This window comes from Mangifera indica, chromosome 16, assembly GCF_011075055.1.
Source record: "Mangifera indica cultivar Alphonso chromosome 16, CATAS_Mindica_2.1, whole genome shotgun sequence".
Taxonomy (NCBI): Eukaryota; Viridiplantae; Streptophyta; class Magnoliopsida; order Sapindales; family Anacardiaceae; genus Mangifera; species Mangifera indica.
In genome coordinates, this window is record NC_058152.1 from 2,551,959 (window position 1) to 2,655,064 (window position 103,106).

The 103,106-nt window shown below is 32.7% G+C and overlaps 12 protein-coding genes across 16 annotated transcripts; 4 read left to right on the forward strand and 8 right to left on the reverse strand.

Annotated features, from left to right (window-relative positions):
- Window positions 1-4,295: 4,295 nt before the first annotated feature.
- Window positions 4,296-10,388, forward strand: LOC123199483 (B3 domain-containing protein Os01g0234100-like). The gene is made up of 7 exons (XM_044614510.1): window positions 4,296-4,569; window positions 4,665-4,748; window positions 5,208-5,239; window positions 5,333-5,495; window positions 5,589-5,795; window positions 8,744-8,834; window positions 8,926-10,388. Exons 1-7 carry the CDS (start codon window positions 4,396-4,398, stop codon window positions 9,702-9,704), a joined length of 1,530 nt encoding a protein of 509 aa, XP_044470445.1. The 5' UTR covers window positions 4,296-4,395; the 3' UTR covers window positions 9,705-10,388.
- Window positions 10,389-10,549: 161 nt separating this feature from the next.
- Window positions 10,550-11,626, reverse strand: LOC123199484. The gene is made up of 2 exons (XM_044614511.1): window positions 11,060-11,626; window positions 10,550-10,974 (listed from the first exon to the last, which is right to left on the reverse strand). Exons 1-2 carry the CDS (start codon window positions 11,519-11,521, stop codon window positions 10,921-10,923), a joined length of 516 nt encoding a protein of 171 aa, XP_044470446.1. The 5' UTR covers window positions 11,522-11,626; the 3' UTR covers window positions 10,550-10,920.
- A 4,516-nt stretch (window positions 11,627-16,142) lies between these two features.
- Window positions 16,143-17,222, forward strand: LOC123199707 (cell number regulator 1-like). Of its 2 annotated transcripts, none has more exons than XM_044614756.1 (3): window positions 16,143-16,549; window positions 16,647-16,850; window positions 17,002-17,222. In XM_044614756.1, exons 1-3 carry the CDS (start codon window positions 16,318-16,320, stop codon window positions 17,073-17,075), a joined length of 510 nt encoding a protein of 169 aa, XP_044470691.1. In that variant the 5' UTR covers window positions 16,143-16,317; the 3' UTR covers window positions 17,076-17,222. The 2 variants fall into 2 exon arrangements, with proteins under 2 accessions (XP_044470691.1, XP_044470690.1); XM_044614755.1 differs by having other exon boundaries at window positions 16,150-16,549; window positions 16,638-16,850.
- Window positions 17,223-17,503: 281 nt separating this feature from the next.
- On the reverse strand, window positions 17,504-18,510 carry LOC123198832 (calmodulin-like protein 30). Its single transcript, XM_044613619.1, has one exon. The coding sequence runs from the start codon at window positions 18,201-18,203 to the stop codon at window positions 17,637-17,639; it is 567 nt and encodes a 188-aa protein (XP_044469554.1). The 5' UTR covers window positions 18,204-18,510; the 3' UTR covers window positions 17,504-17,636.
- A 1,867-nt stretch (window positions 18,511-20,377) lies between these two features.
- Window positions 20,378-22,324, reverse strand: LOC123198825 (protein DETOXIFICATION 48-like). Its single transcript, XM_044613612.1, has 2 exons — window positions 22,100-22,324; window positions 20,378-22,008 (listed from the first exon to the last, which is right to left on the reverse strand). Exons 1-2 carry the CDS (start codon window positions 22,235-22,237, stop codon window positions 20,614-20,616), a joined length of 1,533 nt encoding a protein of 510 aa, XP_044469547.1. The 5' UTR covers window positions 22,238-22,324; the 3' UTR covers window positions 20,378-20,613.
- Window positions 22,325-38,000: 15,676 nt separating this feature from the next.
- Window positions 38,001-39,560, forward strand: LOC123198828 (S-adenosyl-L-methionine:benzoic acid/salicylic acid carboxyl methyltransferase 2-like). The gene is made up of 3 exons (XM_044613614.1): window positions 38,001-38,133; window positions 38,215-38,619; window positions 38,779-39,560. The coding sequence occupies exons 1-3, from the start codon at window positions 38,059-38,061 to the stop codon at window positions 39,403-39,405; spliced, it is 1,107 nt and encodes a 368-aa protein (XP_044469549.1). The 5' UTR covers window positions 38,001-38,058; the 3' UTR covers window positions 39,406-39,560.
- Window positions 39,561-42,953: 3,393 nt separating this feature from the next.
- LOC123199667 lies at window positions 42,954-52,693 on the forward strand. 2 transcript variants are annotated; one of them, XM_044614700.1, is made up of 8 exons: window positions 42,954-43,112; window positions 43,285-48,538; window positions 48,651-48,901; window positions 48,984-49,128; window positions 49,938-50,133; window positions 50,221-50,550; window positions 50,657-51,351; window positions 51,627-52,693. In XM_044614700.1, exons 2-8 carry the CDS (start codon window positions 43,442-43,444, stop codon window positions 52,248-52,250), a joined length of 7,338 nt encoding a protein of 2,445 aa, XP_044470635.1. In that variant the 5' UTR covers window positions 42,954-43,112; window positions 43,285-43,441; the 3' UTR covers window positions 52,251-52,693. The 2 variants fall into 2 exon arrangements, with proteins under 2 accessions (XP_044470635.1, XP_044470636.1); XM_044614701.1 differs by having other exon boundaries at window positions 50,660-51,351.
- Window positions 52,694-54,595: 1,902 nt separating this feature from the next.
- Window positions 54,596-55,114, reverse strand: LOC123199579 (ethylene-responsive transcription factor ERF109-like). Its single transcript, XM_044614613.1, has one exon. It carries the CDS (start codon window positions 55,112-55,114, stop codon window positions 54,596-54,598), a length of 519 nt encoding a protein of 172 aa, XP_044470548.1.
- Window positions 55,115-66,771: 11,657 nt separating this feature from the next.
- LOC123199695 (ethylene-responsive transcription factor RAP2-6-like) lies at window positions 66,772-67,854 on the reverse strand. The gene is made up of 2 exons (XM_044614734.1): window positions 67,644-67,854; window positions 66,772-67,571 (listed from the first exon to the last, which is right to left on the reverse strand). Exons 1-2 carry the CDS (start codon window positions 67,821-67,823, stop codon window positions 67,341-67,343), a joined length of 411 nt encoding a protein of 136 aa, XP_044470669.1. The 5' UTR covers window positions 67,824-67,854; the 3' UTR covers window positions 66,772-67,340.
- Window positions 67,855-73,423: 5,569 nt separating this feature from the next.
- On the reverse strand, window positions 73,424-81,517 carry LOC123199617 (caltractin-like). 3 transcript variants are annotated; one of them, XM_044614647.1, is made up of 9 exons: window positions 81,074-81,517; window positions 79,881-80,453; window positions 78,872-78,879; window positions 75,201-75,316; window positions 75,082-75,118; window positions 74,969-74,996; window positions 74,655-74,807; window positions 74,479-74,581; window positions 73,424-73,659 (listed from the first exon to the last, which is right to left on the reverse strand). In XM_044614647.1, exons 1-9 carry the CDS (start codon window positions 81,434-81,436, stop codon window positions 73,604-73,606), a joined length of 1,437 nt encoding a protein of 478 aa, XP_044470582.1. In that variant the 5' UTR covers window positions 81,437-81,517; the 3' UTR covers window positions 73,424-73,603. The 3 variants fall into 3 exon arrangements, with proteins under 3 accessions (XP_044470582.1, XP_044470581.1, XP_044470580.1); XM_044614646.1 differs by lacking the exons at window positions 78,872-78,879; window positions 79,881-80,453; window positions 81,074-81,517 and adding an exon at window positions 76,453-76,573 and having other exon boundaries at window positions 75,201-75,321; XM_044614645.1 differs by lacking the exons at window positions 78,872-78,879; window positions 79,881-80,453; window positions 81,074-81,517 and adding an exon at window positions 75,700-75,832 and having other exon boundaries at window positions 75,201-75,321.
- Window positions 81,518-82,224: 707 nt separating this feature from the next.
- LOC123199751 (heat shock factor protein HSF24-like) lies at window positions 82,225-84,578 on the reverse strand. The gene is made up of 2 exons (XM_044614802.1): window positions 83,984-84,578; window positions 82,225-83,150 (listed from the first exon to the last, which is right to left on the reverse strand). The coding sequence occupies exons 1-2, from the start codon at window positions 84,185-84,187 to the stop codon at window positions 82,536-82,538; spliced, it is 819 nt and encodes a 272-aa protein (XP_044470737.1). The 5' UTR covers window positions 84,188-84,578; the 3' UTR covers window positions 82,225-82,535.
- A 10,796-nt stretch (window positions 84,579-95,374) lies between these two features.
- Window positions 95,375-96,127, reverse strand: LOC123199822. Its single transcript, XM_044614893.1, has 2 exons — window positions 95,619-96,127; window positions 95,375-95,526 (listed from the first exon to the last, which is right to left on the reverse strand). Exons 1-2 carry the CDS (start codon window positions 95,998-96,000, stop codon window positions 95,444-95,446), a joined length of 465 nt encoding a protein of 154 aa, XP_044470828.1. The 5' UTR covers window positions 96,001-96,127; the 3' UTR covers window positions 95,375-95,443.
- Window positions 96,128-103,106: the final 6,979 nt, after the last annotated feature.

Below are 103,106 nucleotides of genomic sequence, written 5' to 3' on the forward strand. Positions count from 1 at the left end.
TCTTCTAACTCGAGTTCGATTTGATTTTAAAAAAGAGTTGACCCTCTCAACTTAAACTCAATTCAAATTTGAGTTAAATGAATTCGAACTAAACCGAGTTAAATCAACTTTTGAAATAAAACTAATTTTGGTTTGGATCTAACCTTAATAGTAAGGAATAAAAAAAAAAGACTGAGATAATGGATATCAAAGTGTCGTTAATCTGATTTGACTCATTATTTGGGAGTCTACGATTATGTTATTTCTTACTCTTACTAGAGTTCGAAAAAGAGAATGTAAATAATATGAGAAATTGATTAAAAATAATTCAACCTCCCTTTATGAAAAACAATAAAACTATGTATACCTATTTTTTATACACAATTTGTGTACACAGATGAGATGTCATCATGTGATTAGATATTTCTTTATCATATGATAACACATATTTTAAAATTATCCAATTACATTATGACATATCACTGTGTACATGAATTGTGTACAAAAAATAAGTACACATAATATTGTTCTATGATAAAAGAAATGTTCAAGTATATAAAAGATATATTTAGATCTTAAATAAAAAGATAATGATTATCATCTCTTTAAAATAGAAGATAATGATGTTGTGATAACTATCTCATATCAATAGGTGATAAACATGGAATGTGATTTCATGATCTTAGAGATCCAGTTCTTTTTGTAAAACAATTTCTAGCTGCTTTTTGGTTGACTTGCAAATAGGGACACAACTAGTCATTGCATACTATCACATAAAGGCTAATAAAGTTTTTGGGTATCTTTTTTGTAAATTTGATCACGTAATTTTGACCTTATAACAATTTATCTATTTATATAATGTAAATAAAATTTCAAAATTTTTTTACTTTTTTACACGAATGAATAATATGTGAACAATTAAAGTCCCTTGTTTTATTGTAAAGTATGATGATGACGTTTTCACTTAAATTTTATGTTGTGCATGCACACATGGTAAGTTTATTGTGGTGGTTGGGATTGTTATGGCTCTTTATTGGCTATGATTTGTTTATCTAGATTGAAAGTTTTTCTACGAGTTATCCACCCTGGTAGGTTATCTATTTGGTCTCATTTCCGCCATTGCTTTAGGAGTCATTTTTGGATTATCGTAGGTGATTTCCATGGCATGTAGATGACTTCTTATTGGAAAAATGTGGTGGTTGAAAATTGCTTGAAATTACACCAACATACCATTTTGGTCAAATCTAAGTGTAATTTGCCTAAAACTAAACCTAACTAGTTTGTTGATGATGAATTTTGTCGATGACTATTTTAAATTTATTTTTTTATAATTATTAACCCTAAAATTGATATAAATCCATGGTGAAAATATATATTTAATAAAGTTTTGAGGGGATATTTTTCTTGCATCTTTGACAAATTTTAATAACAAAATCCAATAAAAGACAAGGAAATATAGTTTTTTTTTTAAAATTGAAAATAAAATTATCATTTAAATAAAAAAGGTAAAACCATTTAAAAATTACAAATTAGAACGGAATATCGATTATACCTCACTTCTTACTTCAATTTTCCACAGCCTCTTTTAAGTTAAAATGATTTTTATACCCAACTTTTGATGCACCAATGTTTTTCATTTTTAAAGTTTGAAAAATTTATTTATTTATATTATTTATTTCATAGTGAAAAATATTTGTTTTACTATAAATTATTATTTTGAGCTAGTGAAAATTTACATGTATACATTATTGTCATCATATAATTGTTATTATTTTATTTTTATTCTTTCATGATGAAATATAGGTAAATTACCAATGTACACATAGTTTTATTCTATTATTTTATCCTAGTGAAATTATACCTGTTTACTGTAAATATTAATTATAAATATATTCTTATTTCTATTAAAACTATGAAAATACCACAAAATAATTTTAAATATAATTATATTTTTTATTTTACTATTACCTTCAATTTTTTTATTTCTTTTCTCCTTAGTGCCCCTTCCTCCAACTTCACCATCAACAATGCATTCTAATCACCATCAGTATATCCACCCAACCACCCACAATAGCAACAACTACAAGAGCTATGAGATTATAAAGATCCCAAAGTCATTGGTGCTAAAGTTTAGACGCCTCTATGATGCATACGTCGTTTGCCTTCCTAATTGCCAAAACATCACAAAAACAAATCAATGGATAGTTTTTTTGTTGTTCCCACGTTATCAAACATCTTGATGAGTATTACTCAGGGACGTATTGTATTTTCCTTTGATCACATTCCCAAAAATATAAATGGATAAAACAATATACATCATAACGATCAGATATGAGAATGATGATGTTGTTCATCCCTGTCAAAATCCCTAATCTTTGAAACTGACAATGAAAACCCTAATCTTCTGTGTCTCATCTTCTCCTTACTATATCTTGGACAATTTCTTCCTTGATGGTCTTTTTTGTATACAATTATTTTAAAATGGATCTTGTGGAACCATTGATAAGTTATTTAGATCCAATGAACCTGACAATCATGTATGACCAAGAGCAGCATCTTTCATTGGTTATTTGGGAGGGCCAAGATCGTGGCACACTGCATTATCATGAACACACATAAACATCAATGGCTGGAAGCTCACAAAGAAGCAAATTGAGTTGGTGATCAAAGTATGATTTAGACGTTTCATATTGATCAAACAAATTAGTTTGAACAATTTGTTCATTTTTGCTTTGGTTGAATGATGCAGAGAAGAAACAAACACCTTTCACTCTTTAATATTTTCAAATTGTTTTTATGTCAACATAAAATGACATTCATACATTTTTGCATAACCATTTTCATGAGCAAAAATTGATGACAAATGAATAAATGGACTTTTCAAATTTTACATGTCACAATCCAAGTTTCATGAAAGCTAGGGTGGGAATATCATTTGACCCCTCTTTAAACTTAAAAATAATTTCTTACCAATGTTTAGACTTTGAACCAACTTAAATTAACACGACGTGTAGAGTCATTAAAAAGGAAACATTAAAAATAAATAAATAAAAGGCTAAAAGACTTATTTCCACCCAAGGTTTACTGTATTCCCCAAGTTTCATCAGCCAAATTTTAAAAATCAAAATATTTACTTATGAGTTATTAAAGTTAATAAAATAAATTAGTTATAGAAATTAAATAGTTATTTAACTAGTGATATTAAAAAAAATAAAAAATTTATATAATTTTCCACTTAAATATGAGAAAAACTAATAATTTTTCTCAATATTAAGCTTTAAAAAATTGTATTTTTCTTCTAGGGTTTCATTTTTAACCCATCATTCTTCGACAACTGGAATTTGATCGTGACCTCTCTTATTTCGCCACCGATGGTGTCCTTCCTAATGCCATATTCTCTAGTGTCTTCGTCTCTAGACCAAAAAAAATGTCTTCATTTAGAGACAAATTGTCTTTATCTTTAGACGAAAACATTTTTATCTAGAGACAAATACAATTTATCTTCGTCTAGAGATAAAGATTTCATTTTCGTCTAACTAGAGAAAGGGATGTCGAGAGAAGGGGAGAAGAGGCAGTTTGGCCATAAGAGGAAGAGAAATTTTGCTGGAGGAATGAAAACCTAGCAGGAGAAAATATAACTTTTCAAAATTTAAACATATAAAGAAATTGTTAATTTTTAGAATTTAGAAGGGAAAATGATATAAAGTTTTACTTTTTAAAATCACTAATTAAATAATAATTTTACCCTTAAAACTAATGAATTTTGTTAACTTTGACCATTGATAGGTAAGTATTTGAATTTTGAAACTTAATGGGTGGGACAGGGTACACTAAACCTTGGGTGGGCCTAAAGGAAATTCCGCACTCTCAATTTAGGCTTTCATTTCAATTGTATTATCTTCGTCTAGAGATGAAGATGTCATTTTCGTTTAACTAGAGAAAGGGATGTCGAGAGAAGGGGAGAAGGGGCAGTTTGGCCATAAGAGGAAGAGAAATTTTACTGGATGAATGAAAACCTAACAGAAGAAAATATAACTTTTCAAAATTTAAACATAAAAAGAAATTGTTAATTTTTTGAATTTAGAAGCGTAAATGATATAAAGTTTTACTTTTTAAAATCACTAATTAAATAATAATTTTATCCTTAAAACTAATGAATTTTGTTAACTTTGACCATTGATAGGTAAATATTTGAATTTTGAAACTTGATGGGTGGGACAGGGTACACTAAACCTTGGGTGGGCCTAAAGGAAATTCCGCACTCTCAATTTAGGCATTCATTTCAATTGTATTTCTGTTTAACTCTCCAACCTCAACACACAAAAAACCCGAATGACAATATAAATGACTCGACCCGGTCTCTGGTTTCTTATTTCTTCCCGTCATTGTTCGATTTGTAGTTAGAAGTTGTTCAAAATGGATCTCGATGTCAAAATGGAAGTTGTAGAAGAACAGCTTAACTCGGCGTCGCATCACGAGAAACCAGCGGAACTTAGAAGAGCTGAAGACGAAGCCACGCTGGCCCAACTATCGTTCTCTAACTCAACCAAGCCAAAACGCAAGCGCAAACCTAAGAAAATCTTCACCGCGGTAAATCTCTTATCAGGAAAAGTATCTCAGGTTTGTAATGTTGTTTTTGTATGTGAATTCTGCGTTGTTTACTTGAATTGCTGAAATTTTAACAGGATGAACCGATAAAGTCAACGAAGAAGAAAGAAAAAATCATATTAAAGTTCAAGAAGACTCAATCTGAGCCCACAATCAAGCAGGTAAGAATGCCTGTAGCTGTTTCTTATTTGCTTATGGTATTTAGTTTCGTAAGCGGTATTGTTGTTAGAAATGTGCCCTAATTACATAGTTTGTTTGGGATTGTTGGCATCGAAACATTAAAATAAAAAGTTGAACCATTCAGACTAGCCCCAACTCTCGGTGTCTACAATTTTCTTTTCTTTTCTTTTTTTTTTTTTTTTTTTTTTTGTTGGGCTCCTAGGGTGCTCACATTGAATGGCTACTAATTTGAAAAATTTGTATATGCTTCAGCTTAAATTGTTGTTTTATGGGATTTTTACTGAATGGCGGAATGATTTTGTTGATTTTCATTAGTTGGAGTTTTTGGTGCCTCTTTAAGATTGGATTAGAAGGGGTTTGTTCTAATTGGGAATTCATTAATCCAGTGGCATGATGTATTGCTATTGTTAAACTAATGGAATATTTCATAATTTGAACAGGCAGTTGCTGAATCTGGAGGCAAGTGTAAGAGGTTAGTGAAGAATCTGTAATATCTATGCCCTCACTTTTTAATTGGTCAGCTTTGTGTTTGTTGATAACGGTTGCCTTTTTGTTCAATTTGAAGCTGTAAGAAGAATAAGGATCCAGTTGACAGACCATGTCCTCATGCTGAAGTTAAGTCAGCTGCTATGATTAGGGCAGAAGAAGTTCGGTCAAATCTGGAGCCTCAATACCCTAGTTTTGCCAAATCTATGGTCAGATCACATGTTGCTAGTTGTTTTTGGATGGTAAGGCTCATGATGCATAAATTTGAAGTAGGCAAGAGGCATAATTAGTGGCACCAGAGCTTTATGTGAGTTACAGTTTTTTTTCTTCAACAGGGGCTTCCAGGACAGTTTTGTAAGTCACACTTACCCTCCAAGGATGCCAACGTTGTTTTAGAAGATGAATGTGGGGAACTATATGAGGCAAAATACTTTGCTGAAAAGACAGGATTGAGTGCTGGTTGGAGGCAGTTTTCAACTGGCCATAATTTGCTTGAGGGAGATGTTTTGGTCTTCCAATTAATTGGACCTCTTAAATTCAAGGTGAGAGCTTATTTTACTTCTCTTTTGTTTATGCTGATTATTTGTATAGCTACTTTCATTTTAAAAAAAAAAACCTTATCTATTTGTATACAAAATAGCAGCAAATCATAAGATTTCCTATATTGTCCGCCTAACTTATCTATATTATGCTAGGGGGGATTAAGAAAATAATAATACATTGCAGATTTGTGTTTGCTAAACAAAATTGATTTTTAATTATTTCATTAGGGGAATGAAAGATAATCTGCATAGATCTGCTTAGAAGTGAACATGATCAGAATATAAGAAAGATGCTCATATTGGTTGAATCCTTGATAATGTTGGAAACAGTTGATTAGCTTTAGATTGGTAGTGCATTACTTAAAAAAAAAAAAAAAAATGGATGGAACAAAAGGCATAAGTGATGGTCATGTGAGCTTTTCATTATAATTATAGCAAGTAGTAGATTGGATAAAGATTGGAGAAGCGAGGATGCACTCCATCTAGATTATTGACGTGCAGGCTGGAGATTTCTGAATTGCAGGCTTTCTCCTGTTTTAGATAAATTTATTAAGGAGTACATATTGTTAGTGATATGATAGAAAGCAGAAATTCAATGGTCTAGGTCATTTATGCTTGATTCATGAATTTATCAGTAAATCAAGCAGGATTATCCTTTTTTTGTTATAGAATCTTTGTTCTGAAACATCACCATGGATGTACAGTTTTGCTAGAGGAGATACGGTCTCAGGGTGATTTGTGAAAATTTGCTTTGCTCTGAAAAAACATATTAATTATGCTTAGTTGGAGTCTAGAACAATTACCTTTATATTGTTGAAGCTGGGAGAAGCACTGAGCTCACATGTTCTAATCCAAATAGGTCCTTGATGCTTATGTAGGTATCTTTAAAGGTCTTTGTCCGGGTTACTCTTTTGTTTACAATTATGATTCTAATGTCACATCTATGCTCTTTTGGATAAATCTTAAGTGTTCATTGTAAATCAATACCATAAATCCAAAATGGTTTTCTTTGGTTCTAAAGCATGTGAATGAATGTATTGCCATCTTTAGAATAGAGTAAAATTTCTTGACAAAAACTTATAGTTTTCACATATTTAGGCCTTTGGAGGAATAAAGTGATAAGTTTCTAAACAACAAATCCATTTTTGCATGCTACTTCCCATATGATAGTTTTGCTTAGCTCACTTTACTATCTTACAACATACATGTTTATTTTCTTCTGCCTATGAGTTGAGCTCAGATTGACCTTCCATTCTGAGCTTTGCCCTAGAAATCCTTGGGACCAAATCTACATAAAGGTCCACTACAAACATCTGCTCAGGGCTGATATTTGCAGGTTTCCTGGGGCTAACATAGCTGATCATTTTCATGAGTGCTTGGGTAAAATTAACGTCTATATTGTAGTCTATTCTGGTGATGAACCCTAGTTTTGCTAAGTGATCATGCATCATGCTAAAAGAATCAACCAATGTGCTATCTGATGAGGAGAAAACAAACATCTACATAGATTCAACAACCATGCCTGCATATCCTATAAAGTCATCAGCACAATGTTATTTTTCTATATTTGTGATATTCATTAGTCATAATATTATGATCATTTTTCTTATGATGTGATCATTTTTTCCAAACTCGGTTAATTTTAATGTGATTTATATATATGATTAAATAGCTGTATAAATATTGGTCTATAGCCTGTAAAAAGCAAAACATTGTGAACAGAATGAAAATTCCCCAGTTGTGTTAGTATCTGTTACCCAATTCGAGAACTCATTTAGGATGTCCATGTCCAAAGATTCATCTGAGAGACTGGATCTTTACATTAATTTGACAGCCAAGTGTGATTGAAATAGCAGTATTGTGTTATTTTTTGCTACACACATAGAAGTTGCCTAATGATTCTTGTAAGATAGTCTTTAATAGAATGAAGGATTGCAGAATAAGTGCATAAGGTATTGGTGCTGAATATATGGACTGCATTGTTGGTAGCTTTGAATCATTAGTTAATAAAAAAGATAGGTTAGACCATGATGAGGACGAGGTTGAGGCACCTTGCACATCTAGTTTATTTTTCAGGGTTGATTGGTATAGATTGATTTGCAATGAAAGAATCCACATGGCTTCCTATAGTTTATCTGAATGCAATCATTTGCAGGGAAATTATTGCCTTTGCTTCAGTTTTGTGATTTCTAAACTTAATTATTAGTAGCATATAGGTACTTCAAGGGTATTGGAGTGCCTAGTGGTTACTATCTGATTGTTGGGACAACAAAATAATGTGTTGGATCTTTTTGAACAGACATTGATTTTTGCCTGCTAAAGGTTTCCATTATGCGTCTGTTTCCATAGAGATTGTTGAGTATAATGCATTCTATCAATCTTTAAGGGTGAGCAAACAGGGACAACTGAATTGCTTGCTTAGATGGGGGAAAAGAAGTGAGCCATTTGGATGTAGAAGTCTAAATCACTGTAGCCCAGAAGCTACCAGTGTTTAAAGCCACAAGGGGTCATTTTGAGCGTAAAGCATACTGCAAAGTTGAATAAAAAATGAAGTGGCACATGCATTTTCAAAAAAAATAAAGAAGTTTTTTGGAAAAAGAGTCACATATAGTAAACAAGAAAGTTGAAGAAAAGGACTGAAATATTGGGATATCTAGTCATCTATATTCTCTCTTTCTGAAAAGAGGGAAGCTGCAAGTAGTAAGAAATTGAAGCAGCTCTGCCTGTTATCTAGACTCCAAAGAGGCGTATTTTTATATTTTCAAAAGCTTTCACATATTAAATTTTTGTTTGAATAGTACATTTTTTTAGACTGGATTTCTGAGTTGTTAGAGGAGTGGGAGGTTAAGCGGTTCAAGTTTGATGATATTTTATATGTGATGGTGAATACTGAATATCCATTTTAATTTTGTTGGTATTCTATAAAGATATTTACTTTGTTTTTGTAGGTGTATATAATTAGGGCAAATGATTTTTCTGAAGTTGATGGGGCTCTTGGCCTTCTAAATTTGGATGCTCATACCAAACAAAATGAAGCAGGCAAGTTGCTAGATATATCTTTTGTTACCTTTTTGATTTTATTTTATTTCAGCATAACTTCTTACATCTCTACATTGGCCTTGTTTGTTAGATCCGAACTTCGAGAAAAGTAATTCAGAAATGAATGTAGTACCGAATCAGATTACAAAGAGGAAACGCCAGAAGTCTCTCTCATTAGCAGTTGTCCAGAAGAAGAATAAAAAAACTGGACGGTCCAAATCAGCTTCTAATATTGGACAGCCAGCGGAACAATCTGAAAATGATAGCGAAGAGGTTGGTTCTGAAGTTCTGGAAGGCTTCAAATTATCTGCACCTGCTGTTCAGTTTAAAGATGTCACTAGTTTAGACAATTTCAACATCTTTGTGGATGGATCACTTATAGATTCTGAGCTTTCAGAAGATATACGGTGTAAGTACTATGAGCTTTGCCGCACTCGAAATGCATTTCTTCATGACAGTCTTATCCAGGGCATCAACTTTAAGTTGATTGGCGGAATTATTTATGAAACTGTTAACATTGCGGATGCTGTAAGAGCTTGCAACCTTAGTACCTCAAGTGATGAATTTGCTATGTGGGACAAGACTCTGAAAGCCTTTGAACTTCTGGGCATGAATGTTAGATTCTTACGTGCTCGGGTACGTCGGCTTCTGAATCTTGCTTTTGAATCAGAAGGTGCCATAGACACAAGGAGGTATATAGAAGCTAAAGCTCAACAAGCTACGGCCGAACATGAAATAAGTAATATTGAGGCAAGGCTTGAGGAATTGAAAGGTGCCTGTGAAAATTTTTGTGCCGATCTTGATATTCTGAAGTCAAAAGCTGAGATATATGAGCTCAAATTCCAGGAAGTGGTTAATGCCCCATGGTGATATTATACTCTATACCTGAGCGTTAGTTATTTTTTATTTTTATTTGTATTTTTTTCTTTTATATCCTTGTTTATGCTTTTTGATTATGTACCGATGAGTTGATGACTGCCCCTTCGTATTTGAAACACCAAGGAAACCCCTGCTTCGTGTGGTAGGTTTGATACAGGATTACTAGGTAGTTGTATTGTTAGCACAAATCGCATGAACCGTTCCGGGGATTTGTGATATAGGGTATCCTTTTCATTCTCATTGTGTTCTATCTACTGATATGAATTTTTCCGTGCAAGATGGCGGCATTGGTTCCTCAAAATTTTCACATGAAATGAGTGATCTTGGCTTCAACCAAAAATATGAACATTGTCTCAAGGGGATAATCTTCTCACGCAGGTTAGTAGTAGATTCATGTATGAAGCTGAAATGACAATTTCCGTGCGCTTTTGAAGAAGAATCAAGAGCAACCGCCGGTTAGTTGATTGCTTCTCATGCTGGGTATCTAATATCTGAATTCTTGCTTCAAAGTCTAGCAACAGAGATCACCAATTTACATTTGACTTTCGTGGGTAATTTGAGTGGCAGGGGAAAAAAAAATCTTTTAAGTGTGATAGTATGGGTTTAAGACCCACCGGCGATAAATTAATGGTTGAACTTTTGATTTAAAGACTATAAGACTAATCATTTAATTCAGGATTTCTCTCCTGTTTAATGTGATCCCTTCAGGAGTGCTCTGACTGAAATAAGGCTTTTTCGGGTAACTTTAATACGAACATATCCAGTAAAGCCTTGAATAAGTAGTGGATGACAAAAACAGAAAATGTAAAATTAGAAAATTGGTTCCCCAGTCATCATGTCAAAAAAATACATCTCCCAATAATTGTAATGATAGAAAGATCCAAGTCAAAGAAATTACAAAACTAGATCCGACTACAACATAAAGATAGACTTCTAACTCTGTGCCTCACCTCATACAGAAGAAGTTCTTCAACTCCCAACATTTGTACAAAAATCAGCCAAAACAATAGCGTCTCTAGCTAACATATAATGGAAAAACAGACAGTTAAACTCTAAATGAAACCCAGTTAAAACCAACCCTCTAACATGATTAAGACAATCTAAATCTATCAGAACCTCTGCTAAAAGTAGTAGAAAATGCTTGAATCCCACCAGCCTCTATAAAATTTGTTCCCCATCTCTACGACATCCACCTTGGACAAGAGAACTATATTCTAATGTCAAAATCCCTGCTACTTGACCCTCCTTCATTCGGAAGCTCCTGCATAATAACACCAAACCACAGTGAGGAAAGTGATTAAAAAATATATATAGAAAGTTTTACATATGAATGTTTATGGTCTTACCTTTGAAGTGTTGGTCGTAACATGGGCATCCTCATGAGCAAAAATGGACTTTTTACTTTCATCAGCTTTCCCTATTGCCCCATCACTCTTTTCAGCTTTCTTGGAGCCAATGTGGGTTCTCCTGAGACCCAGAAATCCCTTCCATCTTGTAGAATAGCCTTTTGGGGGCTTCAATGATACTTGACTATCATCATCCTCCTCAGCACGAAGCTCCTCCCTCAAAGTCCTGTGCATTTGATTGTTGCAGTTGTCTTTAAATGGTAAAAGCTTACCCTTGAAAAAAAGTTCATCTGCACTCATCATTGAGTCGTTTGTGACAGAAAATTCAAAGTCAGAGGAGACTGGAGCCTCTCTTGTGCTCCTCTCTTGCTTCATCATGTATTGAGACTCAGCAAAGTCATTTGAGAAGGAGATTCTTGGGCTCATTGGAGAGCAGTGACCTTTGTGCTCGGAGTTGTACATGCCATGAGATTTCAAAACAGCATGAAAAGAAGCAAAGGAAAAAACCCGGAAAGAAACCCTAATAAATTCTGCAAGGGACCCCTGCACTATTACAAGTTACCCAGTAGGGGATTGTACTTATATCCAATGGGGAGAGAGGAGGTAGCTCTTAGCTTGATGTATGGCTGTTTTGCATTCATGCTTGTCATGACATGATGTGATGTTTTGTCATGGCACGGTAATGTCAGTCCATGATGACCAACTTTGAAGATTCAGCCTCAAAATTTTTACTTTTGAACATGCTTGGACTTATGTGAAGTTACCAAGAAACACTCTTTATATTTCTTTTTACCATATATTATTCTATTAAATAAACTAATTCAATTTTTTTAAGGACTAATCCTTGATCGTTAAACTATACTAAGTAGATAACCCATGGTTCAATAATTGGTTTTATGTTATATGATGAGAGTATGATCTTAATGTCTTAAAAAAATTTCAAATTTACACATTTTTGATTATTTGTTATTCTTATTTTTGTTATTCAAACTATTTTTTATAAAAAATTCTCAAGGGTCAAGTGGGGATAACTAAAGAAAGTTTTTTTTTTAATGATAAAAAATCTTATTTGGACCAATCTGTCTACAGTAAAGTTTGATTGACTACACCAGGTAAATAAAACTCTGAATCAATGATTGATCTAAACAATTATTAAAAGTTTTATTTTATCTTGATATCAACGATTCTTAAATTCAAACCACAATTTTTACTATTTAAAACCACCCCTTAAGAGCAAGGGAAGTTAACATTTTTATCTAAAATCAAACAATACTCTTTTCTCTTGGATTTTTCTCAAAGGGTTGAAAGCTTATACGAAGATTCCAAGAAGTTGTTAAAATGCAAATGAAAATTTATATATGAAACCATTTGTCAGTGTAAATTCAATGACTGTTTGTGAAATTGAAATTGAAATTAAATTAAATTTAGACTTTCTCAGTCCTTATATATAGGTCTATATAGGTCCAAACAATATGGGTAGACTCTAGAGTTAAGCCAGAATAAGATTTAATGCAGATAATAAATATGCAAAATCCAATGGTAAAAATCATAAAGTAATATCAAGTAGAGCACATTTTTCACAAATTTAGGGCAACTTTGACGAACTGTTTCCCCATAACAGAAAACTGCAGTTATAGTCAAAAGCAACCATCTGTATGCAGTGTGCTCAGTTTCCCAAGTCATCAACAATGTAGTAATACATTTAAACGTTATGAATCGGTAAAAACCATGCATAGAAAGGGAAAAGGATAAGAGTTTATAATCACAAGTGGGTCAAGCTAAAGATGAACATCATTTTTTGATGGATAGGGTGAGATATAACGAAGAAATGATGTAGCCAGATTAAAGGAGAGATGGCAACAACAGTGTTAGATTGAAGAGTATCAGGGTTTAGAAGAAGTGAATGCTTTGGAGGTTTTTTTTTTATTTTTTTTTAAAGAGAGAGAGAAAGACTGACAGAAGGGCACAGTGACAGAGTCCAGTCCAGTGGAGAGTTTGCATTTCCTTGACTGAACTTTGACTTGTAAGTAAATTAATTAATTAATAGTGAGCGAGTTGGTGATATCAAAGGATTAATGGGATAATAAAAGTAATGGTTTAAATCTCGTGTGACATTTTGAGATGACACCGATCATTGGAGTTGTCTTTAAATGAGGTTTACTCGTTATGAAACAAAATTATTGCAGGAAAAATACCCACACTTCCTATTTATATCTTACAATCTCTAATTGAAAATTTTTCTTTCACTTGATTTGAAAATCAACACCTTCTGTTTTTATCTCTCATTATGTCACGACTTACGATTGATAGATGTGACAAGGGCTTAGATAAATATAATTGATATAGGTGTTTAAATGTGAGTATGCGTGATTGTAAGTTTTGTGGGTGTATTGTTTATTATTGGGGATGCTCTAATTATGGCGTGTGCACAATATACCCAATGACATATTGAAAAGAGATTAGATATCCATATACAAATTAGTCAAAAGTTGAGCCGTTTCTTTGATGAGCTCAAAACACAACAAAACCAATTATTTTAAACTATAATATGAACACATACAACACTGATTTATAAGAAAGTAATATCTAGAATATTGCACGTTTTTTTTATGAACTCAAAACACAACGAAACCAATTATTTTAAACTATAATATAAACACATATAAGACTAATTTATAAAAAAGTAGTATCAAGAATATTGCAAGTATAGGTTGGAAATTTTAGTCTCTGATAATTATATCTCAACCATGTTAGTATTGTAGAATGAGTTAAATTTGGTTTAAGATATGGAGGTTCAGAAATTGTCATTTACAGAGTCAAACTGTATGTGGGTATCTGTGAATTCAAGATGGAAACTTTTTCCCACATGTACTGAATGCTGGAAAGAATCCAGGGAGTTACCCTTTATAATCATTTCAATGTTTTGTTTTGATGGTTAAGTTGGTAAATACAGACATGTTGTATCTAATTTCCCTAATCTTAATTAGAGTCCCTCTAATTCTCTTCAGCCTTCCCCTAATATTTAACTTACAGTTGAAAAGACACGGTTGTCTGTCACTCACATGTTTTGAAGCTTTTTAGAGATGGTCAATCAAATGGGGTTGTGCCACGTGGTGATTTCCTACAGATTATATGCCTATAAACAAGGATCAGTTGACACAGGGTGATCAATTCAACGAGTTAGGTGGGGTAGCGCCGGGGGCTGAAGGTTAAAAGAAAAAAGAAGCTTTTTTAAAGATGGTGCAACGCAAATAACAATGGGGAGTACATTGTTTTTTTTTTTTTCTTTTAAATGGGGGCTCCATCCATATTACTTAGATGGATAAACTCACAGTTTTGCCAACGTGACACAAGCTCAACCGTGAAACTCGTGAATTATATGGGGCAAAGGATTGGGATGTTTGTAACAGTAGAGATAGAAATCAAAGACAGATTCAGGGCTAATTTGTTATGTAGTGTAAGGTTGAAGCAGTGTTATTTTGTCCTGGCCTGGGCTATGTCTAGGCATAGGCTGAGAAGAGAAGAATATGGGAAACGGTCAAAAAGAAAAGAAACAAACACGTAAACCAGGCCAAAATACAGGTCTTTGGGACAAAATTGAAAAAACAAAACGTGTCCCATTAGCAGACAACATCTTTTGTCACGACTAAACAACCCTTCGGAAGGTAATGAATATGAAATCCTCCAGTGAGAAAAAGCTTGAATTCGAGATTCACTGGGATCAATCTTTGTATTTAAAATTTATTTATTTGATATGATTAATTTGATCTGAAAATAAATTCGACATAGATGAGTTTAAGAGAATAAGGTTGGTTCACAAGAGGGTTTTGACTAAAGTGGGGCGGAAAGGACTAGGTTGGCGGGATTGGAGCACATGGCCACCTGGATAGAACAAGATAATGAAATTTCGTTTATATTTCGTACTCGAATCTTCTCTATCTTCTTGCTCTTTCTCTTTTATACCATCATCATCATTTTGTATTCTACCTTCCTTCCACCATACATGTGAACTCCCTACTTTCTCTTTGCCCTTCATTTTCATCCACTCTCTTCGCTGGTCCAAAAGAATAATTTTACTTTGACGTTTTACCGACTCAGCATGCACTAACAAATTGATCAAAAAAGAAAAAGTTGAATACCCCATAAGAAGAAGTTTGGTTTGAATCAAATTTTCTCTAAACTTAATACTTTAATACATACATACATACACACACGTGTGTGTGTATATATATATATATATATATATATATATATATATATATATGCACTTGTTGTAAAATACTCAATCAACTATAAAACGTAAAAACGAAAATGCGAAAATATGAAAATAAAAACACTAAAACATTTTTTTTTTTTTGAAAAATATAGGAATTGGAGATGTGAGAAAACATATATATATGAAAAATATAAAGTTTTTTTTTTTTTTATAAATACTAAATTTTATAAAAAATACAACAATTTCTATTTATTTAACAAAATATAATAATTTTTTAATGATAATAAAGTCTTAACTCAATCAATTTGATCTATCAATTAACAATTATACAAATATTATATATCAAATTTGATGAAACTGATTTTTCAAGTATTCATTGATAGTTAAAGAAGTCAAACATAGTTCTAACATGTCGAGAAAGAAAAGTTTCAAATGTCGGAGAAGAGAGAAGATGAAATAAAAATTATAATTTGATATTATGAAGGATAATAAAACATGAAATTAATTTTTAATCAATTAAAAAAATAAGAAAAGAAACGTATTTCGAAATTTTTATATTTTCAAAAATTTTTAAAACGTTTTGTATCAATTTTAAAGTATTTTATAAATGAAAACGTTTTGCACACGCAGAAACACCGTGTTTCCAAGTCAATGAATAAAGATTTGGCATCATACACTTCTTCTTTTTGGCATTTGCAATCAACAATTTCAAGGAAATCGTGAGATTCCCAACTTGCATGAATGATTCCAACTCACATGGACACCAAGATATAGAAATTTGTCACCCATTTGTCACGTTGGAATTTGTATAAACCATATTATGAAATAAGCAAAATAACAATGAATCTGAAAGTACTATGAACGTTCAATTTTTTAAAACTTAAAAACCTAAATTTTAATTAGACTGCATGCCTTGAGTGTCTTGGTTAAACATTGACAGCAGTATCTAGGAGATCAGCTTCAGGTTATATGAATATTATCATAAACTACTTTTTCATATACAAGTTTCCATCACTTTTCTTCAAATCGAAAAAAAAAAAAAATGTATCCTCCTCCATCTTATGACAATGCTAAATATTCACAAGGGTATCAACCAGATGCCATGAACATCCGTCCTAGACAACCCTTCCCTCCTTCCAATCTTGCAACCGGAACACGGTGGTCGACCAGTCTCTGTCACTGTTGTGATGACCCAGCAAACTGCTTGATTACTTGCTTTTGTCCTTGTGTTACGTTTGGGCAGATTGCTGAGATAGTTAACAAGGGTGCCGTATGTAAGTTTTTTTCTGTTGCCATTGCTACTGAAGATGCAGTTTTGATCTTGTCAGATTAATGGGTCTAACATTCAGTCTCTTGGTGTAGCTTGTGCAGCTAGTGGTGCAGTTTATGGGCTTCTTCTGGGCTTTGTGGGCTCATCTTGCTTGTACTCATGTTTCTACCGTTCAAGATTAAGAGGGCAATATGACTTGGAGGAGGCACCATGTGCCGATTGCTTAACTCACTTCTGCTGTGAACCATGTGCTCTTTGTCAAGAGTATAGAGAGCTCAAGAACCGTGGTTTTGATATGGGTATTGGTAAGACGGTATTTTCTGTAGTGTTCTTGTCATACATTGATTAATGAGAAGATTTTCAATGTACTGGTTTAATTATTTCACCTATTTGAGCTTTCTCTTGTTCTTTTATCCATTCTTATGTATTGATTAATCAAATTTTTTGTGTATGAAGGTTGGCAGGCAAACATGGATAGACAAAACAGGGGAATCACAATTGCTCCTGTTGTTGGAGGAATGTCCCGATGATCAGAACCCACCAAGCTAGCTGCGTGTATTAACACTTAGCAGGCTGCATTCGTTCCGCTAATTTTACTGTTGTATTTATTCATGATATTGTTTCGGCTTATTGTTTGGTTCTATTCAAGAAATCAAGATCCAGTTTTCTCGTCTTTATTTATTTTTATATTATTGTCTTAGGTTGACTGATTTCATATTAACTTCATCTTTCATCATAACAAATGGAGATGGACAGGAAGTAGTCTAACTCTCCTAGGTCTTTTCATGCAAACTGAGAGGTTTTGAATATACCCTGTATCTCTTCCAGTTAAAAGCATATCATCTACATATACAATAGCTAAACAGTTAGCTGATCTATGTTTACTTTGGAAAGAATCCGATTCAGTGGAGTTCAAGAAAACAATTCAGATTTACGAAAGTTTAGCTTTAATAGGTACTTCGGTATTCAAGACATAAAATGAAATTTATAGCACAAATTTCAGCATCATGATACAAACATACGATACATAAGGGAAGAAAAGTTGAAGATTTGAGTTAATTAGGACTGAAGAAACATGGCAAAATTAGGCACTAAGTGACTTTCATGGTGCGAGTCATCATGGTGAAAAACTCATCCATGTCAACAAAGCCATCCCCATCAGCATCAACTCCTCTGATCATCTTCCTGCAAGCATCAAGGCTACATCTTTCTCCCATTCTCCTCAGAACCTCCATCAACTCTTCAGCGCTTATTTTCTTATCTCCATTCAAATCAAACACTTGAAACGCTGCTTGAATGTCACTTTTCCTTGTCCCCTCTCCCACGCCCTGCATCATTTCCATGAACTCTTTGAAGTCAATGAACCCATCTCCATCAGTGTCAACGAACTGAAAGGATTTCGCAGCTTCAGCTTCTGCAACTCCTTTACCAAGCAAGTGCAAAGCTGCTTTGTACTCCTTCCTAGAGATCTTCCCATCTTTGTTAGTGTCAAATTTGTCGAAGACGGCTCTCATCTCCTGCACATTTGGTTGCATGACTTGTGAAGAAGCCCTAGAGATTTGCCTGTCCGTAGAGATGCTCAACTGGGGTGGTGATTTTTTGGAGGACTTTCTATTTGAAAGGCCATACTGGAAATTGAGAAAACTTGTGTTTGACATTCTGACGATGATCTTACAATCTAGAGCAAGCAAAGTTATGAAAATGCTGAGATAAGCTTGAATGCAACTTACTCTCGACCTTCAAATTTATATCTAAGTTGCCGATTCCATTTGGACAATTAGTTGCGTCCTCCTACTATTCTTATTCTGCAAATCACTTTCAAGAAACTTGAGGGAAGTTTCACGGTGAATTTCAGTAGATGCTTGTAATGAGAAAACATTGGACTAGCGCCAAAGCAACAGCATATTTACAAAAAAGATATCCCCTCTGCAAAAAGTTGACAAGCATCTGCTTTAATTAGCCATCCAACGGAGGCTTCCTTTGGGCAGAGTTCATAAAGTGAAAGATGCTTCGTCTTCTGGAAGTGGGATAAGATCAAAACAGAATGTGAAAAGTAAGGTACGTAGGGTATATATGGATTTGTGAGTAAACAAAAACAAATTTGACTATGAAAGTAAAAGTTGAATTAATTTAAGATATTCTTGCTTTCAGAAGTGAAGTCAAGCCAGCCTTAATAGGAGATGAAATTAAATGAAAGTATCATCAAGTGATTTTAGATTACTTTAATTAGGATTTCTCAACTCGAAAGAAATTAGGATTTCTTTTCAACTTTATCTCAATTTCAACTAAAATTCACTTAAAATCATGAAACCTGACAACAAATTCATCTTAATCCTAGTAAGAAATCATTTGAATACACTATTTCTAATATTTTTCAAGAATTTATGTGAATTTGAGTTTGAAATTTGAAGAATTCTTAGGGTATGTGTTCTTGCTTATAGTATGAATAAGTCTAATTTAAATCTCTTTCTTTGATCAAATTTTCATTATTATTGTGAATTCAAGTTAAGAGTATAATACCCAGTATGGTTTATTAAGAGCTATTGTGATTTTTTTTTTTTCAAAAAATTTGAAGAAATAGTGGGTGTGAGCGTTGACAAATTTTTTTTTTTTAAATTTGAAGAAATATTTGACCTTTTGAGTTAGAATTTTGCAAAAGTAGAAAAACCCACATGTAGGAGTGATTTGGGTATAGTATACACGTTTTGAAGGGTAGGTGTAGTTTTGCTTAGAGGGATAAAGTGTAAAATTTTAAACTTTTGGGGTGATTTGAAAATTTATTATAATATACAATTTTTTGATATCTTGTAAATAGTATTTTAATATATATTTTAACATGTGAAATTTCATAGGATATGTTACATTATAAGTTTGCCAAATATCATTGCTTATTCATGAATTCTTGCAAATATTTAAAAATTAAAAAATATATAAAATTATAGGTTGGTTGCTAAGGGCCTATGAAGGCATGACCCAAGGCCATAGGTTGTGTCATGGGCATTTCTATGTGTGCAGACAGGCTCAACTCACAAGACTTGTCAATAGATAGACTTAGGCATAACACGACTTGAAGGCACAATAAGTCTTGTTAGTTTTAGCTTGGTATGATCTATTGTCATGTCAAATCATTACCAAAAGGAGGAAAAAATCAACTAGGAATTAAGAGGTTGTGTTGTGTTGTTGCAACATACATACATACATACATACATATACATACATCTCAATAAAGGAATGATGTAGGGATGACAACGGGGATGAGTAGGCTAAATATCTTATTCTTTGCCTCTATCCCCACAAGGGATGTCAATGTCCACCCTTGACTTATCCTCTTTGCAAGGATGGTAAGAATTCTTTATCTCTTATTTATGAGAAAAAATTCTCTCCCCATCCTCATAAAATTTTCTTTTCATATCTTCTGAACATAATATAAATATATTATACAATTATATTAATAAAATTAAAATTAACTTATTATTTTAAATATCACAAATAATATATATTTTAATATAAAATTATGTAAATATATTATTATTATTTTAAATAAAAATATTAATATAAAGAGACAAAAATGAGATCAGGGATAAAATGGGATGGGGACAATATAGGAACAGATCATCTCTATCTCTGTCCTGTTCTTAATTGCAAAAATATTTTTTATTCTTATTATCATTTTTTTAAAATTTTTTCTGAATAATTTCCTTTCCGCTAATTTATAGCGCACGATAGTAATTTTTTTTTTTTCTAAATTTTAAGCTTTGCCGTGGAGCATCTTATAAAATAAAATTTTTTAATCCATTAGTAGTTAAGGTTTTTGACTCCAGTCACATTAAAATGGCTTGTTTCATGATTTCTGGTCTCATTCTTTATATTGAAACTGAACATTGGCCCAACTCGAACGTAAGCCTGTGTTTACATAAACTATTCACCACCACCGTTCGCATAATCCTTAATAGAAAACTCCTTAAAGACAGTAAGAAAAAAAAAATTATTAAAAGCCGAAAAGACCTTCCACAGTTAAGGTCTACTAAAACAAAAGATACTAAACAGTGCAATTTTGATTGCTCAATTCTAAGTCAGCACCGGTCCTGATATTAACCCTCTCTCTGCTTCATCTTCCATGGCAGTACTAGTGAGCTCTCTAGCTCTTTCGGCTTGCACCATCCAATCTGTTCTAATCAAAACTCCCACCATCACAACAGCACACACCGCCTGAGCCGCTAATAACCCCAACCAAAGCCCGATTAAACCCATGTTCATCACCAAGCCCATCATGATAGCAATAGGCAACCCCACGCCATAAAATGATACCAAGTTTATGTTGGCACCCAAAGTTGGCCTAGCACTGCCTCTTAACGCCCCGCAGATGGTGGTTTGTGGGCAGTTTCCCAGCTCGCATAAGCCTACCACCGGCATGGATATAGCTGTTAATGATAAAATAGCCGTGTCATTAGTAAAGATTTTGCCCCAAACATTCCTCATTGTTGTTGTGAATGACAAGGCGACAATGCTCATTAAAATAGCGCATAATAGTGCAATTACAGAAGAAGCTCTAGCTTCGGCAGGCCTGTTGGCGCCCAACTCATTTCCAACTCTGGTTGATACGGCTAAGCTTAGTGCTGAAGGGAAGATGTAAACAAGTGAAGTTGCTTGTATTATAATTCCCATGGTGGCAATAGCCTCACTGGGATTGGACAAGAGCCCTGAAAGGACTATCATCAGCTCATACCACCACCATTCTAAACACACAGATATGCAACTGGGGATTGCCAGGCCTAGAATTGGTCTCCATTCTACAAAGCATTCAAGTGACCAGCCTGGCCATGATTTTCTACAAGTATCAGAAACGAAGATGTAAACCAAAATGGTTAACAATAGATTGAAATCCGTTAAGGCTGCAGCCACAGCTACGCCTTGAATGCCAAGACTTAGATGATAGACTAAGATGTAGTTCAGTGGTGCATGCAGAGCAAGAGCAAGAGCTGCACTGAACATAAGAGGGAAAGTTATGTTTTGGGTTCTTAGGTAGATTTTGAGAGGGTTGATAATGGATTGGAAGAATAGATCTGGGAGGGAGAATACGAGATAAGTAGAAGCGATGGATGAGATAACAGAATCTTGGCCACAAAAGAGAAGTATGGGTTCGAAGTTTAGCCACAAAAGAGAGATGGGTAAACAAACTAAGAGGAGAATAACAATGGTGCGTTGGAGGGTCTGGCCCATAAGTGGCCATTGTCTGGCTCCGCAGGCTTGAGAAGAGATGGCTTCCATGCCCATAGAGAGACCAGAAATGAGTGAATAGCCGGTGATATTAGCGATACCGATTGAAAGTGAACCTCCAGCTAATTCATGCTTACCCAATTTCCCCATAAATAACATGGATATTGCCGATTTTCCATAAATCAGAAGGCCTGTCATAATCATTGGGAGGGCTATGGTGTACAGCTCTTTGACTTCTTCAACAACCTGCAGGTTGAGAAAGCCTAAAATTTAAACCATGAAAGCAGTAGTAGTACAAAGGAAAAATACAAGAAAATGCTGGCATCATTAAACTAACCTGAGATAGAAATGGTCGGCAGGAATTATATTGGCAGTTCAGAGAATCTTGCTTTTCTGCTACATTTTTAGTAGTTTCATGCAAAGAAGTTGTTGAGCTATAATTCAACAGAAGAGGAACTGATGACTCATTCACCATACTAATATATCAGAAGACAAGAAAATTACTTGAGGCTGCAGAGTGGTAGATTGAGTCTCAGTAATTAAAAAGAGAGCACTGAAAATGGAAGTAGCAATTCTCTTTCTGGGTTGGCTGGCAACTGGATAGTTGTATATATATATAGATTTGTGAGAGTGAGTAGTATTTGTGTTTAACTATTAATGATGTAATTTAAGAGAAATTAGTTAGGGTTTGACAGTGAAAAAAGGAGGTGAAAATGGAAACGCAGGTGGTGGCAGTCCCTCCAAATGCCAAACAAGGAAAGCTGTCAAGACATCATCAACATTCGAAACAAGTTATATCTCCTTTCCATGGCCCCCATTGCACCAACTCTCTTCTAATCAATCTAGGGGTGCCCCTTCGTTCCATCTCTTTATGTTTCTATCCATATCTCATTCTTACCCCGATTAAATGTCAAATCTATAAAATTCTGTACATACAAACATAGTTTGTTTATGTATTCTAATACCACTAAAAAAAACTAGCATTAACAATAAAAAAAAATAACGAGTCAATAAATATTTGATCGTTATAAGTATTATTTTTATGGTTTTAATAATTAAATATTTATATTTTTCTTAAAATTAAATAAATTTTTTATTTTAACAATAGAAAAATGGTTTTAAAAAAGTTTTAATAATAAAAAAAATTATGTTATCGTTTGTTGTTATAGTTTTCCTAATTAAAAATATTAACGATATGAATACTTTTAATGGGAGAAAATATACTGACAAACAATAACAAAGATTTTTTTTATCAGTAAAATTTTTTAATAATAAGAAATAAATTTTTAATAAATATTTTTTTATTGTTAAAATAAAAAATTTATTTATTTTTAATGAGAATATAAATAATTAATTATTAAAATCATATAAACAATATTTATAATAACCGTTTCTTTATTTTCCTTGTGCTGATGTGGGTTTTTTGTTGTGTACTATAAATAGTAGAAATTTTGCATCCTTGAGTGCAGGCAAATCCTTTGCTAATTCGATGGTTGGTTTGCCTGTCTGCCTCTATATTTTATAAATGAATGAAAAAATATGCAGTAATAATTTATACAAGAAAGAAGAAGATGACAATGGAGGAAAGAAACAAAAAGGAAGAAAAGGGGTTGGGTGTTACACGTATCCAACCATCTGGACATGTGTTGCTGCAATAATGTGTGCATGCCATTTGCCACATAAATGACTTACAAGCTTGTTTCTTTTGAAGAATATATAAAATTTGCATGGCTGGGTCTTGGTAAATTTTGTCAAAACCTTTCAGCGCTTTTCACACTTTGGTTGGTACCTTCAACAAGTACAACACTGTTTTATTCCACTTTTCTTTTCAAATATGTATTGGTCCCTCCTTAATCAGATTTTCATATATATATATATATATATATATATGACTGCTAACCAATTTTCAAATAAGAAAAACTTGTCTAATCTGTAACGTACGAACATCATACTTACGACACAAACAATTGAATAATGATTTCGAAACCCAAAGCTTTAACTGACTTTAAAGAGTCTCTGAGAAGTTGCACTAGAATTTTCCATTGCATTTTGCGAAGAAAATGAACGAGCAGCTTACAAGATAATAATGTAACGGCACATATTTTTTAGTTTAAGTTTGGGGAAAGGATGATTTCCCACCCATTGTTTAGTTGAATCTCAAAAGCATACTCACACCAGATGAAAAACCCAAAAACCCACCCAAAGTTTAATCTGTTTGCATCCACCCACATCTGCCGTTAAATTTTCTGTTAAATAGAGGGGTAAAACCGTCATTTTACTGTTTATATTCCACTGATTTAATTCTATCGCATTTTCTCCCTCCGATTTTAAAAGTTACACTTTACCCCCATCCCTAAACTTTAAAAAGTGACTTTCACCTCCTCAAATCCCTAATTTTTTTTTCATTTTCCCTCCAGCCACTGGCGACGACGTGGCTGGAGGGAGAGTGACGAGGGCTCGTCCATTCTCTGGACGATGCTCGTCCCTGGAATGGACTACGATCGTCCATTCTCTGGACGACGCTCGTCGTCCAGACTGGACAACGCTTCGTCGTCTAGACTGGACGACGCTTCGTCGTCCAGAACGGAGGACGATTCGTCGTCGAGATCTGGACGACCGTCGTCCTTCTTGGATGACGGTCGTCCAGAGGTGGTCGACCTCTGGACGAAATCTTCTCAGCAGTCGCTGAAAAAAGTGGCTGCATTTCAGGGGAAAAAAGTGAATTTTTTAAAACTTAATTCAGGGGACAAATGTTAGTTTTTCAAATTAAAGGGGGAAAAATGAGATAAAATTTTAATTATTTAATATTATTAATGAAATTACTAATTTGTCCCTTAATCTAACTGAAAAAATATGGGTGGAAACAAACAGATTAAATTTTGGGTGGGTGATTGGGTTTTTAATCTGACGTGGGTATGTGATTGAGAAACGGCTAAAACATGGGTGGGAAATAGTCCTTTGCCCTTTAAGTTTGGTTAGATATTTTCAATGCTGGAAAATTTTTTAATGTGAATTAACATTAATTATAATTTTAGTTTAATAAAATTAAGTAATTAAATAGTTTAATGATAGTTAATATGTGAATTTAAATGATCAATAAAAATAAATCTAATACAAATTATGATTTGGGTTGATGGATTTTTAATAAGGTCTATTAACTTACTATATATTATTAAATTCCTTCTTTGAAACCAATAGATATTATATTTTAACTAATTATAAGTTATCAATAAAGAAGATTTTAAGAGTAAAAGACAAGTCTCTCTACAAATATACACAGGTTATATAATATTTTAGTTAAATATATAATTTTAAAGTTTTAATTCAGTGCATGATAACTTGTACCTAAGTCTATTGGAATTAGGAACATATGATTTTTGTTCGTCTAAATGAAATATTACACTGCCAGCACAAAAAGCGCGCAATGAGAAATGTCGATTTTCTTATGGTTCAGCATAAGTTCCTGACATCGAAAAGTGTAAAAGAAACTGACATATATGCTACTGTTTTGAAGAACCCTATTGGCAACGCCTACAGTTTTTGTGTACTGGGTAAAAGGTTTAGAAAGACCAAGAATAGGTTAGGAAAACTCTGTATTCTAACTTGTTTTCCTGGCTTTTGTTTGTGTCTATAATCATCTCTATATTGTCGTGTTCGATAAAATGAGAAAGGATTACCATTTATTAAACTAGCTTTATCACTTTAAAACACCCTTTATAAACCACACAACGATGGGCGCCTAATTAATAAAAACCAATGGCCTCCCACTGCATCTCTATAAGTTTATTGAGTTTCCACAGTTAACATATGTACCCTACCGTAGGGTCATTGTGTAGGATTGATTTATATGAATTCTAACAAATATATTCATGCATAATCCAGTCATACTAATATTGATTCATCATGTAAATAAAGGTTACATAATACTGAAATTAAAAGTTTTAAGAATTCAGACAAATTTGATGTGCTATAATTGATGTAAAATCAATTCGAATCTGAATAATTGTTGATTTGTAAAATTGGTCTTTCTTTTTCATATACTCTTAAAATAACACTGTGTCTGTATTGAGAAAGGGAACCTAATCTCTTTTATAACAGTTTATTGAGTTTTCCTATCATAAGCTCAAGAAATTTGATAATTCATACTTGCATCATCATAACCCAAATTTTATCTAAGAAGTATGTAGGACATTTAACAAAATTGATCAATGGTATTAAAACTTAAATAGTTAGACTATACATTTCCTTGGGTTTTATAAAATTAAATCAACATCAATGTTTGCCCACATTTGGGAAATTTTCTAACACACAGAAATTCCATAATTTATAGCACAGATTATAATAAATTTATAAAACAAACAATAAGTCTTTTTTCTGTCTCCTTCTTCCCTTCTATTGGACATGGCCTCACTCTATACATTTTTTGGCCGAAAGCTGGAGAGAGAGAGAGTGATTGAACACCCAGAGGCCGTTTGCCATATACAGGCAAACGATGGGAGCAAGGTCCATGTGACTAGATGCTCATATTCGAATTTTTAGTGAAGCTTTTAGACCCACTTCTCTATTCCAACTGATTGATTTTCATATGCAGTTTGTGCTTTTATTTGTTGTAGGTACCCTTATTGATGTTGATCATGCACTAATTTATCATCCAACCAATAAATTTAGATAAGGACGTGCTTGTTGTTGAGCCGTGTTTCATTTTTGCAAATTTGACTTTGTAAGCAAGATTCAATTATTCAACTGACTATTAATTAATAAAGTCTATCTCTAGTCCTACTCAACTCAATCAGAAAAAAAAAAAAAAGAATCTAATCTTCATCAACCACATCAAAATTCGCAAGATGGATAGTGAAGCTCCCACATAATCTCTTTGTAATCCTCTATTTAAAATCAAATTATAGAGTTGAGGTAAACTATAGAGTCAAGTGAAGTTCCACTTTTTGTTTTTGATGAAATTGACTCTCTTCCTAAAAATATATTTAAAATAAAATAAAAGAAAATAAAATTAAGAAAGGGGGAGAGGAGTGTAGCCGCATTTGTTGATAAAGCTGGACGACGTGATGATCATGAAAATCATGATCAACTGAATTTGTGGCTGTCCTTTATTATTGACCAACTATCTAGATGTTGTGCAAAAATTTTCTACCTTGACCATTTGATGTGTTCGTAAGCATTTAATGTTTTGATGTATAAACATTTAATGTATGGTGAGCCATACCATAGGCATAGAAAATTATCTTTGACATTGCCAACATGCATGTTAATCACATGTAGGCATTAATCACATGTTACTCATATGTACCGGGCAAATGGAAGAATGAAAAAAATAGCAACTGTCGTTAAAAACACATTTCACATCTAGTTTTATTTCTTCTTATGTTTCTTGTTGATTCTTTCACCTGTTAACTAGATTTCTCTTCCACTCAAATTTCTAGTGCTATGTATTAGTTTCTAATTTAGTACAAATCTAACTCATACCATGTACTAAATTTCCAAAAGTTTTTTTTATCATTCTGTTTAAAATGAGGTATTTTGTTGTGTTTGGTTGCCTCATTTGATCAAGTGAGGGCAGATTTCTCGAATTCTAATTTGTCTCGATATTTTATTTCAAGAGAAAAATCTTTAAAACCCTTTTAAAATTATTGGTAAATTAAATAATGATCTAGGACTTTAAAGTAAGCCCTTCTTCTATTTTGCTGCCCCTTATACCCCATTTTGCTCATAAAAATGCCAGATTGCTGTTGAAGAGAATTGCGACTTTGGGCTTACAACGATTCCATTTTTTTAATATTCCGAAAATGAAACTTCTTATGCCATTAAACATTCATTTTTTTACCTTTTAATTTTTTTAATCATTTTTTTTATACCATTAAACATGTTTGTTTTTTCATTTTAATTCAATTTCTAGTTTTCAATTGTTTTCGACTTAACAGTCACTTTTTTACAAAAATTCAGTGAATTGTAAAAAAATATGTTTTTTTTTTTTTAACTTTTCGCTTAATAGACAATTATCTGAATGCTTTGTTCTAATTATTATGTATAATTTCATCCCTATTCATTTTCATAATCTTTTTTAATTATCTAAAAAATTATGCGACAACCCTTTCAAATTTTCATCGCAAACCTAGAAATAAATTTTTATATATAGAGAGAGAATTAGATAGATTAGGGCTAGATTCGAACCGAATCAGCTCGAGCTTGGTTTGGTCGAGCCCGAAACGAGCCGACCTTAGTCGAGCTCAAGCTCGAGCTACTTTTTAGATTTTCTAATTAAAATTTTTTATACAAAACGATATCGTTTTGATCAATATATATTAAAATGACGTCGTTTTAATAATAAAAAATGAGTCGAACTGAATTTGAACCGGCTTTAGCTGAGCTCGAGCTTGAACTCGAGTCAACTATATATGAACCAAGTCGAGTTCAAGCTCGGCTTAACTCGGCTCGAATCCAACCCTAAGATAGATAGATAAGCACAATTTTCTTTCTCAACTTTAAATATTCTTCCCTTGCCAACTTTGTATGCAACTCCACAAGTCATACACATTTCTTTTTCTCTCGGTGTTATATGGCTTATTGCTTCACGCTGCTCCACCAATGCCGACATGACATTGGAGTTTAGCACTTCATTCATCTTGCTATAGCGCAATCAACTTTTGTAATTGTTGTTGCGGAACGTTGTACCAAAGTGACGACACATTAGTCTAGGGATATTGTGTGAAACTCTTCATCTACTGAGTGAAGAGGGAAAGAAATTATGAAAATTGTTGAGACATAGGAGGTTTGGATCTTTGTTGACTTGAATGACATGAGTGCAATCAAAACCGCACACACGATAAAGTTTTCGAAAATGGTGCTACCACTATGCACTTACTATGATGTAGATCATCTTATTATCATACTGATAATTTTCTTCTAATATTTGTTTTAACAACAACTCATACACTTCATTCAATGGAAGATGCATGACCCTAGTTGAATGACCAAACTTTCATTTTATTTATTATAGATTTATTTTACTCGTTAATTATTAACTCATATGGTTAGGTTGTCTACACATTTACAATCTAGTTTGAACAAAGCTAACTGAGTGATATGAAATATTTGAAATAGAAATGAGTAGTCATGATTTCATGAGCAGAAAACGATGAGTTATAGTGTATTGACATTAAGAGAAGGGATAAAGAAATGACTTTTGATGAATTTAATTGTGTGCAAAAACACGTTTAATAGTGAGAAAATGAACAATAAGATGTTATTAATGAGTTAAAGTATTATTTTGGTCACCTATTTAATGAGTGTTTAATGTTCAAACATTTTTTTATTATTGTTTTAGAGGTTTGAGATGATTCGTGCAGGGCTGCAGGAGGAGCAAAATTTAGCTTGAGTGGATGCATAAGGAGGGATTGATTTTATTACATGTTATGATTTTATGTTTATTTATGTTTGATGTATCAACACGTTTATTATTTTCCTATGGATACTATTTGAGATTTTGCAAGGGCAACTTTCACACACTTTTAATGAAATTTTAAATTCATGCTCAATTAATTATTAATTTTTAAGTTATTTCCATTGCACTAAGTTTTTTTGGATGTAATTTAATTAAAGTTAACCCCCATCTTTAGATGTGTATTCTTTCAACAGAGTATTTGTCCAAAGAGAGGTGTTATAAGGTTGATGTCTTATGGGACATCTACTAGTTGCTAATCAAAATTAAAATACATAGATTTTATTTTTGATTTCGTAACACTTTGACAATGTGTAATATCGATATCATCTATAGCTTCATTTAAAAGAAGATTTGATTCCTCCATACTTCTTGTATTGGTCAAATTGTAAAACCGTTCACCTACTACGTTAAGACATTTTAGGTTGTTGAACAATTTCATCATTTGTTCTTGGTTTAAGATGTCGAAGCCCCTGAGTTATCATTAGTAGTCATACCTCGAGTGGAATCTTCATTAATAATCACTTTTTGATCAGTTGGACTATAAAAATAATTACCTTTGGTATCATTTTGGGCACCTCACAAATATACATACATATGATGATCAGTCCAACTTACTTTTACTATCCTTTAGATCATACATTGGACAGATTTCGATACAAATATGGTGTAAACTAATTTTATATATAATCTGTCCATAATTTGGTTAGTGTCATAGGGATAGACTTATATGAGACTAAGTTTAGAAGATATCCTATTGTCTGCAGAACATAACTCTAAAAACCATTGGGTAACTCAAAATAACTCAACATAGGTCTCATCATGTCCATTAAATTCTATTTATGTTCTATACAACTCCATACTGTTGTGGTGTTCCTAGGGCAATGAGTTGGGATAAAATTCTTTGTCTTTTAGGTGGTTATCAAATTGACCAGAGAGGAATTCACGATCACAATATGATCATATTGACTTGATGTTTTTAGGGAGCGTTTAGTTTAGATAATGTTTTATTATCAAAATATAAAGATCACCTTGAAGATAGATTATTTAGAAGATTACTGGGTATAAATGATTACTAAGTTTGATAAAATTTGGTAGGTATAAATAATTATTATGTTTGGTTAAAGGTAATAAAAGATTACTAATAAATTATTTTATTTAAATGCCCTTAAATATAATTATTTTTAAATATTTTTATATTATTTATCATATTGATTAAAAATAAATTTATTTTTGTCTCAAAAAATTAATAAATAATAATATAATTATAATAAAATCAAAATTATCTTGATACTCTTTAAATACCTAAGGTGAATGTGATAATCAGATTACCACTTATATTATCTGTCACGTCAGCATTGGTAATATAAGATTACTGTAATATTTTATTACTAACAAACCAAACAAAGGAATAAAAGATAGACTACTGAGGTAATTTTAAAAATCAGGAACCAAACGCCCCCTTAATATTCATGAGTTTTAACCAAAGGTGCCAAAGATATGTCTAATTGTTGTTTGACAGTATGGTTTCCTGTTATTCCTTTGTCCTTTCTTCTTGTTAATTGATGACGTATTTGGTTTTATAATGTATAAGTTATTAGTCATTGTCTAGCACAATTAGCGCTAGATTCGAGCTGAGTCCGTTTGAGCTTGGTTCAAATAAACCTGAAACGAGTCAGCCCTATATAGACTCGATCAAGCTCGAGCTACTCATCAAATTTTTTAATTAAAAATTTTGATACAAAACGATATCGTTTTGACCAATATATATTCAAATAATATCGTTTTGATAACAAAATAGTTAAAAACTTGAGTTTGAAAGGAGTCGAGTCAAATTCGAGCCGAGTTCAAACTGGACTTCCATGAGCTCGAACTTGATCTTTGCTATATACAAACCGAGCCAAGCTCGAGCTCAAGCGAGCTCGAACTCGGCTCAACTCTGCTCAAATCTTACCCTAAGAACAATGAATGACTTACCTCATACAATGATAACAAATTTATCAAACATTACAAAATACCCCGAATTAATTAGGCACCTGATTGATTAAGTTATGGCCTGGAAGTAATAATTCATGTTAAATAAAATTCAGGCCTGTAGTTGGTCTGGACAAAAAAAATTTGCCCATTAAGTTTTAGACTCAAGTTTGAATCACTGTTCATACCCAAGGCTTAAAAAAACCCAAAAAATATATTGTTTGTTCATTTATATTAATGTTATATTTAGGTAATATTTATTAATTTGTTTGACATTTAAAATGAAATAAATTTAAATATTACGTGAATAGGTGTAACTAAAACTAATTTTTTTAATTTTCCAAATTGAACTTTATATATATATACACACACACGATAGGATTACAAACTTTCTCTAAAGTTTTGAATGATTTTAAGATTGTATTAAGAAATTGTTCAAAGTCCAAAGTGGTTACCCTACAATTTTAATAGTCCTAATACGTAGAAAATAAAGAAATATTTCACAATTATTAATCAAACATACCCTAAACTACTCTATTTCTCTCTCTTTTGCCTAACTCAAGCAAAGGTAAGCAAACCAGAAATCCTCACAAACCTTTAACTCATTTGAGCACCTTTAAAGTGTTGGAACTACTTCATATGGACCCCATGGGTTCATGCAAACTGAAAGCATGGGTGGAAAGAGGTATGTTGAGTGCATCTTGTTTGGATCATAGGGGTAGTTAGGTAGATATAGTCCAATTGATGGATTGCAATAGCAATTATTAGGCGATAATTAAGATGACGCTCTATATAGCACTTTATCATAAAAAGTGTATATCTTGATATGTTACATTGGGATGAGATGGGTGAAAGAGATTCTTTAACACAAACATTAAGGTTGAAAATGATTTAGAAGATGATAAATGATGTAAAATTGATCCTGAAGAGGATAAGGTAGACTTGTGATCGACAAATAACCTATATTAACTAGAAGAGAATAGATCTGGAGTTTAATGTGGGTGATTGAATGTTTGTCAAAAGAGCTCTCTATTGACATGTGTAATACCTTCAGGTATATTCTAGGGGTAATTATGTCTTTTGACCCTGTTTTGAGATTTTTTCCATTTTAAATATATATATGTATGGGTGTGTTTATATATATATATATATATATATATATATATATATATATATAAATACAAAAAAGTCAAAAAGAAAAGGAAAAAGACAAAGAGAAAAAGAGAAAGAGATAAGACTTTATATATAAAGAGAAAGAGAAGACTTTTCCATAATTTCCGTCCATATTCCAGCAGCCACCATTCTTCATGCCTTTTCTTTGCTTTCTTGAAGCCAAAGGAAGAAATTGAAGAGATATTGGAAGATAAAATAAAAAGAAAAAAAAGAGAAGCACCTTGGAAGCTTTGGTAACCAAAGATCTCCTTCCTTCTCCTTTTATCTATGTTTATATGCATGTTATGTGAATATGTTAGTGTGTTTTGGTATTGATTTAAAGTGATCTTGGTGATAAAGGAAGCAAAACAAAGAGGAGGAAGCCAACTTGCAAAGATTTGACTTGAAACAAGGTAAGGGATATCCTCCTTGATATGTTACATGTTTTAGGCTTTTGGTTTCTTGGATCTATGTTATAAATGATGAATTTGAAGTTGAGAAATGTTGTTTTGCCATTTGGGATGTCTATGTGTGTTATTTTGTTCATGACAGAAAGTTGCATGATATTTACAGTTTTTGCCATTGAGTTCGTCTCATGTTTTGGCTGTCTTATCTGATGAATTATAAGTGCTATTATATCTCGTTGGAAAGCTCTTTGAATTATCTTTTCAATTATATATAGCTTGTATGAATCAGAGATCATTTGGACTGTTAAAGATTTGTATGAATCGAAAGGACTGGTTTACCAAATAAACGAGGAGACAGTTTTGTCACTTAGTTTATCTCACGTTTGACTGTCTTATCTATGGAATTATGAGTGCTATTATATCTCGTTGGAAAGCTCTTTGAATTATCTTTCCAATGATATATATCTTGTATGAATTAAAGATCATTTGAACTGTTAAAGATTTGTATGAACCGAAAGGACTGGTTTACTAAATAAACAGAGGAGGCAGTTTTGTCACTGAGTTTATCTCACATTTTGATTGCCTTATCTATGGAATTATGAGTGATATTATATCTCTTTGGAAAGCTCTTTGAATTATATTTTCAGTGATATATAGCTTGCATGAATTGAGAATCATTTGGATTGTTAAATATTGCATGAACCACAAGAACTGTTTTATCAAATAAACAAAGGAGGCAGTTTTTGTCATTGAGTTTATCTCACATTTTGACTGTCTTATCTATTGAATTATGAGTGTTATTATAGCTTGTTGGAAAGATCTTTGAATCCTCTTTTCAATGATATATAGCTTGTATGAATTAGAAATCGTTTGGGCTATCAAATTATATGAAAATGAAGGCTGCCCTGAGAAATACTGTTTAACAGTATTTCGTAGTTCTGGGCAAGAAAGAAAGAAAGAAAGAAAGAAAGAAAGAAAAGGAAGAAGAAAGAAAAGAAAAGAAAGGAAAGGAAAGGAAAGAAAAAAAAAAGAAGAAAAGAAAAAAGAAAGAAAAGCAAGAAAAAGAATTTGGGGCTCAAGATTTAGGGGTCGTCCCAAGAGTAATGTCTGGTGAGTTATAAATAAATTTAAATGGAAGCAAAATTAGTAAGATATAAGACCCGCATGCATGCTATAAACTATGAGGGGACACTTTACACTACACCGCCCGCAGTAGGGCACGTCCGCAGTAGGACACGTCCGCAGTAGGACACGTCCGTAGTATGACATAGACCCCTAGTAGGGTCCGCTCGTAGTAAAGCTCAATTCAGATTCAGAAATAGTGTAGTAAAAGAAAAAGAGTTTAAACTTAGAAAAATACCAAATCCCTATAGTTAGCTTCCATAAAGTATCAAATAGACACCAGATGGGACAAAGTATGACCCAAATAGTAAAGAGTGAACTAAATTACCCCCTCAATCTCTTATAAAGGTTAAGATGTAAGGTTGAGTCCCAAAAGTGAGTTAGAACAGGAAAAAAAGATAGTTTACTTGATTCTTTCCCTTCACTGAGTGTTTTTATCACTCACTCCCTTTTCTTTCCTGATTGCAGGTACAAGTGATCGAGGTAGCTGTGAGGCAGGGTCAAGTCAGCGTAGGTAGATCCGACTGGAACAAGTTATCTCTGGTTTATATTACATGCATACAGTGGCATGTTCTTGTCGACTTTTGACTTTTTGAGATTATGGTACAGTTGCATATGATTACTCCCTGTTTTCAGATGCTTTCAGATGAGTTTTCATATGAGTATATACATCTTTTGTTTGCTTCCAGATTTTCAGTTTTCTTGGAATACTTCCTAAATACTTTTAATAATGCGTTTATTTTAAAGTATTTTTAAAAAGAAAAAAAAATAGACGCTCCGAATATTAATTCGTAATATTTCTCCTTCGATGGGTAGTACTTCTAGGGAGGGATGTTGCAACATGTGATAAGGTTTGAAAAGAAAGGAAAACTTTTTTTGAGGTATATTGATCCTTTTGAGGTGCTAAAGAGGATTAATAAGGTAGCACATTGGCTTGTGCTACTAGCAAGTATGAATTGTATCCATAATGTGTTTCATATCTCATTGTTATATAAGTACGTTGGTAATCCTTTACATGTGTTGGGGAGGAAGGCAGTGGAGTTAGAAGATAATTTGATCTATGAGGAGTGACTAGTACAAATATAGGATAGGAAAGCAAACAAGCTTCGTAACAAGACTATTCCACTATTTAAGGTACTTTTAAGGAATCATAAAATTAAAAAGGATAATTGGGAGGTTGAAGAGGATAGCTAGGAAGTTGAGTAAGACATGAGAGATGAACTTTCTAAACTATTCAGGTGAATTTTGAGTGTGAAATTTTTATAAGGAGAAAATGTAACACTTGTACGTACATCCCTAGGGTTTTTTTGTCATTTAATTTACATATGCATGGCCTAAGTCACAAAGAATAATTTTAAGTATTGAATTAAAGGAAGGAAGAATCATTCATAGAAGTGTAATGCTCATTCCATAGTTACAGTATTTTTCAAATCGAATAACTACCTTAATGGAATGTTTGTTCCATAGTGAAGGTTATTGGCTAATCTTTAAAGGTTTCTACATTCATTACTCGTGAGATTCCACCCTTAAGTATAACTAACATTCTCATACATAAATCTTAACCCAAATAAACTTAATAAATCTTTTTTGGTTTCAAAACAAATCCATTAACAAGATCCTTATAGCACACATTATACATCACAAGAACAAGGTAAAAGAAAAGCAGGTCATCCTACTTACTCGGTCACAATGTAACAAGTTCAATGTTGATATCCTTCCTTTTTCACTCACCAAAAAACCTCTCATGTCGTTGGAAAAGCACAACATTAGCTCTCTCATTCTCTCTCTTAAAGTTGGAAAAGAATGAGTTTGCAAATATTATAGGATAATCTTCCCATCAATGCGATAATATGCCTTTTATAAACTTTTTCCAATTGTAAATAAGCACATGGGTGTACATCCTATGCATGCACAATTATGCACCCCTTTTAAAATCTCTTATGTGACACATTATCTATTTGATTGATGTGCCATCGGTGAATGAGCGTACACCCTCCATGCACAATTGTTCATCAGTTTAAAAATCAATTAAAATTACTAATTTTAAGTCTTTAACCCATGCCACTTCATACACAATCAAAATATTAATGAAATGACTATTTTAACCTTGAGATATACATATTGGTGTTATAGCATCATAACATGCCCTGTTAGGTTTTTTCACGCTCAACAATAGGAATATCTTCAATTTTTCAGTCAAATTATTCATTTCACTCATCAAATCAAATCATAAATAACCATAGACAATTTTACAATATCTCATAACCAATTTTGACTTAAAAAACCTAATTTTCCTAAGTAAAATTTGAAATTTTAACCATAAATCCTAAACACCCTATTGATGGAAAATGTAACACTTTTAGGTAAAATTCACAGTTTCAACACATAAAACACATCCTAGTCTCATGTCAATAATGGTAAGGGTTGTAGTGACAACGATATTGACAATGTAGTGTAAGCGACAACAGTTGTAACAAAGATAATGGATTGTGATATTAGTGATTTTGGTGGTGTGGTCATGGTAGTGGTGGGGGGTGTGTGGGTGGTAATGGTTGTGGCAGAGTGGTGTTGTGTGGTATGATGTGAGTGGTGTTGGTAGCTATGACAATGTGTTCTAGCAATGGTAGAAGTGGTGTGTGGGTCATGACAATGTGATGGGATTAGTGGCGATTGTGACAATATAGTATGGTATGTTGTGGTGTGGGTGGTGGTCATGGTTATGACAGTGTAATACAGGTGAGAGTGGTATTTGTGACACTGTGGTGGGGATGGTTGTGGTAATTCCTTATCTTCATCATTCATGTCATCGATGTTAATGAATAAAGATATAGTGAAAGAACAGGTTTTGCAATACATTGATGAGGTGGAAAGCTATCATTGCCTATGTCACCATGTCCAAATTTCACATTTAGCATTTTTTAGGGAAAAAAAAACAACAAAAAAGGAGAGGAAGAGTTGGATGGTGGTAAAAAAAATAAGAAACAACCAAGATGATTTAAACATTTTAGAAATTGTTTTTCCATTATTGATCTTTTGAAACTTTATTTTCATGTCATTTCATAGATAAAGTTAACGAATAGATTTGAGAAGTATCGCCTTCACTTTGTTTTTTTTGTTGTAAATATGTCATTTTCAAACTTAAAAAATGAAAAAAAATATGAAAGTTACAAACTCGTATAGGAAACACTCAAAATTCCATCCCTCATGAATCACATGGACTTATGGGTCAAAAGCATGTGGTCACATAGACATAGTATTGTTATGGTAGACAATTTAGCAATGCATTTTCATATAGTTGCTGGTCCTAAAGTTGCAACCATAGATAATTTTAGGTTAAAAATTAGGAATCAAAATTTGCATTTTTTAATTGAAAGATTGAACTATCAAAATTTTCTATTAAAAAAACTAAACTTTCATATTTTAAAATATAAAGAATCAAATTTTTAATATTTTCTATTAAAAATACAGAATAAATATAATTACAATTATTTATTTTATTTTGTTTTAAAAATAATTTGATTAGTTTGGTATTATAATTAAAAAAATAGTAAAAATTTTGTCTTTCAATAAAAAAATTTTAAAAATTTTATTCATTTATTAGAAAAATATAAAAGTTTAACCCTTCTAACAAAAAAATAAAATCCAACCACTTTAATTTTAAAAAAATGGTAAATCACTTCAATAAAATAAAAAAATAAATTGAAGGATAAAACTATCGTTATTCTATAAAAAATCTCTAGATAATCTTGTTATAAAACAAAATAATACTATATATAATTTTATGTATAAATAATATTTAATTATAAAATAATATATTATTATTTGTATACGTATTTTAATTTTATTGATTTAAAAAAAAAAAAAAAACGCTTGGAATGTCTTGGCTTGTCAATCGGGGGCCTACCATGGGAAAGCCGAAACAGCAAGGGCTCGGATTTTATATATCGTAATGTGATTAACCAACATGTAACGGCAGAATATAATGCCAAGATACAATAATTATGGGAATTTTAATTAGGATTAAAAAAAACGTGAAGCACGTAAAGGGGCACTGCAGTTTGGTTGGATGCAACTGGTGCATGCAGCAATGGCTATAAATACAGCAACTAGTATTCAATTTAAACAAGCAAAAGAAAGAAGAAGAAGAAGCAAGAGCCAGATAGCGAAACCAGAAGAGATACAAAAATCATGGAAGTTGTTCAAGTTCTTCACATGAACGGAGGAGTCGGAGCAACAAGTTACGCCAACAATTCTTTACTTCAGGTATATTAATATATGCCTTATATGCATCAAGAATAACTAGTTTTTTAACAAACTGTAATGTTGATTTTCTTCTTGGAGCAGAAAAAAGTGATAACTATGACGAAACCCATCTGGGAGGAAGCAATAACTAAGCTCTACACCACAAGTTTCCCAGCGAAACTAGTTATTGCAGACTTGGGTTGTTCTTCAGGGCCGAACACTTTGCTGGTGGCATCTGAATTTATCAAAATAGTGAGCAATATCTGCAAAAAGCTGGGCAGCCAATCACCGGAATTTCAAGTGTTGTTGAATGACCTTCCGGGGAATGATTTTAATACCATATTCAGGTCTTTGCCAAGGGTTCAGGAAAAGCTCAGAAAACAGATGGGGTGTGGCGCTGGTCACTGTTTCTTCTCCGGGGTTCCTGGCTCTTTCTATGGCAGGCTTTTCCCCGGCAAGAGTGTTAATATTTTCCACTCTTCATATAGTCTCCACTGGCTATCTCAGGTGACATTTTGGGTTTCGCTTTAATCACATCATGTGCAATGACGGATCCCGAGATGCAAGGAGATCAATTGACTCTCCTTTGACCCTCGGTTTTGCCCTGATCATTTTCATAATTATATATTAAGAGTTATGAGTTTACTAATGAGATTCTGTTGACAGGTCCCTGAAGGTCTAGAGAGTAACAAAGGAAACATTTTCATGGCTAGCACAAGTCCACCATGCGTGCTTAAAGCTTATTACCAGCAATTCCAAAAAGATTTTTCATTGTTTTTAAAGTGTCGTTCGGAAGAATTGGTAGCAGGAGGGCGTATGGTTTTAACATTACTGGGAAGAAGGAGCGACGACCCCTCAAGCAAAGAATGTTCCTACATCTGGGAACTTATGGCAATAGCTCTCAATGAAATGGCTTCAGAGGGAATTATAGAAGAAGAGAAAGTAGATTCCTTCAACATCCCAGTATACTCACCATCACCAAGCGAAATAAAATGTGAAGTTATGAAAGAAGGATCATTCGAGATTGATCGGATTGAGGTTACACAAGTAAACTGGGACGCATACAACAATGAATTTAAGGGAGGAAATGTGTCACAGTTGCAGTCACAAGATAGAGGATACAATGTGGCACAGTGTATCAGAGCTGTCGCCGAGCCTTTGCTTATTAGTCACTTCGGTGAGGCCATAATTGATGAAGTTTTTAGCAAGTACGGGAAAATAGTTGCCGATCGCATGGCTAAGGAGAAGACTGAATTTGTCAATATCACAATTTCCCTCGTGAAAAGTGGATGATGAATGAAAACGACCAACTCCTTCACCATGTTTTTATGAAATAAAAGTAAGCATCATCAATAATGCAATGCAATGTAATGCTATAATAATCGTAGGATGCTCGATCCCATGTGTTTCAGTGTGTTTCTACGTTGTTTAAGGTTATATTTGGTTTATCTTTCGTCTTAATATTAAATTTTCTTTTTATAATTACAAGATTGTACTTAAAGGATAATTTGTAACCCTATTAGTAGATTATAAATATCAATTCATTATATGAAAATAAAATAAATTTGAATATTCAATCATCACTTTTATTTGTTTCTTGAAATACATATATAAATCTCCCTTACTAATTTTTATAACACATTATTAATATCGTGAAAGAGTTTAGAAAGAATTCCTCTACTATGATATGTAACGTGCATCAGTTGGATTACTACTCTAGAGTTTGATTCAATTTGAATATTTATTGCTTGATTCATGCTCTCTAAGTCTAAGTTTAATAGTCCATAAGTCCGTATTTATTACTGAATAAATCCTTAAATTCTTGGTGAATTTTCCAGGATAGTTAGTTCCTCCAACTTCTTCAATTCTAGCGAATCTTGACACAACAGTATTGACTTTTAGTTTCCAAGTCCCGTCCACAAGTTGTGACTAATGAACATTCCAAATAACATCATCCTCAATTAATCTTTTCTTAGAGAGGATTTTTCAAGCATTCACAATTGGATTAACATAATGAATAATTATCTCAACTCCCTTTGTCGGTCTTGAAAAATCAATATCATATAGATCTTTTTTTGCCAACTCCACAATAGGTAGGAAGAATAAACAAACCACACATTTCAGATGTGTCCAAAAACTTATTTACCATTTGACTTAAAAACTCGATGTTGATTATGGAAATTTGATATTTCAAATGAAGATGAAAATAGTCACAATAAACAGTTAAAAAATTGAATAAATTAGCGAATACTAACCTTATAAACTATTTTGGAGATGCGTTGAAGAATTTGGGTAGGTGAGATAGGTGCTTTCAAATGAGTCAACAGTAGTCAAACCTCCTTTATGATTGCATAGAAAATTTCAGCAAGACCCATTTTCTTGATTATATTCGTTTAATCCTTAAAGCAACAGCCAACATAGCATCGACCGTTAAGTTGTTCAATCAGGTTAAAATTTATTCAAAGCATACTTGAAACCCAATCAAAGAAGTTTACTTGAGAAATTTTATTTCAAGCCTGTGGGGTTTTAGATTTGAACAATCTATACTTAAGTTTTTGAACAATTTATTTATTCAAGCCCACTTTAAACCCAAATTTAGCTCAACTCAGTGCATTTCTTTTTTTGGGCCCAACTTTGAGCACTAGGCATGTCCAACCCAATTAACAATCTTGATATAATGAAGAAATAATAATCTTTCATTGGACAACAATAAAGAGCATTGGAAGTAAAGCTAGCAATAGGTCATTTTAACCCTGTCAAAATTAGCACAACTTGTTACGTCATGAGTAGTGTCGTGTCAAAACTCGCAAAAATACAAACCTTTGTGTCATGTTATCCCATGAACTTTCAAGGGCCAAGAAGGCATGATTTGTGTCAAATGATACAAATCGGTGGAATAATTGAGTGTATTTGTAACTTCCCTTACTATATGTGCTCAAAAATTTATGCCAAACCTTTAAGAAAAGGAACAACAAAATCTTTTAGGGGGTGTTTGGTTTGGATAATATTTTATTACCAAAATAGAAAGATTATCTTGAAGATAAATTACTTAAAAGATTACTGGGTATAAATTATTACTATGTTTGATAAAATTTGGTAAGTATAAATTAATTATTGTATTTGGTTAAAAGTAATAAAAGATTACTAGTAAATTATTTTACTTAAATGCCCTTGAATATAATTATTTTTAAATATTTTTTATATTATTTATCATATTAATTAAAAATAAATTTATTTTTATATCAAAAAATTAATAAATAATAATATAATTATAATAAACTCAAGATTACTTCAGTACTCTTTAAATATCTAAAGTGAATGTGGTAATTAGATTACTATCTACATTACCTGTCACGTCAGCATTGGTAATAGAAGATTACTGTAATATTTTATTACTAACAAATCAAACAAGGAAATAAAAGATAGATTACCAAGATAATCTTAAAAAACTCCAATCAAACGCCCCTTTAGAGTTAAATACATTTTCTCACCAATGGTCTCACCTAGAAACACTTTCCACGTACAATGATATAAATAATATTTTTTCATTCAAAACCAAATTTTGTTTAAAAAAATAAAAGTGCAAGGGCAAAAAGTAATTTTACCATTAATAAATTAAAAAAAACTCTTTTACAAATAAGACCCAAACATTTTAAATATAATTTTAGCGTTTTAATAGATTTGAAAACTTGTATTTACACCTCTAAAACCCTATCCACCATTGATCACTAATATTGACGATCAAGCCATGATATCAAAACTATCATACAAGATAAGTCTGTGTGACCAAAAGTTGCAACAAAGACTGGAGAGAGATCGATTTGCATCGTGAAGAGATATCGTCATCGATATTGATTTGAGTAACTAGTAGTTTTGTTAGTGAGAATAAACAAAATCGTTGAAGAAATGAGTCAAAAATAGAGATATCAACGCTAATAGTGCATTTGGAAGTTGAAAATGGTTAGAGTTTGTTGGCTCAAATGAAGGGGGAGTGTGGGAACAATGAAAGAGAAATAATGGAGTTCCTATGTAATTTTTACTTTTAAAAGTTATTTAATTTTTGTTAATTCATATTTACATTATAATTTTAAAAAAGAGTATTTTAAATACATAAATAGGTATACACTTATATATATCATCATATGATTGGGTATTACTAGTCCTTAATTCAAAATTATTCAATTACATGATGACACATATAAATATGTATTTATTTATGTACTTAAAATAAATACATATAGTTTTAGTGTTTAAAAAATAAAATAATATGAATAAATGATAATTTCATTTCTAGACACTTTAAAGATTTTCATTGATAAAGTTTAATTTATTCGAGAAAAAGTATCATCTATGAGTTAAAAAAATATTATGTATACCTATTTTTGGTATATAAATGTATATACATTTATATGTATCATTGTATAATTAAGTATTATTTTATCATTAATTTAATTTTATCAGATCATATCATAATATATATATATATATATATATATATAAGTGTGTATATATTTATATATATAAAATAAATATATATAATTTTATTGGTAAAAAAAAAAGATAGAAAAACCTTGGGTGGGAAATGGAATTTAGTCAATCTTTTAAGAAAATTTACATGGTGGCTTGTTAGTTACTTACTTGTGGTGTTTGGTCTAAACAAAAATTCGGATTCGGCTGCAACTCAAAATTACATGGTCTCAGAATTTGTCTTCTGTACTTCGTTACTTGAGTCAGTGAGAGGGGTTACTTCGTAAAAACAAAAATCTAAATTGGGATAAAAATAAATAAACAAAAATAAAGGGGCAAAAAAAGAAGACATCAAAACCGCTTCTTATTATCCTCGTGCTTCCCTTGTTTTCTATAATTCTATTCTCAGCTTCAATTTTTCTCCATCTTTCCGTTTCTTCTCTCCGGTTACTCTACTGTCGCTATTCTCTATTAACTTTCTTTAATCATCGCGGCGCACTTTAACTTGCCGCTCACTATCATATACCCCGGAGGTATGCCCCTTAACCTATGCGTTCGACTGTGCTTCGTTATGTTATAAACTATCCATATCGAAACCCTAATTGAATTTAATTAAAAAATCTAATATAATTTCCTTTTTTTGGGCAAAAGAAGAATCTGAAATTGATTATAGGTAATCTATTTTGTTTTATTTTACTTGATCAGGTGAGGAGAGAAGGTAGGGTGCGGTGTTTAATCTGATCCGTCAAAAGAAGAGCAATCAGTTTATAGGGTTGTATTTCGGAATTTGTTCTAGTTATTTGATGCGTTACTGGGGTTTGGAATCCTCCAAACGGGTTACTTATTTGGGTCAGAACGTGAGATGGCCAATCCCGGGGTCGGGACAAAGTTTTTGTCAGTGAATCTGAACAAATCTTATGGGCAATCCCATCATCAGCATCACAATAATCAGCACAATTTATCTCATTTGGGTCATCATGGGTCCAATAGGTCCCGCCCTGGTGGTGGTGCTGGTGGAGGAGGAGGAATGGTGGTCCTGTCACGGCCCAGGAGTTCCCAGAAAGCTACTGGACCTAAGCTTTCCGTTCCACCCCCCTTGAATCTGCCATCTTTAAGGAAAGAGCATGAGAGATTTGATTCGTTGGGATCCACTGGCGGGTCTGCTGGGGGAGGGGTTTCAGGTGGTGGACAGAGACCTGGTTCCTCTGGCATGGGTTGGACTAAGCCAGGCACAGCAGTTGCTTTGCAAGAGAAGGGAGGAATTGTTATTGGTAATCATGTAACAGATGATGGTGTTGATCAGGGTTTGCATGGTGTTGACGGAGTGAGTAAGGTGAGTGGTAGTAGTGGCACCTATATGCCGCCTTCTTTGCGGTCTGGTCTTGTTGAGCCTCCATCTTCTACCTTTCCACATGTAGAGAAGGTTAGTGTATTGAGGGGTGAAGATTTCCCATCTTTGCGGGCTGCATTGCCATCTTTATCTGTCTCTGAAAAGAAACATAGAGATGGTTTGAATCAAAAGCAGAAGCAAGCCATGGGTGAGGAGTATGGTAATAGTGACCAAAACCATGGTTCTAGATTGAACTCCCTAGTTGACGTGCATCCTCGGTTGAAGTCAGGTGGCTTCGATAATGGATTGAGTGAGAATGGTGGTAGAAATCGTGATTTGGGTGGTTCTGGTGGATCAGAGCAAATCAGAAAGCAGGATGAATGCTTTCCAGGTCCATTGCCATTGGTTAGGTTGAACCCAAGGTCTGATTGGGCTGATGATGAGCGTGATACTGGTCATGGTTTTGCAGTACAGAACAGAGATCATGGGTCTTCAAGGAGCGAAGCTTACCGGGATAGAGATTTTGATATGCCAAGGCCTAGTGGTTTACCACACAAACCAGCTCATAATGTTTTTGACAAGTGGTCTCAGCACGACAATGAAACTGGAAAGGTATCTTCCAGTGAAGTTACTGAAGTGGACCCTTTTGGCAGAGATACAAGAACACCTGGCAGAGAAGGACAGGAAAGGAATTTGTGGAGAGCTTCTCCTCCTCTTCAAAAAGATGCATTTGGTGCACAAGAGTTTGGAAATGACAGAAATAGCTTTGGTGCAAGGCCATATAGTCAGAACAGGGAAGCAATCAGGGAGAATAAGTTAGTATCTTCTTCGTTTCGAGACTTGCCGTCTGATGATTTTGGAAAACGGGATTTGGGGCATGGACAGGCTGGGAGGCAGCCTTGGAACAACACATGGCACTCGTCTTACAGTCAGAGGGCTGAAAGGAATGATCAATACCATAAATTCAGAGGCGATTCTTTCCAGAATAATTCTGTGTCAAAATCATCATTATCCTCAGGTGGAAGAGGGCTTCCAGTAAATGATCCCATTCTCAATTTTGGTAGGGACAAACGTGCGGCAATGAAGAGTGATAAACTTTACCTGGAGGACCCTTTCATGAAGGACTTTGGGGCTACTGGTTTTGATGTACGGGATCCGTTTTCTGGGGGTCTTGTTGGGGTTGTTAAAAAGAAGAAAGATCTTAAGCAGACTGATTTTCATGACCCTGTCCGGGAATCTTTTGAGGCTGAACTTGAGAGAGTCCAAAAGATGCAGGAGCAGGAGCGGCAACGGATTATTGAGGAACAGGAAAGAGCTTTAGACCTAGCTCGCAGAGAAGAAGAGGAGAGGCTAAGAGTAGCCAGGGAACAAGAAGAACAACGGAGAAGGTTAGAAGAAGAAGCGAGAGAAACTGCATGGAGAGCTGAACAAGAGCGATTGGAAGCCATGCGCAAGGCTGAAGAACAGAGAATAGCTAGAGACGAGGAGAAACAGAGGATTATTATGGAGGAGGAGAGGAGGAAACAGGCTGCTAAGCAGAAACTCTTAGAATTGGAAGAAAGAATTGCCAAGAGGCAGGTTGAAGGAACTAAGTGTGGTAGCAACTCTTCCATTCTTGCAGAAGAGAAAATTTCAGGAATGTCTCCCAAAGTGGCAGATTTGGCTGATTGGGAAGATGGTGAAAGGATAGTGGAGAGGATTACAACTTCTGCATCTTCTGATTCCTCTGGTCTGAATAGAGCCTTTGACTTTAGCAATAGCCCTCACTTTGCTAGAGATAATTCTTCTGCCCTTCTGGAAAGAGGTAAGCCTGTTAACTCATGGAGAAGGGATGCATTTGAGAATGGGAACAGCTCAACCTTCTTTCCACAGGAATCGGATAATGGTCATTTTAGCCCCAGGCGAGGTGGAACTATTGGAGGGAAATCATTTCCACGGAAAGATTATTTTGGAGGACCTGGTTTTATGTCGTCAAGGACTTATTATAAAGCAGGGATTCAAGAATCACACACAGATGAAGTTAATCATCCAAGAAGTCAGAGATGGAATATACCTGGCGATGGTGATCACTATGCCAGAAATGTTGAGGTTGAATCTGACTTTCATGAGAATTACACTGAGGGATACAGTGATGTTGGATGGGGCCATAGTCGGTACCACAGCAATCCTTATCCTTCATACCCTGAACGATTATATCAAAATCCGGATATAGATGGGCTTTCTTCCTCTGGGAGGTCAAGGTATTCCATGAGGCACCCTCGTGTACTCCCTCCTCCATCTCGTAGTGCGATGCAAAAAACTTTCTATAGACATGAGAATGAGCAACCAGGCCCTTCAAATTTTCAAGAAAATGAGATAGAGTATAATCATGCAGAAAGGAGTGAAACTACTGGTAAGATAGGTTTTGAAAGCAGCGATCAGCATAATCTTGCACAACCTGAAATAATTGATGTCCAGCTGGAGAATACTGCAAACCTGGAGCAGAAAATGGATAGGAACACCACACCAAGATGTGATTCACAGTCCTCACTCTCTGTCTCTAGCCCTCCTGATTCCCCAGTTCATCTATCTCATGATGACCTGGATGAATCTGGAGATTCTCCAGCGTTATCTGCCAATGAGGATACAGATATCTCTCCAGGACGAGGCAATGACCCTGTTATGTTGCCCATGGAATCCCGGAAAGAGAATACGATGATTCACTCTAGTTCTGTCTCAGTAGATGATGAAGAATGGACAATTGAGAATGAACGATTACAGGAGCAAGAAGAATATGATGAGGATGAAGATGGGTATGAAGAAGAAGATGAAATTCATGATGGCGATGATGAGAATATTAACCTGACGCGGGAGTTTAAAGATATGCATCTGGTGGAGAAAATATCTCCCGACATGGTGAACAATGTGGTCTTAGGCTTTAATGAGGGTGTTGAGGTTGCAATGCCCACTGATGAGATTGAAAGAAGCCCCCAAAATGAAGAATCTTCATTTTCAGCACCAACTGCTGTTGTTGAAGGCTTAGGATATTTTGATGTTGTGTGTGGAACACTTCATTCTGCTGATGTTCCTTCCAAAGCAAGTACTGGTGATTCTTCTAGAATCTTCCGGGAGGCTGAGAATGCAATTCAGGATTTGGTTATTCAGCCCAGTAGTACCCAATTATCAGCAGTTTCTGAGCTAATGGTTCATGTGGATGCTAACAGTGATTCTGTTGTGTCTAATCTGCAGCCAATATCATCTTCTGTTGATATAACCTCACATTCATCTTCTAATCAGACTGTCACGTCTGCAATATCTGCTGGCCCATGTCAGGCAGAGCCACCTGTCAAGCTGCAGTTTGGGCTGTTTTCAGGGCCTTCTTTGATTCCTTCCCCTATTCCTGCCATACAGATTGGTTCTATTCAGATGCCTCTTCTGCATCCCCAAGTGGGTCCATCCCTTGCCCATATGCATCCCTCACAATCTTCTCTCTTCCAATTTGGACAGTGGAGATATTCTTCACCTATTTCCCAGGGAGTACTTCCTTTGGCACCACAGTCAGCGCCTCTTGTTCAGTCTAATATATCAGCCACCTTTTCAATGACTCAGAATGCAGCAGTTTCACAGCCTATTCTGTCTAGTTCAGAAACTTCTCTTAATTTGATGAAAAGTGATGCATTGTCTCTTTCCGTTGATAATCAACCAGGCCTTGCTCAAAGGTGTTTGGATCTCTCTGAAGGGAATGTATTAAACAAGGTTACTTCATTACCAGCAAGTGAAAGGGCAGAAACTACCTTTACGGCACAGCAGGATTGTCCAGAGGTTTCCCACCTTGGTGAGGAGAAAACAGGGTCTGATTCAGGTCTTCGAGTACAGGACCGTGGTCACCATATTTCAGTCATGAGGAACTTCAAATCCTTGTCTAAAGAATCTGAAAACCTGCTTCAAACTAGAGCAGCATCTTCTTTGTCAGGTTCAAAAGAAAAAATGTTGAATGTGCCAAAAACTCAAGGACTAATATCTGGTGGCAGAAGTAAAAAATATGTTGTTTCAGTTAGAAATAATACTGGCTCAAAGTCTTCTTTTGTGGCTCCTGAAACTTCTCGCTCAGATTCTGGTGGATTTCAGAGGAGGCCTCGACACCAGCGAACTGAATTTCGAGTTCGGGAAAATACTGATAAGCAGCTATATACCGGTGTTGCTTCAACTAACCAAATTGCTCTGGATGATAAATCAAATATCAATGGAAGGGGTACTGGATTTTCTACCCGAAGTGAGTATAGGAGAGTCATTGTGTCAAACAAATCATCGAAACAGATGAATGAATCAGAATCCATGAATTCAGGCATAACAAGCTCCCAGGAAATAGATTCTGGAGGCAAGACTGGAAAGGGAGTAAGAAGAGGATCATCGACTAAGAGCAAGAACATCCCACATTTTGTAGAGGGAAACCTGAAAAGGACCATTCGCTCTGAAGAGGATGTTGATACTCCTTTACAAAGTGGTGTTGTGCGTGTTTTTGAGCAACCTGGCATAGAAGCCCCTAGTGACGAAGATGACTTTATTGAGGTGAGGTCGAAGAGGCAAATGCTGAATGATCGGCGTGAACAGAGAGAAAAAGAGATCAAGGCAAAGTCTCGATTCACAAAGGTTTTGATGCTGTGTTATAATTTGTTTTTATGTCCTGCCCTAAATGAGGAATCTTTTTATATTAAAAAAACTGAGCAATAAGGTCTTGAATGTGTCTTATTGTTTATGCCAGATGCCAAGGAAATCACGTTCAACTTCACAAAATTCTCTCGTCTCAGCAAGTTCAAACAAAATTTCTGTGTCAATGAGTGAAGCAGCAAATGATGTTCCCCCCGATTTTGTTGCCACTGATGGACGGAATTCGGCAAACTTGGAAGTGTCTACTGGATTTGGTGCCACCAAAGTGTCTCAACTCTTGGCTCCAATTGGCACTCCAGCTGTGAAAACTGAAGTTCAGGCTGATATAAGACCCCAGACAATCAAGTATATATTCTCTCTCAGAAATTTCATTTTGCCAAAAAATCAAGGCATTCAGTTGTGTCAATCTCATATCTCTTTCCCACAGGTGTCTCCAAAAGAGCTCCGTGTCAGTCTTATCTGGTGGTGAAAAGAATCTTGCTTCAGGCTTCATATTTGACAGCAAGAATAAGGTTCTGGATAATGTTCAAACACCAATGAGTTTGTGGGGCAATTCTCGGCTTGATCAACAGGTTTGCAAACTGTTGATACTTATTTCTTGACTATTATAGCTGTTAATTGCGGACATATTGGGATTTATTCCTTAAAAATGCTGGCCATGTTTTTTGGTCCCTTGCTTTTACCTCAGAACAGCCTTTCATTGTTTATTATTCATTAAAATTCTCAACATTTGTTTAATAAGAATGCATTTGCTCAGAAGTCGCATTCTCTGGCAGAGAATATTGGCATAGATGGTTAAATTTGTTTATTCTAGGATCAGCAATTGCTGAACTTGAACAGATGTTTGAATGTATACATGTCAGCGTGTAGGAAATTTTTTTTTTAAAGCCTTGTGTAACCAGGATGTCCTCTGGTTCAGTGAAGTTTGACCTGCCAGTTATCATCTTTGGTGCTTTGGTCCTGTGTAGCAGCTTCTGGGAAGTCCATTGCTCTTAAAATGGCATATTACGTCCTGCTCTGATAGTATTGTTCCTTTTAATAATTGTCCTCCAACCATCAAGATTTACAAATTTATATATAATTAATATATATACACACACACACACACACACACATACATTTATGAGTAGATATTTGTGATAATTTGTTAGACGCTATCCTTGTGGATGGGACTATCTTTCAGTAATGAGGTCTTAAAGTTACTGAGAAGACAATAGAATAATAAAGTATATAACAAATTGAATACTATTTGATCTATAATTGCATGAATTAGTTGAAGCTTTTTTTTTTTCTGGCCAGTAATTTTACTTATCCATGGTTTCATATGTCTTATCTGCTGAGTAAATGCTCAAAAATCCTAATCTGATTCAAGTTTCTGTAGGTAATGGCCCTAAGTCAGAACCAGCTTGATGAGGCTATGAATCCTGGGCAATTTGATTCTCGGGTTTCCAGTAAAGATCATAGCTCAGTTGGCAAGCCCAGCATACCATCATCAACTATCTTGACAGAAGACAAGTCATTCTCTTCCGCCGCAAGCCCAATAAACTCTTTGCTTGCCGGAGAGAAAATTCAATTTGGTGAGACTATTTTCTTTTGTTGAGTTTTATAGCTTTCTAGAGCTGCTCTTTTCTCTCTTTTGATAAATTCATTCCTCTTGCATCCAGGTGCTGTGACATCTCCTACAGTTCTCCCACCTAGCACTCGTGCCGTCTCTCATGGAATAGGTCCTCCTGGTCTAGGCCGCTCAGAACACGAAATCGCCCACAATATTTCGGCAGCTAAGAATGATCGCACTATCTTCTTTGACAAAGAGAAACACTCTAATGAAACTTGTGTCAATCTGGAAGACTGTGAAGCTGAAGCGGCTGCCTCTGCCATTGCAGTCGCTGCTATAAGTAGTGATGAGATTGTTGGGAATGGACTGGGAACTTGCTCTGTCTCTGCATCAGAGGCCATAAGTATTGGATGTGCTGAAATTGATGGTGTAGCAGGAGGTAATACTATATTTTTGCTACCACAGTGGTTAGCTTGCACCATATATTTGTTGGTGTTAATTGTTTTTCCAATATATTCACTTGGCACTTGTCTAATCTTCTTTAGCAGGTGATAAACAATCAGTGAGTCAATCTAAGGCTGAAGAGTCTTTAACTGTAGCTTTACCAGCGGATTTGTCTGTTGAGACCCCGCCAATTTCCTTGTGGCCACCTTTACCGAGCCCACCAAATTCTTCTAGCCAGATGGTTTCACATTTCGCTGGAGGCCCACCATCTCATTTTCCTTTCTATGAGATGAATCCCATGTTGGGCGGTCCGATCTTCACTTTTGGACCTCATGATGAATCTGCCCCTTCTCAATCACCGACCCAGAAGAGTAGTACTCCAAGTTCAACTCCCCTTCGGACCTGGCAACAGTGCCATTCTGGTGTAGATTCATTCTATGGCGCTCCCACAGGTTATGCAGGCCCTTTCATCAGCCCAAGTGGGGGTCTGCCAGGGGTTCAAGGCCCACCTCACATGGTTGTCTACAACCATTTTGCTCCAGTGGGACAGTTTGGGCAGGTTGGTTTGAGTTTTATGGGTACCACCTATATTCCATCTGCAAAGCAACCTGATTGGAAGCAACATCCTGTATCTTCTGCTATGGGTTTTGGTGAAGGAGAGGTGAACAATTTGAATATGATTGCTGCCCAACACAATCCAACTAATTTAACTGCACCAATCCAGCATCTTGCCCCTGGGTCACCTCTCATGCCTATGGCTTCTACTTTGGCCATGTTTGATGTTTCTCCATTTCAGGTAGTGATTTTCATTTTCTAAAATTGAAAGCCATTTGATTTCTAAAAGGATGGTTTCTGCCCTTCCCCTAGTTTTTCTGTTACTGAATTTATTTCTTCCAAAAAAAAAAAAACCGCTGGTTTTTTTTATTGAAACAGGTAGGGAATGTTTTTGTTCTGAATTATTCTTTAGTCTTGGGACTAGAGAATAAGCATATCTTACTATTAGAACAATTTACCACTACAATTCTTATTCGTCACTTAACTTACACCTGGTTAAAATTTTTTTATGTCCAGTCCGCTTCAGATATGTCAGTCCAAGCGCATTGGTCAAATGTTACTGCAGCTCCTCATCAGCCTGTTTCCATATCGATGCCATTGCAACAACAGCCAGATGGTGTACTTCCTCTACAATATAACTATGGACCTCCTGTGGACCAGTCATCTAATGCAAATAGGTCCCAAACATCAACACCCTCTGATAGCAGCAGAAATTTTCATGCAGCTAGTGATGCAACTGTCACCCAGTTGCCTGATGAACTGGGGTTAGTTGACTCAGCAAGCTCTACTGGTCCTGGGACCTCAACACAGAATGTTGTTGCTAAGAGCTTGTCTCTAAGCACCATTACAGATGCTGGCAAGAGTGATATTGTTCAGAATAGCAGTAGCAGCAATGTGCCTCAGTCTTCACAGCAAAAGAATACTTCTTCCCACCAGTACAATAGTTCTTCAGGGTACAGTTATCAAAGAGGAAGTGGCATTTCACAGAAGAATAGTTCTGGGGGCGAATGGTCCCACCGAAGAATAGGGTTCCATGGGCGGAACCAGTCTTTAAGTGCAGAAAAGGGTTTTGGCCCTGCAAAGATGAAGCAGATTTATGTGGCTAAACAGACCACAAGTGGGACATCAGCACCATCATGAGCATGATGCAGGATGAGCATCTTCGATTGAGAAAAGAGTGCCGGAAGGAAGGGTAACATTTTGGGATGAAATTTTTCTTTACATATGGCATGGTTCATTGAATAAAAATGGAATGTCAAGTGTGCGGTTCGGTGCCAATATAATTAAAGCTATACTGGTTTTTGTAATGTAAGTTTGCAGAACTGGTTGATAATAGCAGTTTTGGGTCTTTTGAAGAAGAATTGAGGGAGGAATAGATTCTAGTGTGTTAGGTGGGATGGTAGCCACACCACTGTTGATAAGTATTGTTTAATGGTGGGTTGTGGTCTATCGATTCCTTTATTTGTCCTTTCTAGGCTGCAAACTTTATTGTTAATCTCTTGGTATTGATGTATCAAAAATATTTATGATGTTGCTGATTTTTTATGTTCTTGTTAGTAATGATAAATGTGAGCTTGGGGGAATACTCACCTCTCATTCTGTCCTTTCATCACTTTTATTGTAGATTTAATATGGTAGATGTTTCAGGAATCAGAAAAGACTTTAGAATCAGATTCAGATGCTTCTCCTCCCTTCATTTCCTGTTATCATGAGTTATGTCTAATTTTGCGAAAGCATTATGTAAACTGAGATAACCGTGCGTCTGTGCTTATATGACACCCGACGGTATAATTTTATCTAGGCTAAAAGACTTACTCTTATGTAAGGTTTAATGTAAATAGAGGTATCAAAAACTTAATTATCTATTCGATATGAAATTTTTGTTAAAACTTGTTAATTATGAAGGTAAAATTGTCATTAAATAATAAAATTAAAAAAATTAAAATTTTATCTTATTTTTCTTTTTTAATTTAAAAAACTAATTTTTTTTTTCATCCAAAAGTTTAAAAAATTATTTTTTCACTCTTAAGGTTTCATTTATTTATTTCCTTCTCTAACCACAAACGTGATGGATTATCATGTATCATCCAAATATGATGCACAACGAATACATTCATGGCTGAAGAATGGATTTTTATTGACGATCATCCAAATTTAAAGCTGAATTGATAAAAAACATGAGAGATTCTAATTGTTTGGAGCTAATTCGACAAAACTTCTTCATCATCATTTAGGCTTTATTGGCCTTTGTCTAGTGTCATTGGCGATAGTAGAGAAAGACACATAGAAGGCTCATCGACACTAGAACCAATTGGTTGTCACTATCATCATTATCAAAGTTTGTAACAAACTATAGAGATTTGGGACAGGAGAGAGGGGAAGAAACAGTTATTTTTTAAAGTTGAGATAAGAGTCAAAATGCAAGTTTTTAAAAGGCAGAGAAAAATTAAGTTTTTACAAAATTTTAACAGTACCATATATTTTAATTTTTGAAATCCCATCAATATTCCTTTATCCTTACATTCAAATTTGAACGGAAAATACTCCTTTGGCCTTTTATGTCTTAACAAATGTCAGGCAAAGCTGATGGGCTGTCTGAAAACCAGTACAAAGCACCACCATTAAGATTCTCAACAAAACATTATTAGGAGTGGTTATAACCCGACAAGTTTGAAGGGTACAATTATGTGTTATTATGTAATTATTTAAAATAATATTCTCAACAATTTTCCTTTGCCCATCTCTCGTCTCTCATATTCTCAACAATTTTCCTCCTCTCTTATTCCCCACCGTCCTTTTCTTCTCTCCATCCTTCTCTATTTTTCCCCGCTTATTTCTCACGTTCTTTCTCGTTTTCAAACTACACATCTTAGCCTACAGAAACGCAGAAGCTATTGTTGTTTCCTTTTCTGTAGTTACCCGTAACAGACTCTTTGTTTAATTTTTTCTAATGCATTAAAACTGTTGGTTAGGCTACTATATATTGCAGAAAGTAAAGAATTGGGAAAGTGAAAGATGGAGAAGAGTTTTGATTAGGGTTTGCAAAGAGGACGGAGAAATGGAGATCAAAGAATAAAAGACTTTCCTTTAGAATGAAATTTCATTGGAAGGGTCAAATAATTTTCTATCTTTCGGGAATGTTACTTTTGACCTTTTAAAAAACAAAAAATCCATCGTTTACTTTCATCTGTCAATTCTCTCCACATGTTAATCAAGAAAAGTAAAAGTGGGGACAACTTCAATAATTCAATCAAATAATGATAAAACAAAATTGAATTCATCGGTTTCTCTTACCCCTACTTCTTCTCTCCTAGTTCTTGTCTTTCTTTTCAGTTACAACCAGGTCAAGGAATTCCCTGGAAGAATGAATTACATAAATAAATGAATAAAATGCTCTTAAATTCACTAGTTCTCTGCCAACTGCCAAGGTAGCAGACTCTAAGTTTCTACCTAGATATCCAACAATCGTATAAACTGTTCTGTTGTTAATGCTCTCCGTTTCCATTCCCATGGTGCCTGTAAGTGGCATTGTAGTCGGAAAACGGAAAATTAAGCTTGGTTTTAAGTCCACGCAAGTGACGAAATTCAATGGCTGCCTTATCATGAGCCCTGGCAGCAGCCTCCTTCGTCTCGAACGTGCCAAGCCACACTTTTTCTCTTCGTGATGGATCCCAAATCTCAGATGCCCATTTGCCCGATGGCCTCTCTCTAACACCTCTGTACTTGATCCTCTTCTTCTCATTTGTGTCCTCTTTTACAACATTTCCATCGTCTTCAGCAGAGGGGAAGAGATTGCAGCCTAAACAGCCCTTGATTTTGCATACCTGACAAGTGTCACCATCCGGCGGCAGTGGTAACATTGTGTATAATTGTTCATGGTTGTTGATACTTTGAAAGTCGCCTGTGATTACGTGAGTAAGAGCAGAGACGATGATATTGTGTTCCTTTTCGGCTCGAAGTCGTTCAGCTTCCAGTTTCAGTTTTTTGAAGGGCTGCTTCTCCATCTTCCACAAAGCAACAGAATCATTTCAATGGCTGGAAACAAATACTGCGGATCTTTAAAGGGAAAGCCGATAATCCACGTGGCTGCCAGCTGTACGCTGAGTAGACGCGGAGACTGGTTGCCAGGTGGTATTTGATCTCATTGGCAGTCAATGGCATCGTTAATTCAACTTCCTACGATAGATTATTATTCAACAAGACAAGATTTTTTTCTATTTCCGAATTATGACACATAAAAAATAAATCAATGACGAGACTTTATATATTGTAATTTCTTATTTTTAAGTTTGAGAAATTTCACTAATATATATTTATTTTAAAAAAACAAATATTCTTTATCTTTATTGAAACTAAAATAATAGTTTGTTCCCTTCTCCTCTATTAAATTTATAAAATTTGCGTCCACCTTCCAAAATGTGATTGTTCGTTCTTCATTATCACCACTCTTGTATTGTTGTTAACCAAACTTTTAATTTACAATGATTATATGATTAAGTTATCACATTGTCATCGTGGTTTTAACATTGTATACAATTTTTCAATACTACGTGCAACCAAACAATCACAACATTCGAAACCTTTAAAGCCCACCACCACCACTATTTTTCTCACCTACAAAACCCAAAATTCTTGCAAAAAATTGTCATAACATCGTAAATTTTGAAATTCACATTGCACATTGTCACTCCTAAGTCATAACATCTCATACCTTCAAAGAAGATATTGTGATATAGCACTATTGGAAAATGACATTGTTTTCGCTTGCAAATTCATACCATTTTAGCTCGATACATTCTCATTCCTCTGTAGTCTTTTAGTCTCTCTTTTCATCCTCATTATAATCTATAATATTATTTTTTTTCTTCGTTTGTCAAGTTTTGTTTTTATTTATAAGCTACCTCTAACCTATTAACTCTCTCTCGACTTTACTCCTAAGACATATGTCTAGAGAGGGGAGTTGTCTTACACCACTTCTTTAGATTTATTTTTATGCGTTTATCAAATGGAAATCATATTAATAAGAAGAATCATATATAACAAAATGAAAGAGAGTTCGAGATTACATTAATTAGGTGAGAAAATAAAAAAATATAAAATAATTAAATTAAAAATATAATTTAATTATATCATTAAAGATGTAAATAATATTATAATAAAACTATACATATTTATTTTAATACATAAATATATATATATATTCAATTATACAATAATATATATAAATATATATTTATTTATATATGTAGATAACATTACTCTTAATATTAATTATCTAACATATTGTTCAAATGAATAAAAATATCTTGAAATTTTTCTTATTTAAAGTGTCCGAAAATTTTGTCATAACGGACAGCAAATATGATTATGATTGAATTTTACGTAATAACTGACAACAAAAAGAATTAGTCAAACTATCCAAAAGGAAGGAAGAGTCCCCGCTCGAACAGCCTCAGCGTGGTGGGTTCAGCTCCAGCTCAGATATAATGACAATAGGCCCAAAATTCAGACCCAACATATTGAGAAATGTTCAAATCCCACCTTCCAATTTTTTAAAACTTAAACACTTATCAATAATTTAAAACTTAAACACTTATCAATAAGTTAAAATCTGTTAAATTTTTTTATTAATATAAAAAATAAAATCTTCATTTAATAATAATATTAAAAAAATAAAAGTTTATATCATTTACCCCATTAATTTGATAAACTAATAATTTTTTCTCTAAAATTAAGTTTTGAAAAATGATTTTTTTCCCCTTACCTAGGGTTTCAAATTTCGCCAACAAATGATAGTCTATCCCTCTCTCTCTCAGCGACATATCTTCCTCTAATGCTTTTTTTGTGACCGACAATTTATGGATTCAATGAAATCCAGATAAAGAGTTTTAACTCTTTGTTTAGATTTTGTCAAATCCAAACATCGTTGATCAGAGAGAAAACATTGGAGGGAAAGACATCACTAAGAGGGAGAAAGATCAGTTGTCATTCATTGAAAATTCACTAGCGAAATTTCAAACCCTAGATAGGAGAAAAATATCATTTTATAAAACTTAATTTTTAAGAAAAAATTGTTAGTTTTTCAAATCAAAGGGTAAAATAATATAAACTTTTATTTTTTAAATATTATTATTAAATAACAATTTTATCTTTAATTTTAACTGAAATTTTTAACAAATTTTAACTTATAAATAAGTGTTTAGGTTTTTAAAAATTGAAAAGTGAAACTTTAGGTATTCATTATAACTTGGGTGAGAATAAGTCTTTCAGCCGTGATAATAATAATAACAATAATATCGTGTAATTAAAAGCTAAAATACCACTTCATGCCCAAGGTTTGGGAATGCATACTACCCTTGGTTTCGGAAACCATCAACATTCCACCCAAATTTTTAAATCTTTGAATTAAAGGAGGAGAGTATTATAGAATAATAAAGCTATGTATATAAATAATATGTATAATTTTATATATAAATAATAATATATTATCGTATAATTATTTATTATTTTATACATACTCTAAGTGATTTGATTAGCGATTAACAACTCAGTTGATTAGATTAGTTAGTCTGGTCCAATTTTTTAAATGGTGTATAAAAAATCACATTTAAATTTTAATATATTAATAATTATTAATAAGAGTAAAAGTGACTTTTCAGTGGTAAAAATCAGTGCTACTGAAAAATCCGTGGGCGGACACAAATGGAGGGAGGAACGTTGAACGTTTGTGAAATCAAGGGGATAATAGTTTATTCACAAAACCTTAGGTGGGAATATGTATTTCAGCCGTTATAAAGGTCAATTATTTCTCCGCCGTCCATTACCGGCAACCATCGTGGTCATTTGTAGCTGCTTGGCCTGTCCACCTTCACTCGCCAATTGACACATGGACCGAATATCGTATTGTCACTCCACGCCGCGTTCTTCATTCAAAGTCCTTCATCTGAAGTCAAGGCTATCGACGCAGATCCATCGTCCACCATATCCAATCCATCACCATAGCTTCTACCTCTTGATTTCTTTCCCATGCCGAACTTTCGACAAATTATTCTCTCATACCGTAATTAGTAATTTCACATTGTAGGCTACCCAAAACCATCGTCTATTCAATAATGGAACTTTTTTTTCCTCACTATGAAAATTGGCATGGATTCTTTAAGCACACACTAATGATTCTAGCAGGCTTACAGAAAGTTCTAAGAGAAGAAGCTGAATTTTGTCAAAAACTCAACTAACCAGGTCTTCCAAAAAGGTCTACAGTGGAGTTATTGCGGACAGCCACATCCTTTTCAAAGCGCTTGGAGTCCGTGAGTTACAGTTCATTGAAGAAGGCAAATGCTTCTTTAGCACTTTTATTTGGATATGCAAAGACATAATTGCATTCAACAGATAAATTATGTCCCTCGTCTCCCATTTGAAAAACTAAGAGACTTACATTTGTGTTTTCCAATCTGTTATACGTGAATACAAGAGATGTAAGAAGAGGAGTTTATTGGACAGATATTGTTGTAATTGCAAAAGCATGTATAGATTTATAGTACCCACAAGGTAACTTGAATGATAAAATGATGGTATTTCAAGCACGAAAGTGAAAAGTTCAAAAAGATTTATGATGATATTTCAAGATTAAACTTTTGATTTACCCTATGTCATGATTATGAGAGTGCTCATTGAATCTAGAGTTTGCCTTACTTGGTATTACCATGTCCAACTCCGCTCCCTCTTTCTGCATTTGCTCAAGATAATTGCCTCTTCGGTTTTTCCACTGTGTATGCACCCAGATATTGAAGTATTTTATGAGACAGCATTTCTTACGGGCATTGGGTAAAACAGCTTAAAAGAATAGGATAGTTGACCACAATTAGAGTAAAACATCCATAGTGATAAGTGATAGATAATGTGTCATCATATAATTGGATATTATTTTATTTTTACTTCAAAATTATTATACCAAATTATGTATATAAAAAATGTGCACACATAGTTTTAGCTTAACTTAATCGATCTTGAATCGAGTTGTTTCTAATCGAATTTAAGCTCAAATGTAGGGAATGTGGTATTATCAAGCTTGAGTCTAGAGATGTTGAGCTTGCTAGATTCAAGACTTTGGGTAAGCTTAATTTGAAATAACCAAAACAGTGTCATTTTGACTAATAATCGTAAAAAAGAATATTGTTTTGATGTGAGTTTCAAATTCAATTTGATATTGTAGATCAAACTCAGGTTTAACTCCCTTCAAATTAAGTCGAACTCAAGTTTAGCTTAAGATGAGCTGAAGTCTTTCAAATTGGGCTACCTAAATTCAATCTTAATTCTATTCAAATTCAACACTATTACAAAATGTTATAAATCACAATTTGACTACATGGCTAATGAATGTGGAAAGCCTTTTAGAAATACTTTTAAGTATATACAAAACATCTCAAAAGCTTCCCAAAAAAACTTTTTGCCTTGTCTATGAGCAGATAAACAGTAGCTGCTCATAATCTACTGTTACATTTTTTTCCACCAAAGAATCAAACTGTAGATAAATCAAAATCTCCTGCTATACATTGAAATCAAAGCACGCACCAAAAAGCAAATCACACATTTATCCAGATTTGACAATAAAGCCATGAAGAATTTACCAAAATAAAAAAACCCAAAAGGGTGCACATAGGAATTAAACTTGCCAAAGTGCTCACATTAGGCCTCAAACCCGTTGCCAGAGCATGGCCGTATGCAAAAGGAAATGTGAGTTGAGCAACCCAACACTCTTCATTTCATGTAGAGACATAACAAATCCTCATATTCTCCATAATTGCAAATAATTCTGGCAAATAATCTACCTTCAAAGCCACTTGATGAATAGGTTTTATTAGACACATCTTTTACAAACAATGGTGTTTCTTCTATTAGTCTAGATCATATGGACCAATTGTCACTTAAAAAAAAATACAAAACAAAAGTTATAACAAGAGGAAAATTAATCATTAAAGAGTTTTAATAATGGAAAAAATTTCATCGTCCTCTATCGTTATAGCTTCCGCTGCTAAAAGTATTAACGATGAGAAGAAAAATTTTATCGTTAATATAAATAATGAAAGGTGTAAGTCTTGTCATTAAAAATAGTAATATCAATAATAAATATTCTTATCGTTATAATAATATTTATCCATCACTATACATAATATTAACAATAAATATCCTCGTTGTTATAACAGAACTTATCGGTTATTAAACATATATCAACAATAAATATTATCGCTCAATATTTATTTGTCACTTTATATAACATAAACGATGAATATTTTTATCGTTATAACAATATTTATCTATTACTAAATATAATATCGATGATGAATATTTTTAATATTATAATAATATTGACAAATAAATTTTTGATTCTCAAAATATAATCATTGACGTTAATTATGTTCTAATCACAATTATATTAAAGTCTCTATATGATCCATAATTACAAAAAAAAAAAACTATAAATTTTTTATTATGGTAATATTTCCCTATAATCAAAACTAAAATATTATTACAAGTTGCAGACAAGGTTTATGATAAAATCAATAGTATGTGACAAAATTCTTTTAAGCATTTTATTCCTTTTGGCCATCAAGTATAGCATTTTAAGCACTTGCAATCACCGAAGTGTTCCAAAGGCTGATAAATCACCAATGGAGCAATGCTAGTCCCCTGAAGGGAACAGTATGTTTTACACTTTAAGGTACTGTTACAGTCTTAGGGAGTTCTAGCCTTACTGTGGTCTTTGGAACTTGAACCCTGCAATACAATCAAAAGAGATTAGATCAGAGAAAAGGGATTGGCTGAAAGAAACGAGCTGTTGATCAATCAAAGTTTTAAGGTTTATATAACATGTATAATTGCTACCGATATGACATGCACATGTAAATGTTTGAAAGAAACCCTTCCCCTAGGTTTTCTGTTACTGAATTATTTTATGAAAAAAAAGAAAAAGACCACTGGCTTTTTTGAATGAAACAGGTAGGGAATGCTTTTGTTCTGAATTATTATGCAGCCTTGGGACTAGAGAATAAGCATATCTTGCTGTTGATTAGAACAGTTTACCACCACAATTCTTTTTTGCGACTCAACTACACTTGGTGGAAATTTTTATGTCCAATGTGCTTCGGATATGTCGGTCCAAGCTCATTGGTCAAATGTTACTGCAGCTCCTCATCAGCCTGTTGGCATATCGATGCCGTTGCAACAACAGCCAGAATTGTGTGCTTCCTCCACAATATAACTATGGACTTCCTGTTGGCCAGTCATGTAATGCCAGTAGGTCCCGAACGTCAACACCCTCTGATAGCAGCAGAAATTTTCATGCAACTAGTGATGCAATTGTCACCCAGTTGCCTGATGAACTGGGATTAGTTGACTCATCAAGCTCTACTGGTCCTGTGACTTCAACACAGAATGTTGCTAAGAGCCTGCCTCTTAGCACCATTACAGATGCTGGCAAGAGTGATATTGTTCAGAATAGCACAGCAGCAGCATCGACAGTGTTGGCCAAAACAATATTGATACTTTTAAGCCTCAGTCTTCGCAGCAAAAGAATACTTCTTCCCAGCAGTACAACAGTTCTTCAGGGTACAGTTATCAAAGAGGAACTGAGATTTCACAGAAGAATAGTTCCGGGGGCGAATGTTCCCACCGAAGTATAGGGTTCCATGGGCGGAACCAGTCTTTAAGTGCAGAAAAGTGTTTTGGCCCGGCAAAGATGAAGCAGATATATGTGGCTAAACAGACCACAAGTGGGACATCAGCACCAACATGAACATGATGCAGGATGAGCTTTTCGGATTAAGAAAAGAGTGCCGAATAGAAGGGTGACTTTTTGGGATGAAAATTTTCTTTACATTTGGCATGGTTCATTGAATATACATGGAATCAAATGCGCGGTTCCGGTGCCAATATAATTAAAGCTATGGTGGTTTTTGTAATGTAAGTTTGCAAAAATAGTTGATAATAGCTATTTTGAGTCTCTTGAAGAAGAATTGAGGAAGGACTGGATTCTAGTGTGGTAGTTGGGATGGTAGCCACACCACGGTTGACAAGTATTGTTTAATAGTCAGTTGTAGTCTATCGATTCCTTTATTTGTCCTTCCTAGGCCTCAAACTTGATGTTCTTACTAATGATAAATGTGAGCTTCGGGGAATTCTCGCCTCTCATTCTGTTCTTAGATTACTTTTATTGTCGATTTAATATGGTAGATATTTCAATGATTTAAAAATTCATTTATCCACGTTCATCTTTTCCTGATGATAAAAACACAAGTCCCATTTTCTTTTTCTTCTTACTTTTCTCTCTTCTTTTTCTTTTCCCTTACTTTAAAAGGAATTCTTGATTTTTTTTAATGGTAAAATCCAATTTAGTTAAAATCGACATTACAATTAAATTTGATAATTCATATCATTGAATTGTATTCGTATCGTATTAATTTGAGTTTTGTATCAAATAACCAAAACTCTAACATGATTTGAAATAGAATCATATTAAAATTATTTATCTCTAAGTCGAACCAAAATATTTTTGTATTTATATAATAAGTAAAGTGGTGTTATATAATGATATGATTTATTATAAAAAAACACACATTATCAAATATTAAGAAGTAATACAATTTGTTATAAAATAATATACAAAAAGATTGTGTACTTGTTTTTGCCGTCCTACTCATTTGCATGTTCTTGGGTTGAGGAGAAAAAGTTGCGGCTAAAACAGCCATTAATTTTGCATTGTTCACATGTTTCAACATTAGGCAGAGACAACACTGTGTGTAGTTGTTGCTCTTCTTCCTATTTGATTTTGGTGGGAGAAAAAGAGATGGAGGAACCTTCTTAAAGAGAGGGATTCTACAACGCTACTGTCTATGTTGTAGCGTTGCGGCTGTCCTCATATGTAAAGTTTTGAACAGAGTTTATGATCAGTGGACGGCTGGGCTCCTCTTGTTATATTAAAATATCTGTCTGAGTAATTACATATATAACCTAAGGTCGCTACTTGTCTTCAAACAAAAAACAAAAAGACGGCATCAGTTAAAATCTTATGAAGCACAAGGACCGACTCGTATTCATGGAGGTCCCATTCACCCTAAACCAGTTGTGGTATTTACAGATACAGCCGTCCCGTTTCCCACTACTGGCCCAACAGCCACTCCATTTCGTTGCCCCCACCACCCTTTGAAAGCAATATAAGTTTTTATTGTTTGTTTCTATCGGTTTTGTGTTGTACATTACACTATTTGTACTGATCATCCATTATTAAACATATGGGCGTTCCTTTTATTAATTCTAATGTCTAGAAAAGTTAATCAGATATGGGAGAGAGAAAAATGAGGGGAAGGAAAACGGAGAGAAAGGAGAAGCAATGTGAGAATTGGATATTTGGGTTATGATTCTTATTAACCATGTAATATAATTTTGTAAACTAACAAGAATACCCTTCAACTGGTTAAACTATAAGTAGATTTAAGCCAAGATAAATATGACTAATTTGAGTTCAATTTAAAAATAAGTTCTACTTGTTCGAATTATAAAATAAAAAAATTATTAAAGAAAAAAAAACAATTACTCAAATATAAAAAAATTACTACAAAAAAGAATCGTTATAAAAATAAGAAAAATCATTAAATAGACATGTGGGTGTTACACACCACCAACCACAAACAACGACGCCACCAATGCCACACACCCACAGACCAGGACTGCCACTGCCAACACCCATAACAGCATCACCCTTTCCACCAAAACAAAATCAATCATCAAAAATCACAATAACAAAATAACAATCCATGTTTAAAGTCTTAAAAATGTGATAAATTTGTAGAGAGGGGCACATTTAATGGTAAAAATTTCAGTTTGTCTTAAACATTTGCACGTTCCTTTTTATCTAAGCAATAAATTAAGGACTTTTTAAATGTTCGAGATGAGAGAATTATTATTTCTGACTCAAAGTTTGGAAACATAAATCCCCTACACTAGTTAAAATTCATTAGATTTTATGAAAGATTAGTGAAACAACAAATGAGCCTTTTATTAAGTGCAATAATGTGGGTACATATTTTTTGTATATAATTTAAATACACAGATAATATATTATCATGTGATTGAGTGTTACTTTATCTTTAATTCAAAATTATCTAATCACATAATGACATATCATTTACATACATAAATTATGTAAAAAAAAAAAAAATGTGTATATATAGTTTTATTATTTTATTAATTCTAAAACTCTGCATTTAGGGTTTAGTTGTCTAGTAATATTGCATTAAGGACTTTGATTGACTTGATTCTTGAATCTAACCTTTCTTTCTCTAGAACTTAAAAAGCCGAAGTTAAACAATTATTATAGTTTAAGAGAATCAAACGATTTAATCGTTAGCAAAATGAGCTTCAGTGCGACAATGCTTGTGAGATGAGAAGGTTCGAGTCAAGCCAAATAATGATCCAAGCTTGAGCTTGCTTGGACTGGATCCTTGGCTAGTTAAAATTAACATCTAAAATCAAACTTGTGAGAAAGCATCATTATAACAAATGTTGGGTGGAAATTAGTCACTCTCTCTCTATTAGAGATTGTACATGTTATATTAGTGTGCAAAATTTAATTTAGTACGTTTTGAAAGCTTTTTCAAATCAAACTAAAAAATAATAATTTTGTCTAATTTGAATTATGATTTAAACCTATTAAAATTATTTATTTTAAAATATACATTATTTAATTAAATTATAATTTTAAAAAAACATAATATAAATATGTAAAATAAATATAAAATATATATATAATATATATGTTTAAAAAATGATAAAATAAATATGAAAAAAACAAATTATACACTTTATTGTTTGTTGAAAATTTTTTTCAGATAGTTATATATATGTATTTTTTTTAAATATGATTTACAGTTTTGTTCAGTTTGAAAATCACTTAAACCGTAACCCAAATTAAAAACTGTTTTTCAAAAATTTATCAATCCGAATCAAATAATTTTACAAATCAAATTATAATTTTTAAATGATTTGGTCAATTTTACAGTTTAAACTAAATTATGCAAACCTTATTAATCAACAATACCAAGCAACACATGACACTAGGAACTTTTGCCTCTCTAACCTCTTCAACGCAGAGGACATAATTTGGATCATGGTTGAACGGTTATTCCTTAGAGACGTAACAGAGGATAGCTAGATCTTTTCAATTTATATATCGCTCAGTTGGATACAAGTTTTGTTTTCTATACATGGTATAGTTATTGAATTATTGAATTATTGAATTTTTTCAATAAGGTTATTATGTCGATACAGTATATGGCCTTCTATAAGCATAAACTATTGAAATAAAAATCCCAAAAGAAGTTTCCCTCTACCCATTTCTCATCTTCTTGTATTCTTAAACCTAGTAAAATCAACGAGTATAGATATTGGTGGGTTACTTATTTAAAAACAAATAAGGGTTTTAGATTTTTAGATCCATGTTTATTTAGATTTATACTCGTGGATATAATATTTTTACGAGTAAATTAGGCATATCCGCATATGACCTGTAATTTTTTTATTCATTTTTATCATCCTTTTAAACATCAAATTTATAATACATCTAACACGAATTTCGCATATTTAATTTTTTTAAACATGAAATAAAACAAATTTATTTAAAAAATTGCTAATTTCAATCACTACAATATCATAATTTTCAGGACAAATATCGATTTTCCTTGTGTCACTAATTGATTATTCTTTATTCTCAACAAATTGTTTCTCCGCTCCATGATGGTACCTTCTCTTCTCTTTCTTCTAAAGATTATGATGGAATTGCCCTGTGTTATTCCCCACCTTCTTTTTCTTTTCTTCATCCTTCCCCATTTTCCCCCTCTTATTTCTCACGTTCTTTCTCTTTTTACACTACACATCTTAGCTCGCACAAACGCAGAAGCTATTGTTGTTTCCTTTTCTGTGATTACCCGTAACAGACTCTTTGTTTGATTTTTCCTTTATTGTGCAGTTGAACTGATGTCCGTTTTTCTACTGCATTCGAACTGTTGGTTAGGCTACTGTATATTGACGAGAATAAAGAACAGGGCTTTTGAAGAAGATGGAGGAATGGAGATTAAAGAGTAAAAGACTTTTCGATTAGAACGAAATTTCACTTAAAAGGGTAAAATAATTTTCTTTCTATTGGGGAATGTTACCTTTACCATTTAAAAATTAAAAAAAATCCATGGTTCAGTTCTCTGCACGTGTTAATAAGGAAAGTGGAAGTGGGGACTACTTCAATAATTCAATCGGATAAGGATAAAACAAACTTGAATCATCGGTTTCTCTTATCCTGTGTTTGTTCTCTCCAAGTTCTCGTCTGTCTTTTCAGTCACAACCAAGTCAAAGAATCCCCTTGAAGAATGATGTTAATGTTTAAATTCAAGATCTTTATCACGAATTATCAGCCAAACATGCAATCAATCAAGCATTTACAGAGAAATAAAGCAAGATAAACCTTCAAGAGGAGATGATGTTGTTGTATTAGCTTTCGTTGGGAGGGAGAGCCTGGGTTGTTTTTGGGTATTTTCCTTTAGACCAGTTCTTTCTTTTTGCTAATACATACATTTACTTAAAATAATAATAATAATAAAGCAACACAAGAGCAATATACCTGATTTAGGTTTCAAACTCGAAACCCAACAAATAACGTTTACAAGTTATAATATACAATCAGGAATCAAATCAAGAAACTGATATTATTGATTCTACATAGGCCACGGCAAACCGGAGAACAAACGATCTCACAGGACTACAGACGATGACCTGACAGCAAGAAAACCAAAGTTTTCTCTGACAAACAATAACTAGCGCTAGGACGCAGAGAAGCCGAGAGACCAGAGCAAGAAATAAGGGCTGGCTAATTTTATGCAGTATATGTGTCAATGGAAAGAGAAGAAGAACTGATATATTTGGGGATTAAGCCAGCCGAAATTTCCTCCCTGCCCTTCAAGCTCAAATGACGAAAAAACCCTCATTTACTCTGCCGAATGCCGTTACTTAAAGTTTAAGAGAAAATACTATATAAACAAATGGAGTAAATAAATAAATAATTCTCTTAAACTCACTAGTTCTGCACCAACTGCCCAAGTAGCAGACTCTAAGTTTCTACGGAGGTATCCAACAATCATAAAAACTGTTCCATTGTTAAAGCTCTCCGCTTCCATTTCCATGGTGTCTTTAAGTGGCATTGTAGTCGGAAAACGGAAAATTAAGCTTGGTTTTAAGTCCACGCAAGTGACGGAATTCAATGGCTGCCTTATCATAAGCCCTGGCAGCAGCCTCCTTCGTCTCGAACGTGCCAAGCCACACTTTTTCTCTCTGTGATGGATCCCAAATCTCAGCTGCCCATTTGCCCGATGGCCTCTCTCTAACACCTCTGTACTTTACCATCTTCTTCTTTGTATCCTCCTCTACAACATTTCCATCCTCTTCAGTAGAGAGGAATAGATTGCAACCTAAACAGTCCTTGATTTTGCATACCTGACAAGTGTCACCATCCGGCGGCAGCGGTAACATTGTGTATAATTGTTCATGGCTGTTGATACTTTGAATGTCGCCTGTGATTACGTGCGTAAGAGTAGAAACCATGATATTGTGTTCTTTTTCGGCTCGAAGGCGTTCAGCTTCAAGTTTCAGTTTTTTGAAGGGCTGCTGCTCCATCTTCCAGTAAACAACAGATTCATGTTGGAGGCTGGAAAGAAAGATTTCAGATTCTTATAGGGAAAGGGTAAGCATCCACGTGGCTGCCAGCTGTACGCTGGTAAGACACGGAGACTGGTTGCGAGGTGGGATTTGCTGTCGTTGGTGGTCAAAATGGCTTCATAAATTCGATTTCGTACGATATTTTTTCTACCCTTTTTGACCAAAGCACTATTTCGCACTCCAGATTTAAGCCAATCTTATTGTACACCAACAATAGTTAAAAATTTAAATACCTACTTATTATTATTATTAAAATTTTTAATTAAAAGAAAAAATAAAATTATTATTTTATTATTAAATTTTAAAACTCTAAAAATTTATATTATTTTTTTCCTCTCAATTTTTAAAAATTAATATTTTATCTTATTTTCAAAATTTGAAAAATTAACATTTCATCCTCAAAATTTGTTTCCCTTCTCTAATAACTACCATTCCGATCGACAATTGATGTTTTTCATCTATCTTTTAGATCTGCCATAAAAGATAATGAAGGACAATCATTTACAACTACAAAGGACAACAAAGTGTAGCCCTTTGTTATGTAAAAAGAAACATAAAGGGCAGAGCGAAGCAGAGTAAGACAAGAAGAAAAAAATTGAAGTGGAAAAAAGAATAATATAAAATAGTTAATATGAATAAATTTTATTTAAATGATTAAGGGTGTAAGTGATAGTAATCATATTATATATGGTTTAAATTAACAAAAATATCCATCTTTTGACATTAAAACAAACATTTAATTTGATGGATCAAATAAATTTCTTATATTCAAATGTGAGAAAATTTTGTCAACAAGGTTGGAGTAGAACTAAGGGTATGTATAGTCTAATTTGATATGATTTAAGAGTTTTTTTAAAACAAACTAAAAAATAGTTTGAAAATTTTTCAAACCAAACTAAATCATTTTAGGTTTTAACCTAAACTAAAAAAATACAGTTTTATCCAGTTTGGATTATAGTTTGAACTAATTAAAATCATTTACTTCTAAATATATAATATTTAATAAAATTATTTGATTTATAATTTTCTAGAATGTGGTATAAACATATAAAATATATATATATAACACATAGGTAAAAGATAAAATAAATATGAAAAAAATAAGTTGTATATCTAATTGCTAATTGAAAACTTTTGCCAATTAAAATTATATATATATATATGTATATGTATATATACGATTTACAATTTTGTTTAATTTTGAAAATATTAAACAGCTACTCATAGAGAGTTAAGTATATTAGTTTCAAAGGCAAAATCGTTATTTCATCTATGATATTAAAAATAAATTAAAATTTAATTTTCTTTTTTTTTCTCTTCCAAAACCTTAAAAACTAAAAATTTATCCTATACACCAAGTTTTGAAAAATGAAATTTTCTCCTATTGGGTTTAATTTTCAATCACCGACATCAAATCTAGCACTATCTTCGGCAACAAAGATTCTTGACACATCACTGTACTTCAACAATCTCTTTCTCCTCCTCTAGAATGCCAACTGATGAAGAGTTTCATCTTCCCGACAAAACTCTTCATCTCCTCGACCTCATTTGATATCAATCGAGCATCCAATTGAGAGAAGAGAGATCACCGAAGAAAAAGAAAACTTTAAGAGAGAAAGACCGTTAAAGTTTAAAAACTAAATCCTATAGATAAAAATGTTATTTTTTAAAACTTTACTTATAAGAGAAATAATTAGTTTTTAAGATTCAAAAGATAAAAAAATAAAATTTTAAACTATTAATTTTAACTGTTTATAAATAAAAAACCAATATTTTCAAAATTAAGTGAGAACCCTTGAGACATGAAGATATTTTGAGTTGGCAATCGTCCTTTGACCAAACCTGTCATTGGACCGCCAATTTTAATAGTTGTAAAAAACAAAAAGACTCTTTTAAATATATGTTGACTAACAATGGCGCGGTGGGACAAGCACGCCGCACAAATATAATAATAATATTATTATTATGTAATTAAAGGCTAAAATACAGAGTCACGCCCAAGGTTTGGCGAACTCAATGTTGCCCACGATTTCAGAAACTATTCACATTCCACCCAAATTTTTAAATCAAACTTTAAATATAAAGAAGCGGGGTATTGTAGACTTTTTAGCTTTAATAAAAAACAAACCTATTTCCCTTAATCTGTGTCGCCCTTCTAAATCATAAAAAAATAAAATAAAATAGAAAAAATCTCTTTTTTAGAATGAATTTTGTTTTCATTAAATTTATACTTAAATTGTCAATTATTAATCAAAGCGATTAATATAAAGAATTGATTTTATTCTATTAATATAAAAAATTAATTTTTTTAAAAAATCTATTATAAAAACTTGAACTAAGATCTTATTTATCATATTTGAATATATATAATCAAATTAAACTTATTATAATATTAAATAAATTAAATTATATATTTAATCATAAATTATATAAAAACATTTTTAATATTATTTATAAATAGTTAATCAGTTTGACATCAATCTGATTAGATTGTCCCTTTTACTCAGTCAACATTCCATTTAATTTTAAAAATATTATGTTGATTTATGTTCGTTGAATATAAAACAGTATTTTTAAATTTAATATTTTAATAATTATTAGTATGGGTAAAAGTGACATTTCTGTGGACTGGCATTAATGGTGGGGAGGAGACGATGACTAAACTTTAGGTAGGAAAATGTACTTCGGCTATTATGAAGGTTGATTATTTCTCTGCCGCTCATTACCTGTTGTCGTCGTGTCGCGGTCCCTCATGGCAGCTTTATCTTAGCTGCTTGCCCTGTCCGCCGTGTTTTTGAGAGTTAAAGCTGTCGATGCTGGTCCGCCGTCCACCTTATCCATTACTGTAGCTTCTGCTTCTTCATTTTGTTCCCACGCGGTACCATCGTCTTTTCTGGGATATTCATTGATGAGAATATCTTTCCACACCTTGAAAATTTGAATGTCGCTTCGTTCTTCTAGCAGCAAATTGCGAAATGACTTGCAACCATCGTGCTAAGCAGAATTTCCCGTACTAAAAATTTCCCAAACCGTCAGGATTACACGACGTTTTATTGAAGGGTTCTAATTTACGTACGAACAAGTAAATCGGGCAGAAATTTAAGAAAAATAATATTATATATATTTATTTTGTATACATAATTATGTACATAATTATATATATCATTATGTGATTGAATATTATATTATCGTTAATTTAAAATTAGTCACTCATGTATAACATATATAAACGTATATATATTTATGTCTCCAAAATATATATACATAATTTTATTAATTTAAAAACATGCTTATAGAAGTTAAAATCATACGTAGTCTCAAGTTGACAATTAAATAAACGTGGACCAGTATTAATCATAATTTTGGTTTAATAAAGATGGAATAATTGAATAATTCAGTTTATTAATAAATCTAAGTAATTTACAAAAATAAGTCTAATACATTTAAATGTTATAATTTAGATAATTTAGATAAACAATATTAATGTAAGTCTTAAAGTTATATAAACTTTTGATGAAGGTATATATATTTACTAATTCTCTCTTTGAAACCTAAATATATAGAGTAATTTTATTTATCGAAAGTTGTCATTCAGAGAAACTTTCAGGGAGAAAAACTTATTAATCTAATATAGGTAGTTTTAGGAGATTTATGGTTCAATTATTCTTACAACTTTAAAGTTTCCAATTCCGTATTTTAATATATTATCATTTTTTTTATTTTTTTCATAGAATAAGTACTTACCTTGGACATATGATTTTTTAGCTCAGTTAAACGTTAGTCCATCGATTTCAATTTATAAAGGTAACATTATTATAAAAAAATTATTTCGATTCGAGTTCAAGTTTTCTCAAATTTCAAATTGAGTTAAACTCGAATTAATTTAACTCAAATTTAATTCTATTTCAAACCCAAAAAGCAAGAATGTTTATAAATTACAATTTCACAACATGCCTACTGAATGTGGTAAGCCTTTTAGAAATACTATTAAGAATATACAAGCATCTCAAAAGCTTTTGAAAAAGAAAAACCTTTTGCTTTGTGTACAAGCAGATATCAGGGCATTCCAAGCTGTAACATTCTTTTCCACCACAGAATCAAACAATTTCATAGCAGTAGATAAATCAAAATCAGCGGCTATACACTGAAATCAAAGCAGGGCAAATCACACATTTATCCAGGTTTAATAATAAAGCCATGAAGAGATTTACCAAAATAAAACAAACCCAAAAGGGTGCACATAGGAATTACACTTGCCAAAGTGCTCACATTAGGCTTCAAACCTGTTGCCAGAGCATGGCTCTATGCAAAAGGAAATGTGAGTTGAGCAACCCGAAACTCTTCATTTCATGTAGAGACATAACAAATCTTCATATTCTCCATAATTGCAAACATTTCTGACATTTAAATTCTGCGAAGGACATGCATGGCTGTTTGATGGTTTAAAATGCAGAGAGAGGTAGACCTGGAGCACCCAGATGAAAACAAGGCTTGAAAAATTCTCCAAGAGAGTTTGTTTTTTTTTTTTTTTTTTAAGGCCGTGGACGGTGAGGAGAGATTTCAATATTCAAAGCCTTCAAGTGTTGAATCAGTGTTCCAACAGAGGAATAAAATTCAATGAAGAGTGTTTCATGGATTGTATTGAGTGTTTCCATGATAAAAATAAAGGTTAATGATTTGTAAAGAAACGACATAAAACCCCCAAGAATAGTTTGAGTAGCAATGGAAGAGTTTTATATCAGAGCATATAAACTCAAATCTTTCTTTCAATATTTTAATTTTAGACTCTAACGTAAGATTTTACATATTTTGTGTGATTGATTCAGCCTCAAATAAACAGTCTGACTCAAATAAGATTTTTCATTATCAAAAAAAAAATGATATGAAAAAGGAGTATAACAAAAAAACTTTCTTCTTTAACGATTTCTACATTTGGTTACATCAATATTTCGATTGAAAAGCAGAAAAATAGTTTACAAGCCTTCAAGATTCATCAAATATGTACTCATTGGTTTAATATAAATTAATTATGAACTTTTTGTTATTTATAAGAATGATGAGGGGATGATCTTTCATGGTAAGCTGTACCAAGGCTTCGTCAACCATTATATTGACATTAGAGTTTCTTATACACCTTCTTGCATGACAAAAGTAGCTCTAGTGATATTTTATATTTTCAGAGAACAATAAAATTATGTGTACCTATTTTGGATACACAAATATGTACACATTTATATATGTCATCGTATGATTAAATGATTTTGAATTAAGAATAAAACAATAACCAATCATATGATGACATATATGAGTGTATATATATTTGTGTACCTAAAGTAGGTACACATAGTATTACTCTTCAGAGAAATATTATGTACACATACTTTTGTGTACATAATTAAATACATAAATAATGTATGATCAGATGATTAAATATTATTTTATCATTAATTTAATATTATCTAATCACATTATAATACATTATTTATATATCTAATTATATATTAAAAAATATATATATATAGTTTTATTTATATTTTTTTTTGTAGGTGACACTTTAATAATGTCCAACTCCAACCATTATAATTAGTAATAAATAATTTGCTACAGAATTAAAATCAAACCACTATAAAAAATGAACATTATTTGTCTAGAGCACAATATTTTTTTTTTTAATTTAGACAAATATACTACAGCTACAGCATGATCCTTTCTCAACATTCTGCAGAGCTTTAGTACCTCTATGTAGTTGTCCTCATCATCCTCATAAACTCATCAACGCTCACCTCTCCATCATCTACATATTTTGCCAAAATCATATCCATTGTAAGCAATATACTTGTACGACCAAAGCACAACATATATATATTTCGAAGTTCATAAGATCTAGCAAATAAATCAGAAGATGCTGTCCAGGATTTTGCCACCAAGTGAGATAACCTGAGAGGCTACAAAACACAGAATTTCCAGTAGCGAATGGTTGAGTAGGCTTTGGCCAACAATTCCCAAACTATGAACCGGCATCTCATTCAGATATAATTCAAGTGAATAAGTTATGGCACATGCAAGGCCACTGGCCACAACTTAGGCATTTCTAACTAGAGAATCTGTATGAGTGAATTCGGGAGTGCTTTATAGGAACTGCTTCTGCTATCTAGTACGTCCTATGCTGCTAAAAGATACCAAACCAGTTGACAAAAGGATGCATGGCTTTCTAAGACTCTCCCAAGTTTTCTCTATCCTCACGATGCAGTGCAACTACAAATGCAAGTAAGAACTTCTCTAATTTCAAAAACAAGCTACATAAAAAGTTGGGATTACAACTTTGTATCTCAACCTGTATGACAGTTAATTTCGCAAGTTGCTTTTGACATCTAGAAGCACTTTGGGCAGTGTCATGCCTCTTTGATTCGACCCAGAGGCAACTCTTCCCAAATGGCCAGATTGCACAAAGTTAACTAAGTCTCTTAAGAGCACATTAAATAGATAAAAAGGAAACCAAACATGTTATTTGGCAAAAAATTAAGAAGTACAATCATAATCAGCCAGGTCATTGGAGATAAAGTTGAAAGCAAAAATCACAGGAGTAATGGTTAAAAAGACGAGGCTAACTTACGGTCTTTGTCTGCTTCCTCAACCATCTCATTTATCTCTCGTTCAGTGAAGTTCTCACCCAGATCCTTTGCAATCCGCCTAATGTCTTCAACTGATATCTTTCCCTGCATGCCAAATAGAAGAATCAGTAATTATATAAAAAGTGGGAATCCAAGGTCTAAACTAACGAAACTTCACATTGTTATCTTGGTCAATGATGTAAAATGCTTTCATGAGCTCTTCCTTGGAGTCTCTTTCACCAATCTTAGCTGTCATCATTTGCACAAATTCATCAAATTCAATTGCACCACTGCCATCCTTGTCAACAGATGCAATCATTTGATTGATTTGCTGCAATGGCACAGAAAATTATTATGTTAGTCAAGCAAGAAGTTGGTAGGCTACAATTCTAAACACAAGAACAAATCTCCATGATTATGCCAAAATGACCAGAGGTCTTATTGGAAAGATGTACAGTTAAACCAGAAAATAATTGATGGTATAGAAACTACCTCTTCATTCATCTCAAAACCAAGAGCCCTGCCATGAGAAAACTTTAGTTCTACTATTTCATAACTAGTCAGCTTTAAAAATTCTAAGCATATATTCTATAGTATATACACACCTCATGGCAACATTCAGCTCTTTGGCATCAATAGTGCCTGGACAAAACAATCAGAATGAAAACTTAATAAGTTACCTACATATTTAAGAGAGACACAATAATCATAAGTTATTTCATACCTGAGCCATCAGTGTCAAATAGCTCAAATGCTTCCTTAATCTCTTGCTTCTTCTGATGTGGTAACCCATGAGGACGGCCTCTTGGTTTATCTTTCCTAGATAACCCTGTATAAACACTTGTCTGGGATGGTAAATGGAAATTTATCAGAACAAAACAATATGAAAAGTTAAAAGAAAAAAATCCAACTTTTACTGGAATTCAGACAACAAGACGAAGTAAGCCATCAATTTGATCAATAAAAGTATTTTGAAAATATTTCATATGCCCAATAAATATATATAAACACAAAGATAAAAATCCTCCATAAATTTGACTAATTCTATAATCTCCACAACCCCAAATTCTATCATAGAATGTAAGACTTCCCAAAAATATCGCAAGAATAAGCAGCAGCATCTGTTCAAGCATAAAAAACAATTCCCCAACAAAATAATAATAATAGAACACAATTCTAAAGAATCCATTATAAACAGATGTGCCAAATAACAAAGAACTCAACTTAGTTGATCTATGCTTTTGCAACCAACCCATGAAACTTTAAGAAACTAAAAGAACTAAGATATATGCTTTGTAAACTATTTAAAACATGATAATCGAATTGTATTATATTGTGTATCAAAAACCAAATTTTTTGTACCATGTATATAACATAAGATACACGTTTTAAAAAATAAATAATAAAATATTAATAAAATAATAAAAAATTCTAATAAAAACATCATCATTTTAAAAAATATCACAAACACTCTTTAAATTTTAAAATTTTTCATATACATTTTTATTACATTTTCATTTTTTCTAAAAAGGTAGATCGATCTGTATCAATAATATGCATCATACTGTATGATACATACAATATATCCATTTTATCATTCTAATTCGATATATCTTAAGAAACGCATCATTTTTCACTTATTTCGTCTTATATAATACATATTGTATATTGTAAGATACTGATAACTGTGATTTAAAAACCAAGCTCTAATCAATCATTCAATAGCAGAAATTTTTCAAATCCTCGGATCAAAATTTTCACAAGATTTAATTAGGGTTTTCAATAGAATCAATAATCAAAAGAAAAAACGTAAAACAAAAGCCCAATTTAATGAACATTACGAACTAAACTATAAGAAGATAAATAATAATTACAGCAGTAAGAAAGAAAGAAGATTCAGAGAACTAAAAAGTGAATTCTGAGACTCATCCTTAAAATGTAAATCACCAATTGAGTTTAGCATGAAAAGAACGCACCATTGTTTGGGTCGATGAGATCGCGACGCGTTTTACAGATGTCCTCTCAGAAAAAGAACCCGAATGCTGGACTAAAACTTACCAACTTCAATTTTTCGGTATAAGTTTTATACGAAATATGGGGGGTAAAATGAAAAAGAATTTTTCAAAATGGATCGTGTCAATTATTTAAAGTGTATCACTTTATACCTAAATAACAATGCATTATTATATAATTAGGTATTATTTTATTTTTAATTATTTGATTACATAATTAAAAGTTATAATGATATATATATATATATATATATATATATATATATATATATATATATATATATATATATATATAATTATGTACATAATATTATCCGTTATTTATACACGTTACAAAAATTTTTAGGCAAAACAACATTTTCCGCACACTTTCTCATCCCACAGGTAGGTTTTTTCAATAAATTACTTTAAATGATAAGATAAAAACATTGAGAAAAATAAAAGTAGGCGCAAAAATTGATTTTTAAATTTTAATATTGATATCTTATGTTAAATTACTTGTATACCCTTGTATGCAATTTGTTCTTGACTTTCTTTTAAACTTGTCCAATTCCACATATGGATTCATCCATTGCATCAAAATACCCAAGAAGAACCCTTTTCCCGAGGGAACATCTCGAATAGAGGTTGTCCAACAAAGAAAGTCTATTGTCCCTAGCCTCCCTCCACTGGAAGTGGATCCTACAGACTGTGACCTTTGGAGCCCTCCTTGATCATTCAGGATGAACTGCCACTAGTAACAACCCTAACCCTGCTTACATGAGCTCTCTCTTATGACTGTTAATTCCAACCAGGCTCTTTTGATCTCCTTTTAGAAGGGTCGGATTTCATCCTAAGAGGAAGATTAAATATACGTTACAATTGCAACCATAGACAAGTCAGTCATGACTACTAAGACTTAATCGATAATGATTCCAAGAGTACAACATTTTTCCTCGACACTGCAATCACATATATGGTTGGGCTCCATAAGAATGTCAAGCCCTTGAGAAACATCTCAAAGTCTCTTCCTAAATGATTTCTCCAACTTTTTCTTAACCTTTGCACCAAAAACGCAAATGTCCCTCCCTTATAGAACTTTTGCAAGAACTTGGAATGGAAGATGAAGCAAGACTCGAGCATCAAGTCCTCTCTATAACACAATAAACTTAAGTAAGATTGTTTAACACACCCACATTAGAAAAACCATTAGGTTGCAAAATGTTTCCATGTCATCTCCTTCTAAAGAGGAGTCAAGCTTTGAACTCCCCTTTTCCACCACACATAGAAGTACACTATGTTGTCCTACACCTACATAGAAAAACAAAACTAGTTAGTTTACCAACAGCAAAAAACTCTCAAAAGTCAACAACTCACCATCTTACTAACCATTAAAGATATTTTTTCAATCTACCAACAAAAAATGCAATTCTTAGAATATCAACAAGCTTGGAAATGTTTAAAATGTGAAAGACTTAAGTCAACCACTCTCTTTTTTAAATACACATGCAAAATATAGACCAATCCTAGTTGTTCAACACAACCCCAAGACACGTGTCGATCATCTTGTAATACAAACAAAGTACTATTAATCATATTTTATAGAAAAGTGGAATAACAAGATTAATATACTACTTAAAACGTACAAAGTGATGATTATACCAACTAAAATGTCTCTATCATGAAGGTTTCATAATTTTCACGTGGCATTAATTCAAGCAAACAACGATAGAATTCTTTTTAAGTCCCCCTTACATTATGAAAACCTAGAATAATTATTATATGATATTTTCTTGCCCATAAAATACCTCCCCAAGAAAGAATCATTACTTCAAGAGAACCCATCCGAGTAATTATGATTAGCAACTAGAGATTAAGTACACCTCATGTTCACCATACATTAAGTAACACAGATAGACATTCCATTTCGAGAAAACAAGAAGATTTCTATTTAGTAATAAATCAACTCAATATCTACAAAAGCATTTTTCTATTGTCATGTCAAAAAGCGAAAGCTATATTCTCCTTTCCAATTAAGATGTTTTTGTTCTTGTAAATATTCTATTTCAATTCAATTAAAATAGAAATAAATTCCAAAATTATATTTAAATTAAGAACTTCTAACTATTCCTATTTGAATATAACTTCTCCTCGATAAGGCCAATACAAGAAAAGAGAGAAAAATTTACTTGGATAAAGATATAAACACATAGGCAAGTCATCTAGCTAATCACCCTGTCTTTTACACATCTTTTTCAAAATATTTTGTAAACACCAACAAATTACTGTATTGTAGACATAGGTTTTCCCATCAATAGGTTAAACCAAATTAAAAATTTTTCATCTTTTTTATTTTCTCTTAGCTCTACTTATATCACATCCCATTAGACAATAAACATCAAACATCAAGATCTTTTATCGGATCTTCATCACTACTATTATAATATGAGACTTACACAAAATTTGGAATTACATAATTCAGTGGATGACAAAAATTTCACAAACAAGGTACTTATAACTCAATTATGTGTGTGTGTGTGTGTACACACACACACATACATGGTGATTATAATTGTTAATTGTTAAAGGGTACATAAAAGAAAATTATTTATTATTTAAATTGCAAAAAACTTTAAAGCCTATAATTAAGAGGCTTTGTTATTGGTTATGTTGTCCAATGGACAGGAGAAGTCAAAGTTGATAGATTCGCTATATCTACAGCATATCAAGTAGAAATGTTAAAGGGGTTAGATCAGCACATGACACAACCAGCTCCCTTAATTTTGGCATAACCCATCAAAATTACGGGTTGACCCGATATAACTTGCAGAAAAACAATAAAAATTTTAAAAAAATAATTTTTAATTAAAAATTAAAATACATATATAACGACAAGTTGGTCTATAAAAGCATATAAGCCGAGCTACTGAAGGTCCAAGAAGACACTGTGCCATGGACCTTTTAACGCATGCAGGCTAACACAATCCGCAAGGCCTACCAATTGGCAGGCCATACTACAATCAGTCTGACACAATTCACTGTCGTATGATATCAATCAGCACTTAAACAAGCATATTTCGTCTTTTCATTTTTCTTTGGTGTTTGTTTTTACCTTGATCTTTGTTGCATTCTTTCATATGAAATCATTTAAAAACCAAATTCAGATTTTGATCCAAGAAAAATACTATTCATTCAGCCCCATGTTTTATTATATCACTACGGTTACAACTTACAAACAAGAAATTTCCAATTCTTTTTAAAGACACGAATGAGACACAATGAAATCTAATTCGCCACATCAAACAATCCATCCTTCTTCATATAATTTAGGAAAGTAATCTCCTAAACCTTCCGTAGTTCTCCTAGGCACCTCATGTGCCTATATTATAAACCTTCCGTAGTTCTCCTATTACCCGATCTGCTACTTCTTGCCCAAATAACCTTGGGAAGCTTGACACCAGATCAATCTCAATGGTCTTGCTCCTATTTACCCTATCCCTCTCTTCCAAATAAGCTCTCTCTGTCTCCCCAACTTCTCTTTCACCACAAGCACACTGATTCAACCATATTCCCAGCAGTTCCTTAGCAATAGGATCCACATAACTTGTTACAATTTCCTCAATGCGTGCTGATTCTTCTGACTCTGTTTCTATGCGCACCATAACTGCTGTTGGAGAGACAGCACAGCGTATGTAGAGTGTTGGTGAGTAGTATGGTCTAACCTCAGGGACTTTCTCAAGCATTTGTCGATATGTGTCCAGCTTTGTGCTTTCATAGAAGGTGTGAAGGTAGTCCGGGTCTAGAACAAGATCCTTTCGAGGGGGCAAATCAAGGATGAGGACTAAAGATGTAGGGCTACTCTGTATAAGCTCAATTAAGAAATTTGGCGCATCAGTAGAAGAGTTTAAATAGGTTGAAAGGCTTGATATGTTCAATGCTCCTGTTGGCAACTCACAGTGTATCCAACTTCCCAGAATGAAATCAATCTGACATACAAGTAAATTATGCTAAAATTTAGACCCAGAAACCGCATCATACAAGTTTCAACTTGCAATCAGAACCCAACAAACAATTTTGGCCTTAATATTTTTGGTATCAATATGGCAAAATTACTGGTTCCAGTTAATTTCTCTGAAAGAAGTTAAGTCTAATTAATCCAGCCAATCGATCTTGATTTCTTCCTTTCATTTTGTCAACCAATTTAGAGTACATTCTTTCCTCAATTAAACTACCACCAAAGCAATCACAGGAATATAGAGTGGAGTTCACTTGAAACTCCAAAGCCAGCATAAAAAATTAATTTGAAAAGAGTTGAGCTACCAACACCATATATTACTCCAAACACATTCAACCCATATTCAATATCAAAAAGGGGAAATAAAAGAACTGAATGATGAAACACAAAACTCAAGCTCAAAATAAATCAAGCTAAATAACACTTTCCAAATGTGGAGATATTTTTACAAAATCTCAGCTTGATTCTTAGAAAAGCCTTCTAACTTGTGAGCAAAACGATCAATTGTGACGATTAACATAATATGTGATAAATTTCTTATGTATCATGTAACCAAGGGGATTTTGAACAAACAGTAGAAACCGAATTTACCGAAGAGGAGTCGAGGCCTGATCTGATGTGCATAGAGGCTTGGGCGTTACCACTCTGGTTCTCGTAATACTGTACATCAGTTGGTAGAGTGCAAGGAAGCAGCTGCGAGCCAAGGCGATTTTCGACCGTCGATACGAGATCAATCATGAGAGTCCTGATCGGCGCAGAAACGTAAGGGAATTCCAGAAACTGTCCTCGTGATTCCATGTGAGAGGATAGTGGTTTGGCTGAGCAAGTTATGAGAGCCTTTGAGGACTTTGGAGCTAAAACTCTACGAGTAGAAATGGAAGAACAGAGCTGAGAAGGTAAAGAGTGGCATATGTTTACAGCCATACGTTTCCATCTGAGTCTTGTCCTGCTCATCAGTGTCCAGTTTATTTGACAGCACGACGCACAACTCAAAACGCCGCGTTTTCTATTCTTTTAGTCTTTGGACGTGTTAAAACTGTTCGGTGTGGTCTTAATGTTTTATGGCCAAATCCCCATCTCCTACCCAAGGTTTCATGAAAGACCAAATTTTCACACTCTTGAAGAAAAATCATTTTCCCAAGAAAATTAGTAAAAAGACCAAAATAAATAATATTTTGTTCCTAATTAGTTCACACGTGATTTAGACTAGTATTTCCAAAATCCAGTGTTGCTCATAATAATTAAAAAAAAGAAACAAAAAAGGGTTTTACCATAATTAAAATTTTAAAAGAAAAAAAAATATCTGTAAGGAAAGATTACATTTTTGTGATAAAGGCAAAGGAAAATGAAGCTTTCCCCTTTAATGTCCAGTAAGTTTGATGATTTCTAAGTGGCCAACAAACTTATTCCCAGTTAAGGTTTAGTATGTTTTAAAATTTTCATATTTAAAATTTTAAAAATCCAAAAATATACCACTTTATTAACATTTTCAATTAAAATTAAAGATAAAATTATCTTTTAATAAAAAATATTTTAAAAAATTAAAATTTTTTTATCCAAAATTTTAAAAATAACTATTTTTTTTTTAATTTTTTTCTCCTCCTCTCTTACGATCATCTCATTTCCAATTGTTGACCAACCTTCTTAGATCTCTTCTTCTCCCTTATCAGTCTTTTTCCCTTCTCTCTCCTTTCATCTTCATCAGAGATCCATTATAATGTGTAAAGCATTAAAGTATTTGGTTTAAAAGGTAACAATCATACAGTATCGTTTATATTATTGGAAGCAAATCCTACACGTGCATATTTTCTAACGTTATCCATTTAATAAGGGTGGACTCCCCTTCGTAGAGATCCATTTGCCTTTGATCTCCACTTACCTAAATTTCTTGCACCCATAAAATTTAAAAAAAAAAAAAAACAATATTACAAGGCATCTAAACAAACTTTTAATAAGATGTTTCCTTTTCTTCCATAGTAAATCACCTGCAGAGACGCGCACAATCCTTACACTACGCACCGCATTTTTTCAATCGTCCTGATTGATCGATTGGTCAGTTACAAACTTTGCTGCTCTTCATGAACGGCGCATGAAGCTCCACGTTCTTCATGTCATGTGACCCAGCACAGGCAATACTACCCTCCTCACGACCACGCTTCTTTCCATCGCCTTTTAACCAAACCCCAAATAGCTTCAACTTTCCACAACTTTCTTCATCATCATCACTTACGAATCCTCCATCACAGGTGGACCCACAGCTTCCTTGCCGGATGATGCGATTGATCTGATCAGGCCCCACTTTAACACATTTTGTCAAAAACCCTATCAGCTCGTCGCACTGCTTCTTCGCCTGCGCTAGCTCCGTGCTCAGCATCTCGTTGTCCTTTTTCAGCTTCGCGTTCTCATCAGTAAGATCGGCGACCTTCGCGGTGTCAATCGATCCCGATCCCGGGCTCTTCGAATCCGAAGATGAAGTTGACGTCGACCCCAGATCCTCGCCAGAATTTGACCCCGAATTTGCCTTCGCAGCAGCTCCTTTCCCCGCAGTTTGTGTCGCTGGTGGTGGCGCCGTTTTCCGGCGATGGATTTCCGTTAGCAGCTCTTTCTGCCCTCGCCGGAAATTATCGTTGGCGAATTCCCATTTGTCCACAACAATTTTTCGAAATCCCTATAAAAATTCAACCGGTAAAATCGAAAATTTACTATTTGGAATATGACAATATTTCAAAGGTTCATACAATTAATATTCATTAATCAGAAAAAAAAAAAAAAGAAGAAGAAGAATATCAAGTTGATTACGTTTAAAAAGGTTTAAAGCTCCAATGAAATGTAAAGAAAATGGTGAATATAGATAAGAGCTGTATGGCGGAAACCGTTACAGGAAAAAGAATGGAGAGGAAGAGAAGAACTCTGAGATTCCATGCTCTCAATCAAAAAAGAAAGAATTACACGCGGATCGGATTTTATTCCCCAGAAAGAAATTAATTTGTTTTATATTTTAAATTACTATTTTACCCCTCACCCAAAATTTGACCACAAGCTATACCAAGAAATAGAAGTGTATTTTACTGTACTGAAAATCGCAATTTTATTATCCATGCCTTTGCAATTTTTTTTAATTTATTATCATTAGATTAACTATGATAACTTCCAAAATTTAAAATTATTTAATTATATAATAATATATTATTTTTATATAAAATATATATTTAAAATAATTAATATTATATATAATTAAAATTAAATATTATTTTATTTTTATTTTAAACTTATATATTCATAAAATAACACAATCATTTACCTACCTAAATTATATAATTATTAGTTCAAAAAGTATAAACATAATTTTATATAAAATTTTTACCTAAAAAATAAGAAAAAATTACATTTATCTATATGATATTCCGACGTTTATATAAGAATTATGTACTAAAAAGGAGCACGCAATTTTATTGAATTTTTTTCCAAAAAAATTTGGAGGAAATGGTAGATGTAACTTACATAGGTATTGAGTTGGCGAACAAAGCTAGAGAAATTGTTGTGCTTGAAGTAATTAGGAAGCAAATCCCTTGCAAAATCAGCAGTTTTCCAGACGACGAAGGTGTTGCCACTTTCATTCCACGAGATCACATCGTCCGTCGTGGGATCATCCACCAACTGATACGTCTTCAACAGAAACGGCGCCGGCACCGACCTGTGCGCCATATTTTTCAATCCCCGATTTACCCTTCAACAACCCCCAAGAAGATCAAGCCAAAAGCAAAACCTAAAGAAAAAATTTTCAACTGAAAACAACAACCTACGTATGGGGTATTTTTGTTTAGATGGAAGAAGAATAAGAACTAAAGAGCAAGAGAGCAGTCAAGAATTCCCAGTCCCAACAGTAAAACCCAGAAAGGAAAATCCTAGAGAGAACGAGATTAGTGAGGCGGTTGCTCCTACCTTCCGCCATGAGCAATCACCGGAAAAAGTTTTTCGGATGAGCCTGGTTTATACAGGGCCAAGACCATAACTTTCTCACAAAAATAGCTTTCTCTTTATTATTTCTTGTACGAGACAACTATAAAAGGAAGAGAAGAAAGCGATGTTGGTTCTGGAAATTTTGAGAAACATAACAAAAATAATAAAACAAGGGAGAAATAAACAAACGACCCCACTTTAGTCTCAGCCTACGTTCAACCAAAATATAAATTTAAGTCTTTTTTAATAACATTTTAAAATTAATTTTTTGGTATATATAATCTAATAAATCAATATCATCACTGTATTTAAAGCTCGATCTGCTCTACAGGTCAGTTTGAATAGGGTTTTTAAAAGGCCAAACGACTATTTCCCACCCAAGGTATGCTGTAATGACAAGTTTTCCCCCTTTAACTATGGAAATACCAAACACCCACCCATGGCCAGTTAAATTTAACAGAACCCTAACGCCTGAAAATTTTATCTCCTTTTGCCCCCCTAAAGTTTGAAAAAAAAAATTTCCCCCCAGCCTAAGTTTAAGAAAATGGCAGTTTCACCCTAGGGTTTGGTTTTGAAATCTCCGGCGACCTCTCCGGCTCCGTTGCCGACGGCTTCTCCCTCCCGAAGAATCCTCTCCTTCCGGTGATCGGTTTCCTCCCATTTGGAGGTCCGATCGTCGCCGGAAAAGCGGTGGGAGACGAAGAACTTCGTCGGGGAAGACGAAGTTCTTCGTGTTGTCTTCCCTGGGAAGCCGATCGTCTTCCCAGACGAAGACGACGGCTTCGTCTTCGTCTGGGAAGACGAAGAACTTCGTCTTCCCCGACGAAGTTCTTCGTCTCCCACCGCTTTTCCGGCGACGATCGGACCTCCAAATGGGAGGAAACCGATCACCGGAAGGAGAGGATTCTTCGGGAGGGAGAAGCCGTCGGCAACGGAGCCGGAGAGGTCGCCGGAGATTTCAAAACCAAACCCTAGGGTGAAACTGCCATTTTCTTAAACTTAGGCTGGGGGAAAATTTTTGTTTTCAAACTTTAGGGGGGCAAAAGGAAATTATATTTTAGTTTATTTTTTAATATTATAGAGAAAATGACAATTTTACCCTTAACCCCGTTAAATTTAACTGGCCATGGGTGGGTGTTTGGTATTTCCATAGTTAAAGGGGAGAAACTTGTCATTACAGCATACCTTGGGTGGGAAATAGTCGTTTGGCCTTTTTAAAAACCCACTTTAGTCTTCTTTTCAAGTTTCAAAGCTAATAAAGGTCGAGATAAGAGGAGAGAAAAGCAAGGTTGGAATTTTATTTGCTATTTTTTTATTGTAAAACGGTGGAAGTTTTTCTTGGAGGAAGTTTCCATTGTATTTCCAAAAGATATTTTTAATAGGTCAAAGCACTATTTCAACCCCCCAAGTTTAAGTGTTATTCTCAAGACATACTAATAAAGTTTAAAAAATCTAAAATCTTATCTATCTATTAAAAATCATAATTATGCTTAGAGATAAAATTGTTATTTAATAAAAAATTTTAAAAATATAAAGTTTTGTTATATTCCCCCCCCCCCCCAACTTGAAAATCACAATTCAACCCCCACCTAAAGTTTAAAAAATCAAAAATTTTCTCCTAGAATTTGCAAATCAAGGTCAAAATCACCGGAGATGGTTATCTCCGATGGCGTTGGCTCTCTATCCGAGTTCAACTCTCTCTGTCGATTACTTCCCAACCACCAGCGTAGGCTATATCCTTTGACGAAGACGAAATCCTCTTCGTGGATTGTTTTTGTCTCGAACGAAGACGATTTCGTCTTCGTCAGAGGAAATAGCCTATGTCGGTGGTTGGAAAGTGGTCAGCAAAGAGAGTTGAGCCAGGAGGGAGAGCCAACGCCACCAGTAGGGCTGGATTCGAGCCAAGCCAGCTCGAGCTCGAGCTCTGCTCGGCTCGGTTCGAGCCCGAAACGAGTCAGGCTCTACTCGGCTCGATCGAGCTCAAGCTGGCTCGGATTGGCTCGGTAATTTTTTTTTAAAATTTTTTATATAAAATGACGTCGTTTTGATCCATATATATATATATATATAAAACGGTATCGTTTTGATATGAAAAACGAGTCGAACCGAGCCATAAACAAGTTGAGCTCAAGCCGAACTCGAGCCGGCCATAAAAAAACCGAACCGAACCGAGTTGGCTGTGAGTCGAGCTCGGCTCGGCTCGAATCCAGCCCTAGCCACCAAAGACGGTCATCTCCAAAGATTCCAACCTTGTTTTGCAAACCCTAGGGGGGAATTTTGATTTTTCAAACTTCAGGTGAGGGTTGAATTGTGAGATTTTCAAGTGAGAGGCCCAAAGAAATAAAACTTTAGTTTTTTGGTTAAAAGATTATTTTACCCTTAACCTTAACTGAGATTTTTAATAGATGGGTGAAATTTTTAGTTTTTCAAACCTTATAGGTATATTTTGTCGATCACACTAAACTTGGGTGGCAAATAGTAATTTGGCCTTTTTAATATAATACGCGTGGGTTTCAATGTTTTTCCAGGGACAAGGAAGAAAGAAAGCAGTGGAAATTCAAGGAAGCTTAGCTAGGTGGTAAGTTAAAAAGATGGAGGCTCATCCTTTTTCTCTTTGATTTCTCACCTAACACATACCATCACTATTTGCTTCCTTTCATCGCTATTAATTATTGCTTTTTCTCCAATTTGTCTATTTTGGACCTTATCTGCAATCTATACAGTTTACCATTTGTCTGGTTGTTGCCGCAGTCAAGGTTTGTTCCAGCCCATTTAAATCGAGATGAACTCAAACATATATTTCGTTATTTATATAAAATTAAATATTTAAAATTATTTTATTATATCAAATCATTTACTGTATATCTTTTAAGATAAAATTTTATTATAATAATCTAAATTGTATTATAAATTTATCATGGTTAAACTTTTAAGATAAAATAATTATTCATATTTGTTAATTTTATTCAATATAATAATAATAATTTATACATATAATATTTCAATTAATTTATTTTTAGGATAATTTTTAATTTTAGTTAATAAAATATCAACACAATCAATCACATCTAAATTCATTTGTTTAGACATTCTATCGATTATTTGGGTTAACCGGAGACACTCCTAATTTTTTACATAGTCAACCAAGGATGAAAGGATTGGAACTGAAAATTAATATTATATATATATATATAATTTAGATATGCAGATAATATGAGTATTATTTTATCTGTAATTTAAAATTATTTAATCACATGATGAGATGTCATTCTACGGATACAAATTATATATTAAAAGTGTGTATACATAGATTAATTATGGAACTTAATCCTTAAACATTAACAAATGGAACAATGCGACGTGTAAACACTTTTAAATACACAATCGAATGTATAGTTGATATATCATCATATAATTTGATATTATTTTATTTTTAATCTGAAATTATTTAATTATATAATGACACATCAATCAATATTTTTAAAATCGGATCAAACATCGATTCAATGGAGAGGACGCTCTAGTCCAATCTTTGGTTAGATTGATTGATCGGTGGTTAAATCGATTAATTATTCAAACATAATATTTAAAAAAATTTTGTTTAATGTATTAGTAATTATATAATTTGACTTATGTAATATTAAAATATACCTAGTTTAATGATATATATATTCAAATATAATAATTAAACCTTTAAGTTTAAGTTTTCACAATGAATCTTTTAAACAAAAATAAACTTTTACGTTGATTGAATCAAACTCAGTTTTATATAAATCTAAACTAGATTGGTTAACGATTGACGATTTAATCAGTAGATCTGATCTGAATTTTGAAACTATAACATCAATTATATATTTAAAAGTGTGTGGGGTTACAAATAACTTTTTTTTTTTTTCATTTCCACCCATTAGCACATAATTAAAGTGGAATAAATACCAATTTTTACATATCATTGATTATTAGTGTACACTTTGTTAAAAAATCTGTCCAAAGACTCAGTTTTCATAAAACTGCTCTGATATGATCACATTAACTACAAGTTGAAAATCAAATTATAATATTTTCCTCACATTAACAAGTGTAATACCTATGAGGTTGGTTGTAAAGAAGTAAAATTCCATTGTGACTGTCATGCCTTTTTTTTTTTTATAAAGAAACTTTATTTAACTCGGACTTTTTTTTTTTGAGATTGAATAATCATATTAAATAAGTAAAATTTTAACTTTAATAACTAGCTTTATAATTATTATATTAAGTAAGTCAATAATTTAATCTTAGTACTTTTTTTATGGATAGAGATATTAATTTCAATCTAAATTTAAAGTCTCCACCCTGCCCTGATCCTAAAAGATAGAAAATTTCTAATAGAAATTGAAATAATAATAGAGACAAAAAATATTTTTACAATCGAGGACGGAGATACATATATTCCCTCTCTAGCGTGCTCCGTTTTTGCCCCTTTATATTATTATATTTTTTTATAAATACTAACGTATTTTTATAATTTTAGTTCATTTATAATTTTTTTAATTTATTTTTATTTTTTGTTGTATATATTATCGTAATTAACATATATTATTTGTAATATTTGAAATTGAGAATTGATTTTAATTTTAATATATTTATATTATGTTTAAAAGATACGAAAACAAGAAAAGAATTTCTTCAAATTAGTAGAAGACGGATAATTATTGTCATCCTCGTAACAGAAACAAGCCGAGGACAAAAATTAACAATCCCTCTGGAGACAAAAAATAGGGTATTCCGTCTCACCCTTCTAGAACTCATATTCTTACGGAATTTTCTTTCTTTTCCGCTAAAGTTCTCCTTGCGGACAACTGCCATGTCTTTTACTACAGCATTATCAAAGAAACGTGTAAACACTTGCTTCTGCAGATTAGACGAAAATTTCCGCAGTGATTTTTGAATAAAGGTGTTGTCTATTCTATCAAACCCTGTGGAACTCGTGAATGGTCTCTCTCCTGCAGCCTATTTTCCAAAAGCTTATATCAGACCGTCCAAGGGTGGTTAAAAAAGAGCTCATAGTTGCGGTACAGATGTTGTCCGTTTTTATTGCACTTTAGAGGTCAAAGGACTATTTCCCACCCAGATTTTAGTCCATACCTAAATATATCTATAATATTTTAAAAACTTAAACTCTCGTCTATAAATTAATTTATATTAAAAAAATTTATTTGAAATAAAAATAAAATTATTATTTTATTATTAAACTTTAAAAATTTATATTATTTTCTCTTATTAGTTTAAAAAATTAATAATTTTTCTTCATGATTAAATTTTAAAAAATTATATTCCCTCCTTTAAGGTTTCAATTTTTCAGACAAACATCTCTCTCTCTAACAACTCAATAGGAAATACAGTTTTTTAAAGTTTAATCATGAGAAATAATTATTAATTTTTTAAACTAAAAAAATAATATAAATTTTTAAGATTTTAAAATTTAGTGATAAAATAAATATTTTACTCCTACTATTTATAAAAAAATCTAATAAAAATTAATGAGTATTCAAATTTTAAAAATATCATGCATGTATTGTGTATAAGCTAAAACTTGGGTGGGAAATGGTATTTGGCCACTTTATAATGTTGGTAACGTAACGTGGACGATGGCTCGATCGTGACAGCACAAATGTTGGAATTTATAACCAAATTCTCTTGACTTTCTGTTCCCTCTATCCACCCTTTTACTTTTATATTTTAAAATCAACATTTTTTATCCATCAAAGTCTGACCGGTATGAGAATCTTCCGTTTTATAGACTCTCAAGCTTGGAATTTTGGATCCATGGAAGTGCCCAAAATAAATTATTATGCCGGGCAAGGACAGAAATAAAAATATATGCTACAACATTTGAGATTGAAGCAATCGCCTGACTTTGTCCTCAATGTCTTTGATTAATTTACACATAATTTATCGTTGTTATCTGTATTTTTTAATATATAATAGATATAATATAGATAAAAAATTATACGTATAATAAAATATATAAAATTAATATAATATATATTACTGATATGAATTAATACATTATTTTAAAAAAATGTAATTAAGATATATGAAAAATTTTAAATCTTTCAAAAGTGACTTAAAACGAGAAAGTGCTACTCTAAATCAATTGATCCTTATAGCTACTATGGGCATCTCTCTCTCAACGGGTCACATATTACACTACTCGTTATCAATACGGACAGAATTTTGATTTTAAAAAAATGAAAATTCCAACTTAACATCGTCAAATTCGATTTCACAATATGACCAATAGATGAATATGGGCAACTATAATCCAATAATGTGAAATTGATTGGTAAATAAAATAGTTAGAAATTTTGACTAAGCTTATTGACTTTGAATTAGCGGACAGCTTATAAGTTACAACGAATTCTGACAAATTTTTTAGCAATAATAAATCTTTAATAAATGCAGATAAAGACTGCAGCTTTTGGGTCAATCATCTTCTAAGATTGATTACACATTAAGAACGGTCTGTGTGGATCAGTTCAAGCCGTGAATAGCACTCGTCTTATTGAATTCAATAAATTCAATTTAATAAACAAGTCTTCTACTTTTTTTTTTCCTTTTCCAAATAACCCATCTGAACCACTTCGTTGAGATTGAAACAGATAAAATTTTAAATGTAATGACTAAAATCATAATTATTAAATTAAATACCTTAAAAGTATTATCTTTTTCTGATATTAACGGGTCTTGAATCTATACTTTCTCTTGGGAGAGTATCAGGGTTCCACAATTTTCGCTTATCCAGCTATCCCACTGGACAATTCTTCTTTAAGAATCAGATGCTTGCTTATTCAGGTTATTATTTTCTTCAGTTTAATGAATTGGTTTAGAAGTGGTTTATTTAAGTACTTAATGATTAATTAATAATTATACACGTAATTTTGATTAGTTAGTATTACTCTTACTTGAACTTCAAATGAAAGCCAAAAAAAAAAAAAACGTAATTGTAACTTTTTTTTTAATCATATCTTAAAATATAACTTTAAAAAAGTAAAATAATAAATAATTTAGTTAATGTATCATAATTTTAGAAAATATTACACTCACTTTTAAAAATTTAAAATTTTTTATATACATTTTTTCAATATCATATTTTAAAAATATATATATATTAATCTATTTTCATAACATATATAGTATTGTATGATATATCTTCTATATCATCTCAAATTAATATATTTTATAATATATATTATTTTTTTATTTATATAGTGTATATATTGGATGTGATAAGATATTTATTAGTATAATATTAGTAAGCTTAAATTAGAAAATTATAAACAGTAAACGGGTGCAGGTATCGAAGCATTGTCGTTGATTTTTTTTTAACTAGCACATTGGAATGAGTAATGACAGACAGAGATTGTCTCCTACAGACAAATTCTTTTTTTTTTCCACGTTGAATAAAATCTAGCCGAACACTTTTGTAGAAAAATTCAAACTGTAGTTAGGCACGCGTTTCGGAAAAATAGAAGCCCAATATAAGGTTTTTGATAGGGAAAAGGGCTATTTCTCACCTATATTTTAGCGCTATCTCAATCGCATATCTATGTTAGATGAAAAATCTAAATATCCACTTATCTCTAAACTACCGTTAAATTCTCTGTTAAATAGAAGGATAAAATCGTTATTTTACTGTTATATTCCAGTTATATATTTTATCACATTTTCCCCTCCGATTTTAAAAATTAATTTTTAACCCTCATCCCTGAACTTTGAAAAGTGACTTTCAACCCCCCCCCCCAAATCCCTAATTTTTTTTTTACTTTCCCTCTGGCCACCGGCGACGACCTGACTGGAGGGAGAGTGACGAGCGTCATCTAGAGAATGGACGACGCTCGTTGAGCTTCACTGGACAACGACGGTCGTCGTCCATAATAGACGACGAAACATCGTCCAGACTAGACGACGCTTCGTCATCCATCTGGACGACGCTTCGTCGTCCTAGACGACGATTCTTCGTCCGGAAGACGACGCCTCTTCGTCCGTCGTCCAGATCTGGATGAAGAAGCGTCGTCCAGATCTGGACGACGATTCTTCCTCCAAAGATCTGGACGACGACGCTCGTCATCCAGATCTGGAGGACGATCGTCCTACGATCGTCGTCTAGAGGTGGTCGACCTCTGGATGAAATCTTCTCAGTCGTCGTCGAAAAAAGTGACTACATTTCAGGGGGAAAAAGTGAATTTTTTAAAACTTAATTCAGGGGGACAAATGTTAGTTTTTCAAATTAAAAGGAAAAAAAATGAGATAAAATTTTAATTATTTAATATTATTGATAAAATTACTAATTTACCCCTTAATCTAACTAAAAAAATATGGGTGGAAACAAACAGATTAAATTTTGGATGGATGATTGGGTTTTTCATCTAGCATGGGTATGTGATTGAGAAACGGCTAAAACATGGGTGGGAAATAGTCCTTTGCCCTTTTTGATAAGGTTTTTCGTAGGATGACAGGAATAAAAATTTGTTATTGAATCCCAATATATGAATTATGACTTAAATAGGCTTTGATTGTGTGAGTCAATTTGACCCTTCTCGTTATCTATTTATACTTTGTTCTATAATCCGTGTATCAGCAGCTGATCTAATGTGGATCCACAATGTCTTCCATGCCTAAAACTGTTTTTATTCTTTGGTCTATCATTATGTCAAAAATTTTAAATCCAATTTTGGATATATTTTTTCTTAATGCAACTTAACCGTAATTGATGCCTTTTAAATGTTTTTGTCATGACAAATATGTAAAAAATTATTACTAAAATCCTCAGTATTGAATAAAATAAAAAATAAAAAATTATTTATAATAACGATATAAGACTTCAAAAGGGGTGTTTGATTTAAGAAATATTTTATTATTAAAATTAAAATGTTATTTTAAAAATAAATTATTTTGAGTATTATTTTGTATAAATTATTAATATATTTGATAAAACTATATAAATATAAATAATTATTATATTTAGTTAGCAGTAATAAAAAAATATTAATATATTATTTTATTTAAATATCTTTAGGTATAATTATTCTAAAATATTTTTTATATTAGTTGAAAATGAGATTATTTTTGTTTTAAAAAATTAATACATAAGAATATAGTTATAATAAAATTAAGATTACCTTAGTAATCTTTTAATACTTAAAATGAAAATTGTAATTAGATTATATCTTATATTACCTATTTTATAACTATTGATAATAAAAATTATTGAAATATTTTATTACTTATAAACCAAATAAAGTAATATAAGTAATAAAAGATATATTATTAGAATAATCTTTAATTTTCTTTTAATCAAACGTCGTAAATAAAAAGAAAAATGAAAAGATTATTCATTTGAACAAGAAATTTAGGAACCTGGGTTCAAATTCATTTGAAACAAGCTTAACTTCTTGAACCTCTAAATCCCAACTTGGTAGAATTGTGAACGATTTGAGAAACACCGTTGTTCATTACTAAACAACTTATAAAACGGGCATTTTCATCTTCGAGGAGCGACTGTTCCTTCTTAATGAATGGTGATGAATGGTGAATGGTTGATTAACTAAGGTCTATGGAATGAACTGAAAACGAAAAAAAGAAAACGATAATTGAAATTGGAACCAATGGACTAGTTAATCAATATTCTTAGTTTGATTTCATCGATTTTAGTTCGGTTACCCGATTTTTCAGTTTTTTTAAGTTTTGCAGTCTTAGTCTCTACTACAAATGCAAAACTGTGTTGTACATTTGTATTCACTCCTCCTTAACTATTAATACAATTTAATCCAATAAATAGGAGATGGAAAATAAAAAAATTAAGTGAATTATGTAAACTTTTACTTACCCTTTAGAACCCGGAAAAGCCCAACCTTTGGCAATAATGGGCTACTCTGGTGGCAACAAGTGATTTTACTGAACAAGGAGACAGGATCTTGGCCCACAATTGACCCTGGGAAGAGGGATAATACACAGTGGTTTGTTTGGTGATGAACTAATTGATGGCAGCATTAACTTTGAAGGAGACAAAGTTTAGTGGTGTTGGTTGGAGCCATTTTGCATTCTCATGTCATATGAATAGCTTTTTAGAAGCACCCATCAATGAAAACTCAAAATTTTCGAATTAGTTTGTCGGGTAAACCAAGTTTCTCTACAAATTTTAACGTTCTACTAGTTTTGCTAACTTCCAAAGTCAAAAATGTAAAATTTATTTTACACAATCTAGTATCTAGACCCAATGAAGATAAGTATTAATTTTTCAGATGCACTATTTCCCAACCCCACACCATTCATTCATTCATAGCAATTCATGTTTTCTTTGGAATAATGTAACTTCACAACTTCATATTGAAAATAATTATAATTTTTTGAAAGAAAAATAAAGAAGGCACTGAAATTGTGCTTAAATGCATAAACTCTTCGGTTTGTATTTTTTTTTTTTTAATTCTTTTTGTAGGGAACTCCTTAAAATCACCATGGTTTGAAATGATGTAACAAACATATTATTGTTAGAAAAGTTCTTGAAGTTGGGTAATGTTAATTATGATTCTGGTTTAATAAAATCAAATAATTAAATAATCAAATAATAATTTACAGACGAGTTTAAGTGATTAATAAACATAAATTCAATATACTTAAAATTATAATTAAAGCAAATAACAATAGAGTAGTATTAAAGTTTGTTGGACGTGTAACGAGGGTTCGATAGCTTACAATACATTCGGTTAGTTTTTTTTTCTCTGAAATTATAACAAAAGTTTTACCCATTAAAAACTATAATTTAGAGAGATTTCTCCGAAAAACATGTGTGAAATCAATCGATAATAAGTTATGTTATCTAAGGAATAATTTGAATAACAATAAAAAAAGTTTAAATATAAATTTAAATATTTATCGATAATATTTTAAAATTAAATTATGAACTATGATGGTTGCTCTAGATTTTTAGAAAAAAAACCTCTGCCCATCCAGCCATTATCGTTATGAACACTGCCGCACAGAGCAAGCCACCACCTGAGCCCACTGCCTCAATCTCGTCTTCACCGTCTTGGGATCGTCATCACCTTCATAAATAATCAACGAAAGCAAGAAAGTCCAGAATTTTCATCTAGCAAGTCATATAAGTATATATACAACCACAAAACAAGAAAATTACCAGAGCTGAATATTATATGAGGGCTGCCCAACGAAGAGGGTGACGATTCAGAATCAGACGCCATTGATAAAGACGGCGGTGACTTTGAAACAGTATCATTGTAATGCTTGTTAACGGCATAATAAAGTCCTAAAGCAGGCAAAGTATCGGACAAGCGTTGATCAACTTGAGTGTCAAACCCAAAGCCCAACTCAATACAAGCTTTGAGTTCATCAAGGTCCTCGTCTGTAAGGTTCTTGCTTCTCTTGTTTTTGATGTTACGAGCTTTACGTCTAAGCCAGGCCTCATCCCGATAAATATCAGGCGACCACGAGTGTTGTTTGTGCAACAACGGCCCCTGTCGTGGTGGCGGTGCCGTGAGTGATGCTGGTTGTTCTGTCATAGTTGGTGAAGGTGGAGGTGGTGCGTAGCGCTGGGCCTTCAAGGAGCTTGCGCCGGAGGGTGGGGGAAGCTACTTTTATTTTTCAAGGTATTGAAAGGGTTGAAAGAGGAAATGAGGTTTCCAAGGTGGCGAGGCGGTGGTAGGGCAGCAATGCCCATGTTTTTAAAGGCAATGATACATCCACCTATTTTTAAATATATAAATTGATTTAATTATATAATTAAATATTATTTTATTTTTATTTTAAAATTATTTAACTATATAATAATATATATAAATATATATTTATATATTTAAAACAAATATATATTTTTTTATAATATGCTTTTCAAACAAATTTATAAATATAATTAAATTGTATAAATTTATTTATACAAATTAAAATAGTAATTCTTTATTAAAATTAAAATAGCAATTTGTTATTGAAATTAAAATAGTATTTTATGATTGAGTGATACGATTGTTTTTTTACTTTAAAATTATTTAATCAAATATTATCAATTTAATTTATATAAATAAAATTTCGTATACTATTAATCTTAATTCTTAAGTGCTCATGGTGTGATGATGTGTCTTTTCAAAATTAAATTAATAATTTTCTTGGATTATTTTATTTTCTGCTTGTTTAGTAAGAAAATTATGGAGAGGATCAATTAAATTTCCAGGAAAATCGAAGTCGAGTATCAGAATTAACTATTTTTCAGTCTTACGTATGGATAGTGCAGCATAATTTCCAAGCAATTCATAACTTCTACTTCATCCCCAAATTAATGTATTTTGAAATAAAGTCTTGAAATGTGAAGTTGACATCTTTTTTTGTTTTTTTTTTTGGGTAACAAGGAATTCTATTTAAATCGAATCATTATATTTAGAATCGAACTAATCATATTAAATAAAATAAACTCTAGATTTAATGATTAATTTCATAATCATTGAATTAGATAAAATAAGAATTTGATCTTGATATATCGTCAAAGGTAACTTAAATCAATATTTTTTTATATATAAAACTTTATTTTTTATCGTTTAAACTACCTTTTGAAGGTGAAATTGATGTCTTATTTTGTTCTTCTTCTATTTTAAGGCTTAAATATTTATGTTTTTTTTCTATCATAAATATAACTAATCAATAATATATTTTGTTTGCGGGTATTAAATTTGAAGAGGACGACATTAGGAGATCGAATGAATTAAGAGTTATGTAGAGGAATATGAGTAGTATTATGTGTATCTATTTTACATATATAATTATATATACATTTATTTATATCATTATATAATTGTGTGTTACTTTATCTTTAATTCAAAATTATTCAATCATATAATTATATATATATGTGTGTGTCTATTTATATATTTAAAATATGTATACATAATTTGATCAAGAGGAATATTACATGAAAGTTTAGAAGTTATACTAATATTAGTGGGTTTGTCAATGATAAATGTTTTTTTAAAAAGTAAATATTGTATTAGCAATAAGAAAACAACATGGTCAAGGTTATGGAAAATACCCTAAGAGGTCGTTTGGTTACAAGATTTAAATGTTACCTTAGTAATCTATCTTTTATTACTTTATTTGGTTTGTCAGATTTAAATGTTACCTTAGTAATCTATCTTTTATTACTTTATTTGGTTTGTCAGTAATAAAAGTTACAATAATATTTTATTACCAATGTTGATGTGACAGATAATATATGTAATAATCTAATTATCACCTTTATTTTAGGTATTAAAAAATTACCAAGGTAATCTTAATTTTATTATAATTATATTATTATTTATTAATTTTTAAGACAAAAATAAATTTATTTTTAATTAATATAACAAATAATATAAAAATATTTAAAAATAATTATGTTTAATAACATTTAAGTAAAATAATTTACAATTATTCTTTTATTACCTTTAATCAAACACAATAATTATTTATAGGCCAAAGGACTATTTCCCACCCAACTTTTGAGCTTTCCCAAAGTTCCACCTGAAAGGTTTGAAAAATCCCAAGTCCTACCTTTGTGCCGTTAACGTTATCTATTAATGATCAGGGGTATTTTAATATTTTGCTTCGGTAAATATACAAAAAAAAGGTTTAAAAATTGTAACAGTAAATTCAAAAATTTAAATTATTTTCTAAAGAAAAGAACGAAGGAAACTCTTCATTCGTTTCCTTTCTTCGACGTTTGGCCTTTCTTAGATAATCTTTCAAGAACTTTGGGAAGATTTGTAAGTTTTTGAAATGTTAAACGGTGAACGACGACTACAAAGGCGGCGACGACGATAACTAAACAGAGAATAACATCAACAAGGGTGGAGTAGTGCAGTTTCTAGTAAGGAGGACAAACACTTTAAACTAAAAAGGTTTTGTGAGATTTTGCTTTTTATCGACGACATCAATTGTTATTGGAGTGTTCTTTCATGTTTTTGAAGCACCAACGAGGCTAACTACTACTTTAACTAATTGTGGTAGAAGTCATTTTGTATCGTCAAGGCTTGCTCTATCCACGTAGTTTTATTTGTTCCAAAATATATTGTGTTTGTATTTCTGTTGTTGTTTTTTTTTTTTTTTATGTTGGAATGATTCTTTGATGATTCTTGTGTTCTTATGATTTAGCTTTATTGTTGGTTGATGTATGTTTTTCTAGGGCTAATACTATTGTATATGATTTTGCATGGGAACAACATACTGTTTACAGTATGATAGTTTAGGGTTTTATCATCATTATATATTTTGTATTTTCATATGACAGACTATATGGAGTCCTTGATTGGTTATACTATATGTTTGTGTGTTTACTATCGATATATATGGTTCTATTGTGATTAAAATTTAACTCATGTTTAAAATTCATATGCAATGAACTTGTGGTTTAGGGTTGAGTTCTCTTAGGGTTTGTTTGTTTGATATTACTATATGCTTATATCAATATATTAGTTCGTGATAAATGTTTTGAACTTGTCATTACTGCTACACATGAACTTGTGTTGCTATTTTTGTTTGATTTTTATCTGGGTTTGTTTGTGATATATGTGAGTATGTGATTACTGTTATGAACTTGTTTTTATAAGATGGTATCTTTGTGAACTTTTTAACACCTTTTTTATGTTTATTTCTGTAATGCTCTTACTGAATGATTTATTACTTGTTTTATACTTATTTCTGCAATGTGCTTACTGTATGTTAGTGTGTGATTACTATTATAGACTTGTTTTATAATGATATCTTCATGAACTTTTTATCAGTTGTTTTATGCTTACTCTTGTAATGTGCTTACTATATGATATATTATTTTTGTGATTGAATTAGTTGATCAAATTATTTTTGTGCTTACTGTATGTTGTAGGTGAATAATGTAACTAAATTAGTTTATCAACAGTTTTCACTGTTTAGTTGCCCAAAATATGTGATTTAACATAACTTAATGCAACATTTATTTTTATAGGATTTAACGTACGTGGTTGTGACTGCGAAATTGGCAATGTGGATCCGGACGAGTACAACTACATTGTTTTCATAAAAGATATGAAAAAATACATTGATAATGATAATGAAAAAATGCATTTGTACTTGGGTGAGAAAATATTAATAACGGCAAAGAATCCTAATAAAGACAAAAGATTTCTAATAGACAAGGATGAAGATATGTGCGATGTTTTTGCACAATATATTGAAGCTGAAGTTAAAACTATTGATAAGTCAGTGGAATTTCTTCCAATTAACATAGTCAAAAGTAGACCAACATTGCTACCCATAGACACTGAATTTTAGTCATCCCCACAACCACCTCAATCACCTCCATAGCTAGCCCAACCATCCTTACAACCACCTCAATCACCTCCACAACTAGCCTAGCCATCCCCACAGCCACCTCAATCACCTCCACAGCTAGCCCAGTGATCCCTACAACCACCTCAATCACCTCTACAACCAGCCTAACCATCCCCACAACTACTTTAATCACCTCTACAACTTACAAATGATTGGAGTGATGAATCAAAAAAGAGTGAGACACAGTTTCATGATGATGTTTGTCATTGGAGTGATGTTTCTGAAGATGACAAGAGGGTTAATGAAGATGAGAAGGAAAATCTAAATGAGAATAGGGTAGTGATAGAGGTTGATAATAGAGCTGCAAATGAAGGAGAGACAAATGATGATTTGTCTAACTATAAGGATGAGGGAGGGAATGAAAATTCTAATTCTTCAAGCACGGCGAAAGATGCTGCAACTAGGTTATCAAGATTTATGAAGGGAAAAACTTTCACTTATGCACCTGATGATAAAATAAATTTTGAGGTGGGCCAAATCTTTGAAAATGTAGACCACTTTAGAAAGATCTTAAGAAATTATAACATTCAGAAGGGCTTCGAGGTGAAAAAAATTTATAATGAAGACGATGAATTAAGGTTGTTTGTAAAACTAATGGCTGCCCATTCCATCTTTATGTTACCATGATGGTGGATGAGTAATCGTATCAAATCAGAATCTACGAACATAACCACACTTGTTTGCGAGTTTAAAACAACTTAGATGCATTTGCTGCTTAGGTTGAAGAAAAGATGGGTGATTTCATCAGGTCACAAAGAGGTTCAAGTATTAAGCCTTTAGCAGACCAACTGGAGAAAGACTACTTTATTAAAGTGAGCAAGAAGAAGTTGTATTGGACATGGAAGATTGCTACTAGGATGACTGTGAAGGAGCACTTAGACTCTTTCAATTGGTTGTTCAAGTATTGTGAAATATTTAGGGTGACTAATCCGGGGTCGATGGCAATTTTAAAAGTAATTAGGGAAGAGGTAATACCCACCCCTAGGTTCCATAAGATTTTTGTTAGTTTTGCAACCTAAAGAAAAGGTTTCTTGGAGAGATGCGAACATTTCATTGGTATTGATGGTTGTCACTTGAAATGACATTTTGGAGGGGTGTTGTTATTTTCCATTTTAGTTGACGCTAATTGTGAAATATTCCCATTAGCTATTGCTGTTTGTGAAGTGGAGAACAATGACACTTGAGGTTATTTCATAAAGCTTCTACATGATTTTTTAGGGGATGTGCATCCTATCACTTTCATGAGTGATAGGCAAAAAGGCCTAATTAATGCTCTGGAAACACACTTTCATGAGGGATATATATATATACACGGTTTATGGTTACCGTAACTTAAACTGTAAACCTTTTTATTAAAAATTTTCAACCCAAATCAAACCGTTTTATAATCCAAACCATAATTTTTTAATAGTTTTGTCCGGTTTTACGATTGAACCAAATTATGTACACCCCTAATAGCATGCAAAGATTAAATATTAAAGCAACTCTTTAACGTAAAAGTAAGGGTGGATACGAATCGGCCCAAGTCCGGAACACCCCTTATCTTATATTCGGTTTGAATTCGATTCAAATTCATTGAGTCAACATTGAGGGTGGTCTAAATTCGATTCAAATAAAATCGTATAGCTCGAGTTTGATTTGAGTTTGAATCGAATTTATAATTTAAATCTATGATTCAAATTGAATATGTGGTTCAAATTCATAGTTCAAATTGATGACTTATTGATAAAACGATGTCATTTAACAATTATTTAATATAATTCTAATCAAACCATAAACTAAGTTTAAATTGAATCAAGTCATCCACCTAACTGACGAGCTAAATCGAATCGAACTCTCTCTAACTCAAATTCGGTTTGTTTTTAACATGAGTCAAACATCTTAACTCAAATTCAATTCAAATTTGAATTAAATGAATTCTAACTGAACTGAGCCAACTTTCAAACATGAGTTAACTCGGTTCGTATCTAACTACACAAAAAAAGCTATTGAAAGTTTATATGAAGGGTTTTATTTGGAAATTAATTAAATTAATCATTTTAAATGGCTTTCACGAATTTTGGCAACCCACAATGGGTTATAAAAATAGAGCCAAACAATTCAAACGGTATCAAAATTGCTTTGATCCCTCACTTTTGAAACCATGTGAATTTCCCAACACTATTTATTCCTACTCTTATTATCAAATTTATGTTAAAAAATCATGAAATTAAGCCAAAACAAAAATGAATAAATCTAGATATGAAAATGTAGATTTGATTATTTTGTTGTTAGTATTAATTATTTAAAGAATTATAAATAAAAATATTGTTAAAATTTAAAAAAGAAGAAATTGACACTATGGGGGGGCTACATGATATTTTGTTCAATAGTTTTGGGGAATTTTTTTTTTTTTTCACAAAGGGTTTTCTCACTTTTCTGTATTTTCAATGTGCATTCATTAGTAATTATGATATTCCGTTTATATGGTTTATTTGCCATTGCAGGATTGAACAAAATAAAATATACAATGATGTTACCCTAAACCGTAAACCTTGAACTTAAAATGTTAAATTGTAAACCCTAAATTATAAATTATAAATCGTGAATCATAAACTCAAACTCTAAATTATAAACCTTAAATTATGAGTCATAAACCATAAATTATCATAAACTCAAATAGTTAATTTAAACCTCAAAACCCCAGTCTTAAATTTTGAATCATAAACTCTAAATTCTAAATCGTGAATTATAAAACGTTAAGTCATAAACTCTAATTCATGAATTCTAAACCCTAAATTTTGAACAACAAATCATACACCACACACCCAAACTCAACACCTTAAACCTTGATTGTATACTTTGAACTGTGAATCTTAAACTTCAAACTATGAACCGTAAATTATAAAGTGTGAACCATAAACCCTAAATTGATTTCTTCAAATTGTTGTTTTGTGGAATAGAGAAATGTTTCCGAATAAAACACACACTTGATTTAGAATCTCGTGTCAAAGTTTACTCCAAATTTATGCTGGAATTGGATTTAGTTTCTTATTGTTGGAAGCATCAATGACCAATCATAACTAATGCCTAATTGAAGCATACAATATGTTCGACATTATATTTAATATGTATTTTCACATTCATAATAAAGTAAATAGATATTTCAACTTTAAAATATTGAAATTTATAATTTTGTCCCATTTTTGTATGAAAAATAGTTATTTAGTCTTTATTTTCTTATAAATTTTTAGGAATGATAATTAACTTTTTATATTGTTTGATATATTATATATAT

Coding starts and splice junctions, on each gene's coding strand:
- LOC123199751 (XM_044614802.1), bottom strand. CDS start 84,187: ATGGCGCACAGGTCGGTGCCGGCGCCGTTTCTGTTGAAGACGTATCAG. Junction 83,151..83,983: donor TTCGCCAACTCAATACCTAT/GTAAGTTACATC, acceptor GAATTTTTATAG/GGATTTCGAAAAATTGTTGT.
- LOC123199484 (XM_044614511.1), bottom strand. CDS start 11,521: ATGTACAACTCCGAGCACAAAGGTCACTGCTCTCCAATGAGCCCAAGA. Junction 10,975..11,059: donor TTACGACCAACACTTCAAAG/GTAAGACCATAA, acceptor GTTATTATGCAG/GAGCTTCCGAATGAAGGAGG.
- LOC123199695 (XM_044614734.1), bottom strand. CDS start 67,823: ATGGAGCAGCAGCCCTTCAAAAAACTGAAACTTGAAGCTGAACGCCTT. Junction 67,572..67,643: donor CGGATGGTGACACTTGTCAG/GTATGCAAAATC, acceptor AATGTTGTAGAG/GAGGATACAAAGAAGAAGAT.
- LOC123199617 (XM_044614647.1), bottom strand. CDS start 81,436: ATGAGCAGGACAAGACTCAGATGGAAACGTATGGCTGTAAACATATGC. Junction 75,119..75,200: donor ATTTGACACTGATGGCTCAG/GTATGAAATAAC, acceptor TGTTTTGTCCAG/GCACTATTGATGCCAAAGAG. Junction 74,582..74,654: donor TCATTGACCAAGATAACAAT/GTGAAGTTTCGT, acceptor TTTGGCATGCAG/GGAAAGATATCAGTTGAAGA.
- LOC123198825 (XM_044613612.1), bottom strand. CDS start 22,237: ATGGTGAATGAGTCATCAGTTCCTCTTCTGTTGAATTATAGCTCAACA. Junction 22,009..22,099: donor GCCGACCATTTCTATCTCAG/GTTAGTTTAATG, acceptor CTCAACCTGCAG/GTTGTTGAAGAAGTCAAAGA.
- LOC123199822 (XM_044614893.1), bottom strand. CDS start 96,000: ATGACAGAACAACCAGCATCACTCACGGCACCGCCACCACGACAGGGG. Junction 95,527..95,618: donor TCATATAATATTCAGCTCTG/GTAATTTTCTTG, acceptor TTATTTATGAAG/GTGATGACGATCCCAAGACG.
- LOC123198832 (XM_044613619.1), bottom strand. CDS start 18,203: ATGTCAAACACAAGTTTTCTCAATTTCCAGTATGGCCTTTCAAATAGA.
- LOC123199707 (XM_044614755.1), top strand. CDS start 16,318: ATGTATCCTCCTCCATCTTATGACAATGCTAAATATTCACAAGGGTAT. Junction 16,550..16,637: donor AGTTAACAAGGGTGCCGTAT/GTAAGTTTTTTT, acceptor CTCTTGGTGTAG/CTTGTGCAGCTAGTGGTGCA. Junction 16,851..17,001: donor TGGTTTTGATATGGGTATTG/GTAAGACGGTAT, acceptor TTGTGTATGAAG/GTTGGCAGGCAAACATGGAT.
- LOC123199483 (XM_044614510.1), top strand. CDS start 4,396: ATGGATCTCGATGTCAAAATGGAAGTTGTAGAAGAACAGCTTAACTCG. Junction 4,570..4,664: donor CTAAGAAAATCTTCACCGCG/GTAAATCTCTTA, acceptor AAATTTTAACAG/GATGAACCGATAAAGTCAAC. Junction 5,796..8,743: donor TTGGACCTCTTAAATTCAAG/GTGAGAGCTTAT, acceptor TTGTTTTTGTAG/GTGTATATAATTAGGGCAAA.
- LOC123199667 (XM_044614700.1), top strand. CDS start 43,442: ATGGCCAATCCCGGGGTCGGGACAAAGTTTTTGTCAGTGAATCTGAAC. Junction 49,129..49,937: donor ATTCTCGGCTTGATCAACAG/GTTTGCAAACTG, acceptor AAGTTTCTGTAG/GTAATGGCCCTAAGTCAGAA. Junction 50,134..50,220: donor CGGAGAGAAAATTCAATTTG/GTGAGACTATTT, acceptor TCTTGCATCCAG/GTGCTGTGACATCTCCTACA.
- LOC123199579 (XM_044614613.1), bottom strand. CDS start 55,114: ATGGAGAAGCAGCCCTTCAAAAAACTGAAACTGGAAGCTGAACGACTT.
- LOC123198828 (XM_044613614.1), top strand. CDS start 38,059: ATGGAAGTTGTTCAAGTTCTTCACATGAACGGAGGAGTCGGAGCAACA. Junction 38,134..38,214: donor CCAACAATTCTTTACTTCAG/GTATATTAATAT, acceptor TTCTTGGAGCAG/AAAAAAGTGATAACTATGAC. Junction 38,620..38,778: donor GTCTCCACTGGCTATCTCAG/GTGACATTTTGG, acceptor TTCTGTTGACAG/GTCCCTGAAGGTCTAGAGAG.